This window comes from Panthera pardus, unplaced genomic scaffold, assembly GCF_024362965.1.
Source record: "Panthera pardus isolate Hobbes unplaced genomic scaffold, ASM2436296v1 HiC_scaffold_27, whole genome shotgun sequence".
In the NCBI taxonomy this organism is placed as follows: domain Eukaryota; kingdom Metazoa; phylum Chordata; class Mammalia; order Carnivora; family Felidae; genus Panthera; species Panthera pardus.
The window spans coordinates 81,861,448-82,005,626 of NW_026526843.1; the positions used below are offsets into that span (position 1 = coordinate 81,861,448).

General features: G+C 39.2%; 2 protein-coding genes and 1 pseudogene across 5 annotated transcripts; 2 read left to right on the top strand and 1 right to left on the bottom strand.

Moving 5' to 3' along the window:
* Nucleotides 1-7,077: 7,077 nt before the first annotated feature.
* Nucleotides 7,078-67,276, bottom strand: CCNB3 (cyclin B3). Of its 3 annotated transcripts, XM_019417505.2 has the most exons (12): nucleotides 67,143-67,276; nucleotides 63,515-63,646; nucleotides 61,058-61,144; nucleotides 55,913-56,043; nucleotides 46,775-49,691; nucleotides 45,813-45,908; nucleotides 44,475-44,567; nucleotides 15,458-15,595; nucleotides 12,138-12,293; nucleotides 11,235-11,384; nucleotides 7,603-7,733; nucleotides 7,078-7,388 (listed from the first exon to the last, which is right to left on the bottom strand). In XM_019417505.2, the coding sequence occupies exons 2-12, from the start codon at nucleotides 63,608-63,610 to the stop codon at nucleotides 7,316-7,318; spliced, it is 4,068 nt and encodes a 1,355-aa protein (XP_019273050.2). In that variant the 5' UTR covers nucleotides 63,611-63,646; nucleotides 67,143-67,276; the 3' UTR covers nucleotides 7,078-7,315. The 3 variants fall into 3 exon arrangements, with proteins under 3 accessions (XP_019273050.2, XP_053747599.1, XP_019273051.2); XM_053891624.1 differs by lacking the exon at nucleotides 44,475-44,567; XM_019417506.2 differs by lacking the exons at nucleotides 7,078-7,388; nucleotides 7,603-7,733; nucleotides 11,235-11,384; ... (1 more) ...; nucleotides 15,458-15,595; nucleotides 44,475-44,567 and adding an exon at nucleotides 44,685-44,866.
* Nucleotides 17,893-18,822, top strand: LOC109248105 (60S ribosomal protein L7a-like; annotated as a pseudogene).
* A 15,392-nt stretch (nucleotides 67,277-82,668) lies between the features above and the next one.
* AKAP4 (A-kinase anchoring protein 4) lies at nucleotides 82,669-93,418 on the top strand. 2 transcript variants are annotated; one of them, XM_019417504.2, is made up of 6 exons: nucleotides 82,669-82,797; nucleotides 85,588-85,683; nucleotides 86,711-86,761; nucleotides 87,323-87,424; nucleotides 89,910-92,048; nucleotides 93,076-93,418. In XM_019417504.2, the coding sequence occupies exons 2-6, from the start codon at nucleotides 85,588-85,590 to the stop codon at nucleotides 93,229-93,231; spliced, it is 2,544 nt and encodes an 847-aa protein (XP_019273049.2). In that variant the 5' UTR covers nucleotides 82,669-82,797; the 3' UTR covers nucleotides 93,232-93,418. The 2 variants fall into 2 exon arrangements, with proteins under 2 accessions (XP_019273049.2, XP_019273047.2); XM_019417502.2 differs by lacking the exon at nucleotides 82,669-82,797 and adding an exon at nucleotides 83,573-83,699.
* The last annotated feature ends 50,761 nt before the right edge of the window (nucleotides 93,419-144,179 follow it).

A 144,179-nucleotide genomic window follows, 5' to 3' on the forward strand; every position in this document is an offset into this window, starting at 1 on the left:
TGGCAGCCCGCCCTAGAAAATGTCCTCGAGATAATGTAGCAGCAGTGTTTCAGGGATTATGGAAAATCACAACACACACCTGGCACCAGGCTTCACCCTTAACGACCCTGTTCCAGCACCAGCGAATGTGGCCATTTTCCAGGGTCTGCTGGGACCAGGTGGCTTCAACAGTTTCTACTAAATGTCCTTCTAGCAGTGGAACTGCTTTTCCCCGTGTGGCCCAAGAACCTCCCGGACCCCACTCTGCTCCTGGGGATTCACTCTGCCCACCAAAGCACCACCAGGTATTACGCTGTGGAGTTGCAGACTGCGCTCCCCTTGTTTACAGTCTTAATGGAATTTAAACCCTCTCCTTTTTCCTTTCTCCCTTTTTAGTTTAGTCCCTTCAGCTGTTTCCAATTTTCCACTTTGTCTCCAGCTGCTTTTGGGGAGGGGTGCTTTTTCCATATTCTCCCCCCCCCCACCAGTCTCCATCCTCCCTCCGCTCGCAAAAGTACCTCCCTTCCTGTGCCTTCTCACTCCCCAAGTTCACTTCTCCGTGCCGCGTACCTGCTGAATTCTGTGGTTCAGGTTGTGCAGATTGTTGTGTTAATCCTCCAGTCAGTTTTCTAGGTGTGCAGAATGGTTTAGGGTTGATCTGGTTGTATTTCATGGACGCAAGATGCACAAAAAACTTCCATGCTCTTCTGCCATCTTGGCTCCTCCTATGACATCTCATTTCTGCTATTAAGTCTATTCATGATGGGATTTTTTAATGTTATTTTTAATGTTTATTTAATTTTGAGAGACAGACCACAAACAGGGGAGGGGCAGAGAGAGAGAGAGACACAGAATTAGAAGCAGGCTGCAGGCTCCAGGCCAGCACAGAACGTCACATGGGGCTTGAACACACAAACCATGAGATCATGACCTGAGCCGAAATTGGACGCTTAACTGGCCGAGCCACCCAGGTGCCCCCATGAGGTGTTTTTAAGTTTCAGTTATTGTATTCTTCAATTCTGAAGTTTCCACTTAATTTCCACTTCCTTATATATTCTATTTATTGGATGAAACTTTGTATTTTAACATTTGTTCCAGGAGCATTTGCAATTGTTTTTTAATAGTAGCTGATTTAAAGTCTTTGTCACATAATTGCTATATCCATATCCTCTTGTAATTGATATCTTTTGTCCTTTTCCATACAAGTTCAGACGTTCATGGTTCTTTGTATGCCTGTTAATTCTGGAGTATCTCCTGGATATTTTGAGTATGACATTATAAAACTCTAAGTCTTGCCTAAATTGTATGGAAAACACATTTTTGTTTTAACAATTTGACTACGTTCAGGCCATATGCTTCCACCAGCCTTCTGTGGGCTGATGGTCCAATGTCAATTCAGTTTTCAATTGCAGTGTTCTTCAGATCTGTCTAGTGTGCATCAGTCTGGAACCTAGATGGATGTCCATTAACTCAGTTCTCAAATTCTTTGGTATGCTAATTAGGACCTAATCAACACATACACAGGTTAGTGGTGCATAGCCAGAAGCACATAAAAAAAAAACTTTGAGGTCACTTTCCTGAGTTCCAATCTCTCCATGTTCTCCCCAATACTATCTAATTCCTGGGACTTCCTTTCAGTCCTGTGGTTGGAAATTGTTCATTTCTGCAATTGTGTCACCTCTGAAGACAAACAGTGGAAGGACAGAGATATAAAAAAGCAACAGTGTGTGTGGCTCTATTCACTGTGGCCACAGATCCATCAAATAAAAATGAAAGGTCCTTTGTCTAAGAGTATTGGTTCCAGAAAGTTCCCATTGCCACTACATAATTGCCTGGGGATCGAGATGTGAGGGAAGAGACAAATAAAGAAAAAAATGGGGAATTTTTGTCCCCCTCACTTTTCTAACCAGAACTAGAGCACTCTCCTGGAGTTCTCCGTGTCTGTACACACTTCCAGGTTTTAAGCTGCATTAAGTTCAGGATGGAGCTTTTGAGAGGGGGGGTAAGAGTAGGAAACTCTCCACTGGTTTGCTGGTTCCTCAAATTTTGGTGTTCTCCAATCTGCCCTAAGCTGTTTACTTTTCAGAATTCTCAAATAGCTGGGCCATGTACTCTGTCCAGGTCTTATGATTGTGTTCAGTGAGAGACAAAGAGTGGCAGGCACTTAATGGTTTTAACCAGAACTGTACTCAAGAAGTGAATTAAAAAAAAAATCATTCTGGTCATTGTATGGAGGGTGAATTTGAAGGGAACAAAATTTAAGATAGGGAGACCAGTTAGGAAAGTCTCGTAAGTAATCCACAGAAAAGACAAGATCTCAAGCCTGGGCGGTGGTAGCAGATATTATGATGAAAATGTCAATTCAAGAAATAGTTGGGAGGTGAAATTGGCAAGACTTAATGAGGTCATCCTTTTATAAGGGCATAATCAAAAATGTAAGCAAGAAATTCAAAGTGATCAGGACTGATGGATCCATTAAAAAAATACTTAGGAATGGGGCACCTGGGTGGCTCAGTCAGTTGAGCATCCGACTTCAGCTCAGGTCAAGATCTCACAGTCTGTTAGTTCGAGCCTCACATCAGGCTCTGTGCTGACAGCTCAGAGCCTGGATTCTGCTTTGGATTCTGTATCTCTCTCTCTACCCCTCCCCTGCTCGCACTCTATCTCTGTCTCTCAAAAATAAAGATTTTTTTAAAATTTAAAAAATACTTAGGAACAAATAGAATAGAAATAAAAAAACTTATACTTTGATAACTATAAAACATTGTTGAAAAGAATTAAAGTCCTAAATAAAAGACATACCATGTTGTAATGCAATCCCTAACAGTTGGGTTGTTGTGGTTTTGTTTTTCATAATGCAAGTGCCTGACTTAAACACACTGCTAGTCCCACCCCCTCACCTCTCAATGGTTGATTTTGATAACTGATCATTTCATCCAATTGTTTTTCTTTTTTTTAATCTTTTTTTGATGTTTATTTATTATTATTGAGACAACAGGAGAGACAGAGCATGAGCATGGGAGGGGCAGAGAGAGGAGGAGACACATAATCTGAAGCAGGCTCCAGGCTGTGAGCTGTCAGCATAGAGCCCAACGTGGGGCTCAAACTCACAAACTGCAAGATCATGACCTGAGCCAAAGTTGGACGCTTAACCGACTGAGCCACCAAGGCACCCCAGCAAAATGTTTTTCTCTTTCCATAATTTAAATTCTTGCTCTTAGGTTTTAAATTCGCCAATAAAGAATGAGCTCACAATACCCTAGGTCCCCACCCTGACCCCATCAACCTAAATAGAAGCAGAACCCTAGTCCTGTGCACACAAGTGCTCTCCCTTTGCCTCTCCCTCTTCCCCCAGCATCCCTAGACCTTGCTGTGTGACTCTACATGTGCTGTGTAATTTCCAAGTAATAAACCTTGTCTCTTTTGGAGTTTCTTGATGGTTACTGCTAAGGGTGTATTGTAATCATAATAAGAACCACAAGGATCAGAGCAGGTCCAAACACAACACTGGTTATCAAAAGGCTGAGACTGGCACAAAATACACATTCATAGATTAGAAGATGTAATATGGATAAGATGGAAATACTCACTAAATTGGCCCACAAATTCAATGCAATCTTTATCAAAATCCCAGCTTTCTTTTCAGAAATTGACAAACTGATGCTAAAATTCATTTAGAAATGCATAGCCAAAACAATACTGAAAAAGAGGAGCAAAGTGTGAGAACTCACAATTTCCCAATCCCAAAACTTATTAGAAAGCTACAATAATCAAGATGGTATGGTACTGGTATAAGGATAAACATATAGGCAAACAGGATAGAATCAAGAGCCCAGAAAAAAGTGGAGAAAATATTAGTCTTTTAAAGAAATGGTGCTAGAACAACTGAATATCTACATGTAAGAAAATGAAGTTGGCTACCTACATTACAACATATAGAAAAATTAATTCAAAATAGATTTAAGAATTAAATGTAAGAGTAAAACTGTAAAACTCCTAGAAGAAAACATGGGGATAAATCTTCATGGTCTTGGACTAGGCAATGGTTTCTGAGATGTGACACAAAAGCCAAAATATCAAAAAAAAATGGATAAATTTGACCACCAAAATAAAAAACTTTTACGTTTCATTTTTTAAATTTTTTAATGTTCATTTTTTTGAGAGAGACAGAGTACGAGCCAGGGGAGGGACAGAGAAACAGGGAGACGGATTCTGAAGCAGGCTCTAGGGCCTGAGCTCTCAGCACAGAGCCCGACTCAGGGCTCAAACTCACGAGCTGTGAGATCATGACCTGAGCCAAAGTCAGACGCTTAACTGACTGAGCCACCCAGGTGCCCCAAAAACTTTTACGTTTCAAATAGAACTCTCAAGACTGTCTTGATAATGACAATATCAAGACAATATCAATTGTGAAAAGACAATCCACACAATCAGAGAAAATATTTGCAAATCATCTATATGATCCAGAATATATAAAGAATTCTTACCACTCAGTAATAGACAAATAACCCAAGTAAAGATCAGTGAAGAATTTGAATAGACATCTCTCCAAAGAGGATAAACAAATGGCAAATAAGCACATGAAAAAAAAAATGCTCAACATCATTAGCTGTCAGGGAAATGCAAATCAAAACCATAATCACATACCACTTTACACCCAGTAGGATAGCTATAATTAAAAAGACAAACAACAAGTGTTCAAAAGAATGTAGAGAAATTGAAACCCTCATATACCGCTCATGGGGACGTAAAATAGTGCATAATCCAGCAATTCCACTTCTAAATATATTGACAAGAGAAATGAAAACGTACATCCACACAAAAACTTGTTCATGAGTGCTCATAGAATTACTCATAATAGCCAAAAGTGTGGGACAAGATAAAACAAAATGTGGTATATTCATACAATGGAATATCACTCAGCAATACAAAGAAGTGAAATACTAACACCTGCTGCAACACAGATGAACTTTGAAAACATGCTAAGAGAAAGAAGCCAGACACAAAGGGCTACACATTGTATTTAGTTTATATGAAATGTCCAGAATAGGCAAATCAATAGAGACAGAAAAATTAGTGGTTGCTTGGTGCTGGGAGTGGGGGAGTCGGGGGTGGGGGGGACTGGGATTAACTCCAAGTAGGTATGGGTTATTTTTGGGGGGGTGATGAAAGTGTTCCAAAATTAGATTATGGCTATAGATGTACAACTCTGAATATGCTGAAAACTATTGAATTGCATACTTTAAATGGGTGAATTGTGCAGCATGTGAATCGTATCTCAATAAAACTTTTACAAATACCTAAGGTTACAAAGAAAACTAGTTACACAGATGTAGGTTCATCAAAATTAAAAACAAAATTCTTGGGGTGCCTGGGTGGCTCAGTTGGTTGAGCGTCTGACTTTGGCTCAGGTCATGACCTTGCAGTTCGTAAGTTCAAGCCCTACATTGGGCTCTGTGCTGACAGCTCAGAACCTGGAGCTTGCTTTGGATTCTGTGTCTCCTTCTCTCTCTGCCCCTCTCCCACTCACGTGTGAGCGCTCACTTGCTCTCTCTCTCAAAAATTAACATTAAAAAATTTAAAAAGACAAATTCTTGATAAAGAATTAGATGTGCTTCTTTAAAAAAGAACTAAATAACAAGATCCAGGTCTCATAGCTATCTTCATTTTGATGTAATAAGTATAAATTTTGAGACATGTGCAAGGACAACACCACAAATGATTGATGGTTTCATTATCACCTCTAAAGAACAGAGTTGAAAACAGGTGTGGGGCAGGGTGGGGGGTGGAGGGCAGAATAATCAAACCAGTTCATGTTTTCCTCTGATGAAGCTCCAGCATTAAAAAGCAGGTATAAGACACTTCCTTTTAGTGAGGCTGGAATTTGCAAGAGGGATTCCAGCCTAGTGCTTTCAGCATGTTTATGCCAAGTTGGCTATGCAAGCTGAATCACTGCCAAGCTGCTTAGATCTCTAGCTGTGCCCTGTAGTCACCTTGAATACAAGTGGAACAGGGCAGGTGGGAACCCAGTGATGTCTGGTTGCCAGGGAAAAGCAGGTTTAGAGGGGGAATGGAAAACTGACACAAAGAGAAAAGAAAGCACTAAGACATCTAAGGGCTCCGAATGCCCTCCCTCCTGTCCCCAACCACAAAAGGTGATGCGACCAGAATAGCATGGGGCATCTGGGGCTAGAATTGGTGTGGTATTTCCCCCCAAATTTCTCCACTGATTGTCCCCTCTACCAGATTCCTACCCTCAGGACTGATATTCAAACATTTGACAAGTGGTAACAAATGAGCACAGACCAAGACTGGCAAATGCCAGTCATAGTACTAGAATAGGGTCCTAGAGGTCTTCCGCTGTGACACACATTACTTAACTGCAGTCACCAGATTGTGGGGGGGTCCCAGAGGTCTTAGAGGCAGGATTAAGGCAGTGGCTCTTTGTCATCTGGCATGAAGTAGATTCAACTCCTCTGCTAACAACTAAGATAGCTGTACTAATACACATCACCCCAAAGGTAGGATGGATAGGGAGAGAGAGGTGGACCTCCTTAAGGCTTTATAAATTAACGTTGTGCAAACAGTTGATGCTTGCATTCATAGGACATCTCACTGATTGAACAGGTGGAAATTTTCCCTCTTGACAGAAGATAAGGTCCAAAAGAGGTTCTGGTGTGCCACTCCAAGCAGCTTTTCAAATTTAGACTCGAGAAAGCTGCTTAACTATGAAAGTAGGGTTATATTTGGGTTAAAAATCTGTTCCCCACCTTTTCATCATCTAGGAAGAAACAAAGCAAGCAACTTGAGATGGGGACCAAAGATTACTGGCCCACACTCCCAGCTTCCCCAGATCTGAACACTGAGACCTGTGTGTCCAGTGGGGCTCTCTCTCCTTGGACTGGGCGCTAACCCCCCTAGGATCCTCCTTCCACAGACTCATCCTTCAATTCATACCCTAGGTTCAATTCTTCTTCCCATAAAGAGCAAGTCTCCAACAGAGAAGGAAATTGGATAAGCTAGATCCTTTAGGCACAGGGAAAACACATCCCCGGACTATGCATGGAGCTCCTGAGCAGTAAGAGAGGAGGTGAGCCATTTTAATGATAAACATTAATTTTTTATTACATTTCTAATCAAATACAACAATAATTTCTTTTCCTTCATTAAAAAAACAACTATTTACAACATTACCAATTTGGGAAAAGATAAACAAAAGAGTAAAAAGAAAGAAAAGTGATTAAAAGACAAATTCCAAGACAGAATAAATAACAGCTTACTTAAATGCCTGCCTGGCCCTGGCTGCTGCCAGAGTGCCAGATCCTCAGCCTCAGAATTAGCAGTAGTTCAAAATATCCTCCAGGTTCAATGTGTCCAAGGGGGGGATTTGGGTGACTTCAAAGAAGACCCTGCAAAAGGAAGAGGGGCCTGCTCAGTGTAAAATGGGCCAAAGCAAACAGGGTCCATGGACTAAGTGGGACATAGGGCTCTTGGTTCCCTATCTTGCTTTAACCCTAAACCAAACAGTAAAGTGAACAGTACTAAATCTTTTTCCTTAAGTGAGGCTAGCCTGCCTCCCAATGGCTAAGCACAAACCCATCCTCACTGGAGCTTGGTACTTACCGGTGAGAATACTTGGAATGCACAGTCTTGAGCCTACTGCAAGGATGCAAAGTCAGCAGGATGTTTAGCTGCTTGACCAAGGGGTGAAGATCAGAGGTCTTGTAGCCACTGCAATACTCCAGGGCAGGAGCCTGGAAGAAGCAACATGAACAGTGACTTTTACCACAGGAAGTAGACCCTTCCTCTCTCTCTACTACACCAAGTCCAAACTTCCTATACATGGTATAGGTAGGGAAGATAGTCAAACATTTCAAAAATGCATACAGTGCAGACACTGACCAACAATTATAGAGTACTTCCTAGAAGACTAGGTTCCAGCTGTGAACTAGTGGTATGGCTATCCATAGTACGTATGTACCATATACCTATACTTACCAGTTGAACATTAGCCCCGTGGTAGGTATTCATGTAAGTCAAAGTCCACTAAAGAATCTAAGGAACATGACTGGCTTTGTAATGTACTTGCTCTCAGGTGAAGAGCGGGTGGCCAGGCAAACCTCAGAATAAACTTAAGGTCCCAAATCAACAGACCACAGGAATTTAAGGCAGCTCCTCTTCCCTGGCTCTAAGAGCTATCATTCCATGCATTTATTTTCTCATTCAATTTTAAGGCTTCCCATTATGTGGCAGAAGTAATATAGCAGAGCATTTGAGAGCAAAGGTTCCAGAGGCAAACTGCTTGGGTTCAAATTCTAGCTCTACCAACAGCAGGAACTTGAGCCAGTTATTAATTTCTTGGCGCCCCAGTTTCCCACCATGCCAAATGGTAATCATTACAGTAATTACATCATAGGATTAAATGAGTTAATATACACAGTGCATATGGAACAGAGTCTAGCACATCGTAAGTGCCTGAGACATGCTAGCTAGGATTAATATTACCAAGTCCTGCATAGGCTGCTGTGAATGCAAAGATAACCCAGATTCCTTCCCCTAAGGAACCTGTAGTGGGGGAGACAGACATGCATGCAGAGAATTACAGAACATGTGGGAAAGGCTATAATGGAAGTGAGAATGGGACACTGGAGGAGCAGAGCAGCAGGACCCATGAACTTTCTCCAGGAGTCACAGAAAGCTTTGTGGAGGAAGGCACACCTGCAATGGGTGTTGAAAGTCAAGTGGGACCTCCACAGGTAGAGAAAAAAAGGTTTATTCTGTAAGGCAGTGGTTTTCTAAAAAATGTCTTAAATTATTTTCCCTGAACTCCTTTTTTTTCAAACATCTTATCTGGAAGCCCAAATATCTTACCTGCAATTAGGGGTGGGAGCTGACAAACCCACCAGTTTGTATCCCTTTACCTTTTACATGGCCCCTGAGACACTTCTAAAGGAATCCCAGGGCTCTGCTGAATACTGTTTAGAAACAACTGCCACAGGGAAAGGGGAATCATTGGCATGCTGAGCAGGGTAGTAACACATAGGGGTAACACATTATATTGAGTGTGTCAAATAAGATCAATGGCCCCATTGTCACTGCACAGGCTCAGACCCCAATGCTTCATCTTGACTATTATGAAAGCCTACTCACTAGTGTTCCCACTTTTGCACTCTCTCATTTAATTCACTTTCTATACTGCTATACCGGTGCTGTTTCCAAAACACAGAAACAGGAGTAGGTCACTCCTCTGCATAAAAACTTTCCAACGCCTTAGTATAGAGTGGGTCTCAGCTTGGTATCAAAGGTCTCTCACAATCTGATGACACCCTATTATTCTGGTCTCATCTCTCACTATTCCCTATTAATATATCCTCTGCTCTATCTATAGAAAGTGCCTTATTCTACCCTGAAAACATCATACTTTTTTCTTATTGCCTTCACATCTTTTCAATTCTCATTCCCTCTACCAAGAATGTCTTCTCTCACACGTTCCTACGAATCTTTCAAGACCCAACTTAAAAGTACCCTCCTCTGTGAAGCCTTTCTTATCTATAGAAGCAGTATACACAGCACAGAGGACTGTGGAGCCATACTACCTGGATTCAGATCAGGGTTGACATTTAGCCAATACTCACTGGTACAGACATGCCAAGTATTAAAACACTGATATATTTCTGTAGTGGTTAGCAAGCAGTTTGCTTCCCTGAGCCCCTCAACTGTCTCCCTCAGCACCTATCACATTTTCCCAGGATCCAAAGGTCAAAGCCTGGCATAGCATGGGGCATCTGGGGCCACAGTTCCAAAGCTATGGCCACATCACCTCTGATTACACAGTAGGTATACAATGTGAACACTGCTCCTAATCCCCAAAGACTAGCTCTGCCCCTCATTAGCAAAATCTGGGAAGTTATTTCTTATCTGTAAAGTAGGGATAATTGTACTGATTTTGTGAGGATTAAACATTAATAAACAAAGTACTCACATCACTGTGTAAGCACTCAATAAATGCTAGCCATTTTTTTCTTTTTCATCAACATCACTGCCATTTGTTGAATGCTTTCTCTGTCCCAAGAAATTTCAGTATGACTTGTCGAGTTCACACAACTGTTTATAAGATTCTTTCTCAGTACACATAGCTTTTCCCAACAGTAGTAGTTCCAGGATTTCTAGGTTGGAAGAGCTTAGGAGTTTCATTTTGTACTGGGGAAGAAGGCTTTAGGCACCTTCCTCTTCAGAGAAGAGCACCATACTGTACCTCTGAGTCCCCCATTAGACACATGGACAGTTGCTTTCACAACTCTGTTTTCTGGGTCTGTGCCTCTCAAATTCTGTTCGAATAAGCTCCCTCAGGGAAGTGGAGAGCAACCTTGCTGAGGGGACTGCATGGGGCAGGGATAAAACGGGGCTAGGTGAGAAGGGGGCCCATCCTACCCTCTGCTGCAGCCAGAATAACTTCAAACGAGTCTGTTTTGTGAAATTGGGCTTTCTTTGGAACAAGGGGTACTGTGACTAAGAAAATAAAATAAAAATTTAAAACCATTGCTGTAAAAGCCCTTTAGGCAGCAAGCTCCTAACACATTGAGGTGTCAAAGAATTTATAACCATGGGTATGCAGCGGTTTTGTCACTGAGTTTCCCATGACCCTAATTTACACCTTCCTCCTGAATGGACCCTGTGTTTTTTTTTTCTTTTTAATTGAAGTACAGGCAACATACAATACTACATTAGTTTCAGGTGTATAACATAGTGATTCAACATTTACATACATTATGAAATGTTCACCAGGATAAGTGTAGCTACCATCTGCCCCCATACAACATTATTACAATATTACTGACAATATTCCCTATGCTGTACTATACATCCTATGACTTATTTATTTTGTAACTGGAAATTTGTACCTTTTAATACCCCTCACCTATTTCATCCATCCCCTCACCCCTCTCCCCTCACCAGTTTGTTCTCCATATTTATGAATGTTTGTTTCATTTTTTTTAGATCCCACATATAAGTGAAATAATACAGTATTTGTCTTTCTCTTAATTCACTTAGTATAATATCCTCTAGGTGTATCCATGTTGTCACAAATGGGAAGATTTTATTCTTTTTTACAGCTAAGTAACATTCCAGTGTGTGTGTGTGTGTGTGTGTACACACCACATCTTCTTTATTCATTCATCCATCAAAGGGCACTTAGGTTGCTGACTCTGTGCTTTTAAATCTCAACCCCTTGCCCCCAGCAAGTGTTTGTTTACCCAATGTCCGAGCTTCTTCATGTAGAGGGCCAGGAGGAAGGAGCCAGCAGCTAGCTTGGAAGCCCTCTCCTGGATATAGTCGTATTCCTGCAGAGTCAACTCACAGATGAAGCGGGACAAAGTCAGCGTCTTCATGCTGGCATGGAGGCACTAAAGGCAGCAAGAACACTGGCTCAGCAACCAATTCAGAAAACCAGCACCAAGCAGAAGACCCCCTGTACCCATTCTCTCTAGTTATCCGAACTCAGGCCTAAATGGCTCTCTGCCTGAACAAGTTACCTCTCCTGCTACCATGACTTATATGAAGGACCCTACCTCCCAAAGTACAGAATCTTTAGTAGGGGTGGGATTCTGAAATTGGCAATGGGATTTGCTCCCTTTAGGGTTTTTAGCCAATTTATCAATTTATCCAACTGTAACTCTGCACCTGGCTCCACCCTAGAAATATTCCATGCCTCAAAAGAACTTCTCTTTTCTTGTTTGACTCTTTTTAAAAATATATATAACCAATAACACACAGACAAAAGTACACACGTGTACTTGTATAATACAATAAATAATTACAAAGTGGCCTCCCCTGTAACTAATACTCAGATGAAGAGAGCTTTACCAGCATCTCCCCCAAATATCCCACATATTCCTTCCTGATCAAGGAATCTTCTTCCCCTCCCCTACGCTGCCTTTACCTAAACTTAAGGGCACGCCACGAAAATCTGCAATTTTGTTACCCCCAAACTTCATAAAGATTGCCAATCTAGGAGGACAGATTGAAGAAGAAATTCCCTAGCACCCCCCCACCACCACAGCCCCTTTCCCTTTTCCTGCCACTCAGGCGGCCACTCTGGGTATGGAAAAGACTAACCCAGTAGTGGGGAGAATGCAGATGTGCCCCCTCCCTCTTACCTTAGCATATCTTCGCAGAAAATGATAGGCAATGGGAATGTTGATATCAAATTTGAGGGTCTGCAGGATGCTGATTTCCATGGTGAGCATCTCATCTCGCTGATAAATATCATCACAGATGTACAGGAAGTCATCCACACAAGGTGGGCAAGATTCCTATGGGTGGAGAGGAGAGACAGTCATAACCAGGCAAAGACAGCTCACTCCTCTCTGCTTTGAGGTAAAAGGCAGTGGGGGAGAGAAGTGAAGGAGAGGAGGCAATAACATGTCCCAGCATAAACCTTCAGGGTAGCTCTGAGAGCAAACTTCTGTTGACTTCAGTAGCCCATCTGAAAAACAAAATCAGAGACATAGGAGAAGTCTGCCCCCAAACTGTACTACTGGAGAGAGAACAGGGCCTCTTGGGGTATATTCTTACTGTTAGAAGTGGTATAATATGACACAGGAACTGGGAGCAATGATCTCTCTATTAATGAGTGAAAACCTGGAATGGAAATCTAAGACTTGCTCTGGGGGAAGGGAGGGAAGGGAGGAAAGGAGACCATGGAAAGTGGAGCTAGAGAGAGAAAATAAGCCCATACTTTGTTTCCTAGTCTAAGAAATTAACATGGCTATTTGGGAGGGGCACTACTAGGGTAGTAGGCAGTGAGAGGCAGGCAGCCACAGAGAGAGCCTAAACAGAGACTGAGGAAGGACTGCAGGGGGTGAGAGGATGTGCTTGGGGGCTAGACTGGGAAGATCCAGACCAGGCCAAGGGTGAGAAGAACCCAGATCCAGGAGCACCTTAACATGTTCTGCCCTCTGCACGTTGAAACTTGGTTGTGGGGAGAAGACTAGGAGGCAGGAAGACCCCCTGAATCTTTTATGCAGCTACACCTAACTGCCCACCCCAGTGTTCTTCCCACATCTTTCTCTATTTTTAGATCTCAGACTAGACCAAGCCTCTAGTCTGCAGACAAGGAAATTGAGGCACAGAAAGAGTATGCAAATAGCTCAAGTTAACACAGCACCTAGCACCAACACCAGGGCAAGAAACTCTCCCTTTCTTTGCTCTACTCACCAGTGGTTCCTTCCTTTCTTCTCTTCTCATACCATTTCCACACCTCCCCTTGCAAAAGTCTTTCTGTATTTCCCTACCCCCCACAGGAGGGGAACACACCCCTTCTCCAAAAACATAGTGGGGCCCTTCGTCCTGATAACCAGAAGAGGAGTGCTCCTGGTTCCAAGATTTGCTAAGTAGTGCCTCTTTGCACTCTGCTCCTCCTTCTGCTGTTGGCCAGTGACTCCCAACTTCTTTTTAACCCCCTTGGGGCTGAGGCATGGAGCACTTGCTAAGCCATAAAGATGGCCCTAGGTAGGGGAAGGAAGGAGGAGGGTGAGGAGGGAAGGAGAGAGGGAAGGAGAGCAAAGAATGAACCAGGGAGTGAGTGAACAGGGAAGGAAATAAGCCACACAGGGAAGCAATAAACGAGAAAGAAAGAGACACAGTGAGGGAGGAAAAAAGGAGAGAGGGAGAAGGGAAAGGAGGCTAGGGATAAAGGAAGGGATGGAGGGAGGAAGTGAGTCAGAGAAGGTGGGAAGGAAGGAGAGACCTAGAGAGGGAGGGAAAGAGGATGAAGGGAGCATGGGTGGGAGGAAGTGAACATGTTAGAGGGAGCTATCAAGAGGTAGAGCTTAGAGGGAGCAGACAGTGAGGGGGAACAAGAGAACCAGGGAGCAAGTGAGTAGGGAAGGAAGTGAACCAGAGAGGGAAGTAGGAAAAGAGTAAGGGAGGGCAGGAGAAAAGAGCAGAGAAGCAAGGGAAGAAGATGGGAGGAGGATGGGAAATAGCTAGAATTAGAGACAGTCATGGTGCCAGAGTACCAGGGAGCAAGGGTGGGAGATAGGGTGGGAAGGAGCCCTCAAGGAAGGGAGAGAAGGCATTTACAGAAAAGGGAGGAAGGGAGGATGGGAGGGGGAAGCAAAAGAGGAGGAGGGAGGAAGCCTGAAAGGAATGAGGTGGGGACTAAGGAGAAATGGGACAGGGGAAGAGAGCAAGGGAAGGGAAAAGAAAAGGAGGGAAGAAGTAAGGGAGGGTGGGAAGAAGATTGAGTGGAACAGAGTAAGGGGTTATGGCAGAAAGAGAGACACAGAAGGAGGGATGGATGGAATTAGGTTGGGAGGAGGGGAGAGAGGGAACTAGGGAAGGAGAGAAACAGTGATAGAAGAAGTGATGCAGGAAGGAAACCCAGTTTGGAGTGGATGAGTGCATAAGGCAGGGATGGAGGAATGAGGGAGGGATAGACAGAAGGCTGGAAAAAGGAAGGGAGCTAGAGAGCAAGGGCAGAAGTGAAGCAAGGAGGGAAGTGAAGCAAGAGCTGTAAGAAAGGGAAGGAGAGAGGAAGCAAGGAGCAAAAAAGGGAGGACTGAAATGAGGGAGGGAGGTCCGTGATCACGGTAGGGAGTGAAGGAGTGAAGGAGGGAGGGAAGCATGAAGCAAGTTAGGGATAAAGTTGGAGAGGGAGTGAGCGAGGGATCACAAAAACAAACCTACAGCTCTAAAGCTCTTTGAATGCAGTAAAAGTCACTATCTCTCTGCTTCTAAACCCAAGGTTTCACACAACTAGCCTATCTATAGAAAAATAAGTTGAACAAGATCATTTAGCATCTAAAGAAGAGGAAAGAACCAGATAAATGAGATGGATTATGGTTATAAAGGAAAGGCCTGCTACTTGCTTTTATAATGCTACTTCAAAAATAACTATTTCACCTGGACTCATTACCATCTACACGAGGTCATTTTCTCTTAAATGTCTCCAGCACTCAGGTTTGGAACTGCTTTCTTATATATGAAGTTCAAGACTCCACTAGGTAGAGATGGAGTTGGCAGAAGAAAAAAAGGGTGTGGTAGGAGGGCACAGAATTATGGATCAACAGGAAGATTTACAAAGAACAACCTATTTACCTAGGCACATAACCACATACACACGTCTTCAAAGAGGAAATGAAAGAACTCTGCGGACGCCAGGAAACAAACACACCGCGACTGCCACCTAACACAAGCTTCATTGCTAAGAAAGAGACCAAAAAAGGTAGGCAATATTATTTGTGTTTGTATGTATGTATCTGTACACGCACACACACACACACACACACACACACACAGGCACACGTATATGCAAGTATAAACATGTATGTGTTTGTGTGCATATACATGTATATGATACATGCACACATATGCATACATACATACTGATTTTTGTAAACATACACGTACATACACATCTGACTCAGACAGAAACTTGATTAATTTTCTCCAGGCTCTATGAACTCGGGCTCACCTCAAATTTTGCTGCAATCAGAAACGCAGTGGAACCAAGGAGTTGGAGCTTGTCCCTCTTGCATATTACCTCCATAAGGTAGTGATCCACCAGTTTCACTGCCAAGTACAGGGTCTCATGACTCATCTCAAAGGTCATCTGGAGTAATACACAAACAGGAATCTGCATATTGTCCCACCCCAAAGCCACACCCAGCAGATCTAACCACCTGGTCTGCAGCATGGTGGACAGTGGAGCTACCAGGCCTGGCCAGCCTACACTCTGCTATGAATGTGGGCATTCCTTCAGCTAGGTGCCTGGCCATATCTCCTGTGCCTTTGAGGACCTGGATAATTCTCGCCTTACACAATGAGGTAGATGATCAGTCTTACAAAAGAGATGCTCTGTCTTCTCTATGAGCACCTCGAGTGAACACACCCTCTTGCCTTGGTCTCCAATACCTAGAGTCTTGCTTTCCCCACTTGCTACTACATTATATGGTGAACTCCCCCAAAGAGATCATGTTTATTTAGCTCTAAAATACAGAGACCTGTTTATTATTCGTTCATTAGTGTTTCTTCCCAATTAGATATACTATTAGAATATATGAATTGGGAACAAGTACCAATAGCACCATTTGGAAGTGAGCTGAGGGACTAGAGAAGCCAAGATGAGATTAAAACATTAGTACTATAATCCTCCTTCCCCTTTTTCTCTTATCTATCCTTGTCTTGCCTTCACCAGCTCGAGGAAACCACCTCCTATAACTCTAGACCCAGTGTTAGTGCTGGCCCATATGGCTTACCTCACAGAGGTATCATCCTCAGAGAACTGCTACTTTCCATTATTACCTTTTTTTCTTTCAGTAATTATTTGACCTCAGTTTCTTAATACTTAAGGTGGTAGTCATTACCTACTTCATTTGCATGAACTCTGTCCATCTCTTTCTTATGACATTGCTTTGGAAAATGTGGTAGGCAGAATAAAATGTTCATATTCTAATCCCCAGGACCTATGAATATGTTACTTTACATGGCAAAGGGAAATTAAAATAGAATATGGAATTAAGATTGTAGTCAACCAAATTTAAAATAGGGTGATTATCCTGGATCATCTGCATGGACCCAATGAAATCACAAGGGCTCTTAAAAGTGGAAGAGGCAGGAGAGAGTAATGCAGTTTGAGAAAGACTCTTCTGGCCATTGCTGGCCTTGAGTTACCTCTGTGAGTAAATGACAAAGCCAATGGGTGCATAGCCTCTTTCCAGTACCTCACATAGGCACATGGTTACCCATGTGGCACACTGTTACAACATGGTAACATCTAAAGTGTAGGTAATATCTGAATGAATGGTTGAAATTTGGAGTCAAATATTCAAATGAGCAGCAGTGTCAGTTATAGTAATCCTCCTTCCTTGAATGTAAGACAGTACTCTTCTAAAATAATTCTACCACCTGGGACTACATAGAACAAGTCTAATTGTTCTTGTGACAGCCCTTCAGCTACTGAAGAAACTTATCACGTCTCCTATAAATTTCCATTCTAGACCAAATAACGTGATTTCCTCTATTCTTCACATGATATGGTTTTCTGTCCCTCAGCATCAGGCTCAAAATGAGGAGCCTAACTTTGTGCCAGTTAGAGAAAAGTGGCAGTGCTTTGGATAATTCAAGTAGCTACAATAAACAAAGACAAGAAGCCTATAGCAAGGTTCTCTCCCTCACAAACTGCCTTTGGCTAGCACACCCTTCTAATTAATTGTTCATAAATGATTATGCTCCTTATCTGGGGATAAGCAAGAAACAAGAGGGAAGTAATAAATTAAAAAACCTATAAAAAATATAAAGATTACTCTTAGTCTCAAACTAGGAGACAAATCTGACAAAATTTATCACAAATTCCAAAACTCAAAGACCATCCTCTGCAAAGATAAATAAATGGAGAAAATTGCCCAAATATATGAAAAAGACCAACTAATTTTTCAAGGGGAAATGTTCTGAGAAAACCAGAGCAAGTGTCTATTTATGAAGCCTTTTCATTGCAAAGAACTGAAATAAACTTTTTAAAAGCATATCCTCGACAAGATCTGAGAGGACACTGAATCTAAGAAGAGAACACTCTGGGATCCGGAAAGACTAGTTTCTGATGAAAAATCACTTAATTAAAAAAAAATGTAATAGAGAAAGCGAACAGTACATTCAGTTATGACAAAAATCAAATCAATTATTCTAAAGGCTGCTTTAAGAAATTCTCCCAGAAATGAGAGACGAGAGAGTTGAAAATATGAAAGAAAAGTTGAGATACAAAAACAAATTATGGAATTACACATGCACACATGCACATACACACACAGAATGAGAGAAGAGAAATAATAAGTAACAGATAGATAGATAGATAGATAGATAGATAGATAGATACAAATTTCTCTGAGCCAGTCTCTCCTCTACCCATCCAAGATGCCAAAAGGCAAGAAGACTAAGGGGAAGAAGGTGGCCCTGTCCCCTGCTGTGGCAAAACAGCAGGAGGTCAAGAAGATGGTCAATCCCGTTTGAGAAAAGGCCCAAGAATTTTGGCATCAGATAGGACACCCATCCCAAAAGGGACCTCATTCACTTGTCTAATAGCCCTGCTACATCCGGCTGCAGCAGGAAAGGGCTATTCTCTCTATATAAATATCTAAAAGTACCTCCTGCGATTTACCAGTTCACCTAGGCCTTGCACCACCAAACAGCTACTCAACTGGTTAAGCTGGCCCAACAAATATAGACCAGAGACAAAGCAAGAGAAGCAGCAGAGATTGTTGGCCCAGGCTCAGAAGAAAGCTGCCAGCAAAGGGGATGTCCCCACTAAGAGGCCACCTGTCCTTTGAGCTGGGGTTAATACTGTCACCACCTTGGTGGAAAACAAGAAGGCTCAGCATGATGTGGCTCCGATTCAGATGGTTGTTTTCCTGCCTGCCCTGTGTTATAAGATGAGGGTTCCCTACTGCATCAAAGAGAAGGCCAGGCTGGGCGTCTGGTCCACAGGAAGACCTGCACCACTGTCGCCTTCACACAAGTTAACTCCAAAGACAAAGGAGCTCTGACTAAGCTGGTGGAAGTAATTAGGACCAATCACAATGACAGATACGATGGGATCCGTCGACGCTGGGGAGGCAACATCCTGGGTTCAAAGTTGGTGGCTGCATTGCCAAGCTGGAAAAGGCAAAGGCTAAAGAACTGGCCACTACACTGGCTAAGTGTATGCTGTTGAATTTTATGTACACCAAAGTAATGAAAATTCTATTATGTCAAAGTAATGAATTTTATGTACATCAAAGTAATGAAAAAAACTCTTTTTCAAAGAAAATTTCTCTGAAGCAAAGACAGATTTATTCTTCAGACTGAAAGGACTCACAATATAATGGACAAAGTTAAGGAAAACAGAAATGTCAAAAATAATTCTTTGTAGGGAAGGTGATGCATTAAACAACAATAATATGGATCTAAGTCTCAATTATATTGACTACACATAGAAGCAAAAATAAACTACAAGTGTGCAAATTATCTTACTTGAGAGGCAATTAACAGATCAGGTTCACTAAAGGAGTTGATTTTTTTTAATGTTTATCAATTTCTGAGAGAGAAAGAGAGAGAGAGTGAACAGGAGAGGAGCAGACAAATAGGGAGACAAAATCAGAACCAGGCTCCAGGCTCTGAGCTGTCAGCACACAGCCTGACCCGGGGCTTGAACTCACAGGCCAAGAGGTCATGACCTGAGCTGAAATCGGCTGCTTAACTGACTGAGCCACCCAAGCACCCTAAAGAGTTGATTAAATAATAGACTCTATCCGTATAATAGAATATTATGCAACAGCTGGAAAAATTGCTAAGACGTTCTAAAAGAGCAAGTTGCAGAACAATGTGTACAGCATGACCTATTCATGTAACAAAAATATCACAAAACCCACACTCATTAAAAAGTGGTATTTTTAGGGACGCCTGGGTGGCTCAGTTGGTTAAGTGTCCGACTTCATCTCAGGTCATGATCTCACAGATTGTGGGTTCAAGCCCCGTGGTGGGCTCTGCTGACAGCTCAGAGCTTGGATTCTGCTTCAAATTCTGTGTCTCCCTCTCTCTCTGTCCCTCCCCCACTTACACTCTGTCTCTATCAAAAATAAATAAACATTTAAAAAAAATTTTAAGATAAAAATTTAAATAAATTTCAAAATGGTATTTTTATATGTATACATATGTCTATATATGTGTGCATTCATGTATTCCTCATAAAATGTAAGATTTTTAAAGAAAGATAGGGTGAGCTCGAGCCCCCCATCTGGGCAGCTCGAGCCTCTCTGCCAGTAAGCACAAGCCCCGCTTCAGTTTGCAGAGAAGATGGTGGCATAGGAGGACGCTTGGCTCACCTCGTCCTGCTGATCGCTTAGATTCCACCCACATCTGCCTAAATAACCCAGAAAACCGCCAGAATACTAGCAGAATGGACTCTCCAGAGCCAAGTGTAGACAAGGGGCCCAGGGAAGAGGGTAGGAAGGGTGGAGAGGGGGCGCATGCTACAGGGACTGGCAGGAGGGAGCTGGGGCAGTGGAGGGGCAGCCCAATGGGCGAGGCAGAACCCCCGAGTCTGACTTGCAAAAGCGGAGGAGCCAGACGGAGTGAGTTCTGACAGCCAGCAGGACTTAACATCTGGAATATTAAAAGTCAACAGCTCTGCTCTCAGAGAGCAGGGAGGGCGGGAGGATACCAGGACGGAAAGTTGTTGAGCCCCAGAAGACAGAGCTCAGTTTGGCGGGGAATAAAGGCGCTGGCCAGCGCCATCTCCCTCTCCCATCCCCCAGCCAAAATCCCAAACGGAACCAGTTCCCATCACCGAACTTGCTTGCACCGTGCAAACTCCCAATGCTGTGATTCTGTGGATCCATCCCTCTGACGGGTCTGCCTCCCTCCCAGGGCTGCAGGGACCCTCCCGAAGCAGTCCAATGATGGCAAAGTGAGCTAAGCCTGCCCCTCCCGCCCCTGTGCACCTTGCGGATCCACCCATCCACCCCGGCTAATATGCCAGAACCCATCAAAGCAGCACCACAAGCCTGGCAGTGTGCAAGTAGCCCAGACAGGGGCCACACCACTCCACAGTCAGTCCTGCCCCTGGGAGAGGGGAGATAAGCTACACACCAGTCTGACTGTGGCCCCAGCCGTGGGCTGGGGGCAGACATCCGGTCTGACTGCGGCCCCGCCCACCAACACAAGTTACTCCAGATAGCACAGGGGAAGTGCCCTGCAGTTCCACGCCACCCCAGGGACTATCCAAAATGATGAAACGGAAGAATTCTTCTCAAACGAAACCCCAGGAAGTAGCAACAGCTAACGAATTGATCAAAAACGATTTAAGCAATATAATGGAACAAGAATTTAGAATAATAGTCATAAAATTAATCACTAGGCTTGAAAAAAGTATACAGGACAGCAGAGAATCTATTGCTACAGAGATTAGGGGACTAAGAAACAGTCATGAGGAGCTAAAAAATGCTATAAATGAGGTGCAAAATAAAATAGAAAGGAGCACAGCTCGGATTGAAGAGGCAGAGGAGAGAATAGGTGAATTAGAAGATAAAATTATGGAAACAGAGGAAGCTAAGAAAAAGAGAGATAAAAAAAATCCAGGAGCATGAGGGGAGAATTAGAGAACTAAGTGATGCAATGAAACGGAACAATAGCTGTATCATAGGAATTCCAGAAAAGGAAGAAAGAGAGAAAGGGGCTGAAGGTATACTTCAACAAATCATAGCTGAGAAGTTCCCTGATCTGGGGAAGGAAAAAGGCATTGAAATCTAAGAGGCACAGAGAACTCCCTTCAGATATAACTTGAATCAATCTTCTGCACAACATATCATAGCGAAACTGGCAAAATACAAGGATAAAGAGAAAATTCTGAAGGCAGCTAGGGATAAGCACGCTCTAACATGTAAGGGGAGACCAATAAGTCTAGTGGCAGATCTATCTACTGAAACTTGGCAGGCCACAAAGGAACCACAGGAAATCTTCAATGTGTTGAACAGAAAAAATATGCAGCCGAGAATCCTTTATCCACCAAGTCTGTCAATCAGAATAGGAGAGATAAATGTCTTCCCAAACAAACAAAAACTGAAGGAATTCATCACCACTAAACCAGCCCTACAAGAGATCCTAAGGGGGAATTCTGTGAGTGAAATGTTGCAAGGACCACAAAGTACCAGAGACATCACTACAAGCATGAAACCTACAGACATCACAATGACTCTAAACCTATATCTTTCTATAATAACACTGAATGTAAATGGACTAAATGCTCCAACCAAAAGACATAGGGTGTCAGAATGGATAAAAAAACAAGACCCATCTATTTTCTGTCTACAAGACACTCATTTTAGACCTGAGGATACCTTCAGATTGAAAATGAGGGGATGGAGAACTATCTATCATGCTATTGGAAGTCAAAAGAAAGCTGGAGTAGCCATACTTATATCAGACAAACTAGACTTTCAATTAAAAGCTGTAACAAGAGGTGAAGAAGGGCATTATATAATAATCACAGGGTCTATCTATCAGGAAGAGCTAACAATTATAAATGTCTATGTGCCGAATACGGGAGCCCCCAAATGTATAAAACAATTAATCACAAACATAAGCAATCTTATTGATAAGAATGTGGTAATTGCAAGGGACTTTAATACTCCACTTACAGCAAAGGATAGATCATCCAGACACAGGATCAATAAAGAAACAAGGGCCCTGAATGATACATTGGATCAGATGGACCTGACAGATATATTTACAACTCTGCATCAAAAAGCAACAGAATATACTTTCTTCTCGAGTGCACATGGAACATTCTCCAAGATAGATCATATACTGGGTCACAAAACAGCCCTTCATAAGTATAAAAGAATTGAGATCATACCATGCACACTTGCAGACCACAGTGCTATCAAGCTTGAACTCAACCACAGGAAAAAGTATAGAAAACCTCCAAAAGCATGGAGGTTAAAGAACACCCTACTAAAGAATGAATGGGTCAACCAGGCAATTAGAGAAGAAACTTAAAAATATATGGAAAATGAAAATGAAAATACAACAATCCAAAAGCTTTGGGATGCAGCAAAGGCAGTCCTCAGAGGAAAATTCATTGCAATCCAGGCCTATCTCAAGAAACAAGAAAAATCCCAAATACAAAATCTACAGCACACTTAAGGAAATAGAAGCAGAACAGCAAAGACACCCCAAACCCAGCAGAAGAGAAATAATAAAGATCAGAGAAGAAATAAACAATATAGAATCTAAAAATATTGGAGAGCAGATCAATGAAACCAAGAGTTGGTTTTTTGAAAAAATAAACAAAAGTGATAAACCTCTAGCCAGGCTTCTCAAAAAGAAAAGGGAGATGACCCAAACAGATAAAATCATGAATGAAAATGGAATTATTACAACCAATCTCTCAGAAATACAAGAAATTATCAGGGAATACTATGAAAAATTGTATGCCAACAAAATGGACAACCTGGAAGAAATGGACAAATTCCTAAGCACCCACACACTTCCAAAACTCAAACAGGAAGAAACAGAAAACTTGAACAGACCCATAACCAGGGAAGAAATTGAATCAGTTATCAAAAATCTCCCAACAAATAAGAGTTCAGGACCACATGGCTTCCCTGGGGAATTCTACCAGACATTTAAATCAGAGATAATACTTATCCTTCTCAAGCTGTTCCAAAAAATAGAAAGGGAAGGAAAACCTCCAGACTCATTCTATAAAGCCAGTATTACTTTGATTCCTAAACCAGACAGAGACCCAGCAAAAAAAGAAAACTACAGGCCAATATCCCTGATGAATATGGATGCAAAAATTCTCAATAAGATACTAGCAAATCAAATTCAACAGCATATAAAAAGAATTATACACCATGATCAAGTGGGATTCATTTCTGGGCTGGAGGGCTGATTCAACATTCACAAATCAATGTGATACATCACATTAATAAAAGAAAATATAAGAACCATATGATCCTGTCAATCGATGCAAAGAAAGCATTTGACAAAATTCAGCATCCTTTCTTAATAAAAACCCTCGAGAAAGTTGGGATAGAAGGAACATACTTAAACATCATCAAAGCCACTTATGAAAAGCCCACAGCTAATATCATCCTCAATGGGGAAAAACTGAGAGCTTTCTCCCTGAGATCAGGAACACGACAGGGATGTCCACTCTCACCGCTGTTGTTTCACACAGTGTTGGAAGTTCTAGCATCAGCAATCAGGACAACAAAAGGAAATCAAAGGCATCCAAATTGGCAAAGATGAAGTCAAGCTTTCACTTTTTGCAGATGACATGATCTTATACACGGAAAACCCGATAGACTCCACCAAAAGTCTGCTAGAACTGATACATGAATTCAGCAAAGTCGCAGGATACAAAATCAATGTACAGAAATCAGTTGCATTCTTATACACTTAATAATGAAGCAACAGAAAGACAAATAAAGAAACTGATCCCATTCACCATTGCACCAAGAAGCATGAAATACCTAGGAATAAATTAACCAAAGATGTAAAAGATCTGTATGCTGAAAACTATAGAAATCTTATGAAAGAAATTGAAGAAGATATAAAGAAATGGAAAAACATTCCATGCTCATGGATTGGAAGAATAAATATTGTTAAAATGTCAATACTACCCAAAGCTATCTACACATTCAATGCAATCCCAATCAAAATTGCACCAGCATTCTTCTCGAAGCTAGAACAAGCAATCCTAAAATTTGTATGAAACCACAAAAGGCCCCGAATAGCCAAAGTAATTTTGAAGAAGAAGTCCAAAGCAGGACGCATCACAATCCCAGACTTTAGCCTCTACTACAAAGCTGTCATCATCAAGACAGCATGATATTGGCACAAAAACAGACACATAGACCAATGGAATAGAATAGAAACCCCAGAACTAGACCCACAAAAGTATGGCCAACTAATCTTTGACAAAGCAGGAAAGAATATCCAATGGAAAAAAAGACAGTTTCTTTAACAAATGGTGCTGGGAGAACTGGACAGCAACATGCAGAAGGATGAAACTAGACCACTCTCTAACACCATTCACAAAAATAAACTCAAAATGGATAAAGGACCTGAATGTGAGACAGGAAACCATCAAAACCCTAGAGGAGAAAGCAGGAAAAAACCTCTCTGACCTCAGCCTCAGCAATTTCTTACTTGACACATCCCCAAAGGCAAGGGAATTAAAAGCAAAAATGACCTATTGGGACCTCGTGAAGATAAAACCTGCTGCACTGTAAAGGAAACAATCAACAGAACTAAAAGGCAACCAACTGAATGGGAAAAGATATTTGCAAATGACATATCAGACAAAGGGCTAGTATCCAAAATCTAAAGAGCTCATCAAACTCCACACCTGAAAAACAAATAATCCAGTGAAGAAATGGGCAGAAAACATGAATAGACTCTTCTCTAAAGAAGACATCCAGATGGCCAACAGGCACATGAAAAGATGCTCAATGTCACTCCTCATCAGGGAAATACAAATCTAAACCACACTCAGATATCACCTCATGCCAGTCAGCGTGGCTAAAATGAACAAATCAGGAGACTACAGGTGCTGGAGAGGATGTGGAGAAACGGGAACCCTCTTGCACTGTTGGTGGGAATGCAAACTGGTGCAGCCACTCTGGAAAACAGTGTGGAGGTTCCTCAAAAAATTAAAAGTAGATCTAACCTATGACCCAGCAATAGCACTGTTAGGAATTTACCCAAGGGATGCAGGAGTGCTGATGTAGAGGGGCACTTGTACCACATTATTTATAGCAGCACTTTCAACAATAGCCAAATTATGGAAGGAGCCTAAATGTCCATCAACTGATGAATCTGTGAAGAAATTGTGGTTTATATGCACAATGGAATACTACATGGCAAAGAGAAAGAATGAAACATGGCCTTTTGTAGCAACATGACTGGAACTGGAGAGTGTTATGCTAAGTGAAGTAAGTCATACAGAGAAAGACAGATACCATATGCTTTCACTCTTATGAGGATCCTGAGAAACTTAACAGAAGACCATGGGGGAGGGGAAGGGAAAAAAAAAGAGGTTAGAGATGGAGGGAGCCAAAACATAAGAGATGCTTAAAAAACTGAAAACAAACTGAGGGTTGATGGGGGGTGGGAGGGAGGTGAGGGTGGGTGATGGATATTGAGGAGGGCACCTTTTGGGATGAGCACTGGGTGTTGTATGGAAACCAATTTGACAATAAATTTCATATTTAAAAAAATATAATAATACAAAAAATAAAAAATATCTGGAATGATACACACTAATTTATTGTTGTTACCTCTGAGGAATAAAAGCGTTGTTGATTTTATTCATATATATATACACAAATATATATGAAAACATACACACATATTATAAACATTTATTAATTTTGCAGTTAAAAAATTGTATAGGGCAGAGTTTAAAGTGAGAAGGAGGGGTTGAAGAAATGTCAGGAGAAATGAACCAAACAATGATTGTCAATGGTTATCACACTTCCCTTAGACTTTGATAATATAAGCAGAAAAATAAGTTAGCATATAAATTATATAATAAAGTCAAAAATAATTGATACAATGATCTATGTATTCTAAAGAGAATCCTATTTTCTACAAACATCAGTGAATCATTTATAAAAACCCATTATATTTAAATCCATGAAGAAAATCTCATTAAGAAAAACAGAAATTATTCAAGTCACTTTCTCAATATACAATACAATAAATCTAGAAATTGGCAATAAAAGAATAAACCAAATAAAGAAAAGCAAAGCATTTGAAAAAAATGGTAAGAACTGTTTTTGACAATATAGAAAGAAACAAATCCTAGGTCAACAAAGAAATAAAAATTGCACTTGCAGATTATTGAGGGAAAAAAACTAAGATAGCTACAATGCTACTTTTCAAAATTAATGGAATGTAATCAGAACTGCTACTCAGAAGAAAACGTATGCCTTTAAAGCTTTTATCATGAAGTCAGAAACAATTACAACAGACTAAGCACTCATTTCAAGAAGATAGGGAAAACATAAATTTTAATAAACTAAGAGTAAAATAAAGATGAAAGCAAATGTCAAAAATTTTTAAAAAGGAGAAGTTATACATATATCCATGAGCTGGTTCTTTGACCAGAAAACTGAATGAAACTTTTGCAGGAACACTAAAGACAGCATGCACATGCATGCAAACACATGAAAGCAAGCTAACACAACACACATTTTTAATGAGAAAAGAAATAATTACAAAGGATTAATTAAAAATACCATAGATAGACTATGATAATGACTGTCAAAATATCTAGAAAATAGATTATTTTGGGGGGTACCTGGTGGCTTAGTCAGTTAAGCATCCAACTCTTGATTTCAGCTCAGGTCATGATCTCGTGGTTTGTGGGTTCAAGCCCTACACTGGGCTCTGCACTGACAGTGTGGAGCCTGCTTGGGATTCTCTCTATCTCCTTCTCTCTCTCTCTGCCTCCCCAACTCTCTCTCTCTCTAAATAAACTTAAAACTTTTTTTTCAAAAATAGATGATTTTTTAAAGAAAATATAAAGTACAAAAATGACTCATGAGGAATAATAAAACCTTAATAGGCCAGGGGCACCTGGGTGGCTCAGTTGGTTAAGTGTCCTACTTGGGCTCAGGTCATGATCTCGCGGTTCATGAGTTCAAGCCCCATGTCAGGCTCTGTGCTGACAGCTCTGAGCCTGGAGTCTGCTTTAGATTCTATGTCTCCCTCTCTCTGTCCTTACCCTGCATGTGCTCGCTCTCTCTCTCCCTAAGAATAAACATTAAAAAAATTTACAGAAAAAAACCTTAGTAGGCCAATAACCATCAGTGTTATTAGAAAGAAAGGGTTATCCGAGAATGACTATTATCCGAGAATGACTAAACGGTACCTTGCATCAATAAATTCATGGGCAAGTTCATAAAGGAAAATAATTATCATGTTAAACTTAGTACTGTAGGAAAATTTCTCCAATTATGTTAAGCTAGAGTAGGTCTGGCACCACAACTTAACAAACACAGCACCCTTGATCAAACATTTACAAAGGAATCTTATTTGTGAATATAGAAGCAAAAATTCTAAATAAAGTAAAAGCATATCCAATCCAAGAGTAAAGTCAATAAACCATGACCAAGTTCAGAAAAGTAGATGAATGCAAAATAAATACAGAAAACATACTGCTTTCCCAATATATGAATAAATTTAAAAATTAAAAGGATAGCACGCATAACATTAAAAAAATTCCTCAGTACCCAAGAAAAACATTTTCACATCAGTGAGACCAATACGAAGACGACTTTTTTAAAACTTAAAATTGTAAAAGAAGACCTGGTAACTAAACAGACACAACATAACTGACTTGGAAAATTTGGTACCGTAAAATTTGTGAATTCTCCGTAAATTAATCTGAACAGGCTATTTCTGAAAAGTTGACAAAACTACTCTACAGCCCACCTGGAAGAATTAATGTGTAAGAACAATGATGAATATTTTGTAAAGTAAGTAAAGAGGTAATAAATGTATTACAAAGCCATAATAATAAAAACAGCATACTACTGATATTAGCATAGACAAATGTACCAAAGAATAGAAATGGAAACACCATAAACAAACCCAAGTATATGTGATTAAACATTAAGAGGTCCAAACTTCCAGTTATAAAATAAGTTACAGAGATGAGAAGTACAGCATAGGGAATATAGTCAATAATATTGTAATAATGCTGTATGGTAAGAGATGGTGAGTACACTCATTGTAGTGAGTGCAGAGTAATGTACAGAATTGTTGAATCACTGTGTTGTACACATGAAACTAATATAACATTGTTTGCCAACTGTACTTCAATAATAAAAAATATATCATTTCAAACTGCTAGATAATGAAAACAAATAAATGGTGTTAGAATGACCGGATAATCACTGGGGGGAAGTGTATAGGTGCTAACACCAAAACCAAAATAAATTCCAATTAAAGATTTAAATGTGAACATGAAACTATAAATGTTCTAGAAAAAAATTCAGAGAAATATTTATATAATTGTGACTGGATAAGACTTTTCTAGGCAAGAAACAAATCTTAAAACCATAAAAAAAAAAAAAAAACTGATGGGCCTGACTACTTAAAATGCCAATGCATCAACCTAAAGAAACACACTAAGTGAGGGGAAGGTGGGTGATGGGTATTAAAGAGGGCATCTTTTGGGATGAGCACTGGGTGTTGTATGGAAACCAATTTGACAATAAATTTCATATATTTAAAAAAAATAACAAAAAAAAGAAACACTAAAATTTTTCATTCATCAGATGGCAAAAAAACATAACACCCTATGTTGGTAAGATTGTGAGAAAACAATCACTTTCATTCAGTAAAAGTACTATGGGCATGATATTTCAGAAGGACAGTGCCTATATGTATAAAACTCTAAATGTGTACTGCTTTGGCCTAATACTTCTATTCCAAGTAATTTATTACAGAAAAACAACAGTACAATTGTCTACAATGTAAGCATATGCATGTTCACTACAGGGTTATTTCTAAGAGCAAATTTTAGAAATAACCTAAATGTCCATTAATAGGGGGTTGGATAAATAATGACAGTTGAAGAACAGAATACTATATAGTCAACAAAACTGATATAAAAATACATCAATTTAACTGGAAAGATGTCACAATTACATGAACACTGTTACATGAGAAAAAAAGCAAGTCACAAAACACTATAAAGAGGATATAACAATCTTCAATGTGTATGTTCCTAATGTATTTTCAAAATACACAAACCAACCAATGACAGAACTGGAAAAAGAAATATACAAGTTCACAATTACAATTGAAAATTTCAGTACTATTCTCAGCAACAGAATTAGTACACAGAAAAACAACAAGGATAATTATGAAACTAACAACATTAACCAGCTGGACCCAACTGACATTTATAGAACACTTCCAACATCAACAGCATACGCATTTTCTCAAGTGCACGTGGAACAATCACCAAGACAGATCATATCCTGGGTGATAACCTTTGAAATTTTTTAAAGAATTAAAATCATAGTATTTTCCTTGATCACAATGGAATTAAACTAGAACTGATAACAGAAAAATAACAGTGAACCCTCCAAACACTTGGAAATTAAAAAAAAAAAAAAAACACTTCTAAATAGTCCAAGGATCAAAGAGGATGTCTCCCAGGGTGCCTGGGTGGCTCAGTTGGCTAAGCATCTGACTTTGGCTCAGGTCATGATCTCGCAGTTCGTGAGTTGGAGCTCCACATCAGACTCTGCACTGACAGTGCAGAACCTGCTTGGGATTCGCTCTCTCTCCCTTCTCTCCCTGTCCCTCCCCCACTTGTGCGCGCGCTCTCTCTCTCTCTCTCTCTCTCTCAAAACAAATAAATTTAAACAAAAGATAATAAAATTTCCTTAACAAAACAAAAAAAGAGGATGTCTCCCAAATTTTGTGGCATGCAGCTAAAGCAGTGCTTAGGGAGAAATTTATAGCATTAACTGCTTCTATTTAAAAAGAAGAAAAGTCTTAAATCAATAACCTAAGCTTCCACTTAGAAACAAGAAACTTCCACTCAGAAACTAGAAAAAGAAGTACAAACTAAACCCAAAGTAAGAGAAAAGGAAACTATATAAATTGGAGCAGATGCCAACAAAACTGAAAACAGAGGGGCACCTGCGTGGTTCAGTTGGTTAAGTGTCTGACTTTGGCTCAGGGAATGATCTCACCCTTCATGAGTTCGACCCCAAGTCGGGCTCTGTGCTGACAGCTCACAGCCTAGATGAAGTCTGCTTCGGATTCTGTGTATCCCTCCCTCCCTCTAAGCTTCCCCAATTTGTGCTCTCTCTCTCTCAAAAGTAAATAAACATTTTTTAAAAATTTAAAAAACTAAAAACAGAAAAACAGTAAGAAAACGAATGGAATGAAAACCTGGTTCATTGAGATCAATAAAATTGATAAACTTCTAGCAAGATTGATAAACAAAAAGAGAGAAGACACAAATTACCACATATCAGGAATGAAATAGTGAATAATAATAGAACACATGAAGAACTCTATGCATATAAATTCGACTTAGATGAAATAGAACAATTCCTTGACACCCACAAACTACCAAAAGTCACCTGAAACAAAATAGGTAACTTGAATCATCTTATAACCATTAAAGAAATTATATTCCTAGTTAAAATCTTTCAGGAAAATGAAAATAGAAAACTTCAGTCCCAAATAGCTTCACTTGTGAATTCTACAGAACATTTAGAGAATAAATAACATCAATTCTACACATCTCTTCCAGAAAATAGAAGAGGGGGATACTCTCAAATTATTTTATGAAGTATCATTCTCATACCAAACCAGACAAAGACAGTACAAAAAGAGAACACTAGAGAGAAATGTCCATCATAAACATAGACACAAATATCCTCAACAAAATATTAGAAAATAAAATCCAGCAATATATAAAAAGAATAACATACCAGGACCAAATGGGGTTTATCCCAGGAATAAGACTGCTTCAATATTTGAAAATCAATCAATGTAATCTACCATATTAATAGTCTAAAACAAATAAAATTATATCAGTAGATATCGGAAAAAAACATTTGACAAAATTCAACATCTATTAATGATAAATATACATCAGCAGACTAGGAATGGAAAGTCAATTTCTCAACCTGGTCAAGGGTGTCTACAAACACTCTATAGTTAAGATCATACTAGTGGTGAAAGACTACCTGCTTTCTTCCTAAGATCAGGAACAAGGTAAGGTTGTCCACTCTTACTGCTCCTATTCAACATTATAATGGAAGTCCTATGCAATGCAATAAAATCCAAAAATGAAATTGAAAGCATGAATATTGGAAAGGAAGAAATAAATCTGTCCCAATTGCAAATTACATGATCATCTATGTAGCTAATTTCAAGAAATCTATAAAAAAAAAAAAGAGCTCCTAAGAATTAACAAGTGGTCCAGGTTCGATCTTCTGCATGTCACTGTTCTTACACCATACACAAAAATACTCAAAATGGATGAAATAGCTAAACATAAGACAGGAAGCCATCAAAATCCTTAAGGAGAAAGCAGGCAAAAACCTCTTTGACCTTGGCTGCCGCAACTTTTTACTCAACACATTTCAAGAGGCAAGGGAAACAAAAGCAAAAATGAACTATTGGGACCTCATCAAGATAAAAAGCTTCTGCATGGTGAAGGAAAAATCAACAAAACTAAAAGGCGACTGACAGGATAGGAGAAGATATTTGCAAATGACATTACTAGATAAAGGGTTAGTATCCAAAATCTATAAAGAACTTATCAAAGTCAACACCCAAAAGCAAATAATCTAGTGAAGAAATAGGCAAAAGACATGAATAGACAACTTTCCAAAGAAGACATCCATATGGTTAACAGACACGTGAAAAAATGTTTAACATTACTCATAATCATGGAAATACAAATCAAAACCACAATGAGATATCACCTCACACCTGTCAGAATGGCTAAAATTAACAACTCAGGCAATAGATGTTGGCGAGAATACAGAGAAAGAGGAAACTTTTGCACTGCTGGTGCGAACACAAACTGGTGCAGCCACTCTGGAAAACAGTATGGAGGTTCCTCAAAAAATTAAAAATAGAATTACTCTATGACCCAGCAATTGCACTGCTAGGTATTTATCCAAAGGATAAAGGTGTGCTGCTTCAAAGGGGCACATAAACCCCAATGTTTATAATAGCACTATTGATAATAGCCAAAGTATGGAAAGAGCCCAAAATGTCCATCAATGGACGAATGGATAAAGAAGATGTGGTACACACACACACACACACACACACACACACACACACACACACAATGGAGTATTACTCGGCAATCAAAAAGAAGGAAATATTGTCATTTGCAACAACATGGATAGAACTAGAGTGTATTATGCTGAGTGAAATTAGTCAGAGAAAGACAAATATCATATGACTTCACTCATGTGTGGAATTTAAAATACAAAAGAGATGAACATAAGGGAAGGGAAGCAAAAATAATATAAAAACAGAGAGGGAGAAAACATAAGAGACTCTTAAATATAAACAACAACCTGAGGGTTGCTGGAGGCACTTTCGGTGGGGGGATGGGCTAAATGGGCAAGAAGCATTAAGGAGGACACCTGTTAGGATGAGCACTGAATGTTATATGCAGGGGATGAATCACTGTATTTTACTCCTGAAATCATTATTGCACTATATGCTAACTAACTTGGATGTAAGTTAAAATAACAATCATTATCATCATAATATAAATAAATAAGAAAATAAATAAATAAATAAAAAGAATTAACAAGTGAATTGTAGCAAGGTCATAGAATACAAAGTCAACATATAAATACCAATATTTCATACTGGCAGTATACAAATGGAAAACTAAATTTTTAAAAATATCATTTATAATAGCTATAAGAAAAGAAAATATTTTGGCATAAATCTAACAAAACATGTATGGGATCTATATGGTAAAAAGACAGAGATGAAAGAAAACCTAAATAAATGAGACACATACCACATTCATGGATTGGAAGATTCAACACAGAAAAGAGTCAATTCTTTTCAAATCAACCTACAGATGTGTATCAGTGGTCCTCAAGACCACCCCATGGTAAAGTGATTCCTAGCCACAGGACTTGGCATATAGTCATACTCATGGCTATGATTCATTATAACAAAAGACAGAAAGTAAAATCAAAAAAGGTTAAAGGAACATATACAAAGCTTGCCAAAAGCCAGAAATAAGCTTCTAAGAGTCTTATCCCAATAGAGTCACTCAGGATGCACTTAATTCCTCCAGGAATGAGATGTGACAATACATGTAAAGTATTGTCTATCAGGGAAGCTCATTAATGACCCAATGCCTAAGATTTTATTGGGAGCTAGTCACATAAGCACTCTCTGCCTAGCATATGCCAAAGTTTCAGACTCACAAAAGGTAAGGTGTTCACAATAAATCACATTGTTTATATAAAGAGTTTAGGCACAGTTATCATTAAGGGAGGGTTTTATAGCAGTGTAGGGAACTTTTTACCACTCAAGTTCTCAGATGCCCAGACAAGGGCCAACTCTGCAAACAGGACTTTTTAAGGAGAGCAGTATTTGGCCTGTTAACTCTTTTCTGCACAAGATATAAGTCACTTCTAATCAAACATTCAGCACGATTTTTTTTTGTAGAAACAAAGTGATTCTAAAATATATAAAGACTAAGGAACTATAATAGCTAAAACAATTTTGAAAAAAAAGAACAGAGTTGGAAGGATCATACTACCTAGTTTTAAGACTTAACTATAAAACTACAGGAATAAAGACAGTGTAATATTGGCAAAGTGACATGGAAATCAATAAAAAAGAATAAAGTATAGAAGAATAGAAATAGATCCTCACAAATAAAGTCAATAGATTTTTGACAAAGGCACAAAAGCAATTTAATGGAAAAACCCTATTTTCCCACAAATGGTGTTAGAACAATTGAACATCCATATGCAAAAATATGAACTTTGACCTCAAAAACCTCATACTATACAAAAATTCACTCAAAATGGATTACAACTTTAATGTTAAGCCTATAAAACTTTTAGATAAAATATAAGAAAATATTCATGACCTACATTTAGGTAGAGAATTCTTAAAAAGCACAAACCACAATAGAAAACATTGAAAAACTAGACTTTATCAAAATCGAAAACTTTTGCTCTCCTTAAGACTCAAATAAGAGAATAAAAAGGCTAGAGACTGGTAGGATGTATTTTTAAATAACATCCAACACAAGATTTGTATCCAGAATACGTAAAGAACTCTCATAACTTGACACAATGAAAATAAACTACTAAATTTAAAAAGTAAGTAAGACTTAAAATACTTCACCAAAGAGAATATCTAGATAACAAGTATTATATTCAACATTATTAGCCCTTGAGGAAATAAATGCGAATTAAAACTATGATGAGAGGAGAGGAGTTAAGATGGCAGAATAGTATAGGGACCCTGTACTTGTCTCATCCCTAAAACACAGCTAGATAAACATGAAACCATTTTGAACACCTAGGAAATAGAACGGAGGATTAATGCAACAATCTGCATAATTTGAGCTACAGATCTTGACAAGTATGAAATGCAGAGAGATGAATTGAGGGAGAGAAGTTTCAGTGCCAGGTAAGGGTAGGTGTGGGGAATAAGTTCAGGAATTCCCTGAGCTTGCACCAATGGGTTAACAAGGCTTAGGATGAAAGCATCCAAGATTAGGTAAACAGGGTGAAAATGCCCCTAGCATAGTACAAAAGCAGAACACTGCTTTCACAGGATGAAGGTCCAGAAAAGGTAAATAGGTAAATAGGGCTATAGGCTACCACAGCAGGATGAAATTGCCCAAAGCAGAGCTAATTAGCAAAAGAAAGGTGCCTTGTTGACCCTGAGGTACCATGCTCTATCTGCCTTATCCCCTAGGCAAGTTAAGATAAACAGACCCATGATTTTGTTTTGTATTGACCCAAACCCCTAATACTGCATATCTTCAAAACTCCCTTTTTCTCACACACATGAATTAATGTTCCCTGTTTCATTGTCTCTGTAAATGTATCACGTTTGTAAGCCTTCTGATGCTAAGAACAAGGACCCTTACTCAGGGCTCTTGTCTCCTCCCAGACATTAGCCTCTCTAGCATTTAATTCTGCATCTGCTCTCTTGCTGGACAAGAGAGAACTCCAGACTCAAATTCTGCAACAGGTAGGGAGCTGTTTTTGTGGGAGAGAGGATAGAGAGAGAAAGAGAAAGGGGGACAGAGTATGGCGAGTCAGGAATGTGCAAGAAAAGCACTCTCCCAGAAAGCTAGAGAGAAAGAAAGAAAGAGTGAAAACACTTGAAAACAAGAAATCTATTCCCCAAAACCACTGAAGGGGAAAAAAGAAGAGGGTTCAATACTGTCAGTTTTATATAAATAGCGGAGCACAGAGTCTGAAGTTTTGGAGCTCAGTGCCTGGCAGTGCTCTAATGAGGGGGCAGAGTGAATCCCCAGGAACAGGTAGCACAGTCTGAGGGGGCCTGTTTGCCACAGGGGGAGAAGCAGTTCCCCTGCTTAGAGTGCATTTGGTATAGGAGAGATTGCCTCTCCACAGGCAGAAGTCTCAGTGGGACCCAGAGAGTTGCCACTTTTACTGGTATAGGAACAAAGACACCTGCTGAGGGCAACAAAACCTGATGCTGGCTGTGTTGCAATTTACCATAAGCTCTGAGCCTCTGCCACTCCACGGTCTTGTGTATGCTTTCTGGAACAAACCAGAGTCTCTCCATTGCTTGGAGAGACTCTCTCCCAGAGGATCAGCACAGGTCTGAGGTGGGGGTCAAGGGGGTTTCTGAAGTGTGGAGTTTTGAAACACAGTGCCATCTGAGATAAAACTCTGGAAGAAGGCACTGCCTGGGAGGCAGACAGCTTGGACACAGGGTAAAGGCAGGGAGCAGATGGAACCCTGAGACAAAGGAGGCGTGATTGATCATGCATCTGTGAGGGTGTGAAATTCCCACTCCAGAGACTAGAGGGTGGGGTGAAGCAATTTTCATCTCTAGCACGCCCATACTGGTCGACCCCAGTGAGCTAAGCATAGCACCAAGGGGAAAATGGAGCTGTTACATTATGCCCCGCCCACCTGTGCCATCCAGACACATCCCCCAGAAGACCAACACAAATCCCTTCCACCCACTTAGTCTATAGATCATAGTGTGCTACCCAGATTCAGTTCCAGGGGAAACTAGATCTAGCTTCATTTGCGTTTTTGTTTGCTTGTTTGCTCATTTTCTTTGCTTCTCTTTTTATGTTGTTTTTTTTTCTTTCTTTTCATTCTTGAATATAGAAAGCTCAAATTTTTTATTTCATCCTATTTTATTTAAAAATTTTTAAATTTTTGGTTTTTTTAAGTGTTTTTTTCTTTTCTCTGTTTTCTCTTTTCTATCAAGCTTCTCTTAATAAGCAGACCAAAACACACCTAGGATCTAGATTCCCTCATTCTAATTTTTTGTTTTGTTTTCCATTTTTCATTTTTATTTATTTTATTTTATTAATTTTTTTCATCCAACAAAATGACAAGATGGAGGAATTCACCCCAAAAGAAAGAACAGGAAGGAAAGACAGCCAGAGATTTAATCAATACAGATACAATACTAGCCAGGGTTGAAAAAAGCATGGAAGACACCAGAGAGTCCCTTTCTGCAGAGATAAAAGAACTAAAATCTAGTCAGGCCAAAATTAAAAATGCTATAACTGAGATGCAATCTCAAATGGATGCCATGATGGTGAGGATGGACCAAGCAGAGAAGCGAATAGGTGATATAGAAGATAAAATTATGGAAAATAATGAGGCTGCAAAAAAGAGGGAAACAAAGGCAAAAGATTACGATACAAAACTTTGTGACTTATTAAGAGTAATAACATTCCTATCGCAGGAGTCCCAGAAGTTGAAGAGAGAGAAAAAGGGGCAGAAGTTTTATGTGAGCAAACTATAGCTAAAAACATCACTAATCTGGGGAAGGACACAGATATCAAAATCCAAGAATCACAGAGAACTCCCATTAAATTCAACAAAAACCGACCATCACCAAAGCATATCATAGTCAAATTCACAAAATGCACAGACAAGGAAAGAATCATGAGAGCAGTAAGGAAAAACAGTCCTTCACCTACAAGGGAAGACAGATCAGGTTTGTAGCATTTCTGTCCACAGAAACTTGGCATGCCAGAAAGGAATGGCAGGATATATTCAACATGATGAATGGGAAAAACACGCAGCCAAGAATTTTTTATCCAGCAAGTCTGTCATTCAGAATAGAAGGAGAAGGGAGCCTGGGTGGCTCAGTCAGTTAAGCATCGGACTTTGGCTCAGGTCATGATCACACGATTCATGAGTTTGAGCCCTGCATTGGGCTCTGTGCTGATAGTTCAGAGCCTGGAGCCTGCTTTTGGTTTCTGTGTCTCCCTCTCTCTCTGCCCATCCCCCACTTGTGGTCTGTCTTTCAAAAATGAATAAACGTTTTTAAAATTTTTAAATAAAAAAAGGAGAGATAAAGAGCTTCCCAGACAAACAAAAACAAAAGGAATTTGTGACCACTAAAGCAGCCCTGCAAGAAATTTTAAGGGAGACTCTTTGAGTGTAAGAAAAACAAAACAAAAAATGACCAAAAGCAACAAAGACCAGAAAGGACCAGAGAACATCACCAGAATCTCCAACTCTACAGGCAACACAATGGTAAAAAGTTCATATCTTTCAGTACTCACTCTAAATGTCAATTGACTAAATGCTCCAATCAAAAGACACAGGGTATCAGAATGGATTAAAAAAACAAGATCCATCTATACGCTGCCTACAAGAGACTCATTTTAGATCTAAAGACACATGCAGGTTGAAAGTGAGGGGATGGAGAACCATCTATCATGCTAATGGATGTCAAATTAAAGCTGGAGAAGCCATATGTATATCCAACAAACTAGATTTTAAAACAAAGACGGTTAACTAGGGATGAAGAAGGGCATTATATCATAATGAAGGAGTCTATCCACAAAGAAGATCTAACAACTGTAAATATTTATGCACCCAACATGAGAGCACCCAAATATATAAATCAATTATAACAAAAACAAAGGAACTCATTGATAATAATACAATAATAGTAGGAAACTTTAATAACCCACTTACAGCAATGGACAGATCATCTAAGGAGAAAATCAACAAGGAAACAATGGCTTTGAATGACACGCTGGACCAGATGGACTTAACAGATATATTCAGAACATTTCATTCTAAAACAGGAAAATACACATTTTTTTGAGTGCACATGGAACACTCTCCAGAACAGATCACATAGTGAGTCACAAATCAGCCCTCAACAAGTACAAAAAGATTGAGAGTATACCTTGCATAGTTTCAGACCACAACACTATAAAACTTGAAGTCAAACCATAAGAAAAAATTTGGAAAGACCACAAACACTTATAAAGAACATCCTACTAAGGAATGATTGGGTTAACCAAGAAATTAAAAGAGGAAATAAAACAGTACATGGAAGCCAATGAAAATGAAAACACGACAGTCCAAACCCTTTGGGATGTGGCAAAGGTAGTCATAAGTGGGAAGTATATAGCAATCCAGGCCTTCCTAAAGAAGGAAGAAATATCTCAAATATACAACCTAACCTTACACCTAAGGAACTGGAAAAAGAACAGCAAATAAAGCCGAAAACCAGCAGAAAAAGGGAAATAATAAAGACTACAGCAGAAATCAATGACATTGAAATAAATAACAACAGTAGAACAGATCACTGAAAATACGAGCAGGTTCCTTGAAAGACTAAATGAAATTGATAAACCTCTAACCAGACATATCAAAAAGAAAAAGGACCCAAACAAATAAAATCACAAATGAATGAGGAATGATCATAACCAACACTGCAGAAATATAATTATAAGAGAATATTATGAGCAATTATATGCCAACAAATTGGGCAATCTGGAAGAAATCATTAAATTCCTAGAAACATATAAACTACAAAAACTGAAACATGAAGAAATAAAAAATTTGAACACACCCATAACCAGTAAACAAATTGAATGGGTAATCACAAATCTCCAAATAAATAAGAGTCCAGGGCTAGATGGCTTCCTGGGGGGAGTTCTGCCAAACATTTAAAGAAGAGTTAATACCTATTGTTTTGAAACTGTTGAAAGCAATAGAAATGGCAGGAAAACTTCCAAACTCATTCTATGAGGCCAGCATTATTACCTTGATTCCAAAATCAGGCAAAGACCCCACTAAAAAGAAATACAGACCAATTTCCCTGATGAACATGGGTGCAAAAATTCTCAACAAGATACTAGCAAATCGAATCCAACAATACATTAAAAAAAATTATTCACCACAATCAAGTGGGATTTATTCCTGAGCAGCAGGGGTGGTTCAATATCCACAACTCAATCAACATGATATACCATGTTAATAAAACAACAGATGAGAACCACATGATCCTCTCAATAGATGCAGAAAAAGCATTTGACAAAATACAACATCCTTTCTTGATAAAAACCCTCAAGAAAGTAGGGATAGAAGGAACATACCTTATCATCATAGAAGCCATATACAAAAGGCCCACAGCTAATATCATCCTCAAGGGGGGAAACTGGAACCATTCGCCCTAATGTTAGGAACATGACAGGAATGTCCACTCTCACTACTGTTGTTCAACATAGTACTGGATATCCTAGCCTCAGCAATCAGACAACAAAAAGAAAATAAAAGGCATACAAATTGTCAAGGAAGAAGTCAAACTTTCATGCTTTACAGATGACATGATACTCTACATGGAAAACTTAAAAGACTCCACCAAAAAAACTGCTAGAACTGATAAATGAATTCATCAAAATCACAGGATATAAAATTAACATACAGAAATTGGTTGCATTTCTATACACCAATAACGAAGTAGCAGAAAGAGAAATCAAGGAATCAATCCCATTTACAATTGCACAAAAGACCATAAGATACCTAGGAATAAACCTAACCAAAGAGGTAAAAGATCTATTGGCTTAAAATTATACAATGCTTATGAAAGAAACTGAAGATGACACAAAGAAATGGAAGAACATTCCATGTTCATGGAATGGAAGAACATTGTTAAAATGTCTATACTACTACCCAAAGCAATCTACACGTTCAATGCAATCCCTATCAAAATAACACCAGTATTCTTCACAGAGCTAGAACAAACAATCCTAAAATTTGTATGGGACCAGAAAAGACCCCAAATAGCCAAAGTAATGTTGAAAAAGAAAACTGAAGCTAGAGGGATCACAATTCTGGACTTCAAGCTGTATTACAAAGCTGTAATAATCAAGACAACATGGTACTGGCACAAAAACAGACAAATAGATCAATGGAACAGAATAGAAAACCCAGAAATGGACCCAGAAATGGCCAACTAATTTTTGACAAAGCAGGAAAGAATGTCCAATGGAAAAATGACAGTCTCTTCAGCAAATGATGTTGGGAAAACTGGATAGTGACAGGCAGGAGAGTGAAACTGGGCCACTTTCTTACACCATACACAAAAATAAATTCCAAATGGATGAAAGACATAAATAGAGACAGAAAACCATCAAAACCCTAGAGGAGAAAACAGGCAACAACCTCAGCCACAGTAACTTCTCGCTAGACTGTCTCTAGAAGCAAGGGAAACAAAAGCAAAAGTGAACTACTGGGACCTCATCAAGATAAAATGTATCTGCACAACAAAGGAAACAATCAACAAAACTAAAAGGCAACTGATGGAATGGGAGAAGATATTTGCAAATGACATATCAGATAAAGGGTTAGTATCCAAAATCTATAAAGAACTTATCAAACTCAACACCCAAAAACAAAATAATCCAGTGAAGAAATGAGAAGACATGAACAGACACTTTTCCAAAGAAGACATCCAGATGGTAACAGACACATGAAAAGATACTTATCATAACTCATCATCAAAACCACAATGAGATACCACCTCACACTTGGTAGAATGGCTAAAATTAACAACTCAGGAAACAACAGATGTTGGAGAGGATGTGGAGAAAGGGAAACACTTTTGCACTGTTGGTGGGAACGCAAACTGGTGCAGCCACTTTGGAAAACATTATGGAGTTTCCTCAAAAAATTAAAAACAGAACTACCCTACAATCCAGCAATTGGACTACTAGGTATTTATCCAAAGGATATAGGAATGCTGATTTGAAGGGGTATATGCACCCCAATGTTTATAGAAGCACTATCAACAACAGCCAAAGTATGGAAAGAGCCCAAATGTCCATCGATGGATGAATGGATAAAGAAAACATAGTATGTACACACACACACACAATGCAATATTACTCAGTGATGGAAAATAATGAAATCTTGCCTTTTGAAACAATGAAGATGGAACTAGAGAGTATTATGCTAAGCAAAATAAGTCAGTCAGAGAAAGACAAATATCATATGATTTCAAATATATTATTTCACCCATACGTGGAATTTAAGAAACAAAACAGATGAATATAGGGGAAGGGAAGGAAAAACAAAATAAGATAAAAACAGGGAGGCAAACTATAAGAGACTCTTAAATACAGAGAATAAACTGAGGGTTGCTGGAGGGGAGGGAGATGGGGGGATGGGCAAAAGGGCGATAGGCATTAAGGAGGGCACTTGTTGGGATGAGCACTGGGTGTTATATATAAGTGATGGATCACTAAATTCTACTCCTGAAACCAATACTATGCTATCTGTTAACTAACTTGAATTTAATTTTTTAAAAAGTCAACAAACAAAATTAAAAATAAAACTATGGTGAGATTCCTCTACCCATCTGTTACATGGCTAAAATAAAAAAAAATACTAATACCAAGTGCTGACAAGGATATCTGTAGATATCCTTGTGTAGAACTCTTACACACTACAGATGGATCTCAAGGGAATTATGGTGAATAACAAAAGTCAATCTCAGAAAGTTATGTACTGTATGATTCCATCCATATAACATTTATGAAACTACAAATTATAGACACGAACAAATTAGGAGTTTCCAGGGACAGGAAGGTGAGGGGAGGATGATGGGTATTGATATAAAAGGGTAACATGAAAGATCTTTGTGGTAATGGAACAGTTCTATATCTCAACTGTGGCGGTCATGCTTACAAAATTTACATGTGCGATAAAACTATATAGACTAAACACACACAACAAATAAGTACAGGCAAAATTGATGAAATTTAAATAAATTTAATTATGACACTGTATTATAGTTCTGCAAAATGTTATCATTGAGAAAAAGTAGGTGAAGGGTACACAGAACCTCCCTATATGGTTTTTAACAACTTCTTGCGAATCTTATTTCATATCAAATGTTAAATTTTCATATAACTATATACCTAAAAGTCCACTTTACTGTTTACTTAAAAATGCAAAAATTAAAGTTATAAAAACACTACGTATATTTTCTAGAACTGTGATTCTCTATCAAAAGGTGTACATTAATATCACTTGTGGAGCTTTATAAAAATATATGTGCCCCTTTACCCAAAACATACAAAAACACTAATTCAAAGGAATACATATACCCTGTGTGTGTGTGTGTGTGTGTGTGTGTGTATACACACACACACATATACATGCCTGAGCCACACCCCCACAATTCAATTCTGATTTGACAGTATATGGGACTTGGGCATCTATGATTATATGATTCGTGCACTAGAGGTACACCCCTAAAGTGGATGACCACCACTTTAAAAGTGGAGGGATAGGGTCGCCTGGGTGGCTCAGTCGGTTAAGCGTCTGACTTCAGCTCAGGTCATGATCACACGGTTCATGGGTTCAAGCCCCTCCTCAGGCTCTGTGCCGAAAGCTCAGAGCCTGGAGTCTGCTTCGGATTCTGTGTCTCCCTCTCTCTCTACCCCTCCCCCGACTTGCACTCTTGTCTCTCTCTCAAAAATAAACATTAAAAAAATTAAAAGTGGAAGGATAATATACACACACAAATATGAACAGTAGCTGTGAGTTGTGTGATCACAGGTAATTATAATTTATTACTTTGCTATAACAAATGTGAATTTTTGTGCAATTAAAATAACAACAAAAGCTTTTTAAAATTTTTTTTAATGTTTATTTATTTCTGAGACAGACAGAGACAGAGCATGAGTGGGGGAGGAGCCGAGAGAGAGATGGAGACACAGAATCCGAAGCAGGCTCCAGGCTCCAAGCTGTCAGCGCGGACCCCGACGCAGGGCTTGAACTCACAAACCGTGAGATCATGACCTAAGCCAAAGTTGGTTGCTCAACCGACTGAGCCACCCAGGCGCCCCACAACAAAAGCTTTTAAAAAAAAAAAAAGATTCAGTTCATCATTCCAGCTAGTATAGATATTTTATCTCTGATATCCATTTATGTGCTATCTCTATTCCCAGTTTCATTGCATGCAATATCTGATGAGTAGATCTTTTCTGTTCTCATCTACATCACGACTAAATATCAATTAGAACAAAGTCCACTGGCAGTCCTTCTACCTTAATAACGATCAGCAACCTTTGGGATCACTTTTACTTACATAAGATCTACCCAAATTCTACTTTTACCTAATTTACTATTCTTCATCATTTCCATAAGACGAGAGGTATTTTCGTGCTCTGCTGATATCTAAATATACCACATCATCCACATTTTCCTGGTCTGTTACTTTAAGTGACCCTGAACCACTCCTCTGGTACTCAATAAAGGATATTAAACTATATTACCTTTTCATATTACCCAATTACATAGTCAAGACTCTTCTGGGAATAACCTATACCTTGTAATTCCTCACAAACTCCATAGCAAGTCATTCATTTCCATTAATTCAAGAAATACTTACTGATATTCCACTATGTGCCAGGTACTTCTCTGGACTATCCTTCCTTAAAGTGGTAATTAAGTATTCATGGCAGTATTGCCTCAACATCCAACCCTGCACAAACAGCTACCTGCCATGTCTAGTTCTGCCATGTCTGCCACACTGTCCTTCCTGATCCCACCTGAAGCTTGAAAGGCTTTCTCACTGACCTCTACCCAAATTACTAGATAGACTTTTACAAAATTTTGAGAATGATTAAACTACCATACCATCATTGCCTTTTCTAGAAATAGTCTCTCCTTCTACTGGGTTCTCACAGTATCTTATATATAACATTCTTATAGTACTTAGGGTATTCTACTTTTTATCATACTTATCTGTCTGCATATCTTATCTTGTCCCCTAGATCATAAGCTCCCTGAAGGCAGGAACCATGGTTTACTCAGCTCTGTACACCCAGAAAAGTTTTACCATGCTTGGCATCTGGTGATGTTGAATGATCAATAAAGAGAAGAGCAGCCCCTTAAAGCAGCAGTTGTCAGGCTTACCTGCACCTCTACCAACCAGTCCACAAGAATGGCCCTCATGCAACTGCTGATGTCAGTCTGCCTGTGCATGTATTTTGTAAGTATGAACTTTTCCTGGCAGCAATAAAAAAGAAATATTAACAAATAAGCACTTCTTTTGTTCAAAAATGGTAACTTAGAAAAAAATACTGCAACTAATTTCTCAGAAAAATAAATTATAATAACATAATTAATTTCTTCACAGTTCTACCTCATTATTTTCAGCTGGTATCAGATAGGGGAAGATCAAAGTATCTTTTTCCAGATGAGTTCTAGTTATCCTTGGGAAATGGATGCACATTATATTCAAGTGTCAGGGTGGACAATGAGGAGTCCAGGATGTATATGGAATATGGGCAGGAATAGGCCTATGACTATAGAAAAATACCAAAGAGGTTTTGCCCCTTCTTTGCAATTCAATCCAATGCACAATCCCACACTATGTAGAGCAGTGCTTCTCAAACTTTAACATGTGTACCATTTGGGATCTTTAAAATTCCCATGCCAATTTAGAAGGTCTGGGGTGGGGCTAGGTTTCTGCATTTCTAACAAGATCCCAAGTGAAACTGACAGTGCTGAGCTAAGGCCCACACTTGTAGTATAACAAAGTTATCTCTTACTTCCTCCAAGATATACTAGAAAAAGTGAAGGATCTGGAGTCAGTTAATCAAACATTACGTCTCTAGAGAAAAGACAAGATATTCATCCTCCCTTTTATGTATGGCCTGCTAAAATTGTTAGCTGGTTGGTAGATAATCTTGGCCCCATCTGTTCCATTGAGAGAGAGAGAGAAGAAAATTGGGAAATCAATGAATTTTAGTGGTCAAGGAGACTGGCAGATTTCAAAGGAGGAAGAAAACTTCACCAGGCTGGAGAGTGATTTTACATATGATGTCAGAAACTTGGATAGAGAAGGGAAAAGATTGCTAAGAGCAGCCGCCCAGAAAGAGACTACTATTTCTGTGTCTGAGACTGTCTCCTCAACAATTACAGGTGCAGGCTTATGGTCTTCAAAGTAATCAGACTTTAGCCCATATCCCAGCTCTACCATATACTAGTTATGTGATTCTGAGCAGTTTCTACAATCTACAAAAGGGGGTAATAATACCTACTATCATGGAGTTACTGGGACAATTAAACAAGATAATGTGTATAAATCCCTTAGCATAATGTCTAACTTATAATAAATTACTAGTAAATGTCAGTTGCTGTTGTTGTTATTTTAATCATCATTACTTCCCCTTCAACTTGCATTTTAAGGATGGAGTGATGAGAAAATGAGACCTAGAAATCATTCTTCTCCAACAGCCACCTACATACCTCTCTCTCCTTCATGTAACTGAAGATATCCTTGGCATATATTGAGTTGAAAAATGGATCATTATGGTTCTTGTCAATATCCTCCAATGGGGTCATCTGCTTGGAAATCACCAAAAAGACATTAGGAGGAGAAAGATTCCAAGGAAGGCTTAGCACATACACATAAATGATACACTCCTTTCTTCCCACTGTCTTCTGCTAAGTTTCCTAAAGCCTTATATATCCTGGGCCATAACAGAGCACTGCTTGGTCCTTCAATACTCATACTGCTAACTGACCAAGAAATGTTTAGTCCTCCTTGTACATGTCTGCTCTGCCCTAGCAAATAGACACCATTTTTATAAAATGGTAAGTTCAAGACTCTCCAAGAAAAACACTTTTATTTTACTATTTCAACTTATGTTGCCTGTCTTCTTAGGTCACTTGTTTTGTCCCAATGCTTTGATCTAACCCAATTCATTTTCTTGGTAGCCTTTTCCTCCCATCTACACATTTACCCAGGTTGTTTTGCCTACAAGAAAGGTATTTCTCCTCCTGCTTGCCAAATCTCATCCCTTCATCCTTCCAATTTACAACTTAAATACCATTTTCCTTGGGAAATACCTCTGTGGACTTTACCCATCTTTTACTGGAGCCCACTACAAATGCAGATTGCAATTACTAAGAAAGGCAATTTCCTGAAGGAAATTGGCTAACCACTACTGTAAAGACCAATTTTATACATACACACACACATACATTCCAGATCCTTGTGGGTATTCTTGGAATAAATACTTTCTGTTTGGGTGTATTTCTATGTCAGTTGGAAAGTCAAGAGATCCCACAAGGCTAACTTTATTTACTATAGCTTACTATATACAGATCAATTGCTTAGGAAGGCAAAAAAAATCTCTTTACTGACAGCCACCTACAGGATAACAAAGAACACATTATCTAATTTAAGAAGGAAGAGAACACAATACCTCCTTCTGTGAACTCTTGCTCCAAGGTGAGAAAGGTCTATTAGAACTGGATTGACAAGCACTGGACTTGTTTGTAGTACTGAACTTGCCCACACTGGACATGGTAGCATTGCTGGACATGCCTATTCTGGATTCGGGGGCAGTGCTGGACACATGTGAGCTGGTTTCAACTTGGAGGATCAAGAAATCTTCAAGAAAGGTGTCTTCCTTGTGGATGGGATTCTCTTGCAAGGCCAGTGGCTCCTTCAGGGACAACTCCTTATCAGTGGTGGATTTCTCATTCAAGGCACATATATCCTTGAAATGGAATGTCTCATTGAGAGTAGGCTTCTCCTGTATGGCCAAGGACTCCCTTAGGATGGTCTTCTTCTCAATGCTGGGCTTCTCCTGCAAGGCCGAGGGCTCCCTCAGGGTAGCTTCTTCCTCAATTGTGGGATTATCCTGCAAGGCCAAGGACTCCCTTAGGATGGTCTCCTCAATTCTGGGCTCCTGAAAATCCAGTGGATGCTTAATAAGGGATTCTTCATTGGTGATATTCTCTTGCAAGGCCAACTCCTTCTTCAAGAGGAACACCTCCCCCTGAGCAGTGAGTTTCTTCTTTAAAGATAATTGCTTCTCAATGCTTATTGTTGCCACCTCAGTAGAGAGCTCCTTCTTCAGAACCAATGTTTTATTTAAAAGGGATGCCTCTTCAGTAGTGCTTTTCTCCTGCAAAGCAAACAGCGTCTTCAAAGAGTAATCTTTGGTATCAGTCTTCTTCTGCAAGCCCAAAGCCTTCCAGAAGAGGGACTCATCTTTGTTGGTAGGTTTAACATGCAGTGAAAATGGATCCTGAGAGAGGAATTCCCCCTCAGTTGTAGGCTTCTCCTCTAAGGCCAATGGTTCATTAATATAGGATTCTTCTTCAGTGGTGGTCTTTTCTGCCAAGGCCAATGGCTTAGTTGAGAGCGACACCTCCTGCAGAGTGGTGTGCTTCTCTTTCAGTGCAGATGGATCCTGGAAGAGGAACTCCTCTTCAGTTATAGACTTTCTATGAAAGGTCAATAGATTCTTAAAGGATGACTCTTCTTCAGAGGTGGTATTCTCTGAGACCAGTGGCTTCTTTAAGAGGAACACCTTCCCCTGAGTGATTTGCTTTTTCTTTAAAGATAAAGGTGTCTTGGTAAGGACTGCCTCCTCAGTTGAAGACTTATTCCTAAATGACACTGGCCCCATACAGAAGGAATCTTTATCTTTGCCAATCATATTCGGCAAGTCCAACAGTTCTTTGCACATGGACATCGTTGTATGAGTGGCACACTTTTTCTTCTTTAAAGATAAAGGCTCCTTGGTGGAGACTGCCTCATTTATGCTATGTTTCTTCCTAAAGGAAACTGGTTGCATAAGAAATTCATCTTCACCATCGATATTCTCCTGCAATGACCATGGCTTCTTCAAGAGAGCCACCTCCCCCTGAGTGGTGTGCTTCTCTTGCAAGACAGAGGATTCCTTGAAGGGAGACTCCTCCTCAGTGGTAGGCTTCTTTTTAAAGGGCAATGGCTCCTTAATCAGTGACTTCTCTCCAGAGGTGGTCTGCAATACTAGTGGCTTCTTCAAGCAGGACATCTTAACCTGAGTAGTACATTTTTTCTTCTTTAAAGAAAATAGCTTCTTGGTGGGGGTTGCCTCCTTGATGGTACATTTCTTCCTAAAAGCCAAAGTCTCCTTTAAAAGTGACTCCTCCTCAGTTGGAGTCTTTTGCAAGGTCAATGGCTTCTTCAAGATGGACATCTCCTCCTGAGAGGTGTGCTTCTCTTGCAACATGGACGGGTCTTGGAAAAGGGACTTATCAGTGGTAGGCTTCTTCTTGAAAGACAGTGGCTCTTTAATAAATGACTTTTCTCCAGAGGTGGTCTTTTGCGATTTTAGTGGCTTCCTCAAGTGGTACATCTTCCTCTGAATGGTGCACTTCTTTACAGGTAATGGCTTCTTAGTGGAGTTTGCCTCCTCAGTAGTATGTTTCTTCCTAAGAGACATTGGCTCCATAAGAAGTGTATCCTTACTGTCTTTTTTCTCCTGCAATGCTTGTGGCTTTTTCAAGAGGACCTCCTTCTCATCAGTGGTGTGCTTCTCTTGCAATACAAAGGGCTCCTGGAAGAGAGACTCCTCCCTACTGGTAGGTTTCTCTTTAAAATACAATGGCTCCTTAATGAGTGCCTTCTCTCCAGAGGTGGCCTTCTGCAATTCTAGTGGCTTTTTCGACTGAGTCATCTTCCCCAAAGTAGTACACTTCTTCTTTAAAGATAATGGCCTCAAGGTGAGGAATGCCTCCTTGACAGGTTTCTTCTTGAAAGCCAGTGTCTCCTTAATGAGTGACTCCTCTTCAGAGTTGGTCTCCTGCAATACTAGTGGTTTCTTCATATGGGACATCTTCCCCTGAGTGGTATACTTCTTCTTCCTTGAAGATATCACCTTCTTGGTGGGGGTTGCCTCCTCTGTTCTAGGCTTCTTTCTAAAGTTCATTGGCTCCATAAAGAAGGAATCCTCTTCAACACCGATGTCCTGCAAAACCAAGTCCCCCTGATATATGCACATCTTCTTTAAGGATAATGTTCCTTTGGTGATGGCTTCCTCCTCAGTTTTATTCTTCTCCCCAAAATTCATTAGCTCTACAGCAAATTCATCACTACTATCAGCCTCCTCCTGTAAAGATGGTGGCTTCTTCATGAGGGATACCTCCCCCTGATTTGTGGACTTCTTTAAAGATAATGACCTCTTGATGAGGGTTGTGTCCTCAGTACTGGGTTCCTCTTCTAAAATTATTTGCTTTTTGAAAAATGATGCCTCTTCAGTAGTGGTTGTTTTGGAGATGGTCGATATCTCCACATTTGGTACCAAGGTAGTAGAGACCACTACTGGCAAAGGTTCCAGCTTATAACTGTAAAAGACACAATGTCTGGGTAAGAAGAATGTAGTTCCTAGAATCTTCACCTACCATCTCATTTTGTTGCTGCAGTTACAAAAGGTATAGAAGGGGAAAGGGCTTCAACATCAAGAGACAGATTAAAAGGTAAAAATCAATGGGTACCATACTGAACCAACTAGGTAGCATATTGTATAGTTCTATGGCCTAGGTTCTCACACTTTTCTGAAAAATTTCTCCGAAAATCCATGTTATGTTTTCCTATATATGACTTATTTACTTTATTTATATACAAAGTCTTTATTATAATACTACCACATTGTACAAGTTATATGCTATATAGTATCAGTCTCCCTCACTAGCTGCATTTATTTTTGTCTATCAGCATCAGGCATCTGGCAAAATGCAGGCTGAAATTAATATTGTTTGAAGGCTTATGAGAGAATTATAAGAGAGAAGCTTATGAGAGGTTTATGAAGGCTTATAAGAGAAAGGTGGGCTGGCACTTAATATTGGTGGTGTCTTTTTTTTTAAGTTTGAACTACAGAATATTTTATTTTACATTATGTTTTTATTAATTTTTTTCAAGTTAGTTAACATACAGTGTTGTCTTCACTTCAGGAGCAGAAGCCAGTGATTGTACTACTAGGAATTTATCCAAAGGATACAAAAATGCTGATTCACAGGGGCAAATGCACCCCAATTTTTACAGAAGCACTATCAACAATAGCCAAATTATGGAAAGAGCCCAAATGTCCATTAACTAACATTGGTGGTATTTAACCACATCCCCTTCAACCTAGGCTATTCATGAGATACTTTCCCAGTGGAGATAATAAAAAAACCAAAATAGACATTTGTTCACATGTGTCAGACTCAAAGCTTTGTTCTAAACAGGATTTCATGACCAAATCACTGGAAGACTCGAAATCAGAATAAAAGAGAATTGCAGAATGCAATCATCAATCTGAACAAAAATAAGTCTCTCCAAAAGACTAGGTACCATATGATTCCGCTTATATGAAATGTCCAGAATAGACATACCCATAGAGGTATATCCATAAAAGAAAGCATATTTGCGGTTGACTATGGCTGGAAAGGGGTAGAGAGGAGACTAGAAAGGGGGACTGGCAAAGGAAAGGGACTGCTAATGGGTTCAAGTTTCTTTGGGGTGGGGGTGTTGAAAAGTTCTAAAATTAGATAGTGGTGATGGATGTACAACTCTATGCTTATAATTTAAAAACCACTATATTGTTTTAAAAAAGAAAGTGTTTTGAGAGGTTCCACATGGCCAGATAGATTCCAGGTCCCTCCTGATGAGAATTTTTAAATGTAGTCTTCAGATAATCTAGTTATGATTAAAAGTATGCATTCTGGCTAGACTGCCTGAATTCAAATCCTGGCTCCTCCACTTACTAGCTGGGTGACCTTGGGCAAGCTGATTGTCTGTGCTTCACTTTTTTAACCCATACCATGAGAATCATATTACCTCCTTTGTAGGGTTGCTGTGAAGATCTACTTAATATGCAATAAAAACATGTAAAACAAAAAACTGTTTGAAACAACTGTATGCCAACAAATCAGGTAGTTTAGATGAAATGGACAAATTCCTAAGAAGACACAAACCAGCAAAACTGGCTTAAAAAGAAAATAGGAAGTATGAATAGACCTATAACAAGTAAAAACACTGAATTAATAGGGGTGCCTGGGTGGCTCAGTCAGTTAAGTGTCCAACTTTGTCTCAGGTCATGATCTCATGGTTTGTGATTTTGAGCCCCGCATGGGGCTCTGTGCTGACAGCTCAGAGCCTGGAGCCTGCTTCGGATTCTGTGTCCCTCTCTCACTCTCTCACTTCCCTGGCTCATGCTCGCTCGCTCACTCTCTCTCTATTTCTCTCAAGAATAAAACATTAAAATTTTTTTTAAAAAAACACTGAATTAATAATTGAAAACTACCCACAAAGTAAAGTCCAGACCCAGATGGTTTCACTGGTGAATTCTACCAAACATCTAAAGAAGAATACCAGTTCTTCATGAACAACCCCAAGAAATAGAAGATATGAGAACAGTTCCCAACTCATTCTAGGAAGCTAATATTACTCTGATACCAAAAACAAAGACATCTCAAGAAAAGTATAGTCTGATATCTCTTATAGGTGCAAAAACATCCACAAAATACTAGCAAACTAAATCCAGCAACACGTAAAAGGATTATACACCAAATCGGATTTGTCCCAGGAGTGCAATATTAGTTTAACATCCAGAAATCAATTCATGGATTAAGCCATATTAACAGAATAAAAAACAAAAGCCACATGATAATCTCAATAGATCCAGAAAAATCATTTTACAAAATACAACACCCTTTCATGATAAAAGTACTGAACAGACTAGGAATATAAAGGAGATTCCTCAACTTGATAAAGGGCATCTACGAAAAACCCAAAGCTAACATCAGACTTAATGGTGAGAGACTGATGCTTTCCCCTTAAGATCAAGCAAAAGACAAGGATATCCAACTCTTCTTTAGGGGATGGGGGATTGGTCAGGTAGCAGTAGATAACTCATATAGCACTGCTGACACTTTAGGACTAAACCCCTCTATTCTCTGAATAAATTCCAAACTCTTTGCCATGATCTGCAAGGTCCTGGTGACCTGGCTCTTATCTGCCTCTCCAAGTCCATTTCTTAAGAAACATTGGCATGGGAAATAAATATTGAGTATCTACGATATCGTAGATCAGAGTAGGGTGATCAGAGTAGGGGTGATCAGAGTAGGCTTTCTTGATAGAGTGAACAATGGTCTTTGTGACTGAGAGGGTTCCTGGGATGCAAGACTTTCAGTATTAAAATTGGGCAAATCCTATGAAAACCAGAATAAGTTGGTCACCCAATTATTAGAAGACAAGAATGTCCACTATTGACATTTCTATTCAACAAAGTACTAGAGGTCCTAGTCAGGGCAAGAAAATAAAAGGCAACCAGATTGGAAAGGAAGAAGTAAAACTATATTAGCAGATGACATGATTTATACAGAGAAAATCCTAGGAATCCACATAAAAACTATTAGAACTAATATATAAGTTCAGCAAGGTTCCATGATACAAGATCAATATACCAAAATCATACATATATCTATATCCTTGCAATGAACAATATGAAAATGAAATTAGGAAAATAATTCTATTTGCAATAATGTCAAGAAGAATAAAATGCTTACAAATAAATTTAACAAAAGAAGTACAAAACTTATACTCTGAAAACTACAAAAATGTTGAAAGAAATTAAAGACCTAAATAAGTGAAAACACATCCCACGTTTGTGGGTTGGAGGACTTAGTATTATTAAGATGGTAATACTCCCCAAATTGATTTACAAGTTCAAGGCAACTTCTATTAGAATCCCAGATGGCTTATTAGTGGAAATGGACAAGCTGATTCTAAAATTTATAAGTAACTGCAAGGAACCCAGAATAATAAAACAATCTTGAAAAAGAAGAACAAAGTTAGAGGAATCACACTTCCCAATTTCAAAACGTACTACAGAACAACAAGAATCAAGACAGTGTGATACTGGCATAATGATAGACATGTAGATCGATGGAATAAAACAGAGTTCAGAAATAAACACTAATATTTACAGTCATTTGATTTTTGACAAGGATGCCAAGATAATTAGGTGAAGAAAGAGTAGTCTTTTTAACAAACAGTGCTGGGACAACTGGACATCCACATGCAAAAAAATAAAGTTAGATCCCTAACATACACTACCAACAAAAATTAACTCAAAAAGGAATAAAAATCCTAAGAGCTAAAGCTTGAAAACTCTGAAAAGATAATCTTAAATCTTTGTAACCTCAGATTTGGCAATGAACTCTTAGATAGGACACCAAAAGCATAAGTAACAAAGGAGAAAATAAACTGGACTTCATCAAAATTAAAAATTTTTGTGCATCAAAGGATATGAACAAGAAAGTAAAAAGACAACCCATAGAATAAATGAAAATATTTGTAAATTACGTATCTCATCAGGGACTTGCATCTAGAAAATATAAAGAACTCTTACAACTCAATAACGAAAAGCTCAACAACCAATTTTTTTTTAATGGGCAAAGAATCAGGGGCACCTGTATGGCTCAGTCGGTTAAGTGTCCGATTTCAGTTCATGTCATGATTTCATGGTTCATGGGTTCGAGTCCCACATCGGGCTCTGTGCTGTCAGCTCAGAGCCTGGAGCCTGCTTCAGATTCTGTGTCTCCCTCACTCTCTGCCCCTCCCCCACTCGTGCTCTGTGTGTGTGTCTCTCTCTCAAAAATAAACATTAAAAAAATCTAAAAAAAATAAATGGGCAAAGGATCTGAATAGACAATCCTCCAAAAAAGTATACAATTGGCCAATAAGTACATGAAAGATGCTCAACATCAATCATCATCAGAAAAATGCAAATCTAAACCACAGTGAGGTATCACTTCACACCTACTAGGACAGCCATAATTAAAAAAAATAGTAAGGGTTGGCAAAGATGTGGAAAATTGGAAACCCTCATACAGTGCTGGTAGGAATGTAAACTAATGCAACCACAATGGAATACAGTTTGGCAGTTCCTCACTGAGTTCACCATAGAATTACCATATGATCCAACAATTACATTCCTAGGTATATACACAAAATAACTGAAAATAGGTGTTCAAACAAAAACTTGTATACAAATGCTCATAACCACACTATTCACAATAACCAAAAGGTCAAAGCAACCCAATGCCCATCAACTGAAGAATGGATAAGAAAAGTACAGTATATTCATACAATGGAATATTGCTGGTCCATAAAAGGAATGAAGTACTGACACCCGAAACAACATGGATAAACCTTGAAAACACTATGCTAAATGAAAAAAGGTAGACACATAATACCACACGTTGTATAATTCCATTTATACAAAATTTCCAGAATAAACAAATCTATGGAAATGGAAAGTAGATTAGTGATTACCTAGATCTGGGGAGGATGGGGGAACTGAGAGGTGACAGCTAAAGATACAGGGTTTTGGGGTATTTTTTTTGGATTGATTAAAATGTTCTAAAATTCACTGCAGTGATGGCTGCATAATTTCAAATATACTGAAAGCTTTTGAACCATATACATTAAATGGGTGAACTGTATAGTATGTAAATTATATCTCAATATAGAAGTTAGCAAAAAAAAAAACCTCACTTAGAATAAAATGTGATTATAGTGAGCTCTCAATAAATGTCAGCTACTAGCTCTAGTGCTATTATTAAGGTCCATTCCACTGAATCCTAAGTGAAGGCAAGAATGTTTACGGTATTTTGTCAGGATTTCTCTGCTAAAGTTAGAATTATAAAAGAAATTCAGGAGAAAATAATGCAGGGAATTAAAGTCAAAATACACATAGAAATCCCAGGAATTCATTTCAGCAAGAAACTAAGTAGGGATAAATACTAATCTGGTTTGATTTCTTTCTGCTAGGTAATTAGAAAAAGTGACGCATGGACCTAACATGTTAATTGTCTAGAGTTACCCAAGCTTTTTCTCTTACCCTTTGGAACTCATGCTTAGGCCTGCTGTATCTGTTCAGCTAATTTATTCTCTTCTTTCCTGAAAGTAATTCCCACTGGGATGAGGAGAGGTTATAAAAAGGCCTCACTCCACTTTCTAACTCTTCTTCTAATAAAAGTTTTTCTAGGGGTAAATCCTTTTTCTAACCCAAATAAGAATACTCATACCTACTTGCAAAACCTATGAACAGTTCCCTGTAACATCTGGAATACAAATGTTTTGGGCCTAGAGAGAGAGCAATTTCTCTCCAGTAACAAGGAACAAGCCTCTCCCAAAAGCTTCTAATGAGATAAGCAGATTGGCAAACTATCAACAAGCGGCTGAGTATCCCCTGAAAAGTTGCCACCATATTCTCAATAATAGACTAGCTCAAACAGGGACTGAATCACTAAAAGAGAGAAAAGATGAGCCCAAGATCTTTTGGCAAACTTCCCAATGACAACAGCTCTTTCAATACGCACACACCACGGAAGGAGAGAAGAGGCCTATAACACTTCAGCAACCACAGCTGGGCCTACCTCAGCACCCAGGGGTTAATGTATAATCACCACTGTGGCACACTAAACATGTCTCAATGGGGGACAAAAGGAGGTCAAATGATGTCACATACTCTCCTTTACCATCTAAAACAATGCCATCAGAGTCACTTCTTACTCACCTTTCCATGTTCATCTCATTGTTTTTGGTCAACCCAAGAGCAGGTGTGTTCCCTTTTATCTTCTTGGAAACATCTTTAACAAACTCCTTACTGGCTTCTCTCTTGATCTGGGCAGGTTGAATTTGAGAAGCCTGTGAAAAAAATGAGGTGGGGGTGGGCAGGGGAAGAAGGAAGCAAGGAAATCTAGAGAACCACAAATTATCTAATAGGTAGCTCTTATAGGAAAATTTTGACTCACATCCCCACCTTGTTTGGGTATTCCCAAGAGTAATAATAGAAACATCTCACAACCAGTGTGGTACTGGTGCCAACTAATCACAGCGGAAGCTAGCAGTACAATAGTACTGCTAAATATTAGCTAAATAGCAGCCTTAAATGATTCCAAGATACAAAAAAAATGTAGTTCTAATCTCCATGTCAGGTATACTGGCTGGCAAATTCCCAGAAAGATGTTTTGTTAATCTCACATTCCACTTTGACTCTATAAGATATTCAGAGGGAGAAAAAGGTAATATAACTGGCTTGGCTGCCTGGGTATACCAAAATCAACTAGCTTTTCAGGTAGACCTCTGCCACAACACTACCTGCAATACATCTATCCCATCTCATTGAGGGGAAATTTATTTAACATGGGGCTTTGGGGAGCTCTACCATAAACTCTAATCATGACTAATTGTATTAAACAAAAGAGATCATGAGACTGTGAATATTTTCAGTAAAAATAAATTTAAAAGTTGTGCCTTTAAAATGAAACAAACTGAACATAATTGTATTCCAAATAAATGCCATAACCACATTAAGGGAAAAAGAAAAAAGAAAACAGAAGAAAATACAACAACTAATCCAAATAAACACAGAATTAGACTATATACCCTTAAGATACACATCTTCAGTCAGGATGGGTTTGTGGGGTGGCAAAGAACATTGCAAATAAAGCTGGAACTATTTTTAACAGGTTTATTATGGTGGTATGAATGAAGTAATTTTGAAACCCTTTTAGATGGGTTATAGTATTGAGTAAATGTGTTGATGTCCTTGGTTACAAGAGTTCTCACTGTAGGAGAAAGAAAATACAAATATGGATTAGGGAATGCAAGAAAAATCCCTGAAAAATCCCTGTGTATTGGAATAGGAACTGTCCAAATCCATGATTTCTTAAATAGGTGTATGTATATACATCTGAGTATATAGGTATATGTATACATGTGTGTGCATCTGTGTATACAGATATATGTATATGTATGTTTAAGTACACATATGTGTGCATGCATAGGCATATGCAGATATTTCCTAGTTCTGTCTGCTGAAAGGGCAGAAAAAGTAGGTGCTCCAGTAGCACACTTAGCACTGAGATCTTGGTCTCTAATACCATTCCCCACTAAAAGGAACCAGAGTTCTTTGGAGAAATGGTTGACTCCAGGGCTGAGAAAAAACAGATGCAAGAGGAACCTAGAACATCTTGCTATGGTGGAAAGAAGAGGCTCAAAAAATTTCTGAGATGGGGTGCCTGGATGGCTCAGTCAGTTAATCATCTAACTCTTGATTTGAGCTCAGGCCATGATCTCATGGTTTGTGAGTTTGAGCCTTGCATTGGGCTCTGTGCTGGCAGCATGAAGCCTACTTGGTATTCTCTCTCTCTCTCTCCCCCTCTCTCTCTGCCCCTCCCCCACTCATTCTCATTCTCTCTCTCAAACATAAACATTAAGAAAATTTTTTAAAAATTTATGAGAATATGTCACAAAGACACAGCAGTCAGATTGAGGGGAACTCTACTGGCCAAATCTGGGACAATTTGAGCACCAAAATAATTAAGTACAATAACGAACAATAAACCACTGAAAAAATGGGAATTTATAAGTCCACACTAATAATAAATAAACAGGGAAGGAGAGAAGGCTCACACTTTAATAGAATACCAAGGGCAGACTGGTAAATGTGAAGTGAGTGCTATAGCTGGAAAAATCATCATAAAGATTTGGATTAGACAAAAATCATCAATGGATGTTAAATCTAGGGGAAAATTTTTATGTAGAGCAGATTATTTGCAGGCTCTTAAGAGTGTGTCCCACAGACCACATATTAGTTGCAAGAGGAAAAATTATAAATAGTAATTACACAGTGGGAAGCCAGACAACATCTTGACTGGAGCTCCCCAAAGCCCCATGTTAAATAAATTTCCCCAGACAACATCTTGACTATCACCAGTGAGGGACAGATGGACATCATATGCCTCCAGATGTGATATCCTAAGGACAGAACATCACCTACACAGTACCCCAGCCAAGTATGTATAATATCAATCTAGTCACATAGAAGCATCAGACAAACACAAAATGAGGAATGTTCTATTTTTAAAAAGGTGTCTAGGTGGGACTGTATTCTTCAAAAAATGTCGATGAAAAACAAAGAAAGGCTATGGAAATATTCCAGATTAAAAACAGCTAGAGACACAACAAGTAAATGATACTACACTGGATCTTTTACAGGAGGGTAAAAATACTTATAACATTGACCTTATAAGGTCAACTGAAAAAATTGGAATATGGATAATAGGTGACATAAAAATATATCAATGTAAATCTATAAAGTTGTTAATAGTACTGTGGTTATACAATACAATTTCTCTGAGGAACTATATACTAAAGTACTTAGGGGTAAAGGACCATGATGTATATAAGCAAATGGGATAAAATGTTAACTATAGGTTAAACCAGGTGAAGGGTATATGTATATTATTTGTACTACTTTGTATTTTTGCAACTTTTTGTAAACTTGAACTTATTTCCAAATGAAATATTAAAAAATATGCCTTTGTATCATCAGATCATAATAAGCAACCACAATTCAATAGGGAATTCTTTCCTAGGTCCCCAAGTCATCCAACTCTGCTCCTCAAATAGCTTGGCACTATTTTCATTTTAACTTCTTACCTAAAGTTTTACAAACTCCCTATATGTGCAACCGAGATTCAGTATTGGAAAAGAAATGTATTCTTGGCAGAAGAGAGGTGGAGACCCCAACACTTAGGGTGAAACTCTCTACTTGCCATATGTGAAAGTTAAAAGCACTAATATTCTCAGATTTCAGCTCAAGGGGACCTTAATCTGCACTTCCTTACAATTGTTTCATTAAAAAAAAATACGAAAATTGTGTCCTACTGACACAAAATCATTTAGGTAAATGTGGATACAGACCCTATCTCCTTGTCTACTAGCTTAGGATCAGTTCTTACATATCAAAAGTCCTTCCCATGCTTGAATGATAAAGAGGAAAAGAAAAATACAGCAGATTAATTACAACAGATAGATTCCTTTGGCAGGCCAGGACCTCACTGGTGAATGCTGAGGAAAAGATAGATGTGTGGACATGGAGACTTAGTAATACAGACAGAAAGAAGCAAATAATCATATAGGGAATCCCCAAAATTCTGAGAGAAAGGAGCCCTCACCCCTCAAATAGATGAGCTCAGACATAGGAATGATTTAGGCACACTGTAATGATGGAACTTTCTCTGGCAAGTACCAAAGACTATTCAGGGGGACCAAATTGAATCTTCAGAACTTATATGCAAAGGGGAATTCTGGTTTCTGAGTTTCTGGAAAGCTAGGGGTAGAGCTACTGCTGAGAGATGCCTTGCTTCTCCCACTCCAACCCTATATAAGGATGTGGCCTAATAGTGCATTCAGTTGGAGAACCAGAAGGATTCTGCATGATTTCTTTTCTATTTATTTGTGTTTGTTCTTTATGAATTGCAGTATAAACTTCATGGAGGGAAAAAAAAACGACTTACACACAGCCAGAAATTTTCCCATATGCTGTGAGACCTTGCTTTGCACAGTGTCATAATTGCTCTCCCATCAGAGACTCTGGGGGTCAAGAGAAGCCACACTAACATGGGCTGCATCCGCTTCCTATTTGTGTAGCTATCTTATTTCAGCTAAGTTTCTAGATCCATGGCTAAATAAGTCAGGAAACAAATCTAACCCTATAGGTCTGTGTGGGAAGGGTCTCTTTCAACCAATCAACAGTCAATCTGAAATTATTCAGAAAGCCATAACCTAATTATATATGTTGCAATCTGCATGGGAAAAAGACTATACTAGTACAAAGGTGGTCACATAATACCTAAAGAGGAGAGATCCAAAAGAGAGAACTTTGCCAATACTTATCCAATCTTGCTCAAGGGAGTAAAATATTGTCTAGTAGATGTATTCTGGTAGTCACAGAAGGACACTCTATTATGGAGGGCAGGGTTCTCTGTATCCTAGATAAAACAGGCTTCAAAAGCAACATTGGGCAAATCCTAATCTGCATACATAATTATGGTATCTACCTCATAGAAATAAATGAGGATTAAGTGAGTTGATACTGGAAAAAGTGCTTAGACTAGTGCCTGGCACATGGTAAGCACTCACTTGTCATCAGTTATTATTTTCTAAGACCAAAGATTACCTTTGGCCCAATTCTACATTCAATTAGTAACATCTTAATTATCAATTCTGGGTTTTGCTGGTAACTTAATAACACCAGGAGGGAGGTAACTTGGAAGTGAACTCAACAATTCTCATCAAAATTGAGTTTCTCAATCTCCATAGTTGAAGACCAGATAGATCATGGAACTGCAGTCCTCAATGGTTCTGTACATCGGGGCACATTTTTTTGTGGTCACTATGAATGGGCTGCTGCTGGAATTTAATGCCAGGAGCCAAAGATGTTACGGCTGAGAACAGTTCTACACAACAGAAAAAAACTACTGTACTAACTGCCCATAGTATTTGAATTGATAAATACTTCCCCGAACGACAATGACTCCATCAAGATACTTACTTCCAAGGCCTAGGCAGCTAGCTGAGCCACCTCTGGATTTTATCTAAATGTAAGATCCCATAGTTCTTATATTTATCTACAATTTCACATCTGATAATCACTGTCTGCTGCTTCCAGACAGCTCAACCAATTAATCCAGATGGTATGCATCAACAGAAGAGCTCCTGAAGTTTCTGAAATTGGGTCATCCATTCCAAATAAAATTGGCTCTCGACACTCTAGAGAAGGTCAGGGTCTGGCAAACCAAAAAGGTCCCTTAAGGAAGAGGTTATCTAAGCCTTAGCAAACCACAGCAGAGGATTGAACTAGCATACTCACGTTGGTGAGATCTTCAAAAGCTGATCTCTTTTTGCGTGGTCTCTTAGGTGAAAATGAAGATATCTTTGCTTGGTAATTCTCCCTTCTCTAAAAAAGTAAAAGAGACAAATAAGTATATCCAATCATGAACACTTTTCAGGGACTTTGGATCATCTTTAGAGCTCAGGGGGAAGCTCCAGAATCTCCAAGCAACCAAGGATATATAGAATAAACTACAACAAAATGAACTACACAAAATGAAATTTTGGCACTCGCTGATGCTTAGAGTCCCTGAAGGAGGTAATCACTGATGATAGGGACAAGGCTATTATGATGACCTTTAGTGTAACTCTTAGAATGAGTAAAATAGCTTAGTAAAGCTAGTTTTCCCTCTTAGTTCTCTGATCTTTACGGTTATCCAACCTAAGATTATCAATCACCACCAGCACCCAGCTACTCCCAGTCTTTCCTTTAATATGGATGCTCTCAAGCAAATTAGTTCAATAGTTTAACAAATAAGTGTCTCTTATGTTAAGTATTTAAGACATTCCCAATACAGACAATAACACATTATCTCTAGATCCTGGTCCAGGATCGCCTCTCTACTAGCTATTGACATTGGACAACTCATGTAATCTCTCAGCCTCAGTTTTCTTATCAGTATAACTGGAATGATAAACTTCCTTATTTGAAGATCAAATAAGAAAATACATGTTTTAAAAAGTCTGTATAAACTTAAGTGTACATAAATCATATTTTTAAATAATATAGCCCAATATGATTTTAAGCCTCATAAAGAAAATTCTGAATTTTTTAAGTATACATTTTCATGATTTAATTTTGTTATTTTTTAAGTAATCTCTGTACTCAACATGGGTTTCAAACTCACAACCCTGAGATCAAGAGTCAGATACCCTACCAGCTGAGCAGACCAAGCACTCCAAATTTTGTATTTTGAGAAAGGAGTTTGATAATCCATATTAACCTCTAATTTGTTAGTGTATATGAATGAGGGTTAGTAGAAGGAAGGAGAGGTGGATATTTTGGAGCAGAGGTGGCTTTCTTTCTAGCTATTGTTTACCATGCCTTACTCAACTCCCATGTGAATAAGGCCATCTCCATGGGGCTAGAGGTTAGGATGAATTATACCGTAGGACTCTTCTGCTCCCTAACAATTTTTATTTGGTAAAAGTCTCCTAAGTCTCAAATTTCCTTTATGAAATGAGAACCCTGCCCTACTTATATCAGAGAGCTGTTATAATGGGAAGCAGAACATTAGGGTAGTGCCATTTATTTGCTCTGTTCCTCATCTAGGCCATGAAAAGTTAGTACATGACACAATAAGTGATCAGAAGTTTAAAGAATTGGATAAACAATATAGACCCACCTAGTACAGCAAAGCAATCCTGAAAGAGAAGAATTACTTCTGCTTTCTAATTGATTAAGCTTGGAAATCAGAAAACTATTAGTCTTTTATCTAGTTCTTGATAAATAATCCTAGTGGAAATAATTAGCAAAACTAAAATATTTCGTGGTTACACAAATCTCACAAATTAGCTAAGAAATAAACTGTCCCAATTCCCATTTAATATTACCAGTAGAAACAATCAGCCCCAAATAAAATTCACAAGTGAAACTGAACTCAATAAAATGTAGATTTACAAAATGTGCCCCAAGAAAGTTGGATTTGGAAAAATAACCACCACAAAAGAAAACTCATTATGGCAGAGCTCTAATGTCTAATATTGACAAAAATCTGATCAATGTATCAAATACTTCTTACCAAATATACATAGGAAAAAAAAACATTTAGCCCCTCCATGAAAATCATTTTAGTAAACCAAAAAATGAAAATGATTGGAAAATGTTTATCTGTACTGCGAGAAAACCAATCAAGGAAATTAAATTGGCCTAATGATGTTTGCTCTAGGAAATACTCCCTTAATGACAATTCATCAGTGTTAGTAAAACTCTGATTAAAATATGTATGATGAGGAACAAAGAACATCACAGGGTTGGAATGACACTGTCAAACTATCCACAAGGTCAAAACAGCAAAAGCAAAATGGATGCATTATTCAAATTTAATAGCTGTAAAAAGCACGATAATCCATTTGTTGATCTAATCTTCATATTCTCCCCAGGAGGTACCAAGCAGCCTCCTGGCAAGGTGCTTTGAACATCTCCCAGAAACCAAGAGTATAGATGTGATCATTAATGAGAGCTCAGTACTGTTTACTTTTGAAGGTTGTGAAGGGTGTCCTTCATTTTAGCTATGCATTTATGGAAAAGTAGAATTCATGCTTAGAACCCAAGTTCTAATTTGCTGGTCTTCTTCAACTACAAGGGCTACCACGCCTTCCCAATTTCTCAGATTAAACAACACATATTCAGAAAGATTAGGGGTGGGGATAGGGCCTGAGCCAACACAGGAAGAAGCTACTCGAGACACTGTTGGGAGAGACGGCTTGCTCTAACCTTTCCATATTGGCCATGATCGCTGGGCACAACGTTGCTGGACTGAGATTTCTTCATCTCAGGTTTAGAGCCTCGGGATGGTAGTGGCAGTGGCATCTCTTACAGATTCAGCAGTGTCTATCCAAGATAGGGCTGCAAGCAGAAAGCGACTCTTTAAAACATCATTCACCAGAAACATCACAGCATTCTCTGAAAACCTGTGAGAATACCCAAGCTCTCTCTAGTATCTCTAGAAGAAAACATACTTTGAGGTAGGCAAATCTGGGTTCAAATACTGGTTTTACCATAATTAACTTTGGGCAGTCTAAAAGCCCAGCACAGTGCCTGCCATCCTGTGTGGGCACTGGAACTATGGCCTACCTCCTAGTTTAGGCCTGGGAATACTGGGAACAAATCACATGAATGTTTTGCATTAAAAACAATCAAGAACATGACAGATCACATAGTATGGAAGCCAGTTGGAAGGGTTAATGTTCTTTAAAAGGCACAGGGCCTTGGCACAGCAATTATAATGATGCTACAGAGAAGACACAAGAATATACTATACACACATATACATGATAGGCCAAAGTATTCAAACACTGCATTCCATCAGAAGAAACTGTAATCCAGTTCCAGACACCTGGCAAGAAAAAAATTCAAGATGAGATAATGATAGAAGGAACTAACTTATTGAAAAATCACTTGACATAAAAATTTAACTGTCATTACAGCCCTTGGGAGAGTCCTATCTTTGTCCCATCTCAGTGGTGGACCCCATTCTACATTCCTTAAAGTTCTTTGTGAGTCCTCAATAGTTGGGATACACTTAGGTGACTCACAAGCAAATGCATTGTCAGGAGGAACCAGTTTTTGGATATACAGGAGACCTTTCCCACTCAGATGCAACTGCCCTTCCAACCTCACCCACATTCAATCTCCAAGTTCAACTGCATTTGACAAATAATAGGCTCCTCTAAGAGAGACCCTAAAGGCAATGCAACAAACTTACCCGCCACTCTGTACCTAGTATTTCAGGCAATGGAGATACAAACACAAATCATTCATCTTATCCTGTAAGTATTCACATGCACAGCTCTAACAGTAACATAAAAATGTGGCAATGATTTAATAAGAGTAAATACAAAGTACTACAGCAACATAATAGAAAGTCAGTAATCTTGTAGGGGGGATAAAGGGGTGGAAGAAGCCTTCACAGAGGAAGTTATATATGATCTAGACTTAAGTGACAAAGGGGATCCCAAGCAGACTGGGGAGCTTTGCAGGCAAAGAAAGCCTGAGCGCAGGCAGAGGCTTGCACATGGCAAGCACAGCAGGTGCAGGGACTTCCCAGTTGTCTGGAGCATGGATACAAAGAGTGTATTGGGGAAGAGTCAGAAAGGGGCCGAATACTAGGCTAGGGCCAGGCTGCTAAGAAAGGGAAGCAGAAAAGACTGCAGCTTGAGAGGAAGGTTTAAGAAAGGAGAAAGGCTGATTTCGGTTTTGCTTTGGATAGAGAAGTATTAAACATTTTGTCAGGAAAAATCAGTACAAGTATGTGCCTCCGCATTTATTACCTCAGTTCGTCTCACAACAAAGCAGTAAGGGTACACAGTACAGATACAATTCTTTCCACTGTAGAGCCCCAGATGTGTTAAGTAACTTACCACCCAGGACAAAACTATTAAGCAGCATAGATCACCCAGCTCTTTCTAGGGGTCTTTATAAAATACCATGAAGTCTCTCCAATCATACTCAAAAGCACTCTAAAGCAGTCCCTGGTCCAAAGCAAAAGGCTTTAATGTGGAAGTGTAAGGAGACAGAATGAGCCTACAGATTTTTTAAAGAAGCCACTGGGTTTTTAAACCAGCCAACTTAGCATCTTCGAGCCTTAATTTTCTCACTTGCAATAGAGCAATACCACCATTTATTTGTAGAAGCATCATATGGCTCAAAAGGAAATTTGTATGTGCAAAGCCTAACACATGGTAAGCCCTCAAAGTAAGTGGTGCATCTTATTTTCCTTTTCATCCCCCAAAATCCAAACCTATTTTCTATCTCATCTCTCAAAATTCAGCCAAGCAGGAATAAAGCTAAATTGGGTGCACCCACCCTTAACCACACTGTCTGAAAACCACTTACCTCACTATTATTATTATTCACACCTCATACAATCTTTTTTAATGGCTGACCAAAGATTCATGTTCTGAAACTTTTATCTTTCAAGGGGGAAAGAAAAAAATAGACTGGATTCAACAGGATAGAAAGCTTTCAGTTGATTACATCACAGAGTAACTAAGCCTGAGAGAATAAGTTTATTCAGATGATAATCACACACCACCTTCATTTTCCTGAACACTAATCACTTGCTTTGGGGGACACACACACTGACTTAAGTAATTTCTTTGCCATTAGGAGGGGGTAGGGACTTGGCACCACCAAAAACAGCTTTCATTAAAGGACATTCTGCAGAACATTCTCGACTTCTACCACCTACAGAATGGAGCCTTGCTTGGACAAGAAAATCAGAATCCTTTCCACTTTCCAGACTTTCCATATTCTCTACATACACACTGATAAGTGTTGGAGATCCCCTGAGCATCCCAGAGCTGATGATAAAACCCAAACAGGGGCAAATTGGCTCATTTAGAAACCCAGATGCTTAGACTCCAAAACTGTAGATCAAGACAATCTATAGAAAACAACAGCAACTTCATTTTATATATAAATGCAGGTTATAGACAACAAGACACTGGGGAGACAATGCAGCATGGTGTTCATGAAAGCAGTACCAGGCTGTGAAGGATGCCTAGGGTAGAACTCTGACCTTGCCCCTAGCTGGCTGGATGACACTACGCAAGTCTCTTTTCTTTAGGCCTTGTCTCCCCACCTTAAAAAATGAGGCAATGGGACCAGAACCTCCTAGCTATTCACCATGGTTTGAACAGACCAGCAACATTAGCATCACCTGCGAGGTTATTAGCAATTTAAAATCCCAGGTCCCAAACTAGACCTACCAAATCTGAAAGTGCAAGTTAACAATATCCCTAGGTGAGTTGCATGCACTTCAAAGTTTAAGAAGCACTGTTCTGGGTCCTTTGACTTCTGACATTCTAGGATCCTAAGTGGACCAAAGCGGAGAGCAGTGGGAAAGCCAGCTGCAGCGGTTGGAGTAGGGGATAGAAGACAGCCAGTGGAGATCAAAGGGAGAACAAGGTAGAGAGCACACATTTCCATCCTCCTTCATATCCTACCACCTGTAGTTCAAAAGACATCCTGCAAGTAGCATTCTCTGACTTAAATAAGGGTCAATGAAACTAATGCTCCACACTTCCACTTGTGAAAAGACGTTCTGTAAATGTACTCTGATTCAGGCATGTGTACTGCCTCTAGAGTACTGGTCACTCTATCTAAAAGCTAGGACCTAGTCTCACTCGTTTTGCCATCTCATCCTCTAAAACACACTCCTGCCCAACTTCGCTCAGACTGCTGACATCAGAACAAAACAAAGGTTTCAAGACAAGGATGCCGCGCTTGCGGGCGAGAGAAGAAAGCGTGTTAACCAGGAACAGGAGTGGTGCTGAGGCATCAACCCGCGTGCGACTGGGCCGGACATTCGAGCGGACAGTACAAGCCCAAAGGCGCCTACCTCACATCGAGACTGAGGGCAGAACAGGAAAGATCATGGACGCACTCCTAGACCAGGAGAGGCCCGGGAAATGAACGGAGCTCCGTGTTGTAGCGACCCGTGTCCTTCTCAACCTGGACTGTGCCGGCTCCAATCCGCCCAGTAGCGAATTTTGAAAATTACAGCCCCAGAAGGAAGCGCAGTGGTGATTGGCCAGAAGGAGCCAATCAGCGTGCACAGTTGGGACGCGTGCTCCCCCAGCCAGGAGAGGCGGGGCTGGGTATTTTTAAATTGAACTCTGCAGCTAATAGACTTCCCATTGGGGCGTGGTTTCAAATACAATTGGTTGAACTAGTTAGGCCTGACCAGCGGAGTACTGGGCTCTTTAAAGAGACGTTTTCTTTAAACAATCCTGCTTCTAGGATGGGAGGGAGTGGCTGCATAGTGCAGATTCAGACCAACTAAAACATTAATACTAATAACCCTTTGTAGAGTCAAATGTTAACTCCTGCTGGCTTCACAAATGGCCTTGTGAGGGAAGGGCAGTAATTATTGCCCCTATTTTATGAATAAGCACCCAAAGTGCAGAGAGCTAATAGTAGTTAGCATTAATTTACCAAGAGCTCTGTGCTAACTGCTACAAATTTTTGTTTTAAATCCTGTCCAAAAAGAGAGTTACCTTTATTATTGCCATTTTACAGATAACAAAATTGTAACTTGCTACCTGCTCAATGTCACAAACCTACATTGTGGCAAAGCAGGTATTACAACTCAGATATTCTTAATCATTTTACTCATTCATTCATTCATTCATTCGTTATTGAGCACCTGCTTTGTTCCAGGAGCTAGAAAAACTATAGATGAGTAATTGACAAAAGACTTGAAAAATTGATAGCCCTGCCCTATCCTCTAAGGATGCAAAGAGTAAATGGAGATACCAAAGATAAAATCCAGGACTTCCTGCATATACAGCAGATACCACTAAACTACATCCCTGCCTTTATTATCAGCCCATACTCCTTTTAGTATCTCACAGCTTCTACATTAAAAGTGGATTATTCACATGATCCCAGGCCTTCTTCTCTTTTTAATCTCCTAGTTTATTTCATCCAGATCCACGACTTTAAACATCATCTAAAAGCTGACCCTGAACTCCAGATTCATAAATCCAACTGACTACTCCACATCTGTACTTGGATGTCTGATAGATACCTCAAATTCAACATGTTCACAACACTTACCAAACCTGACCCTTCTTCTGATGGGTCCATTCCAATGGAATGGGTCCATTCCAAAAAATGGTACCACGTCAAAACTGTTAATCAAGCCAGAAACCTGGGTATCATCCTTGATTCAAACTCTCTTCCATAACCTTACCTTCCCGCATCCAATCCTTCAGCAAGTCCTATTGATTCTACCTTAAAACTGTACCTTACATCCATCCACTTCTTTTCATCTCCACTGCCACCACGGTCTCTCATTTGGACCACTGCCATGAGCCTCCAAGCTGCTCTCCCCCTTTACAATATTGATCTCCTTTAATGTGAATTAGAGATTACAAGACCACTCGTTTTTAAAAAGAAAAATTATATCCCCTTTCTCTCATGCTTTAGTGGTTTCCCACAGAACATAAAATCCAAACTCCTTACTCTGGTCTACAAGGTCCTGCCTATACCATTAACCTCATCTCATACCACTCTTTCTTGTTCACTACGTGATAGCCATATATGTCTTTCAAAAATTTGCATATAATAAAATCCCTCTTCTCAGGGTCTTTGCACATGATGTTCCCACTGCCTAGAACATTCTTCCCTCCATTCTTTAAATTGTTTTTTTCTGATGCTTCAAGTCTCAACTTAAATGCCCCCTCTTCAGAGAGGACTCCCCTGACCATGTTATCTAAAGTAGGATTCTCCTCCCACTCCTTTATACTATCCCAGCCCCTTACATTTATTGTAGACTAAGTACTACTATTTGTAATTTTTTAACCTATCTCCTCACTCAAGAATGCAAGGTCCTTATTTAAAGACTGTTACACTAAGTGAAATAAGTCTTAAAGAGAAAGACAAATACCATATGATTTCACTTATATGTGGAATCTAAAAACCATAAATGAACAAATAAAAAAAACAAACAGATTCATAAATAGAATGAACTGATAGTTGTGGGGGGTTGAGGGGAATGGGAAAATAAATGAAGGGATTTTAAGAAGTAAAAGTTTCCAGTTATAAAATAAATAAGTCATGAGGATGAAAAGTACAGCATAGGGAATATAGTCAATAATATTGTAATAACTTTGTATGGTGGCAGATGGTAACTACACTTATTGTGATAAGCACTTTGTGATATATATAACTGCCAAATAACTATGTCATGCACCTGAAACTAATATATGTCAACTATACTTTAATTGCAATTTTAAAAATTCCAAAAAATCAAAAATTAAAATGTATAATAAACAAAACAAAATGAATGCAAGGCCCATAACTATAAGGATCATATCCACTGTGCTCTATCTCCAGTCATTAGCATTGATAATAGTTCATATCTATCAATTGCTTACTATAAGATTGATGCTGTTCTGAGACTCACAATAATACAATGAGGTGTTAAAATCCCCATTTTGCAGAAGAGAAACTTGGAGTACAGAGAAGTTTAGTAACTTTCCCAAGATCACACAGCTAGTAAGTTACTGGACTGGGGTTTAAATTCAAGCAATATGATTCCAGAGGCAAACACATAATCATTACCCTATACCTGCCTCCTTGACAAATGATTTAAAAATATTTGTTAACTAAGCAAATTAGTATCTTCTTTTAAGGGTAATCACTGTGAACAAGTGCCTCGCTGGGATGCACTAAGGAAGAAATACAGTATTAACCCAAGTCACTGTAAGTCTTATTTTCTTTAATTTTTATTATTAAAGTATAGGTGGCATACAATGTGATATTAACTTCAGGTGTACAATATAGTGATTCAACAATTGCATACATCACACAATGATCACCATAATAACTGTAGCTACCCTCTGTCAATACACAACACGGTTATATTATTGACTATATTCCCTGTACTGTACTTTTGATTTCCCTGACTTTTTTATTTTAAAACTGGAATTTTGTACTTCTTAATCCCCTTCAACTATTTCACCCAGCCCATCCCTCCAGCAACCACCAATTTTTTCTCTTTATGAGTCTATTTCTGTTTTTTCATTTGCTCATTTGTATTGTTTTTAATATTCCACATATAAATGAAATGATATGGTATTTGTCTTTGACTTATTTCACTTAGCATTGTACCCTCTAGGTCCATTCATGTTGTCATAAATGGCAAGACCTCATTCTTTTTTATGGCTAACTAATATTCTGTTTTGTGTGTGTGTGTGTGTGTGTGTGTATACGAGATCTTCTTTATTTATCTATAGATGGACACTTAGGTTGCTTCCATATCTTGGCTATTGTAAATAATGCTGCAATAAACATAGGGGTATAAATCAGTGTATTCATATACTTTGGGTAAATACTCAGTAGTGGAATTATTGGATAATATAATATTTTTATTTTTAAGTTTTTGATGAACCTCAGTGGCTGTACCAATTTACATTCCCACAAATGGCACATGAGGGTTCCCCTTTCTCCACATTCTTACCAACACTTGTCATTTTTTTGACACTAGCCATTCTGACTGGTTGTGAAGTGAGATCTCAGTGTGGCTTTGATTTTCTTTTCCCTGATGATCAGTGATGTTGAACATATCTTGTCTGATTTCTATAGCTAAGACTTCAAGTACTATGTTAAATAAAAAATTGTAAGTCCTTCTTTAGTTAAGAGAGGAAAATTTCCATCCACTAAAATAATAGCAATATAAAAATTACAAAAGAAGCCATTTCATTTTTCCTATTTCTTCCCAGCTTTTCACAAAAACAAAAAGTTATTGACCAAAATTATGACATTTCCAAACTTTTTAAATTTGTTTTTCTCTCACCCTTCACACCTCCAGTTGACTTAACCTTTCCTTTACATTGCACTCAGAGAGAACACAGACAAAAGAGGAGATAGCCCTTTGAGTCTTCCATTTTCCAATATTTTCCTACTCTTAGGCATATAACATTCTCATAAACTCTTTCTCCTCCCCCTGTATTAATACATCCCTGTATTAAAACTTGATAGAAAATATCTGTTATTGCCTACTTTACTTTTACATGAAAATACATTCCAAATGGATCCAAGATTTAATTGTGAAAATGAAACCATGGAAATACTAGACAAAATATAAAAGGATATTTTTATAATCTTGTTTTCTAAACAGGACAAAAATTTAAAGATAGCAAAAGACTCCAAAAATTTTAATAGGTAAAAACTGAAAATTTATTTGGCAAATCAAACAAAAAACAAAAACAAGCTTAAAAACCTAAAAACAAACTAGCAAAAAAACATTGGCAATACAAATGATAAAAGAATAATTTCCAAAATATACAAACAGAATTTCATGATCAACAAGAAAAAGATGAGCCATGCAGCAAAAAAGCTGTCAAGAAAATGAACAATTAGGAAGAAATACAAATGATCAACATAAAAATATGCTTAATTTTACTAAAAATAAATACAAATTAAAACAGCAATGCATTGTTTTTGTTTAGGACATTGGCAAAGGTTTAGTAACTTAACAATAACTTCTGTTGATAAAGGGATGGGTAAACAGACACTTTAATTCACTGTCAGCAGGGGTAAAAATTGCTATAAACTTTGGGAGAGTTATTTGAAAATACCAATCAAATTTTAAACGCTTGAATCCTTTTACCCAGAGATTGTACTTCTAGTACGCTTGCCTACAAAAATACTTATTCCAAGTAATAAGGCTCAAATTTTTCCCAAATTTGAGAGAGACATAAACCTACATATTCAAGAAGCTAAGCAAACTCCAAATAGGATAAACCCAGGGAAATTCAAACAAAGACACATCATAATCAAACTCCTGAAAACTAAAAGACAAAAGAACCTTGAAATCAGCAAGAGAGAAATGACACCTTTCTAATTGGGCAAGATGTTTTTGAATGACATTGGATTTCTCAACAGAAACCATGGTGGCCAGAAAGATGTGACACAATATTTTCCAAGTACTAAAAGAAAAACATCTGTAAACTCAGAATTATTTTTTTTAATGTTTATTTATTTTTGAGAGAGAGAGACAGAGCACGAGCAGGGCAAGGGCAGAGAGAGAGAGGAAGACACAGAATCCAAAGCAGGCTCCAGGCTCCAGGCTCCGAGCTGTCCGCACAGAGCCCAATGCAGGGCTCAAACTCACAAACCGCAAGATCATGACCTGAGCTGAAGTTGGACACCCAACTGACTGAACCACCTAGGTGCCCCAACTCAGAATTCTATATCCAAGGAAAATATCTTTCAGGAGTGAGGGGGAAATCAAGTCATTCTCAAATGCTCACCTTAAAAGAACAGAAAATTCACAAAGTAGAAAAAATAGTAATAAAAGGAATCTTGTAACATTAAGGAGAAAGAATAGTGAAAAGAGCAAAAATATAGGTGGACATAATGTACTCTCCTGATGCTCTCTGTTCTCAATGTATGTGAAGGAAATGTTTAAAAAAACAATATAGATAGAGGATGGTAAAAGAATGCACAGTTTCTACACCTCCTTCAAATTGGTAAAATGTCAACTGTGATAATTTTACATATATATTTTAATACCTCAAACATGCACTAAAAACACTATAGATACATCAAAACTGAATTCAAAAGAATGTTCAAGTAACTGACTGGGTGGCAGGTAAAAGTAAATACATAAATGAGAAAGAGAAGCAATAATCAGAAAACAAAAAATAAATTGATGGATTTAAACCCAAACAGATCAATTATTACATTAAAATATAAATTGTTTAGAGGAATTAAAAAACAGAGATTCACAGTAGATTAAAAAAACATGATCCTATTCAGGTCCTAGGGTCATTTTTTAATTGAATTATTTGGGTTTTTTTTTATATTGAGTTATTTGAGTTCTTTATATATTTTGGAAATTAACCCCTTATCAATCATATCATTTGTAAATATCTTCTCCCATTCAGCACGTTGCCTTTTCATTTTGTTGATTGTTTCACTGTACAGAAGTTTTTATTTTGGTGTAGTTCCATTTGTTTATTTTTGCTTTAGTTGCCCTTGCCTAAGGAACAGATCCAAAAAAATACCGCTCACACCGATGTCCAAGAGTTCACTGCCTATTTCTTCTAGGAGTTTTATGTCTTTAAGTCTTTAATCCATTTTATGTTTATTTTTGTATATGGTGTAAGAAAGTGCTCCTGTTTCATTCTTTTGCATGTATGTAGCTGTTCAGTTTTCCCAAGACCATCTATTGAAGAGACTGTCTTTTCTTCCCCACTGTATATTCTTGCCTCCTTTGTCATAGATTAATTGACCACATAAGTGTGGGTTTATTTTTTAATTCTCTACTTTGTTCCATTGATCTATTTTTGTGTCAGTACCATATTGTTTTGATGACTATAGCTTTGTAGTATAGTTTAAAATCAGGGAGCATGATACCTCCAGCTTTATTCTTTCTCAAGACTGCTTTGGCAATTTGGGGTCTTTTGTGGTTCCAAACAAATGGTCAACAGACCCACGAAAAGATGCTCAACATCACTAATCATTAGGGAAATGCAAATCAAAACCACAATGAGATAACACCTCACACATGTCAGAATGGCTAGTATCAAAAAGACAAGAAATAACAAGTGTTGGTAAGGAAGTGGAGAAAAGGGAACCCTCATATGCCATCAATCACTGTGGAAAATAGTATGGAAGTTCCTCAAAAAATTAAAAAGGGGGGGGGGGGTACCTGGGTGCCTCAGTCAGTTGAGCATCTGACTCTTGATTTTGGCCTCACATAATGATCTCATGGTTATGATATCAAGCCCCATGTGGGGCTCCATGCTGAGTGTGGATCCTGTGTGAGATTCTCTCTCTCCCTCTCTCTCTCTCTCTCTGCCCCTCTCTCCCCCTTGCTCACTCTCTCTCAAAAAAAAATTAAACATAGGAATACCATATGACCCATAAGTCCACTTCTGGTTATTTATCCAAAGAAAATAAAAACACTAATTCGAAAAGATATATACACCACTATGTTCATTCACTGCAGCATTATTTACAATAGCCAAGATATGGAAGCAACCAAAGTGTCCATCAACAAATGAATGGATAAAGAAAATGTGGTATATACATTTTTACAGTGTGAATACAGTGAAATATTACTCAGCCATAAAAAAGAATAAAATCTTGCCATTCATGACAAGAATGGATCTAAAGGGTATTATGCTAAGTGAAATAAGTCAGAGAAAGACAAATATCACATGATTTCACATATACATGGAATCTCAAAAATAAAACAAATCAACAAACAAAGCAAAACAGAAGCAGATTCATAGATACAGAAAACAATCTGGTAGTTTCCAGAGGTGGGAAGAGGGATGGTTGAAATAGAGGAAAAGAATTAAAAGGTACAAACTTTCAGTTATCAAATAAGACATGGAGATGCAATGTACAGCATAGGGAATATAATTAACAATATTGTAACAACTTCGTACATTGACAGGTGGTAGCTAGATTTATCATGGTGATCACTTTGAAATCTATATAAATGTTAAAGCACTATGTTTTACACCTGAAACCAATATAATATTTTATGTTAACTACATTTCAATAAAAAAACCGATCCAATGATACACTGTCAACAAGAAATGCACTTCAAATATAATGATATAAGTAGGTTGATAATTTAAAAATGGAAAAAGATATACATAAATTTTTAAAAAGAAAAAGGCAAGAGTAGCTATATTAATATCAGATAAAATAAACTTCAGAACAAAGTAAATCAGTAGGGACAGAGTGGAATATTACATAATGATAAAAGGATCAATCCAAGAAGAAGATACAGCAACCCTAAATGTGTGTGCACCAACCAACAGAACTACAAAATACATGAAGCAAAATCTGATAGAACTGAAAGGAGAAGTAGACAAATCCACATTTATAGTGGGAGACTTCAACACCTCATCTCAATAATTGATAAAGAACTATATTAAAAAATCACCAGGGATATAGAAGTACTTAACAACACCATCAACAAACATATCCAGTCGACATTTATAGAGCACCTCTCACCCAATATCAGCAGAATACACATTTCTTTCAAGCTCTCATGGAACATAAGCCAATGACCATGCCCTCAATCATAAAACAAACCTCAGCAACTATAAAAGAATTGAAATCACAACTGTGTTCTCTAACCACAATGGAATCAATAACAAAAATAACAGGAAAATTCCTAAACACTTAGAAACTAAGCAATACACCACACCAATCAAAGAGTAAGTCTTAAGGCAAATCAATAAATACACTGAATTGAATGCAAACGAAAATTCAATGTATCAAGATTTGTGGGATACAGCTAAAGCAGTGCTGAAAGGGAAATTTATAGCACTAACTGCTTATATTAGAGGAAAAATCTAAAAGTCAATAATTTAAGCTCCACCTCAAGACTAAAAAAAGAAGAGTAAAATAAAACCAAAGCAAGTATAAAGTATGAAATAATAAAGATAAAAGCAGAAATTGGTGAGATTTAAAACAGAAAAGCCAATAGTGAAAATCAATGAAACAAAAAGTGGGTTCTTTGAAAATATCAATAAAATTAACAAATTTCTAGTAAGACTGACCAGAAAAAATACACAAATTAACAATATCAGAAATAAAACAGAGGATATCGCTACAGACCCTACTGACATCCAAAGGATACTAAGAGTATACTATGAGCTCTATACACATAAATTTGACAAATTAATTGAATCACAAACTACCACAATGCACACAATATGAAATACATCATTTGAATAGCTCCATACCTTAAAAAAAATTTAATTTATGATTTTAAAATTCTCATAAAAAGAAGTCTCTAGGCCCAGATTATTTCACTGGGGAATGAAACTAAATGTTTAAAGAAAAGTTCACACTAATTCTACACCATCTCTTCCAGAAAATAGAAGAAGAGGGAACACTTCCCAACTCATATGAAAACACTTCTACCTTGATACCAAAACCATAAAAAGAAAGTACAGAAAAAGAAAACCACATACTAATCTTCTCTCATAAAAGAGATGCAAAATCTTTGGTAAGATATTAGCAAACAGAATTTAGCAATATATAAAAAGTATTATTTACCATGACCAAGTGGGGTTTGTTCCAAGGATGCAAGGCTGGTTCAAAAAAATCAATCCATGTAATCTACCATATTAACAGGCTAAGGAATCCACAAAAAAAATAAGAAAGCTATTAGAGCTAATAAATGAGCTCAACGCTGTAACATACAAAATCAATATACAAGACTCAATTGTATTTCTATACACTTGCAAGGAACAATCTGAAAATAAAATTAAGAAAACAATTCCACTTATAATGGCATCAAAAGGAATAAAATACTTAAAAATAAATTTAACAAAAGAAGTACAAGACTTGTACACTGAAAACCACAAAACATAATTAAGAAAAACTAAAGACTTAACTATATGTAAATACATCCCATGTTCATCGATTGAAATACTTAAAATTGTTAAGATGGCATGCCCCTCAAATTGATCTACAGAATCAACGAAATCCCTATCAACATCTGTGTAGAAAAGAGTTAACATAGCTGACCAGAGAGTGTTATCATCCAAAAATCCTGCTGGCAAGGTTGGCCCTTGGCTAGGATCTGAAAACTTGGATTTGGGAAGGGTTCCCACCACCCTAATGGATAAAAGTCACTGTACTTTAACTGTGCAAACAATATGGCTTACAGTGATCACCAGATTTCCTCCTGGGACTTTAGAGTTCCAGTAGGTACTAGGTAGAGGGTGCCTGCACCACCAACCTCCAGAAAAAATCCTTGGCACTGAGTGTTGAAAGAGAGTCACTCGTAAACATTTCACACATGCTGTCACAATTCCATACTGGGGAAACTTATGCTAAGTGAAAGAAGTCAGTCACAAAAGACCCACCTACTACATGATTCCATTTATATGCAATGTCCAAAACAGGCAAATCTATACAGAAAGTAAATTAGTGATTGCCTAAGCCTGGGTAAGTATAGATTTAGGGGAAGAGCACCTGGGTGGCTCAGTTGGTTAAGCCTCCGACCTTGGCTAAGGGCATGATCTCCCTGTTTGTGAGTTCAAGCCCTGCTTTGGGCTCTGTGCTGACAGCTCAGAGCCTGGAGCCTCTTTGAATTCTGTAATTCTCTCTGTCCCTCCTCTGCTCACTTCCCTCTGTCTCTGTCCCTCCTCTGCTCATGCTCTGTCACTCTCAAAAATAAGTAAACATTAAAGAAAAAAAATTTTAAAGCATAGGGTTAGGGGAGATGGGGTATGACTTCTTTTTTGGTGATGAAAAAGTTCTCAAATTGATTATGGTGATGGTTCCACAACTCTGAATATACTAAGAATCATTGATTTGTACACTTTAAATAGGTGAATTATGTGGTATGTGAGTTAGATTTCAATAAAGCTGTTTTAAAAATAACTAGCTAATAAAATATATTGATTCTTTCAAAAAATTCTGTTTAAGAGTAGCAAGGAAAGACTCAGAACCAGTTAGGAACTTACTGCAACAAGCCAGGCAATTTGGACAAAGGTGGCTCAACATTCTTGGCCATGGCAATTCTTGAACAACTGTTACCACTAATTTTCGTTATTTTTTAACTGATATATAATTGGTAGATAACATATTAGTTTCAGGTGTACATACTGATTTTTCAGTTATGTAAATATCCTTAAGCATATCCTTAAGCATATACGAATCTAGTGCTATCCCTTGCAGGGTAAATGAAAATCAGTAAAACACAGTCATTCTCCTCAAGCATTACCCCGTCTGGAAAGATAAAGCTCATGATGAAATACAATAATCCCTGATTTCCTGGAACCTATAAACAACTTTTTTGAAGGAGATGCATCAATAAATATACACAAAAAGTGAGGTTTTTAGGATGGAGAGTGATTCTATGAGGGCAGGATCGCCAATTTCACCTTTAATTTGAGGAATGCCTTGGCAAAACAGGTTTCTCTAAGGGATGATCTCACACTGTGTGGAAACATGTTTTCCAAGTTGCTGCGACCTCCTAGTGGCCACATGAACTCATTACCCCCATTTTACCCTCTTGATTTGAGAGCAACAGGCACGGTCTCAGCCTGACACCCCCACGGGGCAAGTACAAAACAAAGCGGAAGGAAGACTAGGCCAGTCTTCACCCCATTTTAACATTCTTCAAATCAAGGAGAACCTTAAGAGAGTCTGGGGGTGGGGGACGGGAGGGGGTGCCCACCAATGCCTCGAGGGAACCGAAAAGCTTCACGCTTCCAGATCCCCTTCCTCTCCTCCAAGGGTCTTTGTTTAAAACGTTCATTCACTGACAAAGATACTATGGGGGGGGGGGGGGTAGTAAAAACGTTATTGCCAGTTAATGCTATATTTAAGTACTTTCCATCAGACATTGGAGACAAGTTTGTCGGTTTGACAAGAAAAAAAAAATCCTATTCACAGCCTAGCTCCCTCACCTAAATCTCCAGCTCTGACACAAAATATATGTTTATATATTTACACATATAAGGCAAAAGACCCGTTTAATGCCTAGAAAAACAAGTTTTACTTTTAACAAGCCATAGACGGGCTGGAACAAACGCTACGTATTGAAAATGGACTCCCCAAGTAGTAGGAAACGGAAACAAACAAAACAAAACACGGATGGGGTCAAAAGGGACTAACCACCTCAGAATAACTTCCTCAGAGCAATCGCCTCAGAGCAACCCCCTCCAGAAAAAGTCGCCTCAGAAAATGGATCCGCGGAGGCAGGCGGTCCGACCCCACCATTCTCACCAGCGGGGGGGGGGGGGGGGGGGGGGGGGTAACAGATGAGCACTTTGTTCAGACTTGAAACCACCAGATGGGGCCAAAAGATCAGAGGACATACCCCTTATACTTTTCTTTTCCTCAAGAAATCTCTCTTGGGCGTTTTCAGACCCTTCAAAGAAAGAAAAGGCGTACCACTCTGGGCGCGCACACACATACACCCACCCAACCGTTAAATGATGTAATGGGTAGTGCCTCACCTAGCCTTCCACCCAGCCAAATGGCTTCCCCCATTGATCCAGCCCCCCATTGAGATGAAATCGGGATTAAAATAGTACCCGTTTCTTAAGGCTGTGTGACAATTAAATGAGATGATGCATGTAAAACACAGTACCGGGCAAATTTTCAGGCCCCACTCCAGACCTGCAGAATTAAAACCTCTGGGACAGAGCCCAACTAGCTTCACAAGTCCTACAGGTGATTCTGAGCCGCACTAAAGTCTGAGAGTTACTTCTCTAAGAAGTATACTGCCCACTGAAATATTATTACAGATTCCCAGGACTCCGTGGCTTCTGAATTGTTTGCTACCTGAAATTCTAACACCATCATTTGTTCCCTGAGCCCAGCCGTGGGCTGTATTGCAGCGAATACAATGAGAGATGGGAAAAACTGGCTGCCTGCCCGGCTTTTGAAGCAGGTGATCCAGGAATAGAAAAAGTTAATTAACTCTACAAGGCCAGATCTAGTAAATGTCAGATGAATTATACAGACAAGAAGCAAATGTTCTAGGAAATCAGAGGAAGGAAATTTCCCAATTATAAGAGGGAGGAGCCTGACCAGAAATGGCAACTGTCAAGCCAAGCCCACCTTTCACAAATAGCTATTAAGTCATTATCTACAACAAGGCCACAGAACAGACCTTAGCTGCCTAATTAAGCCTCTGCCTAAAAGGAAACCCCAACATATCTAAGAACCTTCTTTTCTTTAACAGTTTCCCTCTGGAATAAAAAAAGAGAGAGAGAGAATATTTATAGCATTTTAAAGTCCTTTATTTTCTCCCTCCACTACTTCAATCACAAATAGGAAAGGCCAGGTATACCCAGTACAGATATAACATAAATACTTGATGGAAGTAATTATGCAGCACCGGTGCTGAGATGTTCAGAATAGCTATCTAATATTTCACTTTAGCATGGTTGTGAGAAGCTGCTGTGAATGACAGTGTGTATTCTCATGTCTGAAAAATAATTCAGGAGAACAGGAGTTACATTTATATTGCTCCACAATAAATAATGTCTGTAAATCACTGGTATCACTGCACATTTTCCAAATGGTCACAGTGCCATCTCATAAACTAAATTAGGTAGCCTAATCTGAGACTGGAAGATACTTAGGCTAACAGGCAGACAGTGATTTCATGAAGACTAATAGTTCAGCTCATTTAAATTTCATTTTGCCATTATTCAGAACAGTGACAAACACAGGTCCCGTTTTTACTATCTTAATAGCTGTTTCAAAAGAAATGTAGACTGAAAGCATATTTAAGGTGTTGATTTCTACAATTATTCACAAGTTTGTATGGAAGAGATGTTTGGTTAGAATAAACAAAGTTAGAAAATGGATGATGATGGTTTAAAAAAAAAAAGACAATCAAAGCTTCTTTGTTTAACATCTCTATGTTCGGCTCCTAAAGGCTGATCTAAGTACATGCCTTGTACCTTACAAATATTCACACACTGACACACCATATTCCTTCTTCTCACTCTTTGAACATCCCTTCTACCCCACCCATCTGTTGCCATCTCTAGTCAGTATACGCTGGTCTGAGAATCTCAGGAGCTTAAGAGAAAGAAGAGGCAGAGGACATACCATAACCTATGACTGAGCCTCCTTACATTTTTGTTGTTGGTTTCCCATCCAAATGCTGCTCTTGTTTGCTCCTGGGTAGCCTCCAGGATGACAGGATTGGGGCGCTGTGAGACAGGGCTCTAATCATCCATAATAGTTCTCTTTTTGTCATTCAGGAGATTTAGTAAGACATTTTCCAGGCCCAGATCACAGTTGTTCCCTTCTGGGCTGATAAACATAGAGGTTTTTGGGGCGAGGGTTTTTTTGTTTTTTTAATCTTAGGGATATACATTCTTGTGCTTGGAGAATAAATAAACAGTTTTATTCTTTGCTTCTTATTCCACAGACATGAGCCAGACACAGGAGCTCCAACTTTTTCTTTAATCAAAAGTCTTGACAAAAAAAAAATGATACAGGGAAAACAAGTCTTGTACTGTGGATTTAATTCATCACCACTGACTTACAAAGACTCCCTCCTTGACCAAAATGTATTTTTAATAAAAATTGTATATATTTAAAGTATACAACATGATGACTTGATATACTCAGGCCCCAGGAAATTTCTTCTCAACTAGGCCTCAACCATAGCTGATAAGAACTGCAACTTTGGGTACAAACAGTATCATCCATTCCATACATTAAGAGATTTGAACAAACACTAACATAGTTTCTATCAGCTCAAGGCCATATCCCTAGGATGATGACCCCAGCATCCTTAAAAGACCTGCCTACGGAAGTTCAACACTGCCAGAAGAATTTACTGTTTGTTTCAGCCAAAACCTGATTATAGGCCCCTGACCTCCCTTTTCTTAGAGCATTTCTTTAGAAAACCTATCATTGTAAATCCTTTCTCTGTTACTTTGAGATATATCTTCTACAACCCAGAAATATTTTTCTCAAGGACCTAGGAGCCATCCCTTTGAAAGGTAATTATCAAGAAAGATAGGACCCCTGTCTCCTAATCTCTGTGAAAGGATAGGAGCCTAACTTCGATAAGTACCAGTTAGCAAACACAGTTGCCCTAATCACATTGATCACCCCCCCACACACACACACACACACGTTTCCCTCAGCATTTTTCCCTTTAGCACACCCCAACATTTAAAAAGCCTTCTGCCTCTTGTTTCAGTGGAGTTGAGCTCTGTTCACTGGAAGATTCTATTCCTTACTGCAGTAGTCTGAATAAAATCTGTCTTGCCACTCTTAACAAATGTCCAGTTCTGTTTCTTTTTGATGTCATAAACTAACAAGATTGAAATTGTACATCAGGGTTAGTCAAGACATGCAGTCTCAGGGGTAACAAGAAGAAATTGAAGTAGAATCAAGAATACAAAACTATTATTTAGGGGATCATCTCGACTTATAATTAGTTCAGATGCATTTATTCACATGTATGAGGTTAAAGTGGAAACATATGGAGGAAGGAGAGGAAAAAAGATGAGACTTGGGCACAGTGTGAGCCATTTGGTTATGGACTAATGTTGTGAAACTGAGGCTAACCTAAAGGCACCTCAAAGTCTAATGGATAATCCTTTAAAGAATATGGTAGCCAGAAATCCAGCAAGAGCCATATAATGAAAAAGAGTAAGTGGGGCTCAGGTCCTTTCATAACTTAAAAAGTCTGTGCAAGGCTGACCCTGTCCTAAGTAGACTAGCCTTTTTTTTCTTAGAAAATTATGTCTCATGATGAAGGTTAGAGTTTGCTAGGCATGCATACTCCTAAGAATAAAGCTCCCATTTTTGTGCTGTCACTGTTCTCCATAGAAACAGTGATGTCATTAAGTAGGAGTTCTGGGGCCAGCTGGTGGGGAAGGCTTTAGGAGAGTATGGAGGGTTGAGGAAAGAAGCAACATCCTGTGTCAGACTAGAAGGGTCATCACAGCATCCAAATTAACAAGAAAAAAATCATCCCAAGGTCCTGTGAAACAGCCTACTCTAGTACTACCAAGGTAGGGGCATTTTCTAACTTCTCCTTGTTTTAATATAATTTATTGTCAAATTGGCTAACATACAGTGTATACAGTGTGCTCTTGGCTTTTGGGGTAGATTCTTGTGGTTCATCGCTTACATACAACACCTAGCACTCATCCCAACAAGTGCCATCCTCAATGCCCATCACCCATTTTTCCCTCTGACTTCTTTTTGACTAGCTAAGGGGGTGTCTTCGTGGTGAGGTGAAATCACAGAAGCTATTAAGGCAGCCTCCAACTTTCTATTTTTATACTTTTATTCAGGATATCCAGAAAGGACTTCAACATTTTTTGTTTCTACATAAATCCAAAGATCTCTTGCCACATAACTCTGAATCTCTAGTGGGAAACCCAAAGAGAAATAAGCTAAGATGTGAAAATTAATAGTTTTTTATTCATTAAGGCTGGTGGTAATTCTCTATGTGAAAAATACAGACCCCCACCAAACAGGTAACTAATATGATTAGATTGTTCTGGAAACAAGAAGAGGAAAGAGAATGGAAGTCTCAAGGGATTGTGAGCTGGACAAAATGTGAAATAAATATGTGTACCTTCCTAGAGAGAACAGAAAAGGGTTGTTGTACAGCAGACAGCCTCATGTGCTTTTGATGTGAAGGGCTACTGAGTTTGCCAGATTGCCACACCTTTGCTGAGGTTGCTAGTCTCAGGCATTGTGACCCAACCAATTATGTTGTCACACCCCCGGGTCAAAGGCAGCAGGGAAAAGCCTGGCCCATCAGTCTCATCCAACAGCTGACTGGGGTGGCAGCCAGCCGCAAGTGCCCAAGAACTTGGCACTGCCCACTTCCATCTAAAGGGGCACATCTCCCTTCTGGGTGGCACAGTTTCAGCGAAAAGCCTAAAATAACTTCATTATCAAGGTAATGAGTTCACAAATTTTATTTTTTTACAATTCTTTTGGATTTGGACTAAGGCTATATCCAAATCATATGAGGGACCTCTATGACTTTCCTTCTTTTTTCCTATGCTAGTCATCTCTAGTTTTTTTTAGAAAAGAAACTCCCTCTTATGAGTGGGTGTGGGAAGCCCTTTCCTAAAACTTTTTCAGGGGTGTGTAGACATTCTTGAAGTGAGAGCCCGAAAAGATCTGGGGGTGGGCAGTTGGGAATGGCAAAGGGTAGAAATGCAGTATCGTGTGAAAAGATAACCATCAGAGGATAGCTGTTATAAAAATGTTGAGAGAGAGGGAGAGGGAAGGAAGGAGGAAAGAGGAGGGCAAGGGAGGGAGGGAAGAAGGAGAGAGGAGGGCAGGGGAGAGAGGGGAGGGAGGGAAGAGAGGGGATGGCAGGGGAGGGAGGGAGGGAAGGAGAGAGGAGAGGAGGGAAGGAGAGAGGAAGGGAGGGGAGGGAAGGACAAAGGAGGGGAGGGAAAGAGAGAAGGGGAGGGAAGGAGAGAGAAGGGGAGGTAAGGGAGGGGAAGGAAGGAGGAGAGAGGAGGGCAGGGGTGAGGGAGGGAAGGATGGAGAAAGAGAGGAAGATAAGTAGGGAAGGAGGGAGAGGAAAGGAAGAAGGGAGGGGGGGAAGAAGAGTAAAGAGAGGGAGGGGAGGGAGGTAGAGGTTAAAAGGTTCTAAGTTTTTAAGGGAGTTGGGGAAAAGGAATTCAACTGCCCTCTAATAACTTGGCAAAAAGGCTTCTCTTGTTAAATTTTAAAAAGAAATCAAATTCAAGCTCCAGAAACCAAAACAATTCTACTGAGCTCTTAACTGTGTCTTCCTGAACATAGATCTGAGGTCTTACATAGCAAAAATCAATCAGTGGCCTCTGCCATTTCCTTTTTACTTTTAGTTCCAGGCCAGGGTGGGAGGTGGTGGGAGGTGGGGGGGTTGGAAGAAGTTGGCAGAGATTCTTTTTTCTTTCAAAAATAAAATTAAACTTGGCCTATGGGATCAGGGTCTGGTCTTCCCTCAGACATCTGTCTTTTGGTTATACTTACAGCTATTAGGAAGTTTTCTCAGCATTCATAAACTTGTTTTATGTTGGAATCTTCTATGTTGTTTTGATTAAAAGGGCTATTTATTTACTCTACTGGTGTTGACCCTAATCTTTTCCAATGGCCCTATGTAATAAGTATTACAGCTATTTACCTAATTTCATTTTCTTTGATGTAATGAGAAAGACTCTGGTTGAACTGGAGTTAGCTAAAATTCAGTTAAAGAGGATGAGATGAGCTTTATTCTTTGAGGTAACCTAGAGTGGGTAAACAGAAGTGGAGACACATGAGATCTAGTAGAGTTGGGTAGAAGTAAATCATTAAATTTAATTCCTAAAGTCCCTAGACCTCCTTTAAATTTGCTTCTCAGACTGCCATTTTTCCTGACTTGTTTCTCACAAATTAATATGATACTCCCATGATTCCAAATACTTGATGTAGGAAGTCTAAATTAAAGGAGACTATGGACTGTGCTAAATGATCCTGATTATCAAGTTCAAACATTTCATAGTTCCTTCCCCCATTGCTCACCCTTCCAGTTCCTAGTCTAAACCTAATTGAAACATACAGATGGGTTTCAGGAAGCCCTTCAGAGATTCTTACACAAACTCAGCCAGTTTCTAAAAGCATATATATAGTTATATAGTTATATAGCTTAGATAGTTATATAGTTATATATGGCTTTTAGAAACTGGCTGAGTATATATATATATATATATATATATATATATATATAACTATATATATATAGTTATATAGTTATATAGCTATATAGTTATATAGTTATATATTCAGATTTCTTTCCCTTCTCTTTACAGATGTCTGATGATATTGACTGGTTACATAGCCGCAGGGGCGTGTGCAAGGTTGATCTCCACAGCCCAAAAGGACAGCAAGATCAGGACCGGAAAGTCGTAAGTATAAAATTACCCCTACCAAGGAGTGGAAAGGATCAGTGTAGGAATATAGATATATTGGAGCCCAGGATAGACTAATGGACAGTGATACTGTGATGTCTCCAAGCAACCAAGCTCAACGACACAAGGACAAAGGGAGAGTCAGGACCAGGAGTGATGTAAAGGACCTGGGGCTGGAAGGTTAGGGGGGAGTCTGAGGGGGAGGGAGAAGTGGTGGTTGCCTAGTTACCAGCCCTTATTACCTAACACTTCTGAAGTCACAATGTCATCTAGCTACCAGTCAGTTACACTAAAGTGGGACTCCCTCAGGAGGGCAAAATACTTCATGCTCTGTTTCCCAAACTTCAAGTGATTTGCATAGTACTTCACATTTTTTTTATCTTGTTCCAGCACCACTCATACTATTATTTACTTAATACATATTTCTGCTATGTTTTTAAAAATTAATTTAAAATTCAAATACATTTAAAAATTACCATCACCCTAAGCATTATTGTCTGTAATACCACAGGTTCGATGTTTTAGTATGTATTTTCCAAATAAACAACAGCAAGTACACCTATTACATACAAACATCTATTTACGTACCACCTAAAATATTCTATATCATCAGTAGTAAAAATACCACATTTGGGGAACACTATAGCAGAAAGTGCTGTAAACTGGGAATCAATTAGAATCAACTTCTAATGAAAGTTCCACCTTTGAGTTTGTGTCGGTTGGGCAAGCCACCTCTCTTCTCAGTTTTCTTAATAAATGTGGATATTATATTTTGGGCTTCTGTCTGACAGGTAGGTATTCTCATTTATGAACTACAGAAATGCTTAGATTCTGTCTGCCTAGTAATAATCATATTAACATCTATTGAGTACTTACTGTGTACCGGCACTCTGCTAAAAGCTTTACATTCAGTATCTTAATTAGTCCTCACAAGAATCCTATAAGGTAAGTGCTATTGTCATCTCTCAGAAAGAAATTACAGTCTTTAGAGTTTTTCTAAATTCACCCTCCTAATTTGATACAGATATGCTTTGTCGATGTGTCTACCTTGAATGTGGAAGGTAAAGATCCTAAGGTGGGTATTCTCTGCTCCCCTCCCTTGGAATGGGTGGGAAACTGCTGAGTGGGTTTTATCAGCCACAGCATGAGAAAAGCGAAAGGCTGTAGCAGAGCGTGGAAAGGTGGAGGAGATTCAAATGGAAGGTCATTGTTCTTGTGAGCTCAGGATCCCTGGTTCAGAATTTACTGTCACTCTAGATACCAAATCTCATTTTAGAAGCCACTTAAGTTGTTGGTAGGGCTGAAAGAATTAACACATAGAAAATAGCATGTCAGAAGCGAAATTAAAAAAAAAAAAAACCTGTCCAAAAGTTTGATGATTAACAGAATATGATTCCTGAGACTGACAGCTTTGTGAATACCTTCTGTGGGGCTTGGGAAAGGGGAGTAGTAATTTGTGGAGGGAACTTTATCATTCTTCAAAGACTAGAGAGCACTACAGTCCTACCTCTCCTTCAGAAAGAAAAGCATAATAGGAGACATAACATTCATACTTTGAAGTGGTAGCCTAGGAGGGCAGCCTAGAGAAGTCTCAAAAACCAACTGTTCATAAAAATCTTATCCCTTAATTCCATAGGATACTGCTGGTTCCAGTTCAGAAGGTGACTTAAACCTGGGGAATCTAGAAGAAAAAGAGATTATTGTCATCAAGGATACTGAGAAGCAAGACCAGTCTAAGGTATACTTAGTCTCTGAGCTCACCCTTTCTAATTCTTAGGTCTAATTCTTAGACCTGAATGCTGAGTCTGAGGACTCTGGTTCACAGATAGTAAGATAATTATTGTCAAACATGCCCATAAATTTGAATACTATGACATTCTAGAGAACACAGTCCTAAGTTCAGAGTAACGGTAAGTTCAATGCTCAGGTATCTAACAATGGCACTAATCACAAAGGCTCATAATGCCCTTTCCTGATTTCAGGTACGTACTCCAAACATAACTTTGCTATTCTTATCCTAATTAGGATGTGGGCTTATAAGCAAGATCCTTTGCATTATTCTTTGCTGGCTTGTAATAGACTTGTGTGCCCCACATTGCCCAGAGACCAAGAAGGAAGAATGAGGATATGGAGCAGAGAGAATCCACAACAACCAAGAACTGTAGTTGCCTTGTTCCTACCCTGTTGTCCAAGAGATTACCTAGGCTATTGGATAGCATAAAGTTAGAAACAATTAGAATTGTATGCCCCTGTCACATATAGAATCCTTTTGTTTTTGTGTAAGGATTATATCTGTTGGGCCTCTGGTTTGGGGTAGGCATTAGAGTACATGACAAGTCATCCCCACAGTCCTACAAGCTCAGAGCGGCTGGTATTGGCACAGGATATTTGGCTTTAGTGCAAAACAGTCAAATGTTTCTTGTTCTATGTTCCTAGGCTCATGTTATAATGAGAAACATCATTTCTGGCCCCCCAGGCACCTTTTGAATGATGAGTGTAACCCCTAAGGAAGGAAAAGCCAGTTGCAAAATATTCTCTAAATAGTTTTGAGTTCAGTTGGGGGTGGCCAACTCAATTTTGGAGCCTCAAGAAAGGGATAAATTATACCTGGTGTTTATTTTTAAAAGAGCAGCCCATATTTCCTACACACAAGGCAGATACCCTTGATTGTATCAAGCCCATTTGCAAAAATTGAACTTATCATGACCTCACGTTTCCAGGAATTCCATGAAAAGACAGGAGATGAAGCAATCAAAGGGGCAAAGAGGGCCATGGCACTTAGCACTGAGTAGAAAAAGTATATAATACATATACACATACCCAGACATGGGCATACACAGTCACAAGCATATAAATCTACACAAAGTGACATATACATTGATACATACATCTATATACATTAACAAAAAGGAATTTATACAAGCAATGACATACTCATGCCTGGCTACCTGTGACATTGACAAACACACATAAGCACTAATCTAACAAATTTATGTATTTGACCTATTCATAAACAGTGATATACAGTCATACAGAGTCAGATACCTTGGCACGCCCACATGTGACACATATAAACATCCACATATATATATATCCATGCACACTATGCATAAACATATACTCACACACATTAACACCCATAACCCTTGATCAAAACATTGGTGACCATACAGACTCAGGTATAAGCATACACACCTATAAATATACTTCATGTTGATACACACCCATACAAACTTAAACAAAATGATACATAGTCACTAACTCTCTTTGAATGCATTGATACACACATCCATACAAATGCAATAACATCCCCACTCATGTATTCACACACAAACGCAAATGCGAGGGTGTGTGTACTAATACACACTCTCACGCACTGACCTAGCATATAAATAGAGCATAAGTGATACCCAATTTATTGACAGACTACATAGTCATTATTCAATCACCTATTTCCACACAGTCATATTTTAACATACACATATTAATATAGTATGCATTAATTATACATGAATATATTAATGAGTGTGTATGTTACTATGTGAATATATGCAGTAATATACACAAATGCATTTATGGCTGCATGATACATGCTACTGGATTTATATCATAAATATATGCATATCATTCAAATTGGCACTTGCTTATTTACATATTCTCAGATACACTGACATACACACTCTCATGTTTACATTCCCACACATGTACAACATATACACAGTAACATGCACATGTGGCAGTGGGTATCGATGTCAACATATTACACATCCTTATACCTACTCAAACATGTGCACTGACATACACATATACACACACATATACACACGCACATCTTCACACACAATACAGTCTGACACATTCTCACATCTATTGAAATGTTCACACTTATGAATTGCTATATTAATATGCATATGCACACAATGGATACATGGATACATTTTTGACACATATTGAGATAAGCACACATACACAGATGAAATTGGCAAATATATTGCTAACAATCAGGTGTAGTTAAGTGTACCAATGTATATACTCTGATTTTTTGTGGCTGCCACTTGTGTTTGAACATGTATTAATGGTTATAATTGTATGTTAAGTTCCCATGCAAATTCTAAAGGCCAAATCCCTAATCTGTGTGGTTTAGAAGATATATCTTCTAAATAAAATGAGCGAAAGAAGTACCCTACCCAAACTCTTATGGATAGGTGTTCTTCTTTTTTTAGACGGAGGGATCTGTGTGTCTTTTCAAACAAGCTCCCTCTGATCCCATAAGTGTCCTCAATTGGCTTCTGAATGACCTCCAGAAGTATGCCTTGGGCTTCCAGCATGCACTGAGCCCCTCAGCCTCTAGCTGTAAACACAAAGTAGGAGACACAGAAGACAAAAATCACAAATTACCCTCTGAGAACTGCTACAGCGTCTATGCCGACCAACTAAACATAGATTATTTGGCCAACGGACCTCAACGGCTATGTCTAGAAACTACAGCAGCCAAAAACACCAACAATAACCAGAGTCCTTCCACTCCTCCAGCCAAATCTCCTAGCAATCAGAGGGCAGTTATTTCCCCTGATGGCGAATGTTCTATGGATGACCTTTCCTTCTATGTCAACCGACTATCTTCTCTGGTAATCCAGATGGCTCATAAGGAAATCCAGGAGAAGTTGGAAGGTGGAAGCAAGTGCCTTCATCATTCTATCTATTCATCCCCCGGGGAAAAGGGTAAAAACAGCCCTCGAAGTGCTGTGAGGAAGATCGCTTCTGAAATGGCCCATGATGCTGTGGAACTGACCTCTGAAGAAATGCGGGGCACTGGGGAGGAGTGCAGGGAAGGTGGCCAGAAAACCTTTCTGTATAGTGAATTGTCCAACAAGAACAAGGGTGGTGACAAACAGATGTGTCAAAGAGACAGCAAAGAATTTGCAGATTCTATCAGCAAAGGGCTCATGGTTTATGCAAATCAGGTGGCATCTGACATGATTGTCTCTGTTATGAAGACCTTGAAAATACATAGCTCTGGGAAGCAAGTTCCAGCCTGTGTGGTCCTGAAGAGGGTGTTGTTAAAACACACCAAAGAAATTGTGTCTGATTTGATTGATTCCTGCATGAAGAACCTGCATAATATCACTGGGGTCCTGATGACTGACTCAGACTTTGTCTCAGCGGTCAAGAGGAATCTGTTCAACCACGGAAAACAAAATGCTGCAGATATCATGGAAGCCATGCTGAAGCGTCTGGTCAGTGCTCTTCTTGGGGAGAAGAAGGAGACCAAATCACAGAGTCTGTCATATGCATCCTTGAAAGCTGGGTCCCATGATCCCAAATGCAAAAACCAAAGTCTTGAATTCTCAGCTATGAAAGCTGAGATGAAGGGGAAGGACAAAGGCAAGATGAAACCAGAGCAGTGCAAGTCATTGACCAGTGCCGAGAAAGTCGGTGAACACATCCTCAAGGAGGGCCTGACCATGTGGAACCAAAAGCAAGGAAACCAAGGCAAGATGCCTGGCAAAGCATGTGCCAATATGGAGGAAAATAGAGAAAAGATCAGCCCTTCCACAGATTCGCTGGCAAAGGACTTGATTGTGTCTGCCCTTATGTTGATCCAGTACCATCTGACCCAGCAGGCCAAAGGCAAAGATGCATTAGAAGACGAGTGTCCTAGTTCCACCATGGGCTATATGACTCAGAGTGCCCAATATGAAAAGTGTGCAAGTGGCCAAAGCGCCAAGGCACTTCCAATGAAACATCTAGAATCTCGTGAAGCTCCTGGACCATCCACCTCTCTAAAGGAAAATCAACAGCTGGACTCCCAGAAGCTCGATATGTCAAACATTGTTTTAACGCTGATCCAGAAACTGCTTAGTGAAAGCCCCTTCAACTGTGATGACCCATGTGAAGGTGAGAACAAGCGTTCTGAGCCCAGAACAAGCAAAGCAGTTTCCATGTCTAAGAGACCTGACAGACGGGAAGAAAAATACCAGGACAATCAAGAACTTGACTCTACCACTGGCATGAAGCAAGTGAACCGCCAATTTATAGATCAACTGGTAGAATCTGTGATGAAGCTGTGCCTTATCATGGCTAAGTATAGTAATAACAGGGCAGCCCTTGCTGAGTTGGAAGAACAAGCAGCCTTGGCAAACAACCCCAATTACCAGGTTGGTGGCTCCAGATACAGTCATGATGGTGTGATGCCACAGACCCATCAACACTCAACTGGGCCTGAAGTCATAGTTAATAATCAGTGCTCAACCAGTAACTTGCAGAAACAGCTCCAGGCTGTCCTGCAGTGGATCGCAGCCTCCCAATTTAACGTGCCCATGTTGTACTTCACGGGAGATGATGATGGACAACTGGAGAAGGTAAGCAATGCAATAGACACAAGAAGAAAAGAGGGTTGGGATTGGCAGGGGCAGGGAGGCAGCATTGTACTTAGAACCCAAGAGCAGCCCAATTTTTTTCCAAGCCTGTTCTTTACTGTGCACTTCATGAATTACTTTCATTTTGTAAAAAGACAGAAGTGGTGAATCATTAAGTGGGGCTCTGGATATCTCAAGGCCTGTGCACTTCTACAAGAGGAGGAGAGTAAAATTAGCTCATTTTATCAGTGATCCTTTCAACAAACTATTTGGTAACACATCGGGGAACAATTTTTGAGTCATGTTTTGAGTTTGAAGGCCCTCAAAGGATTAGAGACAGAAAAAAAAAGAAAAAGGGAGCTACGGAGCTCCTTCCCAAACTCACGGGTCCTGCATGTGTCCCAAGAGTACTTGCCTCCTTAAATTTTTTGCCCTACGCACCTCACTTACTTCATCCTAGTCTTGGTCTTGCCTTCCAGTCTCATACCAGCATTCATACACATACTGCTTCTCTCTCCTCTCTCTCTCTCTCTCTTTCTCTCTCTCTCTCTCTCTCTCTCTCTCTCTCTCACACACACACACACACACACACACACATCTCACAGCTGTGTTTCCTACATTAGATGGGTTCAAGAGAAATAAAACACTGAACCAAAATTATTTTCAGTCCAAGACCAGGAGATTGTCTCTACTTCCAATCACATACTTTTTCAGGGAAGCTGGGGAATGGCAACCCCTAACACTGACCTAGCAATCATCACAGACTAATTGAAGGATCTAGCACCTATCAGAAGTATTTGGTGAACACAATTGATTCCAGAGTTTGTTTTCTGAAGCTCAAAAAGAAAGTCCTGTGGCATTTTGATCTATGTCATTAGAGGAGGGCTGAGGTAAAAGGAAAGCCATGTCAGAAGCCTCCAGTCCTGCAACTGTGTCAGACTTTAATCCTAGAATCATGGCTCACTTTATCCATCTAGGTCCCTTCTCCAAAAGCATCATGTGACTCAAGCTACCTCTGCTCTCTCCACAGCTTCCTGAAGTTTCAGCTAAGGCAGCAGAGAAGGGGTACAGTGTAGGAGATCTTCTTCACGAGGTCATGAAGTTTGCCAAGGAACGACAACTGGATGAAGCCGTGGGAAACATGGCTAAGAAACAACTGCTAGACTGGTTGCTCACTAACCTGTGAGCTAACAACTCCTTTGACTCCTCTCCTTTACTCCCCTAGCAGCATTCCATCCCAGCCTGAACATCTCCACCATCAGGCCAGTGAACTGCACACCACATGATTGTATCTCCTAATACATCTGAGCAGTTGGACTGTGCAAATACAGGGTGTCCAAAAGCTGGGCAATAACATGAATAAAAAAAATTTTAAAAAACGTGTAATTGTTTTCTTGATCAGATAGACCTGACGCAAGGTAGGAGAATGGGTTTAATTCCAAGGACCTGGTGATACAGTGTTGGACATGTGTCCAGTTCTCACCCTGGCTTCTTTTCTGAGCACCCAAGACCCAGGGCTATAACATATGTCCCAAGTCCCCAAGCAACCTGGTTTGTCCAAATCTCAATATACAATCTCTTTAGAGTTTCTTCACCTGTGGTCTCCCTATTTCTCTCAGAATTTCATAACTAACTTGATAATTCCTCTTCTAATCCCAAGGATGCAACCTTCTTGGGTTTTGTTAAGATTTTGAAGATGGGCTATCTTACATGAAATCTAACTGAAGAAAGAAAGTATATTACCCATGGACATTGCTCCCCCTTGCCTCACACACACCCTCACTGTTTACTGCACATGGATAGATACTATCCAGAACTACAATGGGATCTGATCCTCCCCTACATGTGAATAAAGCTTTCTTAGAAGTCATTTACTTCAATTGATGAGATTTCCTGGTCTTCCATCAGTCTGAGAGAAAATCTTTCTGAGAATAAAGCTACAGGATGGTAAATTCATAGCCACCCTATGTGAATCCCAACGTCTCTTTTGAGACCAGCGCTAAATCCTCAGATTGGCTGCATGCTTCTCAGAGGTCAATCATAATGCTAGAATTCATTACAAGTAAGATCAAGACTGGGGTTTCGGTTCTGTGGTCCTCTGTTAGCTAGTTTGCTGTGGCATGCTCTGGTGCCTTTGAGATGCTGTGGCTTACTTACAAGTGCAGGATGTGACATCCTTCGGATTCAGAAGTCAATACTTTTGCCTCTTACTAGTCACATGGCTTTATAGAGTCACCTAGACCCAGCTTGTTTATCTGTAAAGTATAGCTAAAAATTACCTTCACTGTTTAGAGGTTCAAGTAGAGAAATGGATGGGAAGATGCTTTGCACAGGAGAATCTTGTTACAAGTGTAGCTATATGAAGGAAGTTGTACCCTGCAAAGCCCATCTAACACGGTTTCAAGTGCTATTGATATGCTTTCAAACTGAAAGCAAGGTTCTCTGAGTAGGGGACCCACAGAGGCACTTTTTAGGGGAGGTAAGAGGCACAGAGGCAAACATTGCCAACTTCTCCACAATGTCTGGACCAGTTAGAAGTAAAGACAGGCCTCTTCAAAGCAGGACTTTTGAAACTCCCCAATTCATACGAAAGCTAATCAAACCTTTTCCAGTCACACCCGCCCCATGAAAAAGCTTTGGAGTTGAGCTACCACAGATCCTTCTCCTTCTCCTTGAAGAAAATCCTTAATAAACAAATCCTGGGACCAGGGCTGGATTTCTGATGACTCAATCCTCCTTGAGCACAGCTGGGTCCTATAGTAGTTTACTTCCTTGATTAGCTTGGCTCTTCACTTGCTCCTGATTTTTATTATGAGCCGGCCTTGGGGATTCCTTGGAACATGGAAATAGAGCAAAGGAAGTTATATGTTCTGCTAAATGAGGGGAGTTGGGGCAAACAGTCTCTAAGGACCCACTAAGGTCCTTAAACACTAAGAGAAAAAGTGTTTCTCTTCCATAATTTCTCAAGGAAACTTGTGTGGATGAGGTAAGATTAGGGTGAGGAAACTTGATTTTTGCCAGAGCTGACAGATTCCAGCAGAAAGAAATGCTTTGGACCACAGAGGGCCCTGACAAGGGTCTGGAGGAGCTCAACAGTCCTTGGGATTTATTCCTGGAGGGTGAGGCCCTGGCCTTTCACCTCTAAATGGAGAAGTGATCCCAGGCACCCTATTGGCAATGTGGCCATGCTCAATGGCAGCAGTTGAAAATAGACAAGGACTTTGGCTGAGCAGAGAGCCCCACATGTAGTAGTAAAGGGATGATAGAAGCAGAAGGAGGATTACCTGAGCATCTCCTGGTGGGTGATGAACTGGCTTGAAATATCTGACAGTTGTAGTGTCTCTGAACATCAGGCTTTCATTTCAAATGGAAGTTGTGAGCAAACATCATCCGGAAAGTTATAGCAGGGCCAAGACTAGGTTGAGGTGAGGTGAGCGAGGCACTTGCCTCAGGGACAAAATTTAAGGGGGAAACCAAAACTCAGTAATCAAAATAAACGTTTTAATGCACTATTTTGAAAAATTGAAATTAATGACCCCCAAATCCATGCTGAACAAAATATCAAAAATTGTAACAGGGAGGATCAGTAACAGTGCCATACCAAACGATAATGGAGCATGAGGTAAAAGGAAAAATTGGTAAGACTGACTTTACGGGAGTAACACTTCCTGGGAGATTTCCAAGGCAATAGAGAATGTATTGCCCCAAAACCCGTATCAGTACAAAAAAGCAACAAGGAATTAAGTCCCTGCTTTAAAAACTCAGGAAGAGAACAAACAACAGATCAAACAAGTTTGGGAAAAGAGAAATAAAATTTGGATCAAGGAGGACTAAACAAAGAAAACAAAGTTTCACTTAAACCTTAAAAAATTCAGGGGTGAGGAGAGGGGTGTTTCAGGGTTTTCTCCCTTGCTTAACCTGAGAGTACATTGTTGCAAACAAAAGCTCGTATTATTTTAATTCTGGTTAAAGACAGGAATCACATAAGATTTTCCCTGTTAAAATTCTATAAAATAGTTCTATAATGAAGGAAGAAAAATAAGTAAAAAGTACAAATATAAGAGAGGGAGAAATAAAAATGCCACTTCTCCATAAGATATATTTATTCATCCATGAAAAGCATATTCCCAAATACCAGAGGTAATGAATGAGTTTTGCAAAGGTATAGGATAAAAGATACTTGTGAGTTGTAAGAATCTGCTATCAACTAAAATAATTCCAGCTGCTTTCTCCCCAGGCACTTAGAGACATGTTCCCCAGCAATAAAGTGTCTGTGTTGTCAGAACATGAAAAAAAATCTGAAAGAATCTGTCAAATTTCTATATCCTAGAGCCACCCAGCCGAAAAGGGGAGAGTCTAATTGCCACCGTGACAATAATATTAAACACTTGGTAATTAAGGAAGGCAAGAAATGACATTTACAGAGCACTTACTGAGTGCCAGACAGGCCTAGTGCTTTAATTTGTTCAAACACCTCATAAGACGGTTTCCTATTAGACGTTTTTACAGATGAGAAATTAGGGACTCAGGTTTAAAGCCCTCCTTCTAGGCCATATGACCAGTAAGTGAGAGAGTTGGGATTCAAATCCAGGCTTGCCTCATGTAAAATACAATGTTGTTTCCATTCTATCACACTCTCAGAGTCCATGTTTACTAAAAAACAAACTATAAAACATGAATGAGAAAAACTAATGGAAAACAGATAAATAGGAAAATAGACCACGCTCCTGACTAGTAAAAAAACTAAATAAAGCATCACTCTTTAATTCAACATATAAGTCTCCTATAAGGCCAATTTAAATCTTCATGGGATAGTCTCAAAGCACCTCCCCCAAGATATTTATTTATTGCAAAGGCAAAAATCGTAACTTTACAACAGATGAGGCCATCAGTGACACCTTAATTAGGTGATCAAAGTTGACATCATCAGTAAAGATATATTGATATCGTGTACCTCCTGATAAGATGTCATGAGAAGGATGCATACCTCTGTGCCATTCTTGCCAAAAACCCCTAACCCCAGTCTACTCATGAGAAACCATCAGATAAACCCAAACTGAGGGACCTTTGTAAATACCTGACCAGAACTGACTGCAAAGGATCACAAGAAAACATTTTAGGGTTATGGAAATGTTAACTGTATACCTTGATAGGAAAGATGTTTAACATGGGTATGTGTATACATTTCTCAAGACTCATCACTTAAAGCTAGTGAATGTTATTTTATCTAAATTATATTTCAATAAACTTTATTTTTAAATATATTTAAATGTCATACCTATAAGGATAATATCCCCTTCCACTGTTCACAAGTTTACTGCTCTTCTGCCTCTTTCCAGAAAGTCTCCCATTTATTTTTTTAATGTTTTATTATTTTGAGAGAGAGAGCACAAGCTGGGAAAGGGCAGAGATAATGAGGGACAGAGGCTCCAAAGTAGGTTCTGTGCTGACAGCAGACAGCCTGATGTGGGGCTCAAACTCACAAGCCATGAAATCATGACCTGAGCTGATGTCTAACGTTTAACCAACTGAGCCACCCAGGGGCCCCCAGAAAGTCTCCCATTTAGTAAGTCTTTCTGACTTTGGGCTGAGTCACCGTTAACTTACAGCCCTCCCTCCTGCTCCTTCCACTTGTCTGTGGTGTCCCCCCATCTCTGAGCAGGGCTTGGAAGCTCCCTTTTTAGGAGAATTTTCCTCCCAGATCCCAGTTATGTATTCAAGGTGAGAAGGTTTCAAGGTCAGCTCCTCTGTGTTAAGAAAGTCCCCTCCTCAGAAAAACCTTCCTTCACCACCCTATCTCCTACAGTTACTCTTTATCACATCACCCTGCGTTATTTTCATCACCAAAACTGATTCATCCTTTGTGTTATTATGTACTTGCTTATTAATGATGCATCCTTTGTGTTATTATGTACTTGCTTATTAACTATCTTTTCCCACTTTTCCCAGGAGCACAGGGACCTGTCTTGTTCACTATTATATCCTCAGTACCCAGCACAGTGCCTGATACATAGTAGCCATTCAATAAATGTTTATTGAATGAATAGTGATCCACCTACTTCGGTTTTCCCTGGTCAGAAAAGATAACATTAAATGGGGAGTCAGAGAATTCATCATTTACCATGGCCATTTAATATCACTTAATCCCTTGATATAGCCAAGCGTCAGTTTTCTCACCTTAAAAATCGGGATGCTGATCAATACCTTTCGTATCTACTTCTCTGGAGGTGTTGTGCAGATCAAAGAAGAAAACAAGGTAAAAATGTCTGAAAATATGCCTAATGGTGCCCATTAAATATTCAAAGCAAAAGACTAATTAAAATAAGATTAATTAAATTAATTTTTAATTAAATTAAAAAATAATAATTTTTCCTGAGCTTTTACTATGTGTCAGGCATTCTTTTAAGTGCTTTCCACTACTATGTCCTCTATTCCTCCCAGTACCTCCGAGGTAGGTACTATTAGTATCCCATTTTGCAGATGAGGCAATTGAGGCCCAGAGAGGCAGAGTAACTTTCTCAAATTCACACAATTAGGAAGTAGTAGAGTTGGGAATCAAACACAGATAGTCCTGGATCTGAAAGTTCCATTTTGTACTGCTTCATAGAACACCCAGACTTTGTCCATAATGTCATGTCAGGATAAGACCTGGCACAGTGCAGATAATACTGATAGAGTTGAGTAGGCATGTCTCAGAGGCAACAGGAACCTCTGGAGTGATGTGGATGGTTTCCTGGAAGGAATCCAGGCTGGAGGATAGGCACAGGTTTCCAAAGGTCATTGTTGGCATAGGCCACAACCTGCCCCGAAGGCCAAAAACTACCCCAAGGCAGCAGGCAGCTGGGACAGCTCCTGGGACTCATGGAGCAGGCCATATCCCCAAGTGCAAGCAGAGGTGGTACTTAAAATGCATCCTCGTGGAGCAACATGGTAATTCACATTTGCTCATGGTGCCCAGGGCCTCTACCATTGGCTGGGCAACCAGAGCCAAAGAACAATGCCAGACAAGCTAGCACATGTGAGCTCTGGCAGGGAACAAGGGCAGCCCCTGATGGTATCCAATCAGTGCTCCTGAGAGCCAAACTACACAAGGCACAGGGAGGGTGGGAGAGAGGTTAAGGACCACTTGGGGGTACTCAGGGCACTTGCCAATCAGTATCAAAGTATTTCAACATTTTAACAGCCAGTAGCCCTATACCAGTGCCTAAAGTCTGAATACCAGCCCTAGGTTGGAAATTCTCTACTTTTTCCTATCTTCCTAGAACCTCAGGGTCTGGCTAAAAATTGAATTTGAGGTAACAAATCTGAGGTGAATCTGGCTGAGGAAAAGGTGGAAGTGAGGGAACCCACAAGTTGCTCCTCACAGCTCACACAGCTCTATCCTTGCTTTGATCACACTGTATGACAATATCCTATTTCTGTATCTCCCTTCCCTCTACACTGTAAGTAGCATGAAGCAGTTGGATATAAAGGGCCTCCCACCTACTGGGCAGCCAGCTAATCAATGTTTGTTGAATAATAGCTAACATGTACTATGGGCTCACTTTGTGCCAGGCCTCCCACTTGATCCTTGCTGCACCCCTATCGGTTGCCCCATTTTTCAACTGAAGAAACAAAGGCAGAGAGGATCAGAAACTTGCCCATAGCAGGGATTAAGTGCTGGCAGCAGGATTCTGGAGTCTGTACTCTGAAATACTATGCTTGATTTAAGCGGCTGGTGGGTGGCCATACATGTGCAAAAGTTCAGAGATGAATAAAGCATGACTTGTTTAGGAACTTTGAGAGACATACGGTAGCTGGAGTGTAGACTGTGTAAAAGGAAATTCATGGGTGACAAAGCTAGAAAAGTCAACTGGCATCAGATTGTGAAGGGCCTTATGCATCATATTTAAAATTTTGGACTCATTTCTAAGGTCAGCAAAAAACCATTTCAAGGTTTGAGCCTGGCAGTTTTAGGCGAGATGTATATTCTGGAATGCTCTATCAGTCCATTGTGGGAAGGATAAATTGGAGGGAGTGTTCTGCTGCTCAACTGTTGTTTATTTCCATTGTTTATTTAGTTTTCCCCTTCATTTTCCATTTTTAAAATGCCCATCTCACTGGACTTTACTGAAGGGTGAAAATATTTAGGGGACACCTGGGTGGCTCAGTCGGTTGAGTGTCCAACACTTGGTTTTTGGCTCAGGTCGTGATCTCATGTTTCATGGGACTGAGCTTGGGATTCTGTCTTCCCTCTCTCTCTGCCCCTTCCCTGCTCTCTCTCTCTCTCTCTCTCTCAATAAATAAACTTAAAAAAAAAAAAAGAAAGGATTTATCCACATCTGGGCCAACATATCTCTGGGGGACACGGGGAGGTAATGGGTACCCCTTATGACTGACTGGACACCCCAGCTGTGGTGGGGCCACCTGGTGAAGGAGAGAATGCAGGTTTCTACTTCCCTTCCCTAAGGCTGCACTTTGTCCAACAGCCTATACTGACACTCTCACTCCCATCAGATGCTAGGAGCAGTGGACACCAGACTCCATGTTCCCTCCATCCCCAAATAACAAATGGGTTTATTTTCTCTGACCCTGGAGTGTTTTCACACAACACCTCCCAGAAACTATAAGTCCTGTCCCAGAACTCAGCAGGAGAAGCAAAGGTAAACACCCTGACCTTCTGACCTTCCTCTCAAGGGTTTGATAGCATCTGTCTCCCAGAGACCTTGCTTTTGGTAAAGAAATCTCTCCTGAGATTTCAGGTGCCCTTGTCAGCCAGCCCTGTGGCACAGACTGTCTGCTGGAGGGAACAGAGGGCTGGCCAAGAAACTCTCCTCCAGCACCAAATGGTCCCCTTCTGAACTGATACAGCAACTTAGCTCTCCTCATCCTGACGGAATCTCTAGACCAGGCACACCTAGAATGACTCATCATCTATCTCCATTCTCCTTCAAGTATATTCTTGAGGTTTCCATCCTACTCCCTTGGCCCTTCCTTCTCAGTCTCTCATGGAATATTCTTTCTTTGCCCATCTGATAAATGTTGAAGGGCCCCCAGGATCTATCCTCAGCTCACTGCTCTTCTTACCAGCCCAACCCCTAGCTGCATCTGCTTTGAAAAGGGTTGGAGGAAGGCCCAGCTGCAACATTTCCAGAAAGAGCCAGTGCCAGGGTTTGGGTCCTGAGAGAAACAAAGAACCAGAGGAAGCAGAAGTGGGTCTGAGATGAAGCTCTCACAGTGATGCTTCTTTGTTGGGGGTGGGGGAGAGGTAACCTAGAGCTATTAAAATGCAGATCCCCAGGCCCCATCCAGGAGAGGTTCCTTAGTTTGGGGCTGCAATAAAGGGCATGTGTATTTTGAAAAACCTTTTCTAAGTGATGTTCTATTACTAACCCTTTACATTTGGAAACATCAAAGCCTACAAAAAGTTGTAAGATTAGTACAATAGGTACCCATATACCCTTCATCCAGTTTCACCAATTATTAATATTTTTCCATCTTGCTTTATCTACCTACCTAGCACACAACTAAAATCATGCATATAATTATTATTTTAAAATTTTTAAAAATATTGTTTTAATATTTAAAATTTTTAAAAAAATAATCATTACTTTGCTGAACCATTTGGAAGTTAGTTGCAGACATCATTATACTCACCCCCACATACTTCAGTGTGTGTCTCCTAGGAACAAGAACATTCTTCCACATCCAATTCCTATTCAATTTCCCTTAAATATCCCAATAATGGCCTCTATAGACATTCCCTTCAATCCTATCCAAAATTCATATACTGTGTTTAGTTATCCATTAGACTCCTGTAATCTACAACAGTTCTTCAGCCTTTCTGCTGGTCTTTCATGTCACTGACATTTTTTTAGTAGTTTTTTTTTTTTCAGTAGTTTTGCAGAATGTCTGAGAGACTTTGATTGACAGCCACATTTGAGAACAGCTTATGGAGTACTTTAATTTTAAAAGGTCATACCCAGTAATGAACTGAAGGGCAGGCCTAAGGCCAAAATGGTTAGGAGCTGTACAAAAACTAGAAGGAGGTCAGGAGTAAAGCGAGGAAGGGTGATGGCTGGGCAGGTTGGATGGCTCAAAAATATAAGTCCACAGCAGCTATTCTTCCTCTGGTTACAAATATTGAAATCCATCCAGCAGTGACTCACATGGTGATTCCTTCTGACCTCTAATTTGTCTCCCGTGAACAGAGGGGGGGGTTAACTTTTTCAGGGTCACACAGCTAGTAAGTGGGGCATCAGAATTTGAACCCAGGCAGTTCTGGCTCCAAAGCCCTTGTTTTTTAAAAACAATTATATTTTTTAAAATTATTATTCAATCAAATTGACTTTTTTCTTTTGGTTTACAGTTCTATGAATTTTGACCCATGTATGGATTCATGCAACCACCACAGCAATCAGGATACAGAACAGGTCCATCACCCCAAAAGACTTCCCTCTTGGTATCCCTTTATAGCCACCCCCATTTCCTTCCCCCACCTACAGAGAATGCTGCTATTTTAATCTTGTGCCTTCTGTGGGCTGTGTTTCCAACATCAGCTAGGGTTTTTAACATTTTGCACCGTTAAGCGGATCTTGCCTAACATTGGCCAACCAGGAGTGTCAGTTGGGTCTCGCGAGACAGAGGAAGACCATTTCTCTCAGTTCTAAGTCTTCGTTATGCTAATTAGAATCAGTTCAACGCACACAGCGGTCAAGGGTAAGCCCTACAGTCCATAAACAGCTTTACCGGGTGGCTTTCCTGTGCTCCTCACTCCCTTGTTTTTCCAGTACTTCCTCGTTCCCTGGGCTAGTAATAACCCAAGTTCCAGACTGCACTAAAGCTCAGGCCAAGTGAGAGGGGACAAAGAAAGGAGGAGATAGAGACAAAAACAAAGCAATGGGTTTGGCCCATTGCTGCAGATCCATTGAACGGAGGGGAAGGTTCGCATTCAGAGTTTTGGCTCCTGCCATTTTCCATTCCTTGGTGCTCTTTGCTCCTGCCGTCATCCCCACTGTGGGCCTACCTGGTGGCAGGGGTGAGAGGGATGAGAAAAATGAGGAGAAAAAAAGTAATCATGTATTTCCTTACAACTGCCTTGAACCCCAGGGAGAGGAAAACGTTTGACATTAAAGAAAAAAAAATCTTGGATGAAACAAAGTGAAAAAGATTTTCCCAGATTGAAAAAGAGATTCCCCTAATATAAGGTGAGAAGAGAAAGAATGGCAGAGCCTGCTCTGGCTTCTGGGAAGTGTGCAGAGAAGGCCCCAAAGAGAAGTAGTGAGGTGGCGGTGAGGGGTCTAGGAAGTTGAGACCAGAAGCAAAAGTTTTCCACAAAAGCATCAGAGTGCTGCCACACCTGAAGGGCCCTGCAGAGGGGCCAACAGATATCTCAGCATTAACCAGAGTGAGGTAGGCTTGATGACCACCATTCCAAAGCGCATGCCCTGGTGTGTATATAATACCAGAAGTCATGCACAATTCTGAGTGAGGAGTTCCAAAATAACTAACATTGAGTTTCTCTCCAGACTTAACTCTGGATGGAATTAACTTTGATTTATAAAGAGATGCAATAGTTCTTATCCATCTGAGTTGTGGACTGAGGCTCAGACCTCCCACACTGGTCTGGTATTCTCCAGGGCTCCTGGAGCATCTTTGTGAAAATGAGAAAAACAGGCACTGCCTCTGAGCTGACCAATTAGGGAAAGGCCCACCTTTCCCTGAGCTGGCAGTGTTGGGCCAGAGTGCTTGGCTCGATAAGTGGAATGCGGGCTAGATTTTAGCCTGCATTCATGCTCCCTGTACCATATACAACCTGCACTACTATGCATAGCAATCCTAAGTGGCCCCTGTCCCAATCCACCTTTCCCATAACCACCAGCGGTCTTGCTCTGACACACACCAGCCCCTGGCACTGCCCTGCTTACAGCCCTCCATGGCTCCCTATTGCCTAGATCTGCACTGACAAATACAGTAGCTACTAGTCACATGTGGCTCTTGAGCACCTGAGATGTGACTAGTTTGAATTGAAATGTGCTATATATGTAAAATACATGACATTTCAATGACTTTGTATTCAGAAAATAATGTGAAGTATGTCATTAATAATTGTATTAATAACAAAATTTATTTCACCTGTTCCTTTCTTTTTTAACATAGTTTTCCTTCTGTTTTATTATTATTTTTTAATATTTATTTTGAGAGCGAGATTGAGTGCAAGCAGGGGAGGGACAGAGAGAGAGAATCCCAAGCAGTCTTCACACTGTCAGCACAGAGCCCAATGTGGGGCTCAAACTCACAAACCATGAGAGCATGACATGAGCTGAAACCAAGAGTTGGATGCTTAACCAACTGAGCCACCCAGGTGCCCCTATTATTTTTTATTTGAGAGAGAGAGAGAGAGAGAGAGAGAGAGAGAGAGAGAGAGAGAGCATGAGTCAGGGAGAGGGGCAGAGGGAGACAGAGAGAAAGAAAGAATCTTAAGCAGGCTCCAGCATGGAGCCTGACGTGGGGCTCCATCCCATGACCCTGGGATCATGACCTGAGCTGAAATCAAGAGTTAGATGCTCAACCAAATGAGCCACCCAGGTGTCCCTATTTCTTTTTTTTTTTTAATGTAGTTACTAGACTATTTAAAATTGCATATATGGGGCGTCTGGGTGGCTCAGTTGGTTAAGCGTCTGACTTCAGCTCAGGTCATGATCTCACTGTTCATGAGTTGGAGTCCTGTTTCAGGTGGGCACGAGCCCCAATTCAGGTGAGCCCTGCTTTTCTTCTCTCTCTCTGTCTCTCTCTCTGCCCCTCCTGGGATTCTCTCTCTCCCTCTCTCTCTCCTACTGCCCCTCACTCACTTGCACCTTCTCTCTCTCTAAAAAATAAATAAATAAAAAAAAATAAAATTGCATATGTGGCTCACATTATATCTTCAATGGGCAGTGCTGGTCTAGGTAAAAGTCAAACTCCTGATTTTCACATGAAAGCACATTATATTCGTGTCTCTGCTTCTTCCATAGCCTTATCTACTCTCCACTCCTCCATTCTCCCCACCACCCCCAACACATACATACACACACTCCTTCACCTGGCACTGTAGCCATTCTAAATCCCTTAGCATTCTCTTTTTACCTTTTGCATGTGCACAACCTTTTTCCTTTCCTCAAATGCACTTGTCTCCCTTGAGTCTTAGGTTCCTCATGTGTAAACTTAAGAAAGAACTACAGAAAACCTAGCATTCCTTCCAGGCCAGTGGTTCTATAATTTGGCCCCAGAGAAGCATACAGTGGCATGGACAGTCCAACAGTCATTTACCTTTGCTTTCAATGTGAGAAAATGATATATACCATGCACTGCTGGCCTTACTGCATGCCGGGCTCTGTTCCAATTGCTCTCTGTTACTTAATCTCATCAGCAAATCCTATGAGATGGATACTATTGTTATCCCTATTTACAGATGGGAGAACCGAGGTTCAGAGAGGTTAAGTGATTTGCCAAGGTTACTTGGGGCTTCAGAGCTCATGCTGTTAACATCTATACTATGTCCGAGAAGCTGGGAATTGATGACACTTTCAACTGAAGGAATCCACACAGTGAAATAATGACTCAGGGAAAGATGGCAAGCTCCCCAGGCCTCTTATCCTGTTCTTGCTCTTTCAACATTCAGCTGACTTGTCTCTCTCTGACACTGGCAGACAGCAGTCTTCCTCTGTCACTGTCTGACCTTCCTTCCAGGTTCATATTCCCATAAAAGCTCAATTATGAAGCATCAGCCTACAACTCAGGACCACTGCCTCTGGACACTATTGGATGCTTTCTCTTCACCCTTGCTCAGCTGTCCCAAGAGTCCAAAGGCTCTGGCCAACAGGGGATCCTCAGTATTCCTCAAGGATCTCTCTTCAGGTTTAGCGACTTCCTGATTCTTCAGGTTTAGGGACTTCCTGAATTAGGTTGCCTTACCAGCAAGTAATACATTTTTCTAATAATCCCACCAAGTTATAGGTAAATGTGGAGGAAATATGCAAATAAAAGGACAGAAGCATATGGGGCACCTGGGTGGCTCAGTCGGTTAAGCATCCGACTCTTGATTTCAGCTCAGGTCATACTCACGGTTTGTGAGTTTGAGCCCCACATCAGGCTCTCTGCTGGCAGTACACAGCTTGCTTGGGATTCTCTGCCTCACTGTCTCCCTCTCTCTCAATCTCTCTCTCAAAAATAAATAAATAAGCATTTTTTAAAAAGGAACAGAAGCATATCCATGCTAATTTGTTCTCTCAACACACACTCACACTCTTCTCTCTCACATACACACTCACGCTTTTAAAAACATTCTAGAAACAACAGCAACATTAAAGAGGAGTTGTGGGAAAAAATCATCTTAGGCAATTTAATAGAAAGGCTGTGGGATCTGTCACAGCTGGGTTCCACACTCAGCTTTGCCATGTGACCTTGAGCAAGATACCTTCTCTGTCTGAGCCTTCCAATAAAATGTTAAGTCCCCTTCACCCCTTCAATTCCCCACAATGTCTCTAACCATCTAGCCTCTCTGCTTTGAATTCTTCTGCAAACCCAGGTATTCAGCTTGCTTTTGCTCCTTTGCTCTTTGCCTTGGGGTTCAGCTTCCCCAAGATTGAATGAGGTGTGGGATCCAGGCTGGCAGGCTCCCCTTCTTTGCTGCCCCCTAAGACAAGGGGCCATGGCCTGGCACCTGGACATTTTTATTAATCTAGTGCTTTCCATATTTTTCTTTCAAAGGCTTTGCTATCAGCCCCTTTGGGGAAACAGAGAAGGATTAACAAGAGTCACTAACGCTGGGATATTGACAACATTTCCAGAATCTTAGAAAGTTCTGAGTCCCTGTCTCTGTTGTTTTGTCCCTGGGTCTCTTGCTGGATGCTACTTTGAAGATCCAGAAGCCTTCTGTTCAATTTTCTCTCTCAGGATGGAGCTCATTATTTCTCTCATTTTGTCGCTGACTAGCTGTATAATCTTGCGCAAGTAATTTACCTTGAGTCTCTGTGAACATAATATCTCCTATTGCCTATTTCCCCTCATGCTTTCTTCTTCTTCTTTTCAAGCTTTCTCTCTTTCATTGCTCCCCTCACGTGACGCACTCTCCCCAGCTGTCACCCCAGTCTTAGTACTGCTGGCAACATAGGCTTTAGGCGTCAGCTTAAGTATCCTCTCCTCAGAGAAGCTTCTTTGTATACCAAGTCTAAAGTAAACCCTCTGCCCTCTTGCTTTTTCTTGGTATGTATTCTTCCTAGCATTTATCACAAATTGCGATTATGGATTTACTTGTTTGCTTAGTTGTTATCTGTCTCAGCCCCAGACTGGGGGCCTCTAGGGCTGGCACCATACGTCTTTTTCCCTATCTGGGCACCTACACAGAGATAGAAGTCATTGACACAAAACTGCTGTGGCTGAACCCCGGTCAGTGGGGGCACATTTATTTTGTATTACATGGGTTTTCACTGGTTCCCATGTACAGTCCAATTTACATCAAAGATTTTATTTAAAAAAATTAGAGGCCGGGGGTAGAATCTACTGAGGATGTGGAGTGACTGGGGGAAGGGTCATGCTTTCCTATCTCTCCCATATTGCTTTTCTTCCAGTCCTATGAATCCTGTCCTATGTTTTCCCCACACTCCAAATGCCTCTTTCTCTACTATCAGAATTGTCCCTCTCCTCACTTTTGCCTCAATTTTATGCCATTGGGAGCCTTTTATCCTTTTTCTCCAGATAATTACATATTAAAGAACATTACTGACAAAGGTCAAACAAAGCCTCCTTTGTTGTCTCCCCCGTACCATTTTCCTTACCCCCACCAGAGGCAAATAGTATTGTTAATTTGGTGTGTAAAGTTTGTATCCAAGATTGGCTTCCTAAGGACAATGACTCTACTCTTTCATCCTCCAGATCCTTCGCCCCAAGCATGCACCTCAGTAAATCTGTGATGAATGAAGGGAGGAATGGACTTTCTATTCTGTCTTGAACACTGATTATTGCTTCACTTCCCATGGAGAGGCTGTCCTGTGTGGGGTACATGGGCAGTGTGTGCCCTGGAAGTACTTCTGGTATGAAAGAGGAGATTAAAAAAAAAAAGTGCAGAAGACAGCATGTTCTCTTGGCCACATGAAGGAACCAGCTAGCAGTGTCTGAGTTCAGAGGAAAGACTGCAGCAGGCGCAAGAGGCCTCATAGCTGAGGTAGGATTTAAGTTGGGTGTTAAAGAAATAAAGGTCTTAATTAGTCAGAGAGTGAGTGGGGAAAGCATTGGAAGAAGTAAGCAATCCAAGCGAATATGAGGAGGAAGGAATACATATGCTGCCCAGGGCACACCAGTGTCTAGTAGGTTGCTCCCTGACATACCATCATCTATAATTAGCTGATAGTCTACTTCTTGTGTCCCCAAAGCAGCCTGTTATACTAAAGCAGCTTTGCTGGTCACCTTTTTGGGATGTTGACAGTTTCATAAATAGCCCTAAATTATATTCTGGATGTATTTATTATATGAACCCAATGGATGTGTATGGAGGTATATGATGGGCTGTTGCATAAGTAGGGCCTATCCAGCACTTTTTGTAGCAATATTACTTTATATTTTATTTAACAAACACTTAAATAACATTTACTAGTGCTGGGCATTGTTAAGACTTTAAAATATTAACTCAGTAACAAATACCAATCTCATTAACAAATGACCTATGAGGTAAGTGGTATTATTATCCTCATTTTAGAGCTGAGTAAACTGAGGCACAGAGGAGTTAAATAATTTACTTATGGTCACACAGCTAATAAGCAGCAAACTGGGACCCAATCAACTCCTTTTTATTATCTTATTTTATTTTTTTAATTTAAATTTTTGTTAGTTAACATACAGCACAATATTGGCCTCAGGAGTAGAATTTAGTGATTCATCACTTACGTACAACACCCAGTGCTCATCCCAGCAAGTGCCCTCCTTAATACCCATCACCCATCTAGCCTATCTCCAACCCATCTCCCTCCAGCAACCCTCAGTGTGTTCTCTACCATTTAAGAGTCTCTTGTGGTTTGTTTCCCTCTCTTCTCTCCCCCCTGCCCTTCACATGTTCATCTGTTTTGTTTCTTAAATTCCACATATGAGTGAAATCGTATAGTATTTGTCTTTCTCTGATTGACTTATTTCACTTAGCATAATACATTCTTGCTCCATTCACGTCATTGCAAATGGCAAAAATTTCATTCTTTTTGATGGCTGAGTAATATTCCAGTGTGTGTGTGTGTGTGTGTGTGTGTGTGTGTGTGTGTGTATACCACATCTTCTTTATCCATTCATCAGTCGATGGACATTTGAGCTTTCTGCATAGTTTGGCTATTGTTGTTCTGAGGCACAGAAGAGTTAAGTATTTACTCATGGTCACACAGCTAATAAGCTGCACAACTGGGACCCAATCAACTCTTAAGCATTATTCTCTAGTACCTCTCTCTACAAAAGTCCAGGATAGATGGTTGAATTAAGATCCTTTAGATCCTGTTCAAGGAATCTTAAGACTATTCTTTTTATTTTTTATTTTTTTTTAAGTTTTATTTATTTAAGTAATCTGTATACCCCACATGGTCATACTCATGACCCCACGATTGAGTCACATGCTTCTCTGACTGAGCCAGCCAGGCACCTTTGCTCTTTTTTTTAATTTTTTTAAAGTTTACTTATTGAGAGAGAGAGAGAGAGAAGCAGAGAGAGAGAGGGAGAGAGAGAATCCCAAGCAGGCTCTGAGCTGTCATCATGGAGCTTGATGTGGGGCTTGATCTCACAAACTGTAAGATCATGACCTGAGCTAAAATCCAGAGCTGGCTGCTTAACTGAGTCACCCAGGTACCCCCTCTTTTTATTTTTTAATAAACTCTTTATTTTGGAATAATTTTAGATTTATAAAAAAGTTGCAAAGATAGTACTAAGAACTCATGTATACTCTTCACCCAGTTTCCCCTTATTTTTTTTAAATCAAATTTATTTAAACTAAAAATAAATAAATAAAACCAGTTCACTCATTTCTCCTATCCCCCAACCCCTGCCTCTGGCAACCACCAATCTTTTCTCTATCTATGAGCTTGGTTTTACATATGTATGTATGTATGCATGCATTTATGTATTTTATAGATTCCTGGGGCACCTGGATGGCTCAGTCAGTTAAGCATCTAACTTCAGCTCAGGTCATGATCTCGCAGTTCATGGGTTCGAGCCCCATTTAGGGCTCTGTGCTGACAGCTCAGAGCCTGGAGCCTGCTTCAGATTCTGTGTCTGCCTCTCTTTCTGCCCTTCCCCTGTTCACACTCTGTCTGTCTCTGTCTCTCTCTAAGATAAACATTAAAAAAATTATAGATTCCACATATAAGAGAGATCATATGGTATTTGTCTTTCTCTGTCTGACTTGTTTCACTTAGCATAATGCCCTTGATGTCCATCCATGTTGTTGCAAATGGCAAGATTACACTTTTCTTTTAAGTAGATTTCACTTTTTTTTTAAGTAGGTTTCATGCCTTAGTGCAGAGCCCAATGCAGGGCCTGAATTCATGACCCTGAGATCAAGATCTGAGCTAAGATCAAGAGTGGGACACTCAACTGACTGAGCCACCCAGGTGGCCCAAGATTTCACTCTTTTACATGGCTAAATAATAGTCCATTGTATATACCACTGTGGAAAACAGTATGGAGTTTCCACCCAAAATGAAAATTCAGCCATTAAAAAAGAATGAAATCTTGCTATTTGCAATGACATGAATGGAGCTAGAGAGTATAATTCTAAGTTAAATAAGTTAATCAGACAGAGAAAGACAAATACCATGATTTCACTTATACATGGAATTTAAGAAACAACAAATGAGCAAAGAAAAAGAGAGAGGGGGGAGACAAGCTAAGAAACAGACTCTTAACTATAGAGAACAAATTGATGGTTACCAGAGGGGAGGTGGGTGGGGGGAAGGGGTAAAATAGGTGAGGGGGATCAAGGAGTACATTTGTCATGATGAGCACTTGGTAATGTACAGAATTGTTGAATCACTATATTCTACACCTGAAACTAATATAACACTGTATGTAAACTATACTAGAATTAAAATTTGTTTAAAGATTTTCAAAAATTAAAATTAGAACTACCATATGATCCTGAAATTCCACTTCTGGATATTTATCTGAAGAAAATGAAAACACTAACTCAAAAAGATATATTCACCCTCCATGTTCATTGTAGCATTATCTCCAATAGCCAAGATATGGAAGCAAACTAAGTGTCCATTATTGGCTGAACAAATAAAAAAAAATTGTGGTAACCATAGCAATCAATTTTAGAGCATTTTCATCACCTCAAGGAGAAACCATTTAACTATCATCCCTCCATTCCCTCATCTCTTTATCCAGCCATAAGCAACCATTAATCTATTTTCTGCCTCAATATAATTTCCATTTTATGAACTTTCATATGAATGGAACCATATAGTATGCAGTCTTCTGTGACTGGCTTCTTTCACTTGGTTGTAGCATATATATCAGTACTTCGTTCCTTTTTACAGCTGAATAATATTCCATTGTATGGATATGCCACTTTTGTTTATCCATTTGTCTATTGATGGATATTTAGGTTGTTTCCACCTATGCTATTGTAAATAATGCTGTTATAAATATTTACACAAAAGTTTCTATATGGGCACATGCTTTCATTTCTTTTGGATATATACCTGGGAGTGGAATTGCTGGTTAATAATAGTAATTCTATGTTTAATCATTTGAGGAACCACCAGACTATTTTCCAAAGTGACTGTACCATTTTCTGCTCCCACCAGCAGTGTATGAGGGTTCCTATTTCTCCACATCTTCCATGTCAACATTGTTATCTGAATTTTTGGTTCTAGCCATCCTAGTAGATGTGAAGTAGTATCTCATTGTGAATTTCACTGGTAGCATTTCCTTGATAATTAATGATGTTTGAGTATCTTTTCATTTGCTTATTGGCCATTTGTGTATCTCATTTAGGGAATTATACATTCAAATTCTTTGCACTTGTTTTGATTGGGTTATTTTTTATTATTATTGAGCTGAAAGAGTTATTTACATTTTCTAGACACAAATGCCTTATTATTTTCCTTATCATTTGACTAGGATCCATATCTAGTAGGAAAGTACACAGGGTGGACCTTGCATTCAAGATGATGGTGTAATAGGCCAAAAAGGAGCCTCAAAGAGTAAGAGCTGGATATGTGGATAAAAGATCCAGCCTGGTTTCTGGATTTTCAAGAAGTCTGGCAGCCCATGGAAGGATTCCAAGGAGAGCTGGCTCTATGTAGCTAGCTGGCCAGCAATGCTTCTCCAGGTAGTTGTTAAAATTATTTTACCATATATAAACTTTTATTGAATGGTGTTCTTTGTGAGGAAAGCCTCACTTTGTGCCTGGAAATTTCAGCTCTTCATCCTGAAACAATCATGCCACTGTTGAAGAAAAAGTATTCATGACACTTATTAAAGACAGTGAGGCAGACTTTATGCGGGGGACTGCTACAATAGGGTTTTACAGTAGAAGAAAGATATTGGGTTCAACTTGTAATACAATTAGGAAAAGTGGGAATATGTAGCCCAGAAATGGGATTGGTGGGGTGGTGGTGGTGACGGAAACATCAGGGGTAAAGAGGAGATTCTGGCTAAACTGGCCTAACAGGATCCTTTAATTTTTTTTTAATTGAAGTACAGTTGATATACAATATTATATCAGTTTCAGGTGTATAACATAGTGATTTGATGATTCTATACATTACAAAATGCTTATCATCATAAAAAGTTATTATAATATTATTGACTATATTTCTTATTCTATATATCTTACCCTCATGACTTATTTATTTTAAAACTAGAAACAGTGTTCTTCCTGAAGGTAGGCCAGAATGATAACACATCACCTGAGGGATGGTGGAGGATGAGAAACCCAATCAGATATCAAGGGTGATGAGACAGCAAAAATTGGGGATTCTGGCCAAGTGGACTTAAATTTTTGCTAAAATTGTACAATGCAGAGACAAACACAAGCTCAAAAATCAGAAACTAGTTGAAAAGATAGTTGAGAAGAGCCTGACTACAGATTGATCAAGGAGAGACTGTCACCAGTCTTCTTCCCCCACCCCCTTCATTTTCCCTTTCTACTTTTGTGTCAGGAGTAGACCAACGGAGAGGACACATACTCCTTGGGCCTACTGTGCCATATTAGGGTTGCTAGGCAACAACCCCCTCCTGGCCAGTGTGCCTCTACTTCCCCCTATGGTGGCTGACTGCCAGAAACATTATGGGTCCCACAGCAAAGACTCATCTGCTTACAAGCTGGATACTGCCAAAGGCCAGGAAGAGGAAGCTTTGAGGCCTGGTGGAGGAGGGAGGGCAAAGTTGTGCCATTCCATAGGATTCACCTCAGTGACCAAAGTTATTTTGGTGCTGCAGGTTGCCTTTGCCACCTGCCTGTTTATCTATTTTGCAACATCTATTTTCTAGGTAAAGGGGGCTGGGAGTCCTGGAGTGTGGATCCCTGGAGGCCCTGAGGAGGGTCTGGCACAGGCAGAGGTTAATCTTTGCATTCCTGAGGCTCATTAGCCCCAGGCATAACCTAACTCCTTATGTGATTTCCTCCCAAAGGACCTGGATTTCAGAGGACCCCTCCCCATGACCCAAATGTGAATTTGGGAAGGTCCAGGGCCCAGACCTTGTCTTAGCTGTGGCCTAGCTAAGGATATCAGTAGAAAGGCGCTAAGCATGTTTGCCTTGCCCAGAAAGGACCATCAGGAAAAGGGGGCCTCTGAGCAGTCCTTATGCTCCCACTCTCGTGGTGGGAATGTTGTGCTGCCACATCCTGGGAAAAAATTGTGCAGACATGGGTGAAATCAGGAGGTACATTCAGCACAGGATCCTTCCAGAGAACACACACTGCAGCCGGACTACTTGTGTTCAAATAGCGATTCCAGGATCCTGGGAAGATGGCGGCGTAGGAGGACGCTGGGCTCACCGAGTGTCCTGCTGATCACTTAGATTCCACCTACACCACCTAAATAACCCAGAAAACCACCAGAAGACTAACAGAACGGAGTCTCCGGGGCCAAGCGCAGACAAGAGGTCCACGGAAGAGGGTAGGAAGGGCGGAGAGGCGGTGCACGCTAGGCGGACTGGTGAGGGGGAGCCGGGGCAGAGGGGCGGTCCACCAGCCAAGCAGAGCCCCCGAGTCTGGCTTGCAAAAGCGGAGGGGCCAGACGGAGTGTGTTCCGACAGCAAGCGGGACTTGACATCTGGAAGGTTATAAGCTAACAGCTCTGCTCGGAGAACAGGTGAGCTGGAGGACAACGGGAGGGAGAGTTGTTGAGCCCCGGACAACAGAGCTCAGATTGGCGGGGAACAAAGGCGCTCACCAGCGCCATCTCCCTCGCCCATCCCCCAGCCAAAATCCCAAAGGGAACCAGTTCCTGCCAGGGAACTTGCACCACAGAAACACCCAACGCTGTGCTTCTGCAGATCCATCCCTCCGGCGGGTCTGACTCCCTCCCGGTGCCACAGGGCCCCTCCCGAAGCGGATCTCTGAAGGAAAAGCTAGCTGAGCCTGCCCCTCCTGCCCCTGTGCACCTTGGCGATCCACCCCAGCTAATACGCCACATCCCCAGCACCACAAGCCTGGCAGTGTGCAGATAGCCCAGACGGGCCACGCCACCCCACAGTGAATCCTGCCCCCAGGAGAGGGGAAGAGAAGGCACACACCAGTCTGACTGTGGCCCCACCAGTGGGCTGGAGGCAGACATCAGGTCTGACTGCGGCCCCACCCACCAACGCAAGTTATTCAAGAGAGCACAGGGGAAGTGCCCCGCAATCCCGCACCACTCCAGGGACTATCCAAAATGACGAAACGGAAGAATTCCCCTCAGAAAAACGTCCAGGAAATAACAACAGCTAACGAACTGATAAAAAATGACTTAAACAATATAACAGAAAGTGAATTTAGAATAATAGTCATAAAATTAATCGCTGGGCTTGAAAACAGTATAAAGGACAGCAGAGAATCTCTTGCTCCAGAGATCAAGGGACTAAGGAACAGCCAGAGGGAGCTAAAAAATGCTATCAATGAACTGCAAAATAAAATGGAGACAACTACGCCTCGGATTGAAGAGGCAGAGGAGAGAATAGGTGAACTAGAAGATAAAATTATGGAAAAAGAAGCAGCTGAGAAAAAGAGAAAAAAATCCAGGAGTATGAGGGGAAAATTAGAGAACTAAGTGATGCACTAAAGAGAAATAATCTACGCATAATTGGTATTCCAGAGGAGGAAGAGAGAGGGAAAGGTGCTGAAGGTGTGCTTGAAGAAATAATAGCGGGGAACTTCCCAGATCTGGGGAAGGAAAAAAGCATTGAAATCCAAGAGGCACAGAGAACTCCCTTCAGATGTAATTTGAATCGATCTTCTGCACGACATATAGTGAAACTGGCAAAATACAAGGATAAAGAGAAAATTCTAAAAGCAGCTAGAGATAAACGTGCTCTAACATATAAAGGGAGACGTATAAGACTTGTGACCGATCTCTCTACTGAAACTTGGCAGGCCAGAAAGGATTGGCAGGAGATCTTCAATGTGAAGAACAGAAAAAAATATGCAGCCGAGAATCCTTTATCCAGCAAGTCTGTCATTTAGAATAGAAGGAGAGATAAAGGTCTTCCCAAACAAAAACTGAAAGAATTCGTCACCACTAAACCAGCCCTACAAGAGATCCTAAGGGGGATCCTGTGAGACAAAGTACCAGAGACATCGATACAAGCATGAAACCTACGGACATTACAATGACTCTAAACCCATATCTTTCTATAATAACACTGAATGTAAATGGACTAAATGCGCCAACCAAAAGGCATAAGGTATCAGAATGGATAAAAAAACAAGACCCATCTATTTGCAGTCTACAAGAGACTCATTTTAGACCTGAGGACACCTTCAGATTGAGAGTGAGGGGATGGAGAACTATTTATCATGCCACTGGAAGTCAAAAGAAAGCTGGAGTAGCCATACTTCTATCAAACTAGACTTTAAATTAAAGGCTGTAACAAGGGATGAAGAAGGGCATTATATAATAATCACAGGGTCTCTCCATCAGGAAGAGCTAACAATTATAAATGTCTATGTGCCGAATACCGGAGCCCCCAAATATATAAAACAATTACAAACATAAGCAACCTTATTGATAAGAATGTGGTAATTGCAGGGGACTTTAACACCCCACTTACAGAAATGGATAGATCATCTAGACACACGGTCAATAAAGAAACAAGGGCCCTGAATGGTACATTGGATCAGATGGACTTGACAGATATATTTAGAACTCTGTATCCCAAAGCAACAGAATATACTTTCTTCTCGAGTGCCATTGGAACATTCTCCAAGATAGATCACATACTGGGTCACAAAACAGCCCTTCATAAGTATACAAGAATTGAAATCATACCATGCATACTTTCAGACCACAACGCTATGAAGCTTGAAATCAACCACAGGAAAAAGTCTGGAAAACCTCCAAAAGCATGGAGGTTAAAGAACACCTTACTAACGAATGAGTGGGTCAACCAGGCAATTAGAGAAGAAATTAAAAAATATATGGAAACAAACGAAAATGAAAATACAACAATCCAAATGCTCTGGGATGCAGCGAAGGCAGTCCTGAGAGGAAAATACATTGCAATCCAGGCCTATCTCAAGAGACAAGAAAAATTCCAAATACAAAATCTAACAGCACACCTAAAGGAAATAGAAGCAGAACAGCAAAGGCAGCCTAAACCCAGCAGAAGAAGAGAAATAATAAAGATCAGAGCAGAAATAAACAATATAGAATCTAAAAAAAACTGTAGAGCAGATCAACGAAACCAAAGTTGGTTTTTTGAAAAAATAAACAAAATTGACAAACCTCTAGCCAGGCTTCTCAAAAAGAAAAGGGAGATGACCCAAATCGATAAAATCATGAATGAAAATGGAATTATTACAACCAAGCCCTCAGAGATAAAAACAATTATCAGGGAATACTATGAAAAATTATATGCCAACAAATTGGACAACCTGGAAGAAATGGACAAATTCCTAAACACCCACACTCTTCCAAAACTCAATCAGGAGGAAATAGAAAGCTTGAACAGATCCATAACCAGCGAAGAAATTGAATCGGTTATCAAAAATCTCCCAACAAATAAGAGTCCAGGACCAGATGGCTTCCCAGGGGAGTTCTACCAGACGTTTAAAGCAGAGATAATACCTATCCTTCTCAAGCTATTCCAAGAAATAGAAAGGGAAGGAAAACTTCCAGACTCATTCTATGAAGCCAGTATTACTTTGATTCCTAAACCAGACAGAGACCCAGTAAAAAAAGAGAACTACAGGCCAATATCCCTGATGAATATGGATGCAAAAATTCTCAATAAGATACTAGCAAATCGAATTCAACGGCATATAAAAAGAATTATTCACCATGATCAAGTGGGATTCATTCCTGGGATGCAGGGCTGGTTCAATATTCACAAATCAATCAACATGGTTCATCACATTAATAAAAGAAAAGATAAGAACCATATGATCCCGTCAATCGATGCAGAAAAGGCATTTGACAAAATCCAGCACCCTTTCTTAATAAAAACCCTTGAGAAAGTCGGGATAGAAGGAACATACTTAAACATCATAAAAGCCATTTATGAAAAGCCCAAAGCTAACATCATCCTCAATGGGGAAAAACTGAGAGCTTTCTCCCTGAGATCAGGAACACGACAGGGATGTCCACTCTCACCGCTGTTGTTTCACATAGTGTTGGAAGTTCTAGCATCAGCAATCAGACAACAAAAGGAAATCAAAGGCATCAAAATTGGCAAAGATGAAGTTAAGCTTTCGCTTTTTGCAGATGACATGATATTATACATGGAAAATCCGATAGACTCCACCAGAAGTCTGCTGGAACTGATACATGAATTTAGCAAAGTCGCAGGATACAAAATCAATGTACAGAAATCAGTTGCATTCTTATACACTAATAATGAAGCAACAGAAAGACAAATAAAGAAACTGATCCCATTCACAATTGCACCAAGAAGCATAAAATACCTAGGAAAAAATCTAACCAAAGATGTAAAAGATCTGTATGCTGAAAACTATAGAAAGCTTATGAAGGAAATTGAAGAAGATATAAAGTAATGGAAAAACATTCCCTGCTCATGGATTGGAAGAATAAATATTGTTAAAATGTCAATACTACCCAAAGCTATCTACACATTGAATGCAATCCCAATCAAAATTGCACCAGCATTCTTCTCGAAACTAGAACAAGCCATCCTAAAATTCATATGGAACCACAAAAGGCCCCGAATAGCCAAAGTAATTTTGAAGAAGACCAAAGCAGGAGGCATCACAATCCCAGACTTTAGCCTCTACTACAAAGCTGGAATCCTCAAGACAGCATGGTATTGGCACAAAAACAGACACATAGACCAATGGAATAGAATAGAAACCCCAAAACTAGACCCACAAACGTATGGCCAACTAATCTGTGACAAAGCAGGAAAGAATATCCAATGGAAAAAAGATAGTCTCTTTAACAAATGGTGCTGGGAGAACTGAACAGCAACATGCAGAAGGTTGAAACTGGACCACTTTCTCACACCATTCACAAAAATAAACTCAAAATGGATGCAGGACCTGAATGTGAGACAGGAAACCATCAAAACCCTAGAGGAGAAAGCAGGAAAAGACCTCTCTGACCTCAGCCGTAGCAATCTCTTACTCGACACATCCCCAAAGGCAAGGGAATTAAAAGCAAAAATGAATTACTGGGACCTTATGAAGATAAAAAGCTTCTGCACAGCAAAGGAAACAACCAACAAAACTAAAAGGCAACCAATGGAATGGGAAAAGATATTTGCAAGTGACATATCGGACAAAGGGCTAGTATCCAAAATCTATAAAGAGCTCACCAAACTCCACACCCGAAAAACAAAGAACCCAGTGAAGAAATGAGCAGAAAACATGAATAGACACTTCTCTAAAGAAGACATCCAGATGGCCAACAGACACATGAAAAGATGCTCAACGTCACTCCTCATCAGGGAAATACAAATCAAAACCACACTCAGATATCACCTCACGCCAGTCAGAGTGGCCAAAATGAACAAATCAGGAGACTCTAGATGCTGGAGAGGATGTGGAGAAACGGGAACCCTCTTGTACTGTTGGGAATGCAAATTGGTGCTGCCACTCTGGAAAACAGTGTGGAGGTTCCTCAAAAAATTAAAAATAGACCTACCCTATGACCCAGCAGTAGCACTGCTAGGAATTTACCCAAGGGATACAGGAGTACCGATGCATAGGGGCACTTGTACCCCAATGTTTATAGCAGCACTCTCAACAATAGCCAAATTATGGAACGAGCCTAAATGTCCATCAACTGATGAATGGGTAAAAAAATTGTGGTTTATATACACAATGGAGTACTACGTGGCAATGAGAAAGAATGAAATATGGCCCTTTGTAGCCACGCGGATGGAACTGAAGCGTGTGATGCTAAGTGAAATAAGCCATACAGAGAAAGACAGATACCATATGGTTTCACTCTTATGTGGATCCTGAGAAACTTAACAGAAACCCATGGGGGAGGGGAAGGAAAAAAAAAAAGGAGGTTAGAGTGGGAGAGAGCCAAAGCATAAGAGACTCTTAAAAACTGAGAACAAACTGAGGGTTGATAGGTGAGAGGGAGGGGAGGGTGGGTGATGGGTATTGAGGAGGGCACCTTTTGGGATGAGCACTGGGTGTTGTATGGAAACCAATTTGACAATAAACTTCATATATTGAAAAAAAAAACAAATAGCGACTCCATCACTTACTAGCTGTGTGACTCTAGGAAAGTTACTTTACCTCTCTGTGTCTTGGGTTCCATATTACAGGTACCTCACAAAGGGGGATAATAGTTCCTAATTCATGAAGTCATTGTAAGGGTTAAAATGTGTTGCTATAAGTAAAGCGAGGCTTACTGTTGTTTACACTGTGGGTGAAAAGGGAAGCAAACATCTTGGTTTTAAGAACCTGAGCCTGGCAACTGTTGATTCGCATAGAGCCAACAGGCATCAGGCATCTGGTGTGGAGGCGCTTCACTTACACTTGCAATCTTCCCGACAACCCAGTGAAGTAGGTATCATCAGCCCCATTTTGCAGATAGATCTCTTAGCAAGGCAGGGAAAAGAGTTGGGGTTAGGTGAGGAGTCAGTGAATAAAATGCCCAGTCTCCTGATTTCTTAGCTAGTGCCCCTCTCTACTTCATAGTCTGCAACAGAGAGCTGAAGAAAGAACAATTCCTGAGCAGCAGAATATCAAAAGTATTCTATTTGCCCCTTTCTATGGAGTCAAAGTACAACAGCTTGGAGGAAAGAACTGTTGGCAAGGAAGGGCCTGCATGGATCCAGAGCTGTGTTTTGACCCTTGGTTCCAAAGAGTTGTGGGCTTCCCCTGATGTTGGAATTTATTTCTGCCCTATGGGAAGAACCCAGGAAACTATCCTACTCTCCTATTAGCTTAACCTGAGTACTCATTGAAGAAATAAACTAGGTCCTCATTAATCACCAACTCCAACCACTTCACCCTTCCCACCACTTGCAGGCAAACACACACAAACACTTGGCCCCTTGCCCAATGAGAACTTTGATTTTTAAGGAGGAAAAAATCTCTCACCCCACTCCAGACTTGTTGAATAAACGTCCAGTTATTCTCAAAGCAGAAGAATTATTATTCCAGGAGGAAGAGGTCAAGATCAGTGGAGAGTGGTGACCTTGTTACTGCATCCCCATATTTTTCTACATTTCTGAGCCCTTGCTACTACTCTCAGACAGAAGTAAGGATATGCCTTTGACTAATATATAGGAACGGAATCCACAGAAGTTCAGAGGTTAGCTCAGAAGAAGAGTAGCAGAAGCCAAGGCTATGAATATTGATTCCCAGATCCAAGTTTTTCCCCTTGTAACTAGGACTTTCCCTAGAAAGAGGAATAAACTTGCCTCCTGAGATTACCAGTCAGAAAAATTTCAACACACACTTCACCCTCCACCTGTCACACTCTAGGTCAAAACCAAATTAAGACTTCTAGAGTATAAGGACTAAAACATTTGTTTTGATAAACCAGCTATTTGCCAATCGGGTCTCTGCCATCTTTAAATTCATATATAAGCTATCCATGTCTTAACATGCCAATCATTTTTAAAAGCTCTGAGGCAGATTAGATGTCATAAGTTAAACCTCTTTCTCACAGGAAAAATGGTTCTAAAGCACAAGGTAATTTGAACTTGTGAAATTGAAGTTGGATTCCAAAAAAAGTTAGTTTCATTTAAGAAGTAGAGAGGGTGAAGGGAGTTAAGAGGCACAAACTTCCAGTTATAAAATAATTAAGTCATGGAGATGAAAAGGACAGCATAGGAAATGCAGTCAATAATATTGTAATAATGTTATATGGTGAGAGATGGTGACTACACTTATCATGATGAGCACTGAGTAATGTATAGAATTGTTGAATCACTATATCGTACACCTGAAATTAATATAACATTGTATGTTAATTACACTTCAATTTGAAAAAAAGAAATGGAGGGGCACCTGGGTAGCTCAGTTGGTTGAGCATCCAACTCCCTGATTTCGGCTTAGGTCATGATCCCAGGGTGTGGAATCAAACCCCGCATTGGGCACCATGCTGAGCATGAAGCCTGCTTGGGATTCTCTCTTTTTCTCTCCCTCTGCCACTCTCCCCTACTCTCTCTCTCTTTAAACAAAAACAAAAACCAACAGCCAAAAAAAGAAATGGAGAAAGTCCTGTTTAATGTGGCTGTGCTTTCCTGGTAACATTTTTTTTAAGTTCTGAAGTAGTCTTCTTTCAAAAAAATGAGGCAATTTTGCCATGTAAAATTTTGTTACAATGTACATTTAACATCCAACAGTGAAGGTGCAGTCAGTTCATCCTTTTCTAGGCTTCATATGACCTGTTCAAAGGTCTTCAAACAGTTTCAGAGAAACAGCAGATACATCTCTGTGTCATAATCCTTTTCTCCATTCACATTCTCCATGTATTTCCAAGTTAGGAAAGGACATTCTTCTTGTCCTGTACTTTGAAATTATGATTTTATAACAGGGTGACATTTTAACATTTTCTCCATGGCCAGCAACAATGATAGGCATCTTGTAGGCACATATCTAAGGAGGTGATCTACTTCCATTCTTATGAAGTAAAAATCTCATTATTTGCTGCTGTAAGTTTAAAAAAATTCAAGGTTTATTTATTTTTGAAGGAGAGAGGGAGTGCACACAAGCAGGGGAGGGGCAGAGAGGGAGACACAGAATCTGAAGCAGGCTCCAGGCTCCCAGCTGTCAGCACAGAGCCCGATGCCGGGCTCAAACTCACGAACCATGAGATCATGATCTGACCCGATGCTTACCGACTGAGCCACCCAGGTGCCCCTGTGCATCTGTAAGTTTTAAAGAAATTGAAAATGACCCAAAATTTTAATTATAAAAGCTTTAGTTTTACAGGCAAGCAAAACACACACCTTTTTTTTTTTAATGATTATTTATTTTGGGTGTGTGTGTGAGAGAGAGCACATGCGTGAGGAATCCTAGGCAGACTCCAGGCTGTCAGCACAGAGCCCAATACGGGACTCAATTTCACAAACCGTGAGATCATGACCTGAGCCAAAATCGAGTCAGATGCTTAACCGACTGAGCCACCCAAGTGCCCCTGAAATGCACTCCTCTTAATCAGTGTTGTGTACAAGGTGTGCAGGACATTTCACAGGTAAGAGCTGTTACTTTTCATTAGTGTGAAGTTTATAGACTGACTGGAATTTTCAAAATTACATTTGTACTGTCTGCTGAATATGCATGTTTCATGTTTTCTGTAATTTCATTAATACATTCATGAAATCAAGAAGACAATATAAAACTGCATTTTATAAAAAATCAAAGTACATAATAGCTAGTGGGAACATTTTTTTTTTCGCACTGCAATCGGACATATGACCTGGTATACAGTAGAAAGCATGATCATTGGTAACATCTGACAGAATCAGCTATATGCTATAAGGGACCAGCATCTGTTTTCAAAATTTCCCCCTTTTGTTCACCTACAGGACATTTTAGTTGCAACCACTCAATCAGAAATATAACTTTAGTCAGTTTCTTGATGTAGTTAAGGGGAATAACATGGTAATGTATCTTCATTGGTGGTATGCCCAAGCTAAATGAGCAGCCACTGTTTTCAACTGAGTGTTGGCATCTTTGAGGAGACTTTTGATTGATTTAGAAGAACTTGCCAGTGTCATTCCAGGTTTACAAGATTCAGTTTCTGTATGTGTTTTCACATATCCTTTTCTACCATGCCTAATCACAAATTCTTTTCTCTGTGGTATTCAGTAGGTTCTGTTTGGGTTATTTACTTCCCTAATCTAGTAGTACATCGTCTTCACCTGTAATTAAAATAACACAGTACTTCAGCCTTCTTTTTCAGTGACTCTAGCCTTGGTATTGTAATGGTTCTCATTTTCTGTATCTGCATTCTCACAAAACATGGTGTTACGGACAACCTGTGTCCCTCAAAAATTCCTATGTCAAAGCCCTAACTCCCAGTAACTCAGAATGTGACTGTATTTGGAGATAGGGCCTTTAAAGAGGTGATTAAGTTAAAATGAGGCTGTTAGGATGGGCCTAATCCAATATGACTATGTCCTTATAAGAAGAGGACATTTGGACACCCAGGGGAACACCATGAATGTGTGCACACAAAGAAAAGGCCATTTGAGGACACAGCAAGAAGGCTGCCATTTACAAGCCAAGGAGAAAACCCTCAGAAGAGACCAAACATGCTTACAACTTTCCAGCCTCCAGAACTGTGAGAAAATAAATTTCTGTTGTTTAAGCCATTCAGTCTGTAGTATTTTGTTATGGTAGCCCAAGCAGATTGAGCTATATGGTGGCAATATTCATGATGTTAAAAGTAAAACCAACGCTATTTTGATACAAATCACAATAGATACACAGGCAAAGTCAAAGACTGTTGATGCTCACAATTACAACACACTTAAATTACATAATCAAGTGGCATCATTCCAAGTGATACAACAATGAATGATCCATTACTGTGAACCAAAAAGCATGCTTGTCCACATCAGCAGTCAGGAGAAAAAATAGCCACAACTACAGAAGGCAGATAATCTGCACCATTATATATCCATCTCACACTAAAAACTGTGTTGTTTTCATCTCCTATTTGGGGGGGTTATCATATGGATTTTGTACTCTCCCCCTCCAATCTTCTGCATCCATCACTGAAAACTGAGACTTTTTACATCGAGGGAGGGGTTTTCTGGGATTCAGGATTTTCAGTGCTAAAAATGGAACACTCCAAGGCAGACCAGGCAGTTGGCTATCCCAAGTCGTGTTCCTGGTATGTTGCTGGCAATGTTCTATTCCCTGTCTGAATGGTGGTCCCATAATGTTTACTTTATAATGACTTTTAGCTATACACGTATGTTTTATGGATTTTTATATGCATCTATTAGTTTTTATGATACATTTATTTAATTTATTTTTTTTGAGGGAGAGAGAGAATGCATGAGTGGGGAAGGGGCAGAGAGAGAAGAAGAGGGACTCTTAAGCAGACTCCATGCCCAGCATGGAGCATGTGAGATCATGACCTGAGCTGAAATCAAGAGTCAGATGCTTAACCAACTGAGCCATCCAGGTGCCCTAATACATATATTTTAGAAAAAGTTATGCCCCTCACTTCCCATCCTATATATAATTCAAAGTAAAATGATACTAAATCATTAAATAAATGGAATAAAATATAAACAATTTCTGGTTTTTCTATGTTTTATATACAATGTAAAATTGATTTCAATTTTTGTGATGCCTGTGCTTTGCTGTTGTCCTAAGCACCTGTTTATATGGATAACCCATTATTGCCCTAGGTGAATGACATCACATTACTAGATTGGCAGGCCTTCTGGCTCAAACCCATGTCTTTTGACTTTTATCCCTCCTTCAGGTAGAGTTAATGGTTCTTTTCCACTGCACTTTGTGAGTCTCAGTGCTTATCACAATGAATTGGAATTATGTGTTCACAGTGTGTCTCCCAACACTGGATTGAACTCCTTGTGAAAAGAATAGTGCCTTGTGCGTTTCTGCATCATCAGTACTTTGTGGTTGACATTTGGTAAACATTTGTTGAATGAATGATGGGCTTTTATTGGGGCTATCAAAGTCATCCCTCCTTCATGTCCTTGTTCTTGCAACTGCCTTATAAGACTAACTATATTGGCTAAAGCCATGGGCTGGCTCTGTCCGACTGAAATCATATGTTTTGAGCAGCCCCACCAACCTAGAATGTAGAGCTGGTATAAAATTCATTTATCTAAGATATGTTGTATTGACTGCCCACTGCGTTGTCTGAACTGGAGTACAAAGAAACAAAATCTAAATTGAAAGCATAATCAAATGCTGAGTTTCTGGCAGGGAAAATTGGTCTGTGTGAGTCATTTACTAAATCTTCTACACTGATGCTTCCTGTAAATAACTGTTTAGCATCATCTTTTCTAGCCAAGCAGAGCTGACATTTGTTGAGTCTGATCAATGTTTGAGAAGATTCAGATTCCAGAGGCATCCTCCTGGGTCCCTCTTCCTCTATAATTCTCTTTGCTGATAACTATGATGGATGTTCCTCAACCAAGGAGCCTGTTATACCATTGAGGGTGGAGGTTGAAAGAAAAGTACAAGCAAAGGGAGGGGGATATTGGAACTATACAGAGGTTATTCCTAAGATGCCAGACCAGTTAGGACTTCCTCAGACAGGATATAAAAAGTCCTGAGTAAAAAAAAAAAAAAAAAGTGCTGAGTAGAGATAACACCAAATATCTAGAAATACGCACACTTTTTTTTTTTTTTTTTAGCTTTTTGGTTTATTTCTGCTACATAGGCCAACTCTCACAACCCTGGGTCTTATATGATTAGAGTTTGTTTTCAAAGAACAGAATCCCTTCTAGCTAATTTCAACAGAAAAAGATTTTTTTATAAGTGATGGCTTATAGAATCATTGGTGGGGTGAAGAAAAAGAATCTAGGTAGAGCTTCCAGGAATGCTCACAAATGCACACCACAGAACTGGGTCATCTATGTGGCCATTACTCCTGCTATGATCAGGAAGCTGCCTGTCAAACTGGGGAGCCACCACCATAGCAGCTTGTTCCCAGATTGCACCATCTCTGCTATGATCTGCACCAGTAAATGTTTGACCTGGAGTCCTGCCTATCTCCCCACTTAACTCACATCCAAATTCAAGTCTTGAGCTAGCTCTGATTAGCAGATCCACAATAGAAGTCATATCCAGAACCCCAGCTGCTAGGAAGTGTGAGAAATAAAGGTTTGAGCTTCCAAGCCTCTGAAATACAGGAAAGTACATGATGAGGGGGTTGAAATGGATGTTGAGTGAATCAATCCACAGGGTCTGTCACAGACCCTCATAACTGAAATTGGTCAATGATTATTGTATCAGTCAAGATACTTCCAATTGCAAGTAACAGCAAAACTCAAACTGGCTTAAACAAAATAGGAAACTATGGCTCATGGTAACAGGCATAGAGCTGGTTTCAGATAAGCTTAGGTAAGTCAGTTCTTCCTTAACGTTGGCCCCATTCTCAAGCAGGCTGTTCCTTAATAGTCCTAAGATAGCTGTTTGCAGCTCCCAAATCTGTGTTTTCTTCTTCATGGCTAGAAGAGAGAGTTTGTGCCCCACCCAGGATCCCTAGCAGAAGTTCTATTTTGGACCAGTTCATGTCCTACCCCCATTCCTGAATCAATCACTTTGGCCAAGTGTGTGGTGTTAATTAACTTAGACCAGGGCTAAGATCATATTTCTGAGCCTACCAGTATGGCCAGAGGGAATGTTTGAAGAAACAGAGAAGAATCAGTTCTTTATTTTAAAAGTTCTTATTTCTACAAGCAATGCATAAATACATTCTCATAAAATTTAGTAGTTTCTGCCAAGTTGCACTTCAGGGTGGCTCCAATTTACATATCCACCAGCGATGTATAATATCCACTTCTCTTTAGCAGCAGTACTTGATATTAGCAGTCTTATTGAAAATATAATGGGGAATATCATTGTTTTTATTTTGACTTTGCTAATCACTATTAAAACTGAACATGTTTTCATATCCCCTTTGGTTATTTTTTATTTCCTACTTCATGAATTTCTTATTCATATTTTCTGTTCATTTTTTTCATTAGAATATTGGTATTTTATTATTGATTTATAGGAATCACTTCTAGCACAGTAAAACATTTAATATAAGCAGTAAAATATTTTCAACATTTTATAAATTCTAAAACTCAAAAAAAGTTCTAAAACTTGTTTTAGAATACATATATAGAATTCCATTCTAATTTAACTATGGTTTTTATATACACATACAAATATTTTGTATCACTTACATGTTTTTTTTCCTGGAAAACTTACTTACAACTAGGTCCAGAGATCATGTGTTAAACTTAATGCAAGACATTTGTATTAATTTTTTAATGTTTATTTATTTTTGAGAAAGACAGCATGTGAGCAGGGGAGGGGCAGAGAGAGAGATAGAGGATCTGAAGCAGGCTCTGCACTGACAGCACAGAGCCCAACGTGGGGCTCAAACCCATGAACTGTGAGATCAAGACCTGAGCCAAAGTCAGACACTTAACCAACTGAGCCACCCAAGCACCCCTGTGTTAAAACAGATGAACATAAGGGAAGGGAAACAACAATAATATAAAAACGGGGTGGGGGACAAAACAGAAGAGACTCATAAATATGGAGAACAAACTGAGGGTTGCTGGAGAAGTTGTGGGAGGAAGGATGGGCTAAATGGGTAAGGGGCATTAAGGAATCTACTCCTGAAATCATTGTTTCACTATATGCTAACTAATTTGGATGTAAATTAAAAAAAAAATTAAAAATTAAATTTTAAAAAAAGAATCCAGAAAAAAATTTTTAATAGAAATCTAAATAAAGCAAAAATAAAATCACGAGTTGCCACAATTGGCATGATTTATGCCATCATCCAAAATATGCTTTATATTTTGTGTTAATTTACAACAATCTCAAAAACTTAAAACATTTATTCCCTGTATGTCACTATCTCAATGGAGCTTTCCTTTCTACCTACTGGCCCTGAACTTTTTTCCCTCCCATGCCCCACAGTAGACAAGAAAAACAAAACAAAATATACTGCTTCATTTTACACTATATTCCCCAAAAGGCCAAAAGAATGTATTTTTTTTAATTGAAATCTTACACTAATAAGTTTGATGAAAAGATGAGTTTCCCAGTCTCTACCAAACTTAATTTAATCCATAAAATGTACATAGTATTGATCTGGGCATTCATTCCTAAAGAATTCATAATCCAAACTCTTGTAGCGCTGTTTCAGATAGAGAGCAAATGGAAAAAGTGACTACACTAGAAACAAAACTGAGACAGTTATCAACTCTCAAGTAGTATATCAGGACTTAACATACTCAAATACCTACTTGGGGCCACGTGGGTTACCTAAATGAATGATGCCAATTAGGTAGAGCTCTCCTGTGCTGAGCTTCCGGGTTCAGGCCCTGCCTTACTTAACAAGGCAAGAGCTCTTCACCTCCAAACTACTTCTTGCTAAGTGGCAATATGGGCCCAATAATGTCATGTCTTCCAACGTTTCAAGGGAAGGCAGAAATGTGAACTTATATGTGAAATCTTCTGATTCTTAAACATTGGCAACTAATTTTAGAAAATATTTTAAAATACTTTCTGAGCCAAACAAAAAGCATGTCTATAGGCCTTCATGGCACATGAATAGCTAGTTCTGAACTTTGCTGTATAGTGCAGTGGTCAAGTGTGTGGACCAAGTATAAGAAAGAACTAAGTTCAAGGCTATATTTTCTATTCCTTTATAACAAATTTCCACAAACTTAGCAGGTCAAAACAACACCTATATATTGTGTCATGATTTCTGTGGGTCAAGATTCTGAGTACAGGTTAACTGGGTCTCTGCTCAGGGTCCCACCAAGCTGAAATCAATGCATGGGTTGGAGCTATGATCTCATCTAAGGTTCAGGATCTTCTTCCAAGGACACTGGTTGTTGGCAGAATATACTTCCTCACCATTGTAGGGCTGATGTTCCTGTTTTCTTGCTAGCTGTCTGCCACGGACTATTCTCAGTTCTTAGGAGCCGTCTTTAATAGGCTCTCTTGCCATGTGGCCCCCTCCACAGGCCCTCTCACAAAAATAGCAGGTTACTTCTTCAAGGCCAACAGTGGATTATCTTTTTTATAACTCATCTAATCAGACCAGGCCAACCCAAGACAAACTCCATTTTTATTAATCCAATGTCAACTTAATAGGGACCTTAATTACAGTGGCAAAATTCTCATTCTTTGCCATATAAACTAACCTAATTATATGAGTAATATCCTATCATGTTCACATGTTCTGCTTGTATTCAAGGAAAGGGACTATAAAAGAGGTTTGCATCAGAAGTGGGAATATTGGGGGGTTATCTTCTTTGTTCTTCAGATTGCATAATCTCTATCAGTCTATCTTCAAATTCATTGATGCTTTTTTCTGCTAGCTCACATCTACCCTTGAGGCCCTCTAGTGAACCTTCCATTTCAAATTTTTTACTTTTCAACTCCAGAATTTCCATTGGTTCATACACATATATGTATATAATTTCTACCTGTTCATTGATATTCTTTATTTGATGATACATTGTCATCATACTTTTCTGTAATTCTTTAAATATGGTTTCTACTAGCTCCTTGAACATCTTTAAAATAGCTGCTTTGAAGAAGAACCAATAAAACCCCAAACCAGCAGAAGAAAGAAAATACTAAATATTAGAGCAGAAATAAAAGGTATAGAAACTATAAAAACAATATAACAGATCAATGAAACCAGGAGCTGGTTCTTTGAAAAGATCAACAAAATTGATAAATCTCTAGCCAGACTTATAAAAAAGAGAGAGGACTCAAATAAACAAAATCAGAAATTAAAGAGGAGAAATAACCACTGACAACACAGAAATACAAATGATTGTAAGAGAATATTAGTGAAAATTATATGCCAACAAATTGGACAACCTAGAAGAAATGGATACATTCCTAGAAACATGGAACCTACCAAAACTGAAGCAGGAAGAAATAGAATATTTGAACGGATTAGCACCAATGATATTGAATCAGCAATCAAAAAAACACCCAAGAAACAAAAGTCCAGGACCAAAAGTCTTCACAAGTGTATTCTACCAAGCATTAAAAGAAGATATAATACCTATTCTTGTCAACATTTCCCCAAAAATAGAAGAGGATGGAAAACTTCCTAACTCATTCTTTGAAGCCAGCATCATACTAATACCAAAACCAGATAAACACACTGCAAAAAAAGAGGACTACAGGTAATAATCTCTGAAACATAGATGTAAAAATTCCCAACAAAATGTTAGTAAACAGAATCCAACAACTCATTTAAAAAAATCATTCACCATGATCAAGTGGGATTTATTCTTGGGATGCAAGGGTAGTTCAATATTTGCAAATCAATCAAAGTGATACATCACATCAATAAAAAAGTATAAAAACCATATGATCATTTAAATATGCAGAAAAAGCATGTGACAAAGTACAACATCCATTCATGATAAAAACACTCAATAAAGCAGGTTTACAGGGAACGTGCCTTAACATAATAAAGGTCTTATATGAAAAATCCGAAGCTAACATCCTACCTCTTTGACATCAGGGATAGCAACTTCTTACTATATATGTCTCCTGAGGCAAGGGAAACAAAAGCAAAAGTAAACTATTGGAACTACATCAAAATAATAAGCTTCTGCACACTGAAAGAAACAATCAACAAAACTGAAAGGCAACCTATGGAATGGGAGAAGATAAATTTCCAAATGACATATCTGATAAAGGGTTAGTGTACAAAATATATAAAGAACTCAACACCCAAAAACCAAATAATCCTCAACACCTGAAAAACAATTAATACAGCTAAAAAAAATGGGCAAAAGACATAATAGACATTTTTCCAAAGAAGACATACAGATGGCCAATAGACACATGAAAAGATGCTCAACATCACTGAGCATCAGAGAAATACAAATCAAAACTACAATGATTTACCACCTCACACCAATCAGAATGTCTAAAATTAACAACACAGAAAATAACAGGTGTCAGCAAGGATGCAAAGAAAGGGAAACACTCTTACATTGTTAGTAGCAATGAAAACTAGTGCAGCCACTCTGGAAAACACTATGGAGGTTCCTCACAAAGTTAAAACTAAACCTACACTATGATCCAGCAATTGCCTACTAGGCATTTACCTGAAAGATGCAAAAATACAAATTCAAAGGGATGCATGCGCCCCGATGTTTACAGCAGCATTATCAACAATACCCAAATTATGGAAAGACTACAAATGTCCATCAACTGATGTATGGATAAAGAAGTAGTGGTATATATATATATATATATATATATATATACACACACAATGGAATATTACTCAGCCATAAAAAGAATGAAATATTGCCATTTGCAATGACATGGATGGAGCTAAGAAGATATTATGCTAAGTGAAATAGGTCAGACAGAGAAAGAAAAATACCATATGGTTTTACTCATATGTGGAATTTAAGAAACAAAACAAATGAACATAGTGGGTGAAAAAGAGAGGCAAACCAAGGAACAGACTCTTAAGTATAGAGAACAAACTGATGGTTACCAGAGGGGAAGTGGGGGAGATGGGTTAAATAGTTGTTGGGTATAAAGGAGGGCATTTATTGTGATGAGCACCAGGTATTGTATGTAAGTGTAGAATCACACATTCTACACCTGATGCTATTATTACACTCTATGTTAACTATCTGGAATTTAAATAAAAACTTAATTAAAAAAAACAAATAAATACATTAAAAAACTTTTAAAAATAATAAAATACTAAAGAAAGAAAACCTGGAGGTATCACAATTCTGGACTTCAATTTATATTACAAAGCTATAGTAATCAAAACCGTATGGTATTGGCATAAAAAAAAAAAAAAGACACAGAGATCAACTGAACAAAATAGAAAACCCAGAAATGAGTCCACAATTATGTGGTCAATAAATCTTTGACAAAGCAGGAAAGAATATCCAATGGGAAAAAGACAGACTCTTCTTCCAAAGGTGTTGGGAAAACTATACAGCTACATGGAAAACAATGAAAGTGGACCATTTCTTTTCTCCATACACAGAAATAAACTCAAAATGGATTAAAAACCAAATGTAAGAAGTGAAGCCATAAAAATACTAGAAGGGAGCATAGGCATTAATTTCTATGACATCAGTCATAACAATATCTTTCTAAATAGGTTTCCTGAGGCAAGGGAAACAAAAGCTAGAATAAACTATTGGGACTACATCAAAATAAAAAGCTTCTGCATAGCAAAGAAAACAACTAACAAAACTAAAAGACAACCTACTGAATGAGAGAAGATATTTTCAAATGACATGTCTGATAAAGGGCTATTATCCAAAATATATAAAGGACTGATAAAACCCAACACACATCAAAAGAAAGAATCTGATTAAAAGTGGGATGAGGACATAAACAGAAATTTCCCCCAAAGAAGACATCCAGATGGCCAACAGACACATGTAAAGGTGCTCAACATGACTCATCATCAGGAAAATGCAAATCAAAACTACAATGAGATGTCACCTCACACCTGTCAAAATGGCTAAAATAAAAACTCAAGAAAGAACAAGTGTTGGTGAGGATGTGGAGGGAAAGAACTCTCATGCACTGTTGGTGGGAATGCAAACTGGTGTGGCCACTGTAGAAAACAATATGGAGGTTCCTCAAAAAGTTAAAAATAAAACTACCCTACTATCCAGCAATTGCACTACTGAGTATTTACCCAAAGAATACAAGAACACAAGAACACTAATTGAAAGGGATACATGCGCCCCTATGTTTATAGCAGCATTATTTACAATAGCCAATTTATGGAAGTGGCCCAAGTGTCCATTGATAGATGAATGGATAAAGAAGATGTGATTTTATATATATATATATATATATATATATATATATATATATATACATATATATATACATACATATACATATATATGAATATATAAAATATATATATAAAATATATATACATATATATGAATATATAAAATATAAAAGAATATATGTATATGTATGGATAAAGAAGATGTGATTTTATATATATATATATATACATATATATATACATACATATACATATATATGAATATATAAAATATATATATAAAATATATATACATATATATGAATATATAAAATATATATATAAAATATATATACATATATATGAATATATAAAATATAAAAGAATATATGTATATGTATATATATACATATACATATATTCTTTTATATTTTATATATGGTTATTCTTTTACATATATATACACATATATTCTTTTTTATGGTTGAATTATATATATATATATATACATATACATATATATGTGTATATATATATATATATATATATATAATTCAACCATTATATATTCATTATATATGAAAACTGGATATTTTATTTTATTTTTAATTTTTTTAATGTTTATTTTTGAGAGAGACAGAGACAGAATGTAAGTGGGGGAGGAACAGAGAGAGAGAGAGAATCCGAAGCAGGTTCCGGCCCTGTACTATCCACACAGAGCCCAACACAGGGCTCCAACCCACAAACTGTGAGATCATGACCTGAGCCGAAGTCAGATGCTCAACCGACTGAGCCACCCAGGTGCCCTGAAAACTGGATATTTTAGATAATATGTTGTATTACATCTGAATTCTGATTCCCACCCCCGCAGCTGCTGTCATTGCTGTTTGTTCATTTATTTAGTGACTTGCTTGGATTCATTTTGTACAGTCTGTCTCTCCTGCAGTGTGTAGCTGCTGATGCCTGTTGAGGTTTTTTTTGTTTGTTTTAATTCTCATTTTTATTTTTAAGCCTGACTTCATAGAGGCTGCCACTGAGTGAGCATAGCTTCATGGTCAGCCTATATATAATTGATCAGAAATTGTGCTTAAACACTTTTAGCCACTAAGACTGCCACCCTTTGTCAATCAATCTGGTGTGGTTTGAGGAACACATTCGATGTTTGGGCAGTTTACTAGTCTGTCCAAGCTTTTATTTTCTTTGTATGCAAGACTTTTTATTCATCCTGGCATAAATAGATAGGGCCCTGTCTAGTCTCTTCAGAGCACGTATGCAGCTTCGTGCAAATACACAGCCTTACAGACCACCAGGAATCTGTGAAAGCCTACTATGCTTGTCTCGTTCCTCAGATACCCTGTTACATTTCCAGTTGTTCTGCCAATCTGTTGCTTTCTCCAACCTGTAGAGACCTCAGATTACTTGAGATATTTGCCGAATTCCCTTAGCTTTACCCAAGACTCCACATTTTTTCTTAAATAAATGCTTCACAATTTGTTGTATGCCTTTGGTCACCTTTCTAGAGTCCCTAAGGGGTTGTTTTTGATAATCTAAGTTTTATCATTGTTTTTTGTAGGGAGAGTATTTTCCAAGCTCTTTGCCCAGCTATTCTGAAAGTCTCTACAATTGTTTATTAATTGTTGTGCAAAATTCTTTATCCATAAAAATAGTGTAATTTTCAAATAGACCCAAAATAAAGAGGAATTGCTGTCTTAAAACATAAGGCAAAGATTGTTTCTTCATTGCCCAAAAGCACACAACAAAACAAAATTTGTCGAAATCATTTTAATATTCAATTCACAAAATGACAAACATTAGGTAATCTGATAGTCCTTAGCCATTATGAAGTACTTTTGTTTTCATGTTTTTGTCTTAGAGATGTTTTATGCTTTCAATGCAGTCAAATTTATTTACCTGTATCTTTCCGTTTTATGCCTACCCTACCCTAAGGTTTAAAACACTCTCCTATATTTCCTTTTATAATTTTATATTTTATGTTCAGGCCATTAATCTATCTGAAGTTTACATTTCTAAAAGTTGTGATGTAAAGTTATAATTTTATTTGACCTACATGGATAACCAGTTTTCCTAATACCATTTATTGAGTACTTCATCCCTTCTCCCCTGTAAAAAGCTGAATTCCCATATATCTTTGTATCTATTTTGGACTCCCTATTCTGATCTATTGATCTACTTGTCAATTTTTGTTTCATTATCACATCATTTTAATTACTACACCTCTGTGGTACATTTTGATTACCTGGTAGGGCAAATCTCCTGCCAGTTCCCTTAGGGAGCTAGAAAGGTGACCAAAAGCATACAACAAATTGTGAAGCATTTAAGAAGAAATGTGGAGTCTTGGGTAAAGCTAAGGGAATTCGGCAAATATCTCAAGTAATCTGAGGTCTCTGGACAGGCTAGAGAAAGCAACAGATTGGCAGAACAACCGGAAATGTAACAGGGGTATCTGAGGAACGAGACAGGCATAGTAGGCTTTCACAGATTCCTGGTGGTCTGTAAGGCTGTGTATTTGCACAAAAAAATTGTCTCAGCTATTCTCCTACATTTTCTCTTCCAAGGGATTTTTAATTATTTTTTTCTCCAAATAAATATTCATCCCAAGAAATTTTTTAGAATCAATTTATTGAATTCTGCAAAAAATATCATTAGGATTTTGATTGGGATTAAATTTATAAACTTTTTAAAGTAGCTGACATCTTTACAATGTTGATTTTACCATACTGAAAGATAATATTTCTCTCACCTCATTCATATATTCTTTTATGCCCATCAGTAAAGTTTTATATTTTTCTTTATCTAGATTTTGTACACATATTGTTAGTTTTTTTCCCCTAGGCAATTGATAGTTCTGGGAGTTATTGTGCCTGGGATCTTTTCTTTATTACATTTTCTAGTAAATTATTGCTGGTATATAAAAACATTATTGCTTTGTGTATGTTGCTCTTGTATTTTTTCACTTTGCTTAATTATTTTTATTGGCTCTAATGGCTTCTCAGTTGATTGTTTTGGATTTTTATGTAAACAATCATATTGTTTACAAATAATGTTAGTCTTAGATTTCCCTTTTTAGTATTTATCTTTTTTGCCAAAGTTCATTCATTCATTCTTCATTCAATTAATATTTGTCAGCTGCTATGTGGCAAGGCAGCTACTATATGCCAGGCCGTTGTTCTACATTCTGGAGACACAGTAATAGGCAAAACAGACAAGTTTTATGCCCTCTAGAGCTTACATTCTATTCAGGAAAGATTGACAATCTAGGAAAGGCAAAAAAGTGTGAAGCAAGTGTTGAAATATTGCAGTTTGTGAGTTATTGTGAAATGGTCAAAGGAAGGTTATCTGAAATTGGAGGGAAAATTGTAATGCCAGATGTAAATGGCATCTTTGTACAGGTTTTTTGTTTTGTTTTTTGTTTGCTTTTACTTGTTCTAGGAATCGTAGTATATACATGTAATTTATCACATCTTCCTCGTATTGACATTTTACTACTTCATGTGAAATATAGGTCCATTTTGGTCCTATTATGCTCCCACATTTTTAAAATTGTTTTAATGTTTATTTCTTTTTGAGGGAAAGAGAGAGAGAGAGAGCAGGGGAGGGACAGAGAGAGAGACACACACAGAATCCAAAGTAGGCTCCAGGCTCTAAGCTGTCAGCACAGAGCCCCACGTGGGGCTCAAACTCATGAGCAGGGAGATCATGACCTGAGCCGAATTTGGACGCTTAACCGACTGAGACACCCAGGTGTCCCTATGTTTTCACATTATAATTAACTTATCCTAAATACTTCCTTTACATACATTGTGAACCACATCAGACAATGTAGTTTTGTTTTCAATAATATAACAATTTTTTAAAACATAAAAACATTTCTAAACAATTTTTAAGACTTAGAAGGAGATACGTAATCTATTATATTTACCTGTTCAGTTGGTCTTTCTTCATTCTTGATGTCCCAAGTTTTCCTTTCATTGCCGTTTCCTTTCTGTATGAAAAATTCCTTTGGTCATTCTTTTAAAACAGTACCACTAGTGACAAATTTTGTTAATTTTCCTTATTTGAAAATGTCTTTATTTTCTCTTCATTCCTGAAGGATTTTGTTTTCAAGTTTTTATTTAGATTCCAGTTAACATATTGTGTAACATTAGTTTCAGGTGTTAAATTTCATGATCCATCACTTACATACAATACCCAGTGCTCATCACTACAAGTGCCTTCCTGAAAGATATTTTTGATAGATCATGAATTCTGTATTGACCCAGCCTTTTTTTTTCCCAACACTTAAAAAATGTGCCACTTTCTTTTGGCCTCCATGGCTTGAGAATTCCACTATCATTTGGATCTATGATTTTGTATAAAATTGTTTTTTAAGATTTTTTTTGGTCTTAGTTTTCAGAAGTTTTATTATGAAGTGTCTGGGCATGAATTTCTTTGTGTTTATCCTGTTTGGTTTTCTCTCAGTTTCTTGAATCCGTATGCTATGTCTTTTTTAAAAAAATATTTATTTATTTTTGAGAGGGGGGAGGGGCAGAGAGAGGGAGACACAGAATCCAAAGCAGGCTCCAGGTTCTGAGCTGTCAGCACAGAGCCCAATGAGGGGCTTGAACTCAGAAACCATGAGATCACAACCTTAGCCCAAGTCAGACGCTTAATCCACTGAGTCACCCAGGTGCCCCTGTATGCTATGTCTTTTGACTAAATTGGAAAAAAAAAACTCAGCCATTATTTCTTCTAATATTTTCAGCTTCATCTTTAGCTTCTCCTTCTGGGACTCTGGTGATATGAATGTTGTATATTCTATTATTGTTCCACATGTTTCTAGGCCCTGTTCATGTTTTAAAAAATATGTCTGATTTCTGTTGGTTTTACTGGATGATTTCTATTGGTCTAGTCACTGATTCTTCCCTTTATTGTCCCCATTCTGTCATTATGGTGTGCTTAAAATTTTTTGGTTATTATATTTTTCAGTCCTAAAATTTCCATTTGGCTTTTCTTTATATTTTGATCTCTTTGTTTGAGACTTTCTCTTTTGTCATTTAAGACTATTTGATGTTTACAAGAAATTCATTTCAAATATAACAATAGAAGTAAACTAAAAATAAGGGAGGAGCTTGGAAGAATGGTAGAGTAGGAAGACCCTAAGCTCACCCTGTCCCATGTTTACAACTAGATATCACTCACATCTGTCTAAACAAACCAGAGAGTGAGCTGAAGACTGGCAGAACAATCTCCACAACTAAGTGAAGAGAATAAGCCATATCTGAGAGCTTAGAAAGGACAGAAGTATGGTCAGGAGCAGCCCTCAGGAGGGAGAGAGCTTTAGGCACAGAGAGTAAGAGAAACAGGCCCTCCCACCAGGGAGCCCACAAGGGGAAGACAAGTCTCAATAATGTCTGTCTTTGAAAACCAGAGGGGCTAAATCTGTGAGTTTGTATAACTTAGCAGAACTTGGAGCCTAGAGCTTTAAAAGTCAGCTGACTCAGCACTGCCCAAGCCTGGATAGCAAGTGATAGCTGGTACCCCTCCCTGAAAGAGACAGCAGCCTGAGGCAACACAGAAGCAACACTTTGCATAACAATGGGACTAGAAGGAAGAAGATCTGTTTATAATGATTTTGGAGCATGTTGGGGAACTTCTCCAGGAACAGTGGAGCTTGCAGTTGCCATTTTCCTCCCCTGCATCTCAGCATAAAAACAGAGCCACCCGCAGGAGGCAGTGCTACACAGACACTTGCTACCTAACCTGCTAGCAGTGTACCCTGTCCATGCATTTTCCTGAGGACTCGCCCACTCTAAGCATGATGGCCTTGTCCCTGGGACCAGCCCAAATTTTGGTAACACTGTGCACGTCCCCTACCCAGCCACCTCATGCACATATGCTGCACCTCTGGCCACCCTGTTTCAGGAAATCTTGCCTAGGATGAGTGGTTCAGCAGAAATATTGCTAACACTGCCACCCTGCCCCTGAGCCCTCCTGTAGTCATACCCCATCAGAGCCAGACTGCCTGGGTCTCCCTAACACCACAGAGAGCAAGAATAGCCCACAACAGAGTCAGTGCAGACGGCTGGACTGAAAGAAAAAGCAACTCACACAACAACATCAAGATGAAAGCAACACACATGGGAGACACACTTGAAGCACCAGGTCCTGGGGAATGGGGAACACTGCACTGCAGGGCACTACAGGACCTCTCCTTCATAAGTCCACTACTTTCAAGGGTGGAAAATGTAGCTGACCTTCCTAACACATGGAAACAGACACAGAAAGGTAGACAAAATAAGGAGACAGAGGAATATGTTCCGAATGAAAGAACAGGACAAAATTACAACAGAAGATCTAAGCAAAACAGAAATAAGTAATATGTCTGACAGAGAATTTAAAGTAATGATCATAAAAGTTCTCCAGAGAAGGGTAGAGGACATCAGTGAGACTCTTGACAAAGAGATAAAAAAAGAACATATCAGAGATAAAGCACTCATAATGTAAGGGTTAAATTGTAGTGTAGGGCTAACTTGTAGCCTTAAGAAATAACAGCTTTGTTTTAACACTGTAGATTAAGAGATAACAGCCTTGTCTTATCAATCAAAGGAACAAAAGTTTAAGGAAAATCAACTGGTTTAGTGTTTGATTGGATTGGGGCAAGGGCATGTCTGAACTGTTTCCACCCCCATTTGGGAACTATTTCTTTGTTCTGTCCCCAGGTGATGATAAGACAATGTGGTCGGCTATAAAAACTCTGTACCCCAGCTGTTCGAGACTGCACTCTGGTCAAGAGTGTCAGTCCCAATTGGTTGGCCTTGCCTCTCATTGCAATAAATTTTGTTGTGACTGTCACTGGTGCCCGTAGCATTCTGTTTCAGGAGTCGTGTGGATGCAACAATGGTACAATCCAACAAGAAGATATAATAATTGTAAATAGTTATGCACCCAACATGAGAACACCAAAAACATAAGGCAGTTAATAGCAAATATAAAGGAAATAATCGATACTAATACAATAATAGTAAGGGCCTTTAACACTCCACTTACCTCAATAAATCATCCAAACAGAAAATCAACAAGGACATAATGGATTTGAATGACACATTGGACCAGATGAACTGGTCAGAACATTCCATCCTAAAACAGCAGAATATACATTCTTTTCAAGTATACATGGAACATTCTCCAGATTAGATCACATATTAGGCCACAAAACAAGCCTCAACAAATTCAAAAAGACTGAGGTTATACCATGAATCTTTTCTGACAACAACACTAGGAAATCAACAAGAAAAAAAACCCTGGAAAGCACACAAACACATGCAGGTTAAATAACTACATGTGTTATGCCCAGAATTCGTGATCCCCAAAGACCACTAGGGAGCTGAGTCCGATGCAAAAGCAAAGAGCCTTTATTCAAGCTAGCTCGAGCTCAATCCCCTACCTGCACCGATGCAGCAGTGAGATACCAGGGAGAGAGAGCGAGTTTCAAAAGCACAAAGGTTTTATAGGGGTCTAGGGGCAGTTGGTGAGGTAATGGCTGTGGCCTCAACCGATTGGCTGGGGAAGGGTCGTGGCCTCGGCCGATTGGCTGGGGAAGGGTCGGAGTCCTGTTACGCAGGTCGCTGGGCATGTTTTGATCAGGAAGTTTGAACGGGTGAGCGGGAGGTTACTCAAGGGGAGGAGGCGCAGTCTGAGGTTTCTGCGATTTTCCCGGAAAAGGGGTCATGTCGGGGACATAGTCACTCAAGGTGGAGAACACAGAACAAGATGGAGTCGGCCGGCGTAGGCCCGCCCTTTCACATGCTAATAAACAATGAGTGGGTCAACCAAGAAAACAAAACAAAACAAAACAAACAAACAAAAAAAAAAATATATATATATATATATATATATATGAATATTACTCAGCCATAAGAAAGGATGAAATCTTGCCATTTGCAATGACATGGATGGAGCTAGAGAGTATTATGCTAAGCAAAAGAAGTCAGAGAAAGACAAATACCATATGATCTTACACATATGTGGAATTTAAGAAACAAAACAAATGAGCAAATGGGAAAAAAGAGAGAGGCAAACCAAGAAACAGACTCTGAACTATAGAAGATGAACTGATGGTTACTAGAGGGGAGGTGGGTGGGTCATGGGTTAAATAGGTGATGAGGATTAAGGAGTGTACTTGTGAGGAGCACAGAGTGTTGTAGGGAAGTGTTGAATTACTATAATGTACACCTAAAACTTATATTACACTATATGTTAACTAATTGGAATTTAAATAAAAACTTAAAAAAAGAACAGTATGCTATTTAAAAGCAAGAGGTAGAGCTGTGCTGATATGGAATGATCTTAATGATGTATTTTTAACCCACAGCAAGGGACTGTGGATATAGTATGCTACCATTTGTGGGTTTTTTTTTCTCCCTGGGACACTACACAAAGAGTGTCAAATGTGAAATTACATTTGGATAGAAAGACTAGAGTTCTGGGACTGGGAGACTTTCATTTTAAATTTTAATTATCAGTACTTGACAAATATTTTCTCATGTGTGCATATAGCTTCTAAATAAACCCCATAACACCATTCTAAAATATCAAAGAGGTCATTATCAGACTTGAAAAACCTGGTCCATGGACTCCAGGTTAAGAACCTTTATTTTAGGGCTAATAATTTGCCCAAGTATTCGATTTTGCATTTTTTCAGTCTGGTAGCTCCTAAAAATCAAGAGATATTCAGTGGCAACAAGATTTACATTCTGAAAAGTCACCCTTGGGCAAATAATCTTTAGAAAACAAAGGCTATATGAGTGCGGCAACATTAGAGGATAGCTTTAACTAGCCAACTCTAGGTTTTTTTCTCTTTTTAACTTTTTATTTCTTAATTATTATGGCCTCACAAGAAGTAGCAAAATTAGCACAGAGAGGTCCTGTGTCCCCTTTCCCAGTTTCCCTTAACAGTGGAATCTTATATAATTAAAGTGCATATCAAAACCAGGAAAGTAATTGGCTCAATACAATTATCTAGACTATAGATTTATTCAGATTTTAGCAGTTTTTGCACAGGCTCATTTTTAGTGTGTGTTTGTGTCTAATTCTATTACATTTTATCACATGTGCAGATGGATATAATCCTCACCACAATCAAGAGACAGAAGGGTTCTGTCACAATAAAGGAACTCCCCATGCTGCCGCTTTATAATTACACACTCCCTCTCCTTCCCTATCTTTTCTTAGCTGCTCTCCATCTATAATTCTGTCATTTTCAGAATGTTATAGAAATGGAATCACAAAGTATGTAATCTTTTGGGATTAGCTTTCTTTTACTCAGCATGAATCCCTAGAGATCCATCCCTGTTGTTGCCTGCATCAGTAGTTATTTCTCCTAACATCTAAGTAGTAATTCATTGTATGGATGTATAATAATTTGTTTAATCATTCAGCCATTGAAGGAGGTTATTTCCAGTTTGGGGCTATTATACATAAAGCTGCTATGAATATTCATGTACAGGTGGTTTTTTTAAGTTTATTTATTTATTTTGAGAGAGAGAGAGAGCAGCAAGCATGTGAGGGGCAGAGAGAGAGAGAGAGAGAGAGAGAGAGAGAGAGAGAGAGAATCCCAAGTAGGCACAGCAAAGAGCCAGATGCAGGACTCGATCCCACAAACCGTAAGATCATGACCTCAGCTGAAATCAAGAGTCAGATGCTCAACCCAGGCACCCCAGGTTTTTTGTGTGAACATACATTTACATTTCTCTAGGATAAATACCCAGGAGTGCAACCGCTGGGTTATATGCTAAAAAGTTGCCAGACTGCTTTCCAGAGTAGTTCTACCATTTTTCATTCCCACCAGAAATGTATAAAAGTTCCAATGGCTACATTTCCTTGTCAGCACTTGGTATTGTCAGTATTTTTCATGGTAGCCATTCTAATAGGTGTATAATGATATCTCATTATGATTTTAATTTGCATTTCACTAATAACAAGTGATGTTGAAAATCTCTTAATGAGTTTTTAGATCCAATCATCTTCTTTCGTAAAGTGTCTGTTCAAGTTTTTGCCAATTTTTGAACCAGATTGTTTGCCTTCTGTTGAATTTAGAGCATTATTTGTATTCTGTACATAAGTCCTTTGTTGGATCTGAGGTTTGCAAATATTTTTTCCCAGTTTACACCTTGTCTTGTTATTTCTTTATTCATTTTTGAAAGAGAGAGATAGAGTGAAAGTTGGGGAGGGGCAGAGAGAGAGGGAGAGACAGAATCCAAAGCCGGCTCCAGGCTCTCAGCTGTCAGCAGAGCCTGAAGCAGGGCCTGAACTCATGAACCGTGAGATCATGACCTGAGCCAAAGTCAGACTGAGCCACTCAGGTGCCCCCAAAAAAGTTCAATTTATGTTTTTAATGGATTGTGCTTTTGGTGTCATATTTAAGAACTCTTCCTCTAACCCAAGGTCACAAAGATTTCTTCCTATGTTCTCTGCAAAAAAAGTTTTATATTTTTCCATTTTACATTTAAATCTATGACTCATTTGAGTTCATCTTTGTTTAAGGTATGAGAGTTAGGTAGAGGCTCATATTTTGTGAGGTTTTGATGTCCAGTTATTATAGCACCATTTGTTGAAAAGACTATCCTTTCTCCATTAGATTGTATTTGCTTCTTTGTAAAAAATTAGCTGAGCAGATTGGTGTGTGTCTATTTCTGGATTCTATATTTTGTTCCATTGTTCTGTGGGTCTGTGCATCCCCCAATACCACAGACACTTGATTATTGTAGGTACATAATAAGTCTTAAAACATGGCAGTGTGATTCCTTCCACTTTCTCTCTCCATTTCAATACTGTTTAACTATTTTAACATCTTTGCCATTCCAGATAAGTTTTAAGATAAGCTTGTTTTTGGGTACCTGGGTGGCTCAGTCAGTTAAGCATCTGACTTCGGCTTAAGTCATAATCTCATGGCTCCCGAGCTCGAGCCCCACTTTGGCTGAGCCCTGTTCTCTCTCTCCCTCTCTCTGCCCCTCGTGGGATTCTCTCTCTCTTTCTTTCTCTCCCCTAG

Bases quoted from the DNA above. Each gene is read 5' to 3' on its own strand.
- AKAP4 (XM_019417504.2), top strand. From the start codon at position 85,588: ATGTCTGATGATATTGACTGGTTACATAGCCGCAGGGGCGTGTGCAAG. The intron at 85,684-86,710 runs GTAAGTATAAAA...AATTTGATACAG, and splicing joins AAGATCAGGACCGGAAAGTC to ATATGCTTTGTCGATGTGTC. The intron at 92,049-93,075 runs GTAAGCAATGCA...CTCTCTCCACAG, and splicing joins ATGATGGACAACTGGAGAAG to CTTCCTGAAGTTTCAGCTAA.
- CCNB3 (XM_019417505.2), bottom strand. From the start codon at position 63,610: ATGCCACTGCCACTACCATCCCGAGGCTCTAAACCTGAGATGAAGAAA. The intron at 56,044-61,057 runs GTGAGTATGCTA...TTTTTTTCACAG, and splicing joins CTTTTGAAGATCTCACCAAC to GCTTCTCAAATTCAACCTGC. The intron at 49,692-55,912 runs GTGAGTAAGAAG...TGTCTTTTACAG, and splicing joins AATGAGATGAACATGGAAAG to TTATAAGCTGGAACCTTTGC.